This window comes from Pipistrellus hanaki, assembly GCF_964339955.1.
Source record: "Pipistrellus hanaki genome assembly, chromosome: 5".
Classification (NCBI taxonomy): domain Eukaryota; kingdom Metazoa; phylum Chordata; class Mammalia; order Chiroptera; family Vespertilionidae; genus Pipistrellus; species Pipistrellus hanaki.
Window position 1 is genome coordinate 20,242,148 of NC_140507.1, and position 144,179 is coordinate 20,386,326.

Consider the following 144,179-nt stretch of genomic DNA (forward strand, 5'->3'; position numbering starts at 1 on the left):
AAACTCTTTTTTCTAACTGTTTAAAAAATGTGTATATATATATATTTTTAAACTCTTTTTTCTAACTGTTTACATTTTCAGCAGCTCTTAAGTGGATTGAAAGTGCGCAGACTTTATGTTTGTGAGTTCAAGAGAGGCATTGATTTATTTTAGTAATTTGGATTTGGAATTTAATTTCCATTTCCTTTTTGTTCTCTCTCTTTCCTTAACACACACACACACACACACACACACACACGGCCCCATTCTATCCCTAAGACATCCCAAAGCAAAATAAGCTTAGAACAAGCTCTGAGACTTGTAAGATACCCCCAAGGTGTGGTGCTGCTGAGGTGCTTCAGTTGTTGCGCAGTGAGTACCTAGCTGGACATTTATTTGTACCAGTCAAGCAGGGTGTGGACAATCAGAAGAGAAAAATAGTATTTGTTTCTGCAGTTTGGACAAAATTAACAATAGGAAAAGTGAACATGTTTGGAGTTTATAAATTAAATAACGGAATCAAAGACTTCAGCTCCTCTGAAAGGTGCTTCTGCCTGCTCGAGCTGAGGTTTGGTACTGGAGGCTCCTACCCTGAGCACCTGGCCTCCTCCTTCACAGACTGGGGAAGACACCACACAGCCCCACTCCGGGGTGCCCCCAGGCTCTCTCTCCTATCACCCTTCATGTGGGCAGAGCAGAGAAGGGCAACTCCCCACAGCCACTGCACTGTGTAACCACTGGCACAACAGCTTCCTGGTGCCTCGGTTTCCCTGGCCTGCTTCAAGCCAGGAAGCTGGAACACCCTGGCATATTGAAGGGCTCTTAGATGCTATTTATTATTTTCAGGTTGCCAGCTTCCATTTGCAAATGGAAGTTTCAACCTGTGCACCAGCAGTCTTCTCTCTTCTCTTCTCTTCTCTTCTCTCTCTTCTCTTCTCTTTTCTCTCCATTAAAAAGCATCATTGGAAATGGAATATACCTTGAGAAAATACAAAGTTCTGGGAAATCAAAGAAGGGGGAGATCTAGACCAGCTCCATGGAATCCGTGTGTGTTGAGGAGAGGGAGGACTGGCAACATCTGGCGGGCATGCCGGAGAGGACACTGGTACAGACGAGAGAAGAAGAGAAAGTGTTCCAGTAACAGATTGCTTGAAAGCACAAGATTTTGGTATAGCAAGATGGCTAAAGGTAAGGACAACCTTGAACTGCTCTAATAACAAAATAAGACACTCATGTGTACCTGCAGCAGTAAAAGAGACGCATTGTAGTATTGCTGCTGCAACAAATCACTTAATGGCTCAAAGTAACACATTTATTAAGGTACAGCTTTCTAGATCAGAAGTCTGATATGCGCCTTACTGCATTTAAATCAAAGTGTCTGCAGGGCTGCCTTCTTTTTTGAAGACTTTAGCCAAGAATCTGTTTCCTTGCCTCCCCAGCTTCTGGAGGCTGTTTGTCTTCTTTGGCTCACGACTCCTTCTTCCATCCTGAAGGCCAGCAACAGCTGTTCAAGTCCATGCACATCAGATCACCGTGGTGCCTCTCTCTTGGGCTTTTAAGGGCCCACCCATATAATCCAGGATAATCACTTACTTTAAGGTCCTTAATTTGATCACACTTGGAAAGTCCCTTCTGCCTTGTGAGAGAACATATTCACAGGTTCTTGGCATTAGGAGGTGGTTATCTTTGGGGAGGTGTTTTTGTCTTCATGGCAGAGTTTTGGATCAAGAGTGACATCACCAGGGACACCCCGAGGAAGAGCATGCTGACATCAGGAAGGAGGAAGGACTGGAAGGCAGGGACCAGTTAGAAGATCTTTTTGCTGATTCCAGAGCGGATATGATTCTGTCCTGTGGGAAGAGGGGAGGCAAAGACAGAAGCCTTGTTAGAGCTGGGACAGACTCCCCGGGAACTGGCAAGCGATCAAGTGGAGCACGAGGAGAAGTGGAACAGAGGCAGAGGCATCAAAGATGATTGTGAGGATAATGTTGTCCTGTTGTCAGATGCTTTGGGTGTAGGAAAATAGCATCGTGATCCATTCCAGTTTGGATCTTCATATCTTAGTAGATAAATAATTTAATGTTCCCACTTTTAAATTTTGAATGGGGTATAAAAGAGGAATAAAGATTCAGGACAGAGTCAAGCCAGGGAGAGAAGTCACCAGTGACTATCTGAATGGCAGGGAGTGGTGTTGAGACGGAGACAAAGCACGAAGTTGGTAAAGAAGAGGTGACTGGACCGAGACAGACTGAAAAGGGAAGAGAGAGAAAGTAGAGAGTAAGATGGGGGAGAACTACAGGCTATGAGGAAGACAGACATGGCAGAAAAAAAAAAAGAGGCAGGAAAATCTACAGAGAGAGGAGCTGAGAAGAGGGCCTGCTCAGAGTTTTTGGCATGCTCCATGTCAATTTCCATTACACTTGGGTTGTGCTCACCATTGTGAGTTAGTCGTTTTAAAGATTGTCTTGGGAGACTTATTTGCATTCAGATAAGTTACTGTCCCGGCTTCTCTTTTATCAAGCTTCCATGCAGAGCGGGGATCCTGAGGGGATGAATTCTCTAGCTAGCAGGCCTTTTGGCCCTCTCAGTTGTCTCAGGGAAGGAAGGTTCTTTCCCCCTCCCTTCCCAGCACGCCTTAACTCGTGACCTGTGTTGACCCTGCAAATTGAGGCCTTCCTCAGATGTGTGGAGGAAAAATGCAAGCACTAAATGACACCTGGGCAGGAGCTTCGGTAAGTCTCAACACAACTGCCAGCTCATGACTCCATTTTACAGACAGGAGCACTGAGGCTTGGCTCGGGTCTAATTACGTGCTCAAGGTCACAGGTGGCCAGAGCTGGGAGAAACGCTACCGTTTGTTTCCAGATCCAGAAAGCAAATAGTGGACTAAGAAATATTGGCGGGGTCACTTATGGAGACTTCCGGATAACAAAGCATTGCCTCGGCTAAACTTGGGAGCCTTGTATCTCAGGGACAAGGGATCTCACTCTGAACCCTGCTCCCAAGCTGACCCTGGCCCGGCAGGCAGGCGTAAGGAAGGAAGCTATTGAGGGCAGGGTTTCTCCAGGCGCGGGCACCCCACGCGCTCGCTTAGCCCATGGACCTTCCAGTGGAGGAAATGGGAGCTCAGAGACTTGCCCAAGGTCACCCAGGCGCCGGCAGTGCGCCCAGGACAGCTACCGTTCCCGGAAGGCGCGGGCTGGCCAGCCCCGTGGGGTGAGGTCCTCCTCTTCCCTGCCCGCTCCGCGCCCCCTCCCTGCGCGCCGGGCCGCGCCCCCGCCGCTCCCGCGCCGGGAGGGGGCGACTGCGGGGCCCGCTGGGGCTGGTGGGCTGCGGAGTCCCAGGGGCCAGGCTCCACCGGCCGGGGCAGGAGAGGATGCCCGAGGATGCTCGGTGAGCGGGAGCGGGGTCCCGCCGCCCGCCGCCCGGGGCGCGCCCGCAGCCCGGCGGCCTCCCGCGCGGGGGCTGAGCCGGCACCGAGGGGGCGGCGGGAGGCGCGGCAGCGGCGGGGAGCGCGGCGGCGGCGGCGGCAGAAGCTCGGCTCGGCGGCGGGGGTGGCTGCTCCAGTCTGCCCGGGCGCCTCGCTCCGTCGCCGCCGCAGGCAGCGGGTAGGTGCGGCTGGTGCGCGGGGATCCGGAGCTCGGAGCCCGGAGCCCGCGGGTGCCGGCGGGGGCGCGGCCGGGGCGGGGTGGCAGGGGCCGGCGAGGGGCTGGGGGGCTCTGGACTCCGGCGCCTGGGCTTTGCCGCAGCGGCTCGGGGGCTCCGGTGGTGGGTGGGCGGGTTGCTTGTGGGACCGCTGTGGGGTCGGGGCTGGTGCCCGGCACTTGGGTATGTAAGTGCTAGTGAAACGGCTGGTGTGCTCGCTGAGTCTGGGCGGCTGTGTGTAAGGGTGTGTGTGTGTGAATGAAAGAGAGGGAGAGAGGATCAGAGAGGGAGAGGAGAGAGAGAGAGAGAGAGAGAGAGAGAGAGAGAGAGAGAGAGAGAGAGAGAGAGAGAGAGAGAGAGAGAATGAATGAATATGGGCTGTGCATCTAGAACGTGTGTGTGACCAGGTACATGTGGGCTAGGGATGGTCCTGGAGGTGGAAGGATGGAGCGCTCTAACTGTGTGATTGTGCCTGTGGCAGGAGGCGCACGTCCAGGTAGGCTGGTGTATGGGAGAGTGGCCGGTGTGTGGGCGCGCCGTGCTGCATGGAGCGCACCCGACACTGCGGTTGTCTTTCACAGAATCCAAGCCCAGACTCAGATGCATTTCCCCCAGCTTGCTGCTGTTGGCTGCCTCTGGACATGGTGGCCCCTAGCAGAGGTGGGGCAATCAGGGACACCGGCTGGTCTTCCTATAGACTGCAATGTTAAGGAAAGAATAAAACGTTGGCTTGGTGTTTCATTTAGTCCATTCCAGTGAATAAAGATGTGGCATGAACCAAAGGTGGCTGGCTTTGCATGGAAAGACACGGAGGCAAGTTTGCCCTCCTGGTCTTGACATTGCTGGGGTGACGCCCCAGGTCAGAAAGCTGTGGGTGACTGGGGGTGGGGGGTCGGGGGTTTGCCTGGCTCCCTGTGTGGAACATGGGCAGCAGTGATTGGGGACAAGTTGGTATGTGCTGCCGTGAATACAGGTGCTGGAGGATCAGGACGCTGGTGATGGATGCGGTGCCTCTACTCAAGGAAAAACTCAGGACAGGCCAAGAGTCATGGAGACCCCGGGTTCTAGGAAGTGAAGAGTATGTGTGTGTGTGTCGGAGAGGGGGTGGGGGAGAGGGGGAATTAGTGAAGAGCAAAGAGGCTGGCAGCATCCTCAAGTCATCTTTTAATCTTATCTTTATTTCCCCCCCGTGCACCCTGATCCTGAATGAATTCCCGCTTGTGTTTGCATCATCCACCCCACCCTCCCGTGGGAAACAGCTTTATGATAAATGTTATTACACAGCAGAGCAGGTTATCATTTCACTGCAGCACATCAGAGCCAGCAGGAGCCGAGGACACTGGTGCTTTTGCTACCTCTGAGTTATCTGGAATTTACTCCTGAGGCTGGGCCTTCTAGGGACCACAGCTGCCCCGTAGCCAGCAAATTCAATGTGTTTTCTCCCACTCAAGTTCTGCTGGAACTCCCGATACTGTTCATCTCCTCAGCTTCTTTCCCCCAAAACAGCCCTGGGAACCCCGCCTACACGACCTGCTACCCCAAATCACTCCTGGTTTTCCCCTTGAACCACCAGCATCCGCTGCGTCCCTTTTCTGGGAACTGGTCACCTTTTTAGTTCTCCTCTTCCTTCATCAGTCACAGTCACAGTTTAATAGGCAGGTTTTATTCTTTCCCCTCAGTTCTCTTGTATCTCCCCCCCCCCCCTTCTCTCCTCCTAAATTGTGCTGCCACCACCTCATCAGGTGAAACCCATGTTCTAGGATTTTTGGAAATAGGAAATAGGAAAATATAATAGATTGTGATCATCTATAGCGTATATAGAATATATAGAGATTGTGATCTATAGAATCTATAGAATATATATAAGTGAATATATAGAATATATATAAGTGAATATATAGAATATATATAGAGAGAATATATAGAGATTGTGATAATCGGGAATTAGAGATTGTGATCGTTGGGGAAGAAATGCAAAGCAAAAGCACAAAGGGAAGATCCCTGATCTTATCACTGTCTGACTAACAAGTTAAATAAATATTTGGGAAGAATCTGGACCTTCTGATAGTTGTCACATTATGTCCTAGGTCAAGTCTCTTGGCTTTTCTAAATCTCAGTTTATTCCTTTGTGAAATATGATGAAAGATTTCCACTGAAACCTAGTTGCTAGATCATTTCTAAGGTTTCTTCCAGCTTCAGAATCCTCTCATTGTCATTGGTGTTCTTTGTGTTTAGCAAGAAACATTTCCCATAAAGCTGTAGGGTTACCTTCTAATATCTTACCACCTTAAAAAAAAAAATTCAGTTTGTCTCTAGGGAAAGGAAGTAGGCAAAGGGAAAAAACGTGAAGATGCCCCATTGACTTAAGTTTGTGATTGAGTGCCAACTACAGATATCAAGCCTTAGAGTTGAAGGAATCTTAGATGTCACCCCATCTCACCTCCCTTCCAGTGCAGAATCTTCCATGCCATTGCCTTTAGAAAATTGGGGGGGAAAATGTGTCAAATCTAATTAAGATAATGTCACCCAACATTATAATTCAGGGCTTCTCAAACCTCTGTAGTCTTGACATTTGGGGCTACATAATTATTTTGTTGTGAGGGACTGTCCCATGCATCAAAGGATGTTGAGCAGCGTCTCTGGCACCCATTTGATGCCAGTAGTTCCGGTAAGCGCCAGTTGTAGCAACTAGAAATGTCTACCGACATTACCAAATGTTCCCATGGGGGACAGTCACTCCGCCTCAACTCCTGTTGAATCCAGTGGTAATTCAAACACAAGTCTTGTGGCCTTGTACAGACATACCGTCATGCATTTTCATAAACGGATGGATTGCTGTGCTGCTAGCAGCTTTTTCACCACCTTCCAATTTGGCCACCCTCACACATTTACCTTTCTGCCTCCCGGTTTCTCACTGCCTTGTTGCTGTGCCTGGAAACGCTCAAGATGTTGCTGAAGGCTGACAAGCATTTCAGAGACAATATAATAATAATCCTAATTGCTCACATTAACCCAGCCCTTGATATGTGCCAGGCATGGTTCTAAATGCTTTCCATGGATGATCTTACTGAATCTTCATTAAGAATCCCAGGAGAGGTGCTTTGGTTCTCCCCATTTTAAAGATGGGGCAGCAGTCTTACAGAGGTAGACTCACATACTCATTCTCTCAACTGGGACGTGATGGAGCTGAGGTTGGTTGGTAGGTTGTCCGACTCCAGACTCCATATTCGGAGCCCCCACACGAAACTGCCTTCCACAAATGGGATCTTGATATTAACAGGAGGGAATGATCTAAAACCTCATCTCATTCAATTGTAGAATCATGTCTGCAACCTGGAAGGCTAGAAACTGTGAGGTTGGCAATTGTGTTCAATTGAAGTGATGTGCTTTCTCCCTTTTGTTGTTCTTCTCTCTGTTATTCAGATTATTCAGAAATAGCTCCCAGGTGAGAGCCCTGGGGTCAGGGCTGGGTAAATTAGGGGAGAGCGGCTCAGAGGAAGGGAAGGATGTCGAAAAGGAGCAAACAATGAACAAGATGGTCCTTTTTCTATGAAGTTCTCACCATCATCTAGTTCTCAAACTTTGGTGATCATCAGAATAATCTACAGGACCTGTTCAAACACACACTGCGTGGTCCCCACTTCCAGGGTTTCTGATTCAGTGCTTGTGGGCTAGGGTCTGAGAATTGCATTTCTAACAGGTTCCCAGGTGGAGCTAATGCTGCTGGTCCAGGACCACATGGTTAAGACCTAAGTAAGTGAAGCTCACAACCTGAGCTTATCCTATATAATAAAGAGATAGTATGCAAATTGACCCTCATGCTCTCACAAGATGGTTGCCTACGACCAGGACAGCAGGAAGGTTAGTGAGGGATGACCAAATGACTGAACAAGCAGGCTGCGTGGGGCAACCAGGCTGGCAGGGAAGTTAGTGAGGGAAGACCAAATGACTGAATAAACAGACTGCATGGGGCAACCAGGCCGGCAGGGGGGATAGGGGCAACCAGGACAGCAGCAAGGGGGGGGGGCAGTTGGGGGCGATTAGGCTGGGAGGGGGGCCTAGTGAGGGGTGACTAGGCCAGCAGGGGGAAGCAGTTGGTGGTGACCAGGCTGGCAGGGGGGTAGCAGTTGGGGAAATCAGGCCAGCACACAGAGGCAGTGAGGGGCCATCAGGGTGGCACTGGCAGGGGGGCAGTCGGGGTGACCAGGCAGGCAGGCAGGCAGGTGAGTGATTAGGAGCCAGTGGTCCAGGATTCTGAGAGAGATGTCTGACTGCCGGTTTAGGCCTGATTCCCGGTAGTTGGACATCCCCCAAGGCGTCCCGGATTGGAGACGGTGCAAGCTAGGCTGAGGGGACATCCCCCCTCCCCCTGCCGTGCACAAATTTCATGCACTGGGCCTCTAGTTTTTAAATAAAAGAGATCTTATTTTTAAGATAACCTAGCATTTGGATTTATGAGAAGCAATGGATAGAACAAGATTAAAATAACAATAAATGCTAAGGACTAGTTGACATCTCTCAGTCAGCATCTAAGCTTTGCCTCTCATTTTGAATTTCAGAAAAACCTTTGCTTTTTCTACTTTGGATTAATTCTGATCTTAGATCTTTTCATTCTCTCTATGCCTACCCACTCTCCACTGCTACCTCAATCTGAAAGATAAAATCTCTCATTAATCACAGGATAATCCAAATAAAAAGTCCTTTAATGTCTTATCTACTGCCAGATAAATTCTGACTAGCCCCTGTGTGTTATCTGTCTGTCCAGTTTTTGTTTCCTATGTAATTGCTCCATATTTTTTCCTCTTTCAAATCAATATTAGCACCATAAAGAAACCCCACAGAATCGCAAATCAGACATTTATGTGTAACTAATTAAATTTAAAAAAAATTTAATCTGAAAAAAATTTCCTTTCAAACTCAACCAATTTTCTTTCTTGTTTAAAAAAATTAAATATTTTAGTTTTTACAGAAAGGAAAGAGGCTAACAGTAAATTTTACCAGACTCTTGCACCAACGTGTGCAAAGTCTCTCTTACTACCAACAAAGGAAGGATTTTTAATATTTTTTGTTAATCCTCACTACAGGATATTTTTTCATTGCTTTCTAGAGAGAGTGGAAGAGAGAGGAAAGACAGAGAGAAACATCGATGTGAGAGAAACACATCAATTGGTTGCTTCTTACAGGAGCCCTGACGAGGGCCTCAGCCGGGGAGGAACCTGCAACTAAGGTACATGCCCTTGACAGGAATCAGACCCGGGACCCTTTGGTCCGAAGGCCAATGCTCCATCCACTGAGCCAAACTGGCTAGGGCTGGAGTGGTACATTTCTTACAATGGATGAACCTACATTGACAGGTTAATATCACTCAAAGTCCACAACTTGTCAAGGCCTGCCTAGCTCAGTGGTTGGAGCATAGGCCTGAGCCCCAGAAGGTTGCAGGTTTGAATCTTGGGTCAAGAACACATACCTTGGTTGCAGGTCTGATCCTTCCTTTCCCCCCATTCATCGTTGTGTCTCCGTCATATTGATATTTCTCTTTTTCTCCTCTGTCTCTTTCTCTCCTTTCCTCCCTCTTCCACTCTGTCTAAAAAATCATTGGGAAAAATATCCTCACTCTTCAGGTGAGGATTTTTAAAAAAGCCCACAACCTACATTAGAATTCACTCTTGGTGTTGTCCTATGCATTTTGACAAACATATAATGATATGTACCATCACTACATAATAGGTTCTGCCCTAAAGAACCTCTATCCCCACCCCCCACCTCCCAATTTATCAGTCCCTCTTTTCTAACCCCTGGAACTCACTGATTGTTTTTTTTTTTTTTTGTTTTTTTTTACTGTCTCCATGGTTTTGCTTTTTCCAGATGTCATATAGTGGGTATCCTACAGTTAATAGCCTTTTCAGAAGGCCTTTTTATTCAGTTGGTAATGTTTTAAGTTTTTTCCATGTCTCTTCATGGCTTAATGGCCTCTTCATTTTAGTGTGGAATAATAGTCTATTGTCTGATTGTACTATGTAGTTTATCCATTAGTCCACTGAAGGACATCTTGGCTGCTTTCAAGTTTTGCCAACACAGCCTCCAGATCACCAGACATACATCATTAAAACTGCCTGACATCTGACTGACAACTGTCCTGGACCAATCCTAGGGCTAAGAATGCAGAACTTACTATTTTCAAGATCTCTTTATTCTTCTTTAGAACACTTCTGAGCTAGTTGTGTTTCTGGTTTGCAAACCTTAATACCCTTGAATAAATCTATCATGAATTTCTAGCCAAAGCCTCCAGATTGCTTTTGAGTTCATTCAACAGCTGCTATAGACTTCCATGTAAAGTGTTTTGTGTAGACATTATTTTCAATTTATTTGAGTAAATACCAAAGAGCGCAATTGCTGTATCCTATGGCATGAGCATTTTTAGGTTTGCAAGAAACTGCAAAACTGTCCTCCAAAGTGGCAGCAAAATGTCGCATTCTCACCAGCAATGAACGAGTTTCTGTTGCTCCACATCCTCCACAGTATCTGATGATATCAGCGTTCCCGGTTTTTACCATTCTAGCAGGCATGTAGTGGTATCTCATCATTATTTTAATTTCCATAGTGACATATCATATTATTGTTGTATTTTTATGTCTTTTATGTCTTTTCAGTCTGAAAATCCTCTAAATTTTTTTTTAAATTGTGGTAAAATACACATAACACATCTTAACCATTTATAAATGTACAGTTTAGTTGGTTAAATACATTCACTTTGTGGTACAACCAATCTCCAGAACTTTTGTGAAATAACAACTTCTAATTTCCCATTCTCCATGACTCCTGACAACCACCGTTTTACTTTCTGTATCTATAAATTTGACTCTTCTAGATACCTCATATAAATGAAATTTAGCGTATTTTTTAAATTTTTATTGTTGAGGTTATTACAGATATATCCCCCTCCCCCATTGCTCCCTCTACCCAGTCCCCGCCCCACTCCAGATTTTCACCACCCTATTGTCTGTGTCCATCGGAAATGCATACATGCATATAAGATCTTTGTTTAATCTCTTCCCACCCACCCCCACCCCTTTTCTCTCTGAGAATCATCAGTCTGTTTCATTCCCATGCCCCTGATTCTATTTTATTCACCAGTTTATTCTGTTCATTAGATTTCTTATTTATTTTGATTTTTACATTCAATTATTGATAGGTATATATTTGTTGCCATTTTGTTGTTCATATTTTTTATCCTTTCTTTTTCTTCTTCTTTCTCTTCTTAAAGAATACCCTTCAACTTCCATATAATCTGGTTTGGTGGTGATGAACTCCTTTAGCTTTTTCTTATCTGTGAAGTTATTTATCTGACCTTCAATTCTAAATGATAGTTTTGCTGGGTAGAATCTTGGTTGTAGGTCCTTGCTATTCATCATTTTGAGTATTTCTACTCCCTTCTGGCCTATATAGTTTCTGTTGAAAAATCAGCTGACATTCGTGTGGGCATGCCCTTGTAGGTAATTAACTGCTTTTTCTTGATGCTTTTAAGATTCTCTTTGTCTATAGCCCTTGGCATTCTAATTATAATGTGTTTCAGTGTGGTCCTCTTTGGGTTCCTCTTGTTTGGGATTCTCTGTGCTTCCTGGACTTGTAAGTCTATTTCTTTCACCAGGTAGGTGAAGTTTTCTGTCATTATTTCTTCAAATAAGTTTTCAATATCTTGCTCTCTCTCTTCTGGCACCTCCATAATGCAAAGGTTAGTATGCTGGAAGTTGTCCCAGAGGAGGCGGGATCTTAGAAAATCACCAGAGAGAGCAAACAGAAATGGTTGCCAGTCAGCCCTGTGACCCATTGGGGAAGTCCCAGCATAGGAATGAGGATCCTTGGGAGCATTTCTATCTGGGAGAAAGTGACCCTCGAGTTCCTGCCCCAATGCGACAATCCAGTTCCTCCTCATATGTTTCTGTGTTCCCCAGAGTCTTGCCCTGGTGCTGGAGCTCAGAGGCAGCAGGACCCTGTAAGTTTAGTTCATGGTGCCGGCCTTTTAAGAGGAATGGCTGGGTCTCCAGCAGCCTCTGTGTCCCGGAGCCAAATCTGCACTGGTTCTTATAGCTTGTAGTTCTTACTGCCTATAGGGACTTCTTTTCCCAGCTCTGGGATCCTGGGCTTGGGGTCTGATGTGGGGCTGAGAACCCTTGCTCTTGACAGGCAGTCTCCGCAGAGATGATCTCCCTCCTGATTAAGAAAATGGCCCACGTGGGTGCCAGCCCAGCCCATTCTGCATCTCCATACCTCCTACCAGTCTCAGTGTGCTTTCTCCTTTACTTCTCTAGTTGTAGGACTTCCATTCAGCCAGTTTTCCAGTGGTTCTGGATAATAGTTGTTCTATATGTTAGTTGTAATTTTTATGTGACTGTGGGAGATGGTAGTGCAAGCATTTACCTATGCCACCATCTTCAAAACTCTCTGACATAGATAATCTTACAAAACTAATATAATCTCTCTTCCATTTCAGCACTTAAAAATAATTTATGGAAATGACAGGCTAGGAAATTACCATTTGAGATAACATTTTATAAGTTCACAGGACTTTCACATATGTTATCTTATCTGACCTTCACGAGGAAGAGCAGATCTGTAAAACAGGTGGGCTGGATATCTTAAACCCATTGAGCACCTGTGATTTATGGAAGCAAAATGAGGAACCCAGAGTTACACGGTGCTAAGAGCAATTTGGGCCTTGGTATAAAAAAAAAAAAGTATCCTCTTTCAAGTTTTCAGAAGACATTCTGTAGGTTTTTAGGAGCTACAGGAATATCTAGTTAATACAATTGTATTGGAAATGTTGAAATAGGAGACTGTTGAGATCTGGATCCTTTACAGCAAGCAGGTCAAACTCAAAGGCTAACACGGGCCAAGTAAACAAGTTTATGTGGGCTGCAGAAAAACAAAAGCTTCAATTTTCATAGAAACGTAGGTTTATTTCTATAGAGACATGATGAATAACAAAAGGCTGAAATAAATGAGTAATCGTTAACGTAAAATAATAGAACATTTTAATAAAAATTATTTGTTCTTAAACATTAACTTACCAAGCACTGAATAACTGCACAAATTAATAAGCGAAATGCAAATAAACCTATTTTTCTCATTCTCTGAAGGTGAAATATTTCCTGTTGTGCACCCCAAACAAATCAGTACAAGAGTAAATACATAGCATCAACTGCTAAAATATTCACTGCTAGTATTTGTGCAGAGAATTGGTGTGCCTGTGCGTAAGGCACATAAGGCGCGTAAGGGAAATGAATGCAACGTGATTATAGTAATCAGCCATTAGTGAACGTTGTAGTTCGTTATTAATAATTATGTGTAACAGGATATTGTAAAAATTAAGTTACAAAAGTTTTTAAAAATACATTTTATTGATTTTTTTACAGAGAGGAAGAGAGGGATAGAGAGCTAGAAACATCGATGAGAGAGAAACATCAATCAGCTGCCTCCTGCACACCCCCTACTGGGGATGTGCCTGCAACCAAGGTACATGCCCTTGACTGGAATTGAACCTGGGACCTTTCAGTCCGCAGGCTGATGCTCTATCCACTGAGCCAAACCAGTTTCGGCAAGTTAAGAAATTTTTATTAAAATATTTCTTACATACCATTTTATTGTCTGGGCTACAAAAATACTTGTTGTGGACCACATGCAGCCTGTGGGCCTCGAGTTTGACATGCTTGCTTTACAGGATAACTTAGTGCTTAAAAGTCTGGACTCTGAAGCCACTTCCTGGCATAGCCTTGGAGGATGTCTCCTCCCTATGCCTCAGTTTCTTCATTTGTGAAGCAGGGAGAATTGCAGTACTCCTTCATAGTGTGATGTGAAGATGACTTGAGGTCACATATATGTGAAAAGTTTGGTACTTAGCATGTGTCCAACAGATATCAGTTATAGAAATGTGTCACTGTTCCTCTCCTGCTTCCTCCCTAGGATTCTTCTCTTGTGTGTTAAATAGGCCCCTTTGAAATCTGTGGGTATAGTTTTCTCCTGTTCCTGAGAGGTTTGTTTGGGAACTGTCAGGAGATTGAGATTGCGGGAAGCTGCCTTTGAGAGTCAACGTTTTATTAATGCAGCGAAGATGCAGATTCTGCTTAAGAATTTCCATTTAAGCTGTAAATGGCCCAGGGCCTGGGAGAGTGCACAGGGATGCTTAATTGGATATGATAATCAGTACATGATAATCTTAAGCAGAGAGTTCTGTAGAAACTGTTTTCTAATACAGGGGGCTCAGAAGAAATAGAAGTGAGTGAGGTCAGAAGAGGTAAAATGCTGGCAGAGCTTTTTCCCTTGGGTATGCATAGCATTCAGTAATCCAGGTCTTCCAGCCAATGAAGCTCTTAAACAGATAGGGAAAACTATTAAAGAGGATTTCAGAAGGATGTGTCCACCTGGGTGGATTGCACTCCGTTCTTGTGGTGTTTCCCAAAATGCTCTCCATGAACTGTTTGTACCAGAATCCCCGGGATATTTATTTGTTAAAATAGGGGTGTTGAACTCAATCAGAGAAGGGGCCAAAATCTAAAATCCAGCCTAAATCGCGGGCCGAATGGTTTACTGAACAGTCATAAACTGACAATGTCATAAACTGACAGCGGAGTGCAGTGATGACAGCGCGGTGCAGGCCACATTGCAAGGCCTGGCGGGCTGGATTTGGCCCGCGGGCCTTGTGTTTGACACATGTGCGTTAAAATGAAGATTCCTGAACTTACCTATTCAGAAAATTTGCAGTTTTACAGGTGACTTTTAGGTATTGTAATGTTTGAGTACCACTGCTGTTTGTAACCGAATTCTGTAGGGTTCAAAACTTTGAAGACAATTTAGATGGAATGCGAAGTTTGGTTTGACCTGTCCCCAATTCCAGGTCTCTGAAATCAGTGGTGACAAAACCGTTTGTGCACCCTCAGGCTCAGCTCTCAGAGGCCTCTTCTGTAGAGAAGAGGAATAACTTCTGTAAGCCATTCCAGAGCAGGGAGATCAGCCCCCAGGTGCATAGCTGCCTTTGTGGAGAAGCAGAGTGGAGAACATCCAGCCTTCGATGCCTGGGGCACTGCCGAGCTGGAGACCACCTTATTTCAGTAGCTGGCCAACACTGCATTGTGAACTCACTGGGCACCTGCTTTATAAATATTCACTCTCATTGATTTTTTTGGGCTAACCTTGTGAAGTTAGAATTATGTGTATCCCGTTATGTAGATGAGGCCACTGAGGCCAAGGAAAGTAAATAATTTGTCCAAGGGTATACGGATCATTGATAGACCTAGTTCTGATTCCAAGGCAGGGCTTGGAATCAGGGGCTGGCAGGTTTTCTGACAAGATACCTGATTTTTTCTATGACCAGCAAGCTACGTTTATACATGTTTTTATTGTTAAAAAAAATCAAAAGAAGAAGAATATTTTGTAACAAGTGAAAGCTAAATGAGATTCAAATTCAGTGTCCATAAATACAGTTTACTGGAAAACAGCCATGCTCATTCATTGGAGTAGAGTCTGTGGCTGTTTGTGCACTGTAACAGCACTTTGGAATAGTTCTGATACTGACCTCATGCTCTGAAAAGCTCAAAATATTTGCTAAATGGCCCTTTGCAGAAAAAAAGTGTGTCAGCGTCTGCCTTAACCACAATGCCAGTGTTTCCCAAGCTTCAATTTCAGAACTTCCTTTGTGATTCGTGCCACCGTCTCATGCCATCAAGAGCATTATCTGCATGGCACTTTCCTTCAGAGCAGTGTGTTTCCCTTAAATACATCCTATTTTACAAAGAAACAAAAATGGAAGTGGAAAACCAGTACCCACTACAAGAAATAGAAGGTAACTGTACAAACAAAGGCAACACACACACACACAAAACTGTCTCCGATTTTAGCTAAATCGTTGGAGCCGATACTGTCACAGTTCCTCCCATTTCCCCACAGATCCCCTCACCAATTGTGTGCGGCATCCTCACTTCCAATGCTGGCCCCCACCATCTTTGGAGGACTACCCTCATTCTGCTGGAATCAGCTTTGCTCACAAGTACAATTGGCTGGAGGTGCCTGGGAATCTGGGTCCTGCTGTGGACAGCCCTGAACCAATACATGATGGGTGTGGGAGTATCGATACCTCAGTTCCCTCCTTGTCCAGGACAATTCTGAGGCATATGTCTTCCATGGTTTCTCAGAGCTTCCACGCAGGATTATGTAAGCTTCAGTGAGTTGGTCATATATCCTTTTCATTCCCTTCCGCCAGATAAACTATGCACATTTACTCAACCCTCACCCCAAGATCTGCTTCTTGGGGAGACCCCAGTTAGATAATAGTGTTTCTCACAAAAGTCTATGAGCATGAGACCTGTTCTTTTTTTTTTTTTTAATTTTTTTAAATGGATTTCAGAGAGGAAGGGAGAGAGAGAGAGAAACATCCATGATGAGAGAGAATCATTGATTGGCAGCCTCCTGCACGCCCCCTACTAGGGACCGAGCCCACAACTTGGGCACATGCCCTTGATCAGAATCAAACCTGGGACCTTTCAGTCCACAAGCCGACACTTTATCCACTGAGCCAAATAGCTAGGGTGAGATTTGCTCTTTTTTTTTTTTTTTATCAAAGGGAGATTAGTGGATATCAGGAAGGATTCTAGGACTGATTCACAGTTATGTGAGTCCTTTTCCTCATTGTAAATAACTGATTAAAATAGAAAATGAAAAGGGAATACATTTTTCATCATAAAATCCAATTGTAGTTAATGTTTCATCCACCTACTGCCTGATCACAACTGCTTTCTTCAGTGACAGGAGAGCCACCCTTGGGAAATTGACATTTTACCTTCAAGAGTGGTCCCCACTCCAGCAGCATCAGCAACACCTGGGAACTTGTTAGAGATGCACATTCACCCCTCTGAACCTACCAAATCAGAAACTTGGGGTGGGGCCCAGCCATTGTGTTTAACAAGCCAGGGGGGATTCTTGTGCTTGCTCACACTTGAGGACCTCTGCTCTACAATAAAGAGCCGTTTATTTCTGCTCTCATTGCACTCCTGGGTTTCTTCGGAAATTGGAATCCTCCAAGTCTTGCTTCCTCCTCTCAAACGTGACTGACGGAGGGTTTCCCAGCTTCTGTTTGAGCCTCTCACTGAGGTGACCTTGTGACAGGTCAGTAATTGGACAGCTCTGTTGTTGGAGGATCTTCTTTGAGTCACCCTCTTGATACACTCATCTCTCCTTTGAAGGCACATTGACAAGGCCAATTCCTTCTCTAATTATCCAGTAGAACTTTCATACCACCTCAGTCTGTCACTGGACAGATATCGATCATGTACTATGTCTCTAGAACCTATAGCGAAATTCAGAGTAAGATATTAACCAAATGATCAGAAAAGGCAAATATATAAATAAATACTCCTGAAACCTCTCTCTCTCTCTCTCTTTCTCTCTCTCTCTCTCTCTCTCTCTCTCTTAGTTATTTTGAAAAAAAGGTTAAAAGCCACTTTTTATCCTAATTGTACGTATCAGCCTGGTCCCATAAGTATAACTGTATTGGCATCTGTTTGGATTTTCACTTATGGAAATAAAGTGGATATAAGCATGCCCAAACCTATAGAGAACTTTTACAAAAATGTATGTACATTGAACAGAGGCTATGCCTGGAAGAAGATGTCAGCAGATTGAGAAAAATTCTTTTTAGAATGAGTTTGCAGCTCCTTTTATGCACTTGGAATTAAGGAGGGCACATAAAAAAGAATACATGAAAGTGAGAGGAAATAAAACTGGAATTGGATTACTGGGTAGTTAAGTTTCTATGCTTCCCTGGGGGTGGTTTCTCTTCTGAGGGGTCTGAAAAGAGACATTTCGAAGGTGTGCTTGCTTAGAGGCACAGAAACAATGGGCAGGACTTGTTTAAGGCAAAGATAAACCTTTTTAATAAAGAAGGTATATGCCTGGTATGTGACTACTCATCATGACTAGCCTAGTTAAGAATTTATGATCAGGTCATCCTGTGAAGTTACTTTTCACAGAACCCCTCATTGTTCAATTTAAAGGTTCAAGAGCAAGACATACAGGCAGTTCTTCTGGAATGGTAGCTCCTACCCCATTTTGAAATGGCTCCATTTATGTCATTTTTCACAGAACTATCAAAAATAGTAAATTATTGAGATAGCACCCTCAATTGCCAAATATTTTCCAGGAATAGACAAGGAGGGGAATGTTCTAGTGAGTGAAAATTTGCACAGTTGTAATTTTTCAGATGATCTAAGAGTTGTTTTTTACGGTGAAGTTTACATGGACATCATAATCACCATGGAATGTAGACTATTGGGATGTTTGTGTGTTTGATCTTGGTGAGATTGTGTGTTTTTGTGCATATGGCCAGTGGTGGGTTAGGACAATGAGGTAATGAGGCTTACAAGAAGCATCTGAATGCTTATCAAATATCTGGCCCTACTGAGTACACATAACATGGCTCTTATTTTTGACTCACCTGTTCAGAAATGCCTGTGATCATGAGTGTTGGAGACAGTGTAAGTGAACTGAGCATGCATTTATTTTTTAAAATGGAAAATGATTCAAAACACTTTGTGGGGGTGGGTTTCCCCTGGGGATATAAAAGAAATAACATGGACTATCACAGACCTACAATATTAGCATTGGAAGAAACCCTAGCAGTCACCAAAATCACAGTCCTCATTCATATAGACACCCCTACACACTTACCCTCATGCTGCCTAAATGCCTCCAGTGATGAGAAACTCACCTCATTGAAATTTCCTTTAACTTATGCAAAGCTGTAATTGAAATTTCTTCCTTTGCTCACTCTGCCCAACACCCTCTAGCCAAGTCCATTTTATAGTTGGGGAAATTGAGACCCAGATTGGTGAGCAGACTTGTGAAAGGAAGCAGAGTTTGCCACTCTGACATAATAGTTATTCTAGGCTGACTGTTTCTAAGAAGCAGAAGACAAAGGAAAAGCTCTGAAAAGTGAGTGCAAGTTAGCCTTTGTAAGAGACATCTATGTTTATAAGGGAAATCTCCATTCTGTAAGGGTGTCTCCCTCTTGGTACCAGGAACAGAAGGATGACTCTAAAACTCTGGAAACTTACCAGGGGAGGAAGAAGGGACTTCATTCGCATAAGGGCCTTACCTTTGTTTACCTTGCAATTTTTGGTAACCCCCCAAAAACTGTTCCCCACCCCCAACATCTTCTTTTTTGTCTTTAGCTGGAAATGTTATTTAAGGTGGTGCCTTGGACCATTTGGAGAATTCCTTTTGTATATTACCCACGATCTGGGCCTCTCCCATGCATATAGGAAGTGTACATGTGGTTAAACTTGTTTGTCTTTCTCCTCATTATCCGTCCAGTCTTTTATTACTGGCGGGAAAAGGACGTCCCTCCCCTACACTCGCTTAAGCATAGAAACAGTGAGGTCATAGCAGGGTTGGGCTGGGAACCCAAGCCCAGTAACTCCTGATCCAGTGCTTCTACTCCATATCAGGCTTCTGTCCTCAATTTGTCAATTTAGATAAACAGTGTTTTACGTATTCCTGACACTGGTCCAAAACAAATGTATTGAAATATGCCCTTTGATGTAGAAATGTAACCCATGTAGGCATACTCTATAAAGAAACATGGTCAATGAATATCATGCAGCCAAAAAGAGGAGGGGGAACAAAGGGCAGCAAAGCAAAAGGAGGTTATGATGTAGCTCCAGTTGGTAGATGTTGGTACTGAACCAAACTATACTGAAATTGGACTTCAATAGGAGAGTCCTGTGCTCACACTTCTTATAGTAGAGATGCAGCTACACACCTTCTGTTAACCATTAACGACTGTTCCACAGCAGTCTTTCAGAGTATTCTGCATCAGAGGACAAGGGTAGAGATGGGGTGCACTTACCTTTTGGATTTGCCCTTTAGATGCATAAACCAGAAAACTGAAGGTTGGAGTAAGCATTGGGTGGCATACGTAAACTAGTCTTCTCCTCCTCCTCCTCCTTTTTAAAGGAAAGATCAGAGTCTGAATATATTCGTCAAGGAGAAGAAGATCCAAGAAATCTGACAGAGTTCTTTGTTGCCGTAGCTTTACTTTGAATAATTCTAGTGGCTTGAGCTTGCCCGAACCTTGAAAGTTCCTGAGACCTTCATTTGAATTTGATATGGTGAAAAGGTTCGACTCCCTCCTCAACCCCTTCCCTGGGACTCCCAGGACTCCCATGTTCTTTTTCTAGTTGTTATCCAGGATTGTTTTTATGAAGGGACCAACATGGAGGGTATCACCTCGTCCCTTAAACCAGGTTGTTGGATATAGCATGACTATCACTAAAACACACACACACACACACACACACACACACACACACACTATGGTTTAATTGAATTCCAAACTGAACACTTCAGAAGTGACACAGCTTGTACCTGAGCATACGCCTATGCTCTCAGTTGATTTAATTAACGATGTGGTGTTTTGTTAAGATGCTAGAAATATAAAAATGCATAATAAAAGCACTGGTTCCTTTTAGGAAGACTGCAAAGCCCTCTCTATGCAGTCTTCCTAACAAGGGATGTTCCTGCAATCGTGCCTCTGATTAGTTATCTCTCTGGTGAGCACAGCAGAAAATAGTGGCCGGTGGGCAATTAATCAAATCAGAGGCACCAACTTCTCTTTCATTACTACTGTTCCTTTCTCTCGACCAATGCGTGCTGTTTCACTGGCTTGCTAAATGGCAATCATTTTAATTTGTTCATTGGGTTTAGATGAGCAAAATATAACAGCACATATATTGTGATTGTTAAAAACTAAATTAATAGTACAAATTTGAAGGTCTAATTGGTGTTATTAAATGATCCATGATGATTCAAGTCAGTCCAGGTAATGCCGACTTTTCTTTTTTCTTTTTTAATTTCTTTATTGATTGTGGTATTACATATGTGTACTTATTCCCCCATTCCTCCCCAACCCCCCATTCATACCCTTACCCCCCTGTTGTCTGTGTCCATTGATTAGGCTTATATATGCATGCATATAAATCCTTAGGTTGATCTCTCCACCTTACCCCCACCCTACCCTACCTTCCCTGAGGTTTGAGGTTCTGATTGATGTTTCTCTGCCTCTGGATCTGTTTTTGTTCATCTGACACAGTATGACTACATGAAGTTTCCCCCTTGTTGTAACATTTTCAAATGCATTTCCAGTGAGATGAACTTTAGTTAGCTTTTAACTGGTTTTCCTTAGTTACAATCCCCCCCCCCTTCTAATCTGTATACAAATACAATATTGATTTTCTAGTATATTACGCAGGATTCTTTTGGTTGAAAATAATGGCTCGAACCCAAGTAAACTGGCTAAGGAGGGTGGGGGGGATTTGTTGGTTCATTCAGGTGTAAAACTGTTTTAAGACACTGCTCAATCTTAAGCCTCAAATTATGTCATCAGATCACTGTATTCTGATTTCCTTTGGGCTAGCTTCGTTTTCAGGTTCTCCCCACAAAGTGGCAATGATGATCCCCAGTAACTTTAAACGGATGGTCTATCAGTTTAGCAAAATCAGGGGAAAGAGATTCTTTCTAGCAAAAATCCCAGGTGTCGCTTTTACTAGTCTAGCTCAGTGTTTCCCAAACTTCTCTCATGATGAGAATCACCTGGTGGAGTTGTTAAAATACGGATTCCTGAATCCCAACTAAGAAGTGCTAAACTATTGATAGAATTTTTGGGAACATATAGGTAAAATTGTATACTTAACTAGTGCTCTAAGCTTAGTAGTTAAGGTAAAATTGTATACTTAAAATTGTATACTTAGTTATAGATAAAATTGTATTATAACAAGAAAGATGAAAACTCAGAGGTTGGAAGAGGAGGAAAAGGGATAGTGTTTGGCAGGGAAACTTAATAAAACAAAATGGTTTTCGCTTGTTTTTAAATCAGAGTATTGTACTCTGGGATGATTCACATGTTAGTTACCTCCCAGTGAGAAAGTCACAAATTCTCAAACCTCAGTTTCCTCATTCACAAAAGGAATTAACTACTTAGATGACTCAACAAATATCTGTGAAGAGGATGTATCAGACATATTTCTAGACACTGAGGATATATATAATAGCGATCAAGATATAACTATGAGCTCTTGACACATATTCTCAGGAGAGAGAGATCTCTAATAAAGGGGCAATTGAGTGTTATATAATTGATGTGCTAGTAAGATACAATAGAATACGTAAAGAAGAATAGCGACTTACAGAAAATGAGGTCTGACATTTTACTTAGATTATCAAGGAGATTCCCTGGGAAGTGTCATTTGAGTAGTATCCCCGAGGCCCTGAGGGAGTGATCCACCTGGGAGCATTCTAGGGAGAAGCAGCAGCAAGTGAAAAAGGCCTGAGGTGAGGGCCTGCTTTCATGGCCAAGGAAAATAGCCAAACCCCTGAGCTTGAGGGCAGGTGAGTGTAGGCCATCGATAAAGTTGAGATCGGAGAGGAGCTGGAGCCAGATCATGTCAAGTCTGGTTGGCCATGAGATGAGTCTGGCTTTTATTCTAAGTGTGACAGGACACCGCTAGCATTTTATGCAGGCAAGAAATGATCTGACTTACATTTAAAAAATATGATTCTGGCTACTGTGGGGAGAAGAGATGACAGTGGAGGAAGCAGGAGACCAGTTAGGAGGGTGGGAAGGTAATTCCAGGGAAGGGAGATGGTTGCTTTCTGGGGCCAGGATGCTGGTTCTGGATGTAATGAGAAATAAACAGGTTAAGGAATACTTTTTAAAATAGAATGAGTTTGCTGATGGTTTGGTTGTAGGAGGTGAGAAAATGAGGTAGCTTGGTCTCCGTAACTGGGTAAATGCTGGAACTATTTGCTGACATGGAAAACGTTAGGGAGGAGGGTTTTGTGTTGGGTGTGGGAAATGAAGAGTTCAGCGGGAAATGCTTTTTAGTCATCCAACTTGTCATGTCTGGTAGGCGATACCAATCTGGGAAAGGTCAAGAATAGAGCTATCGTTTTGGGAGCCTTCCGTGAATAGGTGGTATTTCAGGCCATGGAAATGGATGTGACCACTAAAGGAATAATTTTTAGATGGAGGAGGAAGGCGGATGGAGCCCTATCCCTTCACTTGTTAGGGCTTTTTATTTAAGTATTTCAAATGAATGATTATTCCAAATCCAAATGCGAAAGAGATAGAAGTGGACAGAGTTACTTAGGTTGAGGTCAGAGACTTGCAGACTGAGCCTATCCCTCACCTGCCTCAGACCCAGACTCATACATGCACATAGAAGCCCTAGTTAATCTGAGAGGAACAAACGTTGTAAAACCAATGAGATCTGCATCCTCCCCAGCTCCGGTGGTCTGCCGCTCTCCTTTTGGCTGCCAAGCATGTGTGTTTGGTCCGCCCTGACCAAAGCATCCCAGGTCCAAGGCTGAGTTCCATGGTTCTGTTATGTAGATAAACATATTTACAGTTTTATCTTGGTTAGATTTGATTAGAAAACCAGCAGATGGAATTATAGAATGTCAGAGCTGGAAGCGAACCCAGATACCATCTCTCCCAATCCTTTCTGCTGTTGGGAAGGGGATGATGATGATGCTCAGAACAAAAAAGGGACTTGCTGAGGGTAAACCCAGAAGCAACAGACTGGGCTCTGCTACCACATCCTCTGATGCATCGTGTTGTGGAACAAACGTGTTGAGAGTTAGGAATTCTTCTGAATAACAGAATTGTACAGTCAGTGTAGAGCCTATTTAGTGAGTATCAGTGAGTGTCCATCTGTTAAAGGGAGTAAGGCCTTCTAAGAGTTTATGCTGGAGGAACGTTTGATAGTTTGAAAGTCAATTCCCCTTCAACTGGGAGTTCTTAGCCTGGGTTTGAATGAATCATGGGTTCTCCAGAAAGTATGTATGTATGTGTGTGCACATTTTTTTTTTCCCCCCCCTGGGTAGAAGTTCTCAGGAGTTTACTAGTTTTTTGAAGGAACACATGCTTCCCACCCTTGAAAAGGGTTTAAGAAAAATCTGAAAATCTTCATATAAAGCAAAGTGACTGGCCATTGTAGGCCATGCACTGTTGTAATCATGGCAACATAGCTGCCTATTTGCACTAGCTAGTGGCCTAATGCAGGTCATATAAATGAGCTATTTCTGGGAAGAGCAAAACATAAAAATACACTGATTAATAGTGAAAGAAGTACCTGTATGTTTTAATCTCCAGGAAATTAGTAAAATATAAGAAAACTTTTGCAACACTCAGTGGTGACATACCTCAATATGCCAACAGCTTTTTGTTGTGGTGTTGTTTATTAAATATTTTCTGATGCCCTACAAAAGCCTTAATAAATAGGAAGCAATTACTGGCATTTTTTTCCTCTACCAGAGACTTGCTATTTTCCTATCTGATCATCTATCTAACTTATTATTTATTCCCACATTATAGGACCCTGTGGGTACTGAAATCCAGCTCACCCATGCCTATTTCCTGTAATGGACGAACTTGATGCTAATGTGAGGTATGTGACAGTTCTGTGTGTATTGTGCTATACATTATGGCCATCTGAACTATGAGGTCTCTGTAACAAAGCTAAGGGATGTGGATTTTCTTAAATGTTTCATATATCGTCATAAGTGTGGTTCTGTTCGATTGTTGGTGTTTTTGTTTTCACTTCTGCTTGAAAGATTAATAAAAATGGCTATAAATGTTTTGAGATGCCTATATAAAAAGTCTGCACCTAAGGGAGATATGCTATATGAAAGTAGATACTTCTGTAATAGGAAGAAAGAAGATGTATTTAATAGCATAAAGCAATTTTATATCATTTATCTGTATAGCTAAATATTGAATATACATTTAAATAGCTATTTATAACAGTTTCTCATTTGCCCACTTCTTTATTCAACCAGGTCATTAGATTATGATGCATGGTATAGTTCTGTAAACCTGAATGCCTTTTGTTTTGTTTTTCTGCAATTTCCTGCTGCCCTTGGAGATCAAATAATAGAATGGCTCCTGGGGAAGTTATTTCTTCAAGGGCTTGCTGCCATTTTATTCGGCACAACCAAGTAGTGGGAGGAAATTGTATTCAATAAGGTGTAAGTGTTATGGGTTGGCATTTAAGGCTGAAGACTAGCTGGAGATACCGATAGCTGGAAGACTTTCCAAAAAATACATTCCCAGAGGAATTGCAGGACAGGTTCCTTCACCTGAGACCTGTAGAAAAGCATGTTCCAGGTACAGACTGGGGGCTCAGTGCCTGAGTGTGGCAGGTAGTAGAACATGTAACAAGTAGAACATGTAGAAGAACACTGTGACAAAAGGGAGCCATCAAATGTCTTGACCGAAACACTAGTGTAATGTGACAGGGCTTCCAAGATGTACTACACCTGGGAATTCCTTAAGGGTAGGATGTGTCTCACTCATAATCCCTGGCACATGGTGGGCATTTAGGAAAGGATTGTTGATCAGCCAGTCTTCAGTGTTACCACATGTATTTCAAATGGGGTTGCGTTCTGTTACACCTTGATGTGCATTGGGGCTCTGACTGCTTGTGCCATGCCAGCACAGCTAAGGGTTCTGCAAGCCCGGGGGAGGGCCGATGAAAGATAAGGAAGACAGACAAAATGAATAAGCTGAGTCTAGGTGGATCTTCTGTGCCTGGCTGAGGCCACGAAACAGATCCAACTGCAAAGCTGATGGTTTATTTATTGCCAGGTGCAAGCAAGGTAATTTACAATGTTCTTGTAAGATTCACTTGTTTTGGCAGCACTTGCTGCCCTTCCCACAGCCCGCTAGCTACCCAGGAAAGATCTAGGGAGCAGTCACAAGATCAAGCTTTATGCTTAGAGGACTGTGCCCTCCAAGCTGGGACTTGTTTGTGACTTTGCCAGCAGGTCAGTCCCAGGCTTAACCTTATAACCGCTTCCTACAACTGCTCAGCAATAAAACATTTTACATGAGCAGTAGAAGCATCTTGGACTTTGTTATTTACCCAGCACACTGACTTGGAGCAGAGCCTAAGGACTTTAATGCAGATTTTTTTAGGTTGGTGCCATGTGCTTAATTTCCCTCTAAAAGTTTGTGACATTATTGGTCCCCAAAAAGCACAGTGGAATCTAGAGAATTTCAATTTGATTTTAGTTCATCCAGAGGCCAAAGTGAGCAACATCAATGGTGAGAAGTTATGAAATTGTTTTAAGTTTTAGACACTGTATTGGTTTGCATCAGTTCGTTAAAATGCACTTCTTTTGAGAGAATTCAGATAGTATGACCCCAAACATTTGTAGCTTTTCAACATTTATTTATAGCAGCATTGGATTCTAATGGTAGAATACAATTCAATTAGATGACCATTAGCCTTGGGTGCTGTCTGTCCTGTATTGCTCAGGATACACGGTACTAATCACTCCCCAGAATCTGTGGACCATCCTCTCTGTCAGATTCCCAGCCTGATTCCCTCAACATGTGCTCATCCTCGCCCACTCCCTATCTCCACCCACAATGTTGGAAGCATGCAAATGCCACAGACTTTCCACCCAGTTCTTCCTCAGTCCAGCCTCTGGGGGTGTCCATGGTAAAGATATATTTTAGGTGCACATTTACCAAATTGTGATGTGTGGATCTCTGGTGATGCATAATGATTTCAGGTAGTATATGAACATGTTTTTATTTTAAAATATTTATTTTAAGGTAACAGTCTTATCATGATGAGTAATACTGTTTTGCACACTTAAGGTAGTGGCATGAAATTTCCTTTTAAAATAAAAAAGAAGTGTATTTAAAGAAAATGTTATGTATTTTAAAAATATTGATTAACAAATGAACGTGAAAAAAATCGCGGGGGTCATATGCAAATGACCAGGGTCTTGGAACGGCTATTCTAGTTTATAACTAGATAGAGGAAAGTTTGTGACTTTAAGAGCAGGAACCAGAAAGTGTTTTTTTGGGGTAAGAAAATGTCCTCACTTGGTAAAATGCCTAAATAAAGTACGAGCTGAAAGGCCCAAATCCCTGGCACAAGAGAGGAATTTTATTACATGCTCTCAAGATAGGAAAATGAGTGAGCAGAGGAGGGAGAAGGTTGAAGAGACAGGGTTCTGAGAAGGAGAGTCTGTGCTCTGCTTGGAAAAAGTGAAAATCCAGTGTCGCAGTAGCTGTAGGGGACTCTGAGAGTAGATGGGTTGCATATCTGCATTTGCTGGTTTGTTTTCAATGTGAATGATGCGTGTGCTGACCTCTTGTAGGATCCAGCGTTTCCGTAAAGCTTCCTAGTCTGGCTAGCCATTGAACGTTGAACGTTTATTATGTGTGAGGGCATCAAGAGCTATAAACTTATCATGCATTATCCTGTTCAGTTTTTAAAACAATCCTATGAGGCACGTGCCATTATTATATCCACTTTACGATGTGTGGTGACCAACGCACAAAGAGGTTCAGTAATCTGTTCAAGGTCATGTAACCACAATGCCTCCTACTTGACTGAAAACATTTTATGTGCATCTGTATGTATGTGTGAGTGTGTATTGGTGTTTTGGTGAGAGGCTGGCGTGCCTGTAAATGTGATTTATAAGAGAGGATGCAGAGTGGACACCCAAACGGCACAAGATGGCAGAAGACTAGATAAATGGGAAATTCAGAAATCTGAGCAAGTTTTTTATTTAGACCAGCTGTAGAATTGAGACACTCCAGCTAGTTTTTCCCAGATATCAGGGGTCAGAGAGTTTCTACTCAACATGTAGAACCAAATAAAATGTCCAACATTTAAGCATTTTGTCAGGCCATCACAGCCACTTTTTTTTTTTTTGTTCGTTTGGCTTCATTTTAGTTTGCTAATTCAGTTTGATCTTTACTATTACATATCTGCCAGTGTTCTTGGCTCCAAGTATCAGAAATGAACTTGCTAACATATTCAAGGGTAATTTTGGAGAAGCTACAATGTATAGGCTCGAAGAATTAAGGAGAAAATGCTGGAGGACAGAGTTTGCAAATAAATAGGAATTTTGGGAATTCTTGTTGAGCTTGGAAGTGGAACAGTGACCAACCCCAGGGAGAAGTGGTCAGTACACATTTCTATAAGGGTGATGACCAAGAATTTCCCCTTGTATGCGGCTTAAGAGACAAAGTTCTGGGGGATGACATATGATTGGCCAAGCCAAGTCATGTGACCAGTTCCTGTCCAGCTCTCCTATGAGGAGGCAGGTACCACTCAGGAAGATGCAATACAATGGAGGAAAGTTAAATCCTCCAACTATTTTTTTAAGGGACGGGAATAGAGACTTAGTAACATGTGACCAACGTCCAACTTGTAGCAGTTGGATATTTATGTGTGGTATTTAAATAATGTTGCTCCATGTTACATTCATTAAGCATGTAAACTGTGTGTGAAAGGGAGTTAACCTAACTGCCTTTTCTTAAGGAGCCCATGGGCTAGCCAGAGGACAACCAGCCAAATAGAATTAAACACAATAACAAAAGAACCTTAGTAATGAGATATACGTGAGCTATATTCTCTCTGAACTATGAGGTAGGACTTAAAAAATACTAAGTCTTGATATTAGAATTCTGAGCTCATTACTAGCATTTTCCTTTAAGGGCATCTGTTGTAGAGAGTAGGATGGATTGAGTCAGGGTGAAAAGCCGGCTGTGAATCAGGGCCTGGTTGGAAAGGCAAGTTCTGATGAGTCTCCTCCTTTGGTAAACACTGTCTCACAAACTTAAGCAGACAGTAGTCAGCTTTGCAGACATCTGACACCCACCTGATGTCATTTTTTGGTCTGTTTTCATCTTGTTGGGGCTCTGGAGGTGACAACTGCATTTTTTTTTTTTTTGAAGTGATGAAAGGAAAATGGAAACAGTGGCTTTGGTGACTTTTCAGCAGGAACTCTTTGTGGAACATTATCAGCCTGCATTTGGGCAGTGAGCCTGGTGATACCTTACCCCAGGGCTGTTCCCAATCCCTCAGTGCTACTGACTACAGTTTATTGCCTGGCTCCAGAGATAGCCCTTGCTTGTCTTTGTTGTTTTGGTTAAAGATCAGATGCTTTCCACTGACAGTTGGTTTTCCTCAGCTTGAGCATGACCCCTAAAGGCAGTCTAGGCCTCCATCCTTTTCTTCCAGCTGCTTTTTATAGCTAACATGTTTCTGCTTTCTAAGAAATCGTCTATCAATTTCTATGCTGTTTCCCCGAAAATAACAGTGTCTTATATTAATTTTTTCCTCCCAAAGTTGTGCTAGGTCTTATTTTCAGGGGATGTCTTATCTTTCCATGCGCTAGGTCTTATTTTCGGAGGATGTCTTATTTTCGGGGAAACACGGTAGTTCCAGAAAGTACAGGATTCAGGTAGGTGATAAGTGGAGGAAAGTCCAAATATATACAGACTCTTTCTTTGACAATTTCTCAGGATAATAGCCCCAAACACTGAGTGGAGAAAAAGTTTATTTTATTTCTCTATTTTCTTTTTTTTTTTTTTTTACCTTGGCTTCCTTCTACCCTTGACTCATCTCCTTGTCCCATGGGCTTCTATACTTTCCTGCTGCCTTGCCCCTGTTTAATAAGAAAAAGTTGGGTTAAGATTCTGTTTCTCCTCTATAGAGTAACTATTGTGATTTCTCATGAATATTTCTCATTTAAAAACAAACCAAAAAAAAAAGCATCTTATAGGAATGATGAATTACATGAATGGTAAAATTTTCCTCCCTGTGCTAGGGTTTCTGGGAAACTTAGAGCCAAATTTCTAATTACTAATGCACTTATTAAAGGTCTCTGGGCACTCACAATAGTTCCCACCTGCCTTTATTTTTATTTCTCCAATGCCTTCTGTAGCTTTATCTTGTTTCCTTTGCTTTCTTAACAATTTTGTTATTCTAGAGGCCTGGTGCATGAAATTTGTGCACAGGTAGGGTCCCTAGGCCTGGCCAGCAATCAGGGCTGATCTGTGGGGCGACTGGTGGAGTGATGGGGTGGCAGCTGGCCTGGAGGGGAGGAGCTGGAGGCTGCTCTTGTGTTGAGCATCTGCCTCCTGGTGGTCAGTGCGCATCCTAGTGACCAGTGGTTCCACAGGTTGTCTCCCCCCCTCCCCTCCAGTCTATTTGCATATTAGGCTATTATTATATAGGGTTGTTTATTTTTATAAGCCACTTTAAGGAAGGAAGGGCAGAAGGGAGAGGAAAGGGGGAAAAATTTCAAGAAAGAACCAGTTTTCCAGGGAAGAGAATCTTTTTTTCTTCTTCACTTGGTAGGGCTTGATGCCACTTGCTGGGGAGACACTGAACAATGTCAAACAGCAGATCAAAATGGCAAGATTTTGCATAAAACACAGAACATCTGACTAAATATCAAAAGTTGAATACTTTAAATTCTTTTAAAATTTGTTTTAGAGAGAGGAAAGGAGAGATAAAGATAGCGATAGAAATAGAGATAGATAGAGAGAGAGAAGAAAAGAGATAGAAAGAAGAGATAGAGAGAAGAGAGGAGAAGAGATAGAAGAGAAGAGATAGAAAGAAGAGAGAGAGAAGAGAGGAGAAGAGATGGAAGAGAAGAGAAGAGAAGAGAAGAGAAGAGAAGAGAAGAGAAGAGAAGAGAAGGTAGAGAGAGATAGAAACTTCTATTTGTTGTTCCACTTATTTATGAATTCATTGCTTGATTCTTGTATATTCTCTGACTGGGGGGTCAGACTCCCAACCTTGGCATATTGGGGTCATGCTCTCACTGAGGTACCCAGCCAGGGCCTCAAAACTTGAATACTTTAAATATAAAATGGATACTCTTGATGTAAATGCAGTCACCTGTGGTTCACATGTGACAACATAAATTAAAACGTAACAAAGGTGAGTAGCGAACTTTGAATTAAATTGCCCAGTTGCTTTAATTCTGTCATTGCACTAAGTTGAAAATAATTACTTCAAGTAAAGAAATTATTTGGTAATCAATGTGATTACAAGAATTAATTGAAACGATCTGATTTTGGCAAAGGAAAGAGCAATTTTTTAAATAAAGGGGTTAACTTTCAGCTTGATTATTAATACTGGTGGCAATACATGTATTTCACAGACGCCTGAGGATAAAGTTAGAATTTTTAATGCTAAATATTATAAAGGCTTGAAATAGCTAATAGAGGTTGAAATCCATGCATACAGCTTGTCAGCCCCAAAGACTTATCAGTATGTAATTGATTTGCAAGTGGAGTTAATTTGTGTTTGTAACCTGGCAGTTGGAATGGTGAATATGTACACCTTTCAGGCAGTGAAATGTTTTGCAAGAAATCTCCCTGCAGGCTTTGAGACTGTGACATGCCTTAGCATAGAAGGAGGAAGTGAGTGGGTAAGGTTTAAAAGGAGATATTTTTATGTTGCTTCAGAAATGTAAATGAGAATAATACCTGATTGCTTGGCTGATAAAATGGTTGATAATTCTTTGGGTCAGATCAGGAGCCCAGTGAATATGAACCAGAACTCACATTGCAGGGGACACCCCTTCTGTTCCATGGAATCATGGGGGGCCTCAAGCTGGACACCCCAGAACCACCAGGGGGAAAAGTCACGCTCACATTTCTAAAGCATTGGTCTCGGGCAATGTGTGAAACTTGCTGGCTGTAGAACCTTGAATAATTATCTCATCTTTCGAAGCCTTTAGGATTGGCATCTGAAAATGGGATTTTTGGGAGGATTGTAAGTGATGTAGGTAAAACTCTTAACATAGTATGTCACTCATAGTAGGCATTGGACAAATGGTAAATATTGCCTTTAGTCATCACAATAATGGTGAGATAGAGGCTTTTATGACTGCTAGGGCTGCTAATCAGTTACTACACTCTGTAAACTTGATTGCTTAAAGTCCGTATCCATTTAAGTGGTTGACCTTAATTTTGCTAAAAGTTTTTGACTATTTATTTCCGGTAAGGAAATGGAGGCTTCCAAAAATGATAGAAGACCTCAATAGTGGGCTTGTCAGGAGCATAATTGAGCTGAATCCACTTATTTTGTACCCTGTCCAGTCCCGTTTTTTCTTTACATTATTTCCCATGAACTCGGGCACGTTCCTGTTTGGGAACTGGAGGATCTAGGACTGCATCCTGTGTCTTTGTGACTCCTCCTCTCGAGCTCCATTCAGTTCAGCCAGCATTCCCTCCTACACAACTAATCCCTTGATGGATGACCTCTGTTAAGAGGAAAACACCTCGGACTTGTTTCTTTCTGCTCTGTGCCTGTGGATGACCAGTCTGGAAAATGGAAACTGTCCTATAGATTTATATTTTAAGCAGGAAATTGGTCACATAGCTCCCTGGGAGGGAAGGAAGAAGGGGTGTTAATCAGGGGTCAGGAAGCTTCAGGAACCTCAACCCTGTCACATGCTGCCGCCACTACATTTGTTGCTCAAGGAACCATTTCCTGCTGCGCTCATTATGAAGGCACCTCCAGATCCTGGAGGAAAATTGTGCTTTTTCCCCTCTCGCAGTCTAGTTTCCCATTCTGAGCCTCTCTGCAGAGAAGCCACTGGGCAAGGAAGTATGGAAAACATAGATTTCAGGCTTCTTCTTCTCCATTGGGGATCGGTGCCTGAAGAGAGTGGCAAATAAGCTTCTCCCCTGTAATCTTGCTTCCTTCTGGAATTTACAGCTCCGGCATGGATGCATTTGGCTTCACAAGCCTTCAGGCTCACCTGTAACCATATTAACATACACATCTGGATCAATGTTTCTGAATCTCCATCTCCTTGACTGTAGGAAGCTATTGTTTGGCCAGTTCCCTTGTCCACGTGTTTTTGATTGTTGCTAAAGATGGGTGTTTGTAAATGTCCCTGACTCTGTTCTGCTTCTCCAGCTGCATTCTGCCAACCCCGAGCTGGAACCGTTCCACCGAGGGGGTAATCTGAATCCACCCTGATGGTCACCCTGAAGAATGACCAGTTCCCAAGACTCAGAGGTTGTGCCTTGGCTCTAGTAACACAGAAAGCCTCTTGATATTGTGAAGTGAGACGAACATGAATTCTCGGTAATACTTGGTCAAAGTGGGTCCCCTACTAAAATTGCTTGAGATAAAAGTGTTTCAGAAACCATCAATACAGTATTGCCTATTCTCAGTCCTAATCTTTTCCCAGGAGCATACAGCAGGGTTGGGTCTCGATGTTACATGTTCTTAGAACTACCACTCACACCTTCATTTAAGCCTCTTGCCTAGTCCACACTTGTGAATCCAATTCCTTTTCTTATGACTCCTTATTGTCCCTCAATCCTGCCATGCATCACCAGGCCTTATTAATTTTTTTAAAGAATCATTTATTGAATTTTAGAGAGGAAGGAAATGGGAGAGAGAGAAACTTGGATATGAGAGTTATTGACTGGCAGCTTCCTGCACACCCCCTGCTGGGGATTGAGCCCCAAACCAGGGCATGTGTCCTGATTGGGAATCAAACCTGCAACCTTTTGGTGCACAGGATGATGCCCAACCAACTGAGTGAGCTACACCAGCCAGGGCAACAAGCCTTATTTAAATCTTAAATTTCCATAGGATTTTTAAAAGATAGTTCCACTTGTGTATATCTGTGCATGCAAATAGTCAGGTAGGGATGGAGGTATTGCCTAATTTTACAAAAAACAAAACAAAACTTTTATAAGAACTCTTCAATTCCAAGCTCCAGTTCAGTCAGAATTTCCTCTAGACTTAATAGGATTAGAGTATGATCTGTATTGAAGGGTCACCTGGATTCCAGAAAACAGGATACTTTTTTCTCTTTAAAAGAATAGGTCATTGTGGGATTCAAGAAGCATATGACTGATGCGGAGAGTTATTTGACATCCTTCCCAAGCTCCTTTGATAATCTGGCCTCGAGCAGGGTTGGTGGCTTCTTGAAGTCTCACGAAGCACAAAGGGTTTCGGCGAGGTTAAGTGACTTTTCCTAAGCCCACACAGCTAACAAGTGATTAACCTCTCACTAAACCTAAGTCTTTGCTTCGAAAATCACTGATCTTTTCCACTTACTTTTCCAATCACTGATCTTTTCCAAGGTTCCAAAGACAGCAAATTACTTCATAAAGGGTATTTAATTTTGATTAACATGTCACTTAATTAAACATGCCTAATTCTGAAAAGTGGATTTAGACAGTACTAGGAGAGTATTAAATCACTTGTCACTCGCTGCCTTGATCATTTACTAGAACAGTTTGCTGCAGCTGAGAGGTTCAGATGCTCCTCTAAGCACGTGACCTATCTGCTCTCCTTTCATCCCTATAACTCTGGGAGTTCCTTAGGGCATATGGGCTAAATGTTTGTGTCCCCCTGGAATTCATGTGTTGAAATCCTCACCCTCCAATGTGTTGATGGTTGTAGGACACAGTGGGGTCTTTGGAAAGTAATTAGGTCCTGAGGGCAGATACCTATGAATGGGATTAGCACTTTCATAAAAGAAGGACCCTAGAAAGCTCTCTGCTGTCCACCATGTGAGGACTCAATGAGCAAAAGGCCATCTGCATGCCAGGAAGTGAGCTCTCACTAGACACCAAATCTACTGGCACCTTGATCTTGAACTTCCCAACCTCCAGAACCCTGAGGAATAAATCTGTTGTTTAAGCCATCCAGTCTGTGGTAATTTGTTACAGCAGCCCCTGGACCAAGATACTCACCATTAGTGTCCCTATTATTACATAGGGCTGACTGAGGCAGAAAGGGATCATGATTTTGTCCAAAGTCACATTTCTATAGAGGTGAAGCTAGTATTTTCACAAAATTTGCTAGATATTAGAGTCTATTCTGTGAGCCTCAGAATTTGTTTGTGCAAAGATTTATTTGTAGTAGAGGGTCTGTCATTGGACATTTTTAGACTTGGGTTCCCAAACTGAAGGCCTGGTATTTCTATTTGTTTGGTCTGTCCAGGCTTTGAAAAATTAACTCAGGGACTCAATTAGGAGGCTGGACCTTCTCCAATTTACTAGAGTAACAATGATTCCTATTGTCTGAAAAGAAGGCATTTGAATTATTACATTTCCTTCTGCAGCCACAGCGTCCAGTTGTTAGGGAGCTGTATGTGCCTGCCAGTCCCTTGAGGCTTTTTACTTTATCACTTATATTTGGAAAATGGTGGTAAGAATCATCTCCAACTTATAGACCATATTATGACATTTTGTACCTGCAATTTTCTCCTGGAAATTTGTTTTATTACCACTTTGCAAATAGGGTTGTGTTGAATTTAAGACCTTTTTTTTTTTCTTTTCAGTTAAGGAATTGGAACAGGTTTCTAAATAAATACTTGTTAAGTGATTACCATTTTATTAGCAAGGTAATGATGTTCAGGCAGTGTTCTTATTTGCATTTCTAAAGATCTGTAAGAATAATCTTTTCCCCCTCTTCTGCCCACTCACTTTCTCCTTAGCTTATAATGGCTTTATTCATTTCAGTGCTCTCAAAAGGTTTTAGACAAAGTATTCATCTTTGAATGTTCAATACTATCATGCCTTTATGCATATCAATATAGATGCAGAGTTATTGTAAGGTCTCACTACCTACAGTGTAACTGACATTTTTAGCCTCACCTTACCTCAAATGTCACAACTGTGTGTTATTTATAATCATTGCAGTCCAAATCCTCAAAAGATGAATTCCAGAAAAAGTATATGTATAGATATATAAAACTAGAAAGGTCGTTTTTTTTTTTCAATATATATAAAAAGAGAACTCATTGGCATTCAAAAATGTTGGTACCAGTAAATGAAGAAAACTAGATATAGGAGGTCCATAAATATGGTCATTCTGCACAGAAGGAAAAGCCATGTCAGGTGTATCGGGAGGATGACTAGCTGAGTTTAGGCTGAATTGCAGCAGATGACAGGAGTTAGGGACTCGGGGACTCAATTTCCTAATTGAGTTGTACTTGCCCAGGGGGGGATTCGGCCAGAACTAAGACTTATGTGGAGATGGAGGAAGAGCATGCAGATTCTAGAGGAAGTAGAATTCACAGTAGAAGGTGACTAATTGCATGAGAAGGAGGAGGAAGACATTTTAAAGTTGACCATGGAGAAGTAGTAGGGTGCTTAGTTTGGAGCTGGTTGAGGTAGAGAAAACTGTGAGACATTTGGTGATAAACATCTAATAGATTATTTGTTAAATTGGTATGGAGTTCAGTGGGAAAATGTTTGGGGGAAGATACTGACCCAATCTACTACATGGTGAATTGAATGGGCTAGAATAGGGGTGTCGAACTCAATCAGAGAAGGGGCCAAAATCTAAAATCCAGCCTAAATTGCGGGCCGAATGGTTTACTGAACAGTCATAAACTGACAATGTCATAAACTGACAGTGGAGTGCAGTGATGACAGCGCGGTGCGGGCCACATTGCAAGGCCTGGCGGGCTGGATTTGGCCCACGGGCCTTGTGTTTGACACATGTGGGCTAGAAATTGACCCCAAAAAGCTCTGACGATCTTCTGGACAAGGGGGAGATGCATGTAGCTCTCCCAATATTCCCACCAAGGAGAATGCCCGTGTATGAAGCTTCTTCCTTCCTGAGACTTTAGGAACCATTAACTTGGAATTACTAAGGAAGCTTTGCACAATTAGGATGTGTGTAAAACCATGACCCTCCTCATCTCCTAAACTCGGGAAGCTTATGGGAGCCAGCTTTAGAGAATCTGGAATAAGGAATTATTTCCTTTGTTCTTCATTTCTAGTCAATATGATTGTGAAAATTGAGTCTAATGTTTTTCATAGTAAATGCATTCTTTATGACTCATGAGGATTATGATATGAAAGATGCACACAAGTATTTGGAAAATAAATAGTGCATTTAGTATGAGTTATAGGCAAGCGATGATAACTAAGGATACCAACTAATTTAGGACTTTAGTAGACAAGATGATAAAAATCCTTTCCCTAAAAGGGAGTGTTTTGATGGCCTGTCCTGGGATTGAACTGATTTTCATCATTGTACACAGACAGAAATTTTGAAGAGCAAATTGAATCACCCAAATAATCCTGACACTCGGGAAGATTATTGTCTGTAATGTCTTTTCTATGGCTGTGTTGTTGGTAGACTAGCACCGCCCAGTTTGATACCCCTCATTGGTGGGGAGGAGTACCACCCTCCCTTTCTATATGGAGAGATTGTGTGGGCCTCTCAGACCAGTTTTCTGGACAATCAGCCTGGGGTCAGCATTAGGACTTCCTATACTATTAAAAGAGGAGTTGGCTGTGGGTAGAGGAACCCCACATGTTTGGGAACCCCACAGGATTATGGGAACAAAGACAGAAGAGAGAAAGGTTCAATACACTTTAGAAGAGAGAAAAAACGCCTATACTGGTAACTTCACTTTCATTGCTTATAAGACCATTGATGCTGCTAATTAAAAACAGGGAAATTGAAAGGTATTTAAAATGTCATCTAGTCCAAAAACCCCAAGCATTTAGTCATATTCTTTAAAAAGTCTGTAATTCATATTTGACTAATTATGGCATGCTTCTATCAAATTATGTTGAATTGATGAGGTTTTACTCTGTAAAAAAAAAAAAAAAAAAGAATACCTAGTATAACCTTTTTACACCAGCTTAATTTTAGCACTGTTTTATTCAGAATTTAGAATTATGTAACCTTGACTGTGCCATCCTCTCCTACCCTTCTTGTCATTGCTGTCATTAGCCCTCTGAGTGATTGGCATCATCTCCAAACTCCTCTGTTGACTATGGCTGTTTCACCTCCAAGCCAGATTCACCTCCAAGCCGTCTTTCTATATTTTAAGTCCAATCATGCCCATCCCTTGTTTTTGTCAACCTCCTACTTATACTTCGAATTAGAACTCGGTCAACTCCTACAAATCCCCAAGCCTTCCCCCCTCCCCTCTGTGTTCCCAGGGCTCTGTATACACATTGCTGTTATCAATAATGTCTAATTGTCAAAGTTGTTCATAATTATTTGCTTAATATGTCTCCTGAACTTCATGAACCTGGATTTTAGCACACTGTAGTGTTGGAGAAATTTTACTAAAATTGAGCAAGCCTTTATATTTCACTTCACAGCTCTTCAGGCATGTTCTCATCATCACTGAAAGCCTGTCATAGATAGGTGTGTGTCCAGTGGATATTAACAGTTACCACCATTATCCCTTCCTACCCCGCCTCTCCCCCCACACACACATGCACTGAATTTCACTTGCAACTAACTATATATTCTGAAGCAATGAGATGTGGAGAGGAGATGGAAGTATAGAAGAAACACTAGACCAGTTCTTTGGTTGAAGTTGAAGGGCCTCTCCTGTGAATATGCTCACAGACTTCATGGCATGGGACTTCTAGGGCCAGGGTTAGTGCTCCCATTATTTTGTGTCCCCAGTCTGGGATGGGGACCTAGAATGTTAAGAGGCCTTGAGAGAGTTGAAGCCCGTCTCACATGTCGGAATTCCCACCGGTATCCTAGAAAGGAACCACTTGCTTCTGCTAGAACATTCCAGACCTTTTTTAAGTATGTCCAAGTATTTGGATACATTGGACTTAACAATTCAGTCTAAATCATCAGGCATTTCAGTGAAGAAAAGCAGCCGCAGTAAAATTGTGTTCAATTATGCAATATTTTAGTAGTCAGATCTGGCAACAGGTCTCTCCTTCTACTCATTCTCTCATTTTCTGTGCTGTTGTTCAGCATCCTACTTTTTTGTTTGTCCAATTGCTAACCCCATCTCTTCCCATGGGTAGGCATTGATGCATGTGCTTCCCGGAAGGAGGGTCAGCCACTGACTGGTCTTTGGGCTGGAGGGCTCTCCTGAAGACAATTTCCAGTGGCTGGTGATTTCCTCCCTCATTGAAAGGCACTGGGGAGCAAGGATCTCATTTCCATCTCAATCCCCAGATATTTGCCAAGCAGATCACTAAGGTCTATGATTGATGCCTTTTTTGTTCCATTTTCCTGTTTCCTTTCGTCTTTCTCTACTTGTCCTCTTCTACTTTGTATTACTGATGTGTCATCTTATATCTCACTTAGTAACTAGACAAATGGTCTTGGCTGCCTGTCACTACTTGAGCCCATTAAGCAGAGACAGGGTTGAATTATATATGTGCATTTATTCCAATACTGCCGGCAGGATGGGAGAGCAGCAGGTCATCCACAACAATCTGCTTCCTCCCTCACCATAAGCCAGATGCTTGAATTGGATAGAAGGACAAAGATTACATGGGCAAGTAGGCAAAAGGGTGTGCCAAACGGGTAGTTTATAGGTAAGATGGGCTGGCATTTGCCGAGGCCTGCAGATATGTAAAGGTTGAGGATCTTCAAAGGGCTCGTGGCTCTGGTTTCTGCAACAAAGTTGTTAATCTTTCTGTGATCATAATCAGCTCCCTGATGGGGAGGATGGGCCACATTTCCAGGTGAGCTCCCAGGTCCCACATGCAACTCCCAGCCAGGTTAGAATGCACCTTCTTTAATCAGAACAAAACAATTACGGTCAACAGAACATAATTAACATTTCTTACAATGAAAGCTGGTCCCAAATATTCTATTTCTTCCCCTAACAACATGCCCTGTCTCCTCTCATGCCTTTGTCCAGCACTTCCACTCTCATTCATAACCCGGGTTTTTCTCTTACTTCAAAGTGTAGAGTGTGCTTCATTTGCTAGATGCTGTGAGAATTAAGTGGCAATGTATGTGAGGGCTTATCCATGAGGAAAATAAAAATGTGAGAATTTTAAAAGAGATTTTTTTTGATGCACGAAGTCACACCACAGTATATGACAAAACCAAGACTAGAATCCAGATGTTTTAACCCTTTTCCACTGGATTTTTACTATACATGTGGCAGTAAGTGAACATAGAGTATCATAAGGATATGTCGGCATAATAACAGTGATGCTGTAAGATGCTAAAATACAGGTAGATAGGCATGATGGCTTTATGGTGTTTGGCCTAGCTTGGGGTATTTGAAAAGGTTAACAAGTTTCGTGTGTAAGATAGGACCATTTTTTTTCTGCATCCTTCTAGGTTCTTTGGCTGGTCTAATAATAAAATGACATAAGACAGATGAATGAGAGAAAAACAGATTTAATGATGTCTGGATGGGGGCCTCACAAAGATAATGAGACCCGAGGACAAGTCGGGCAGTTGAGCCTTCTGTGCCATTTTGGGCTAAGGAATGAGATGGGGGCCTGTGGCTTCAAAGAGAAGGAGTGTAAGTCACAGGATGATAAGAAAAACAGATATTTGGTAACTAGATATTTGTCCTGCCAACAGACAGGCCATTCAGATAAAAAGTTATTTCTGGTAATAGCTCTCTTTCTGGGATCCTTCTCTACCTTCTTTTAGGTTATCAAGGGAGAGAGAAACGTTTTTCTTGAGTCTGCTGGGTCTTGATTGTATTCAGCCTAAACTATTCCAGTGCCCAAGTGGCACATTTTGGGGATCCTGACTGGTGAGAAGTGGCTGAGATCTGAAGACAGGTTTATCATACATCAGGATATGGTTGGATTTGGGGAAACACAGTAGGTACTTGATAGAAAGATTCGTCCATAAAGTGAAGTTATAATAAGCAGCTGGCATCAAGCAAATCCAGCCAATGGTCATACTCCTACCACAGCAGTGGGGAATCGGGAAGTTGGTTTGTTTAAACCATGTAGATTGTTGCTCTTAAAGAAGTTTCCAAAATGTACTAGGGACCCACCTACAGTTCTTAGAGCAGAGGGACTAGTCAGGGAGATCCCAGATGCTGAAGTGACTGGGGCTCGGCACAGTTACTACAAGAGACAGTCAGAAACAAGGATTTGGATACCAGTCAAAGCTGTAGTGCAAATGGGCAGCTGGGATCATACAGAAGCCAAGAGTCCAGAGCTGGGACAACATCCAAATGAGCTGCGAGGACGACTTAATGTCAAGTATTGTCAGTAACTCAGCATGAAATATTGGAGTGACCTTTGGATTCCCTTGAGTGTGGATGGAGCAGATCTCTGAGGCAAGTTCTAATAATGGTAATGTGCCTTACAGACTTTTTTATTGGGGCGGCAAAAACACCAAATACAGAAGTAAAAGGAAAGTTCTGGATGAGTTTATATTAACAGAGGAGACTTCCTGAGAGTCTATCTGCTCCTTGAAGTATAGGAAAAATATAGATTATCCTTATAGTGGCTAAATGTTTGATGAGTATTTTAGAGTTTCAAGCAAATTCATTGTCATTTAAGCAACAATTGAAAATTTATTAGCTCACCAAACTGAAAAGTTTACATGTACAATTTGCAGGGCCCCAAACAGTGTCCATGGAATTGACTTCTCTTTCTACTCTGCCATCCTCTTAAGTATTCTTTCTATGTAGCAACACCTTGAACTTCCAGACTTATGTCCTATCAGCTTCAAATGCAGATAAAACCAAGGTTTTCTTTGCCTGTGGTTTCAACAAAGTACCAGAATAAGTCCATTGGTTTTGTTTCTTTCATATAACCATTTCTGAACCATTGTGGTTTGCATTATATTTCTACTGGAATTTCCAGGGGAATAAAATATGGAAATTGGCCAGGTCTACCTTATGGGCTGTCCTGGGGAAGATGAGGTGGAATGGGCATAGAAGTCCCACCCAAACCACATGGACTAGAGTAGGAACGAGATGTTTCCCCCAAGGGAAAATGTAGTTCTTTTACCAAATGAAGGGAGGATGAATTCTTGATAGTCTTAAAAGTGCAGATGTCCAATACAGGGGCCAAAATCCTTCCATAAAGGAGACGAACCTCAAAAGGCAGAGTTCTCTGAAGTTCAGTTGTAGGAAATCTTTTGTTCACTTATATCAGATCTGAATTGTGTCATTATGTAAAATGATGGACTGACCAAACAGAGTTTGGACCAGGAATGTGATGCAGTTAGCAGAGGCTGAGAGGCAGGTGTGCCAGGTGGTGGGTTCCAGGGGAATTGACAAGGCTAGGAAGATTAAGTGGTGCTTAGGGTTTAGAGAAGGGTCTACAGAAGACAGATAAGAGAATGCAAACTAAATTGTGCTGGTTGGTATATCACACTAGAGCAAGCATGTCAAACTCATGGCCCAAGGGCCACATCCCTCATTTATTTGGCCCTTGTTAGCCTTTGAGTTTAACATGCTCACACTAGAGGTTTTCATCTCAAAATCAGGCAAAAGCTTAGTTTTTACTCTCTGTAACCCTTGATTCTAGGTAGGAGAGTTACACTAGAGGCACCTCTTGGTGACTGGTTTCTTGTGAGGAGACGGAAGATATGAAGTTCAAACTCTCTTTCAAGTTTCAAGGAACCTCTTCTTTACAAGCACTAATAACTCTCCCTAGTTCAAACAAATGATTTAGGTTGACAGTAGAAATGTAAACCTCACTATAAGGAATGATTCCACTAATATTCCTTCCCTATTTATGGATATTATTCTGACACATACAAATATGCTTATGTACATATGTGGTAAGTGGGTGTACATGTGGGGAGGCGGTGGTGACTGTTCTTCTAAGAGTATATTCCCGTGTGGGTGTGAGTTGTGTGGACACAGCAGCTGTTGAGTCTCAGTGTGGTTCTCTTCCACTTAGTTTTAAACTTGGCTCTGCTTGAGATAGGAAAGAGAGTGAGAGCTAAGTCGAGTCTTACCCAATATCTTATTGTCACAGAAGCTTGGAGAGAGAGCGAGAAAGGGACTTTATACAATAGCTCTGTGAGTAGAAATATAATGGGAACAAAAAGTGTGAGCCACATATGTTATTTGAAATTTTCTAGTAACTGTGTTAAAAATAAGTAAAATCTGTCCAGTGTGGCTCAGTTGATTAGACCATATCCCATATACCAAAAGTTGGCAGGTTTGATTCCTGGTCAGGACACATACCCAGGTTGCAGATTCATTCATTTAATCATTCATTCTCTCACTCTTTCTCTCTCTCTTTCCTCCCTCTCTTTTTCTCTCTCTAAATATAGGGGGGGGGGGATAAGTAAAAAGTAAAATGAAATTAATCTTAATAATTTATTTTATTTAACTCAACATATCCAAAATATTATTTCTGCATATAATCAATATAAAAATTACTAGTGAATTTACATTTTTTTTGTACTTAGTCCTAAAAATCTGGTGTGTGTTTTCCACTTACAGCACATACAAATGTGAACACATTTCAGATGTTCTATAGCTCCATGTGGCTGGTGATTTCCATAATGGATAGTGCAGTTCTAGACCACATGTTGCAAGGTCAGCAAATTATTCAGATGGGCTACTGCTCCCCATTTTATCCTACTGTCCACTCCAACTACAAACACTGCCAATTTATCACCCTCACTTCCCATGTCCTGGTTCTATGACTTGACCATCCTTCTGAACAGTTTTTGAGACACAACCACAGCTAATCAGAGCCATTTTGCCAATGCATATAGTTTACCTCTGACTTTTCCTCCATATTCTTCTAATGTCTGTGAAGCTGCCAAGCTCTCCTTGGGTTCTGATGCAGCTGTTCTGTCCTTGCCTTTAACTATTCCTCCCCACTGGCCCTCCCTTTCCCCCAGTAACCATCAGGCCCTCAGGAACAAAGTCTCTTCGTCTCTTCCTCTTTCACTCCATCCCCACCCTCCAGTATCCCAACAAGTTTCCTTTCCCACTCTCAGTTTTGTTTATTGCTCTTTTTTTCTATACCTGGCTATTTAATGGGCATTTTAAATAAGAAATACCATAGAACTTAATTTTATTTTTATTTTTAATATTATCCACTGCCTCATTTCTGAGTAAACAGGCTACACTGTCCAAGCAACTCCTTTGGACCTGAGCTAGCTCTTGCTTTTCTGTTTTCTTTTGTGACTGTCACATTACAGCTCATTTTCGTGCTTTGGCCTTTTTTTGATCTTCCTCCTACAGCTTCCATGGCCTTGGCGGGACCAGGCGAATTACACAGAGAAATGTGGGAACCCCGTCCTCCGCGGGCTTTCAGTGCTGCTTCTAATCTTGCATTGTGCCCGTGACCAGGCTGCCTGGCTCCCACTGGCTTCATTAGCGCTTTTCTTGGGCTTCATTGCAGACCCCTGTTGATAGCCCCACGTGGTCTGTCCATGGACTTGGTCTGCAGCGAGAAGCCAAACAAAAGCAATTTTGTTTTGAGTCGAGGTCAGTGTCTTAGGTTTCCATTCCACTATTAATGTAAATGATTGCCTAGTTTTCAAAAAGAATTTACTTTCTTGATCATGAGAAACATTTTTATCCAACTTAGTAAAACATCTGTATTTTTTTTTTAACGGTTTGTAAATGTGTTTGTTTTGCAGGCATTGTTCATTGTAGTTCCTTAGAATTTAATAGATGATTAAAACTGGAAGGGAGCTTGAGATGATCTGGTCCAATCCCCATGTTTGACAGGTCAGGACAAAGAGAGCCAGTGGTCCCAAGGCCACTTACTGTGAGTCCCAGGCAAAGCCGATAGAATTTCCAGTTTCCTGATTCCAAGATTAGAACTCTTTATCCCTGTATTTTTACCATGTTTCTTCCTTCTTGTCCCCCTCTCTTTCCCTCCATATCCCTCCCTTTTTCCCTCCTTCCCTTCTCCCTCCCTTCCTTCCTTCCTTTTTTCTCTTCCTTTCCCTTTCAAGCACAAAGGGAGAGAGTTATTACCAGAACCCTGAAAGGTCTGTAGCTGGTGTAGGAGTTCACCCATAGGATCTGTGGCTTTCAGTCCAGGAACACAGCTATTGCCAACCTGTGGCTCAGCAAGTAGAGAGAGAAAGCCATTCTCTAACCTCACTTTTTTGCTGATGCTTCCTATTGACTAGATACAACCAGAAGCCAGAGGGAATGAGAGCTGATAGATATGGTCCTGACACGGAGCCCAGGTAGTGATTGGTTCAGGAGGATACAGTCAGTGACTCCCAGGAATGAATCAGAGGAATGCTCTTCCCCTGGAGTTCCTGAGAACGTAGAGGCAATGCAGACAGCCATCTGATCACCTTTAGGGAAAACCATCTGATGACCTTTAGGGGACAGGATGAAACCATTACAGGAGAGGGAATGCTGGGAGGTGGAAGCAGTGATGTCAGTTCCCCTGACCGCATTTGAGTCTGTGGCTCTCACTGTGCATTCAGCTAGCCCCTGCTTCTGAGCCATGCAGCCATCTTCTGCTTAAGCCACTTTGAGTTGGGACTTCTGCCATTTAAAATAAAAGGAAATTTGATTACTTAATTATTATAAAGAGGCCAGTTTAGAGACTTGAACTAGGGTAATGCTTATAGAAATGGAAATGGAATAATAGTGTAAGAGTGAAGAATTAATAAAACTAGCTGTGATTAGGTTCAGGGGATGGACAAGAAGATGCATTAAAGTTAGTAAAACTACCCAGTTGGCGTTACTCAGTGGTTGAGTGTTGAGCTATGAACCAGAAGGTCATAGTTCAATTCCCAGTCTGGGCTGGTTCAGTCCCCAGTGTGGGGCTTGCAGGAGGCAGCTGGTGGATGATTCTCTTGCATCATTGATATTTCTCTCCTCCTCCTTCTCACTCTCTTTCTCTCTCTAAAATCAATAAAAATATTTTTAAAAAGATTAGTAAAATTATTTTCTAACTGGTCATTTATTTTGTTAATTATCCCATGTTTTATGGAAATAATTACATAATTATGGTACAGTATAGAATCTATTAAAAACTATGTGGCTCTTATTGAGTTTATAAGGCAAGTTGTGACTTATTATTTACATGTAATGCAATTCTGTAAGTAAGAGCTGTCACACTGGCATTGAAAATAATCTATGCACCAAGATATTTACGGTGCTTACCTCTTATGAACAGGACAATTAATATGAATATTTGTTTATGTGTCTGTGTTTTTCTGCCTTTTTTGTTAATGATCATGCATTGCTTTGAAATAACAAAATAAAACAGATTTATGTAAATATGCTCATCAATTTTATATTTTTCACAGCAACTGAAGAGGGTAAATGCTGATCATAGGGGATGGGAATTACTGATTAGGAAACAAAAACAACAACAACCACAACACACCCTTGTAATTAATCAGCCAGGTGAGATGTACTGTGGGAAGGGGGGAAGATCGGGCTGGATGCTGCTGAAATAGCCCAAGCTACAGGGAATACTGCCCTGAACTAGGGAAATAGAGGTAGAGGCCATTTTTGCTACTTTCTCGTCTTGAACTGATGATCATTAAAACATACTGTGCCAACTTTCCATGAAGGAGAATTTTAAATACATTTTAGGAAAATGAACTACCAGAAACATTTAAAATAGTGTGCATTTTTCCTTCTCAGATGAATCCTGGAGCATGTGTATCAAAAGGTACCCACCCCTGTGGTAATCAAGACAGTTCACTCACTGCTCCTTCTGTTTCTCTGTCATACAGATGATCAAAATCCATTCATTGAGTTCATACATGGACCGTGTTGCCTAGCAACATTAGTGGAATTGCTATGTGTGCTTCTTAATCACTGTGAAGTCTTAACTTTCATATATATATATATATATATATATATATATATATATATATATAAATTTTTTTTTACAAACACACAGTGACCTGGTGCACAGAATTTGTGCACATTAAAAGGGAATTAATTTGAGGAAATATTTTAATATTGCTATTTGCCCTTTCTCTATAATAAAAGTGTCAGAGATGAAAGAATGTTAATAAAATGTATATGAAAACCTTACTTCTGTCAGAGTCTGGGACATGCCACGGGAACCAGAATCAAGTCCTCACCTACCCACATGCACCTCAAAATCGCACGAGACCCAAACCCAACAAGCCTCACTCCTGTCAAACCCCACCAGGTGGAGGGCATGGCCTCAGGTTACCTGGTACTGTGCCAGGGAGAGGGGTGCAGCCTGAGGTCCCCCATCAAGCCCTGCCAGGCAGGGAGCGCAGCTTCAGGTCCCCCAGCCTGGCACCGAGGTCGGGGTGTGTGGCCTGATGTCAAGCCCTGCCAGGTGGGTTGTGCAGCCTGAGGTCCCCTGCCAAGCTCCAACAGGCGGGGGGCACAGCCTCAGGTCCCTGCTGATTGCTCATTAAGGCTAGTTATGGGCCATCTTGTGTTACAGAATCCCTGCCTCTGCTGTGGGTGCAGCCATCTTGTTATGGCGTGATGGTCAATTTGCATATTCCATCTTTATTAGATAGGATAAAAACAGAAAAGGTAGAGAGAAAAATAAAATGCCCAACTGCAAGTTCAATCAGCATCTGAATAAGTTTAAGCAGGTGGACATTTTTCAAAAGTATTTTTGTTCCCACCTGAGGAATTTTGGTTGTAAAGCCAAAGTCGTGAGTCAGCATTTTACCTGAGCAGTCTGCAAGAAAGGAGGTCCCAGAAACTTAATTGCTCCTTCAGGAACTTTCTATCTACATCATATTAAGGTTGTTCTGAAATACCTCTGGTTTCTCATATATCTTCCTGGAAGGTATAACATTTCTATTTTTAGGCTCTACAACTGTGATAGTGAATTTCATTAATTTGCTTTTCTTTGGAGTCGAATCTCACTCAGAAGTTTCTTAAGGCCAATATCTGTGATGCATTTTACATAGTGAAAAATAAAAACCACCCTTAGTAATTCCTTAGGCTATATGCAAAAAGGCTAGTATACAAAAGTGGACTATTGTGCCCTCTCTCAGTAAATCCAAATCATCATATTTCTAATGTTGGAACAATAGATCCCTATTTCTTCTCCTGTCAACTGTATGAAGTAGTCAAGTTATAATTTTTTAGAGGGGGTACATTGTTTGAAATTCAGAGATGCCTATCTCTGGTTGTCAGCATTATAAGCACAGTGGCAATGTTTGTTACCCAGTGAGGGACAGAGGGAGCTGAGCTGACTGAAGGAATAGCATGTCCCCAGTTCCCTTCTCATGCTTATTTTGGGTCATGTTGCCATTCAATTGAGCAGGAAGCAGAATTGCTGGCAGTATTCAATTGGTCCCTTTCTTACTCTCAGAATAGGTTAAATGAGTGTATGACACAACTCTGTTATATGTAGTGCTTTATTTTTATGTCCAACATATCACCAATGTTTAGGCAGCAAGGGGATCCCTAATTCTATTATGCAAGAAACTAGTGAATTAATAATTATAATTTATTCCTATTCTCTATCTTCACAGAACCAAAGTACTGCAGAACTAAAGTACTGCAGACAAGAACAGAATCCTATGATATGAACTAGCCTCCTGACGTAAGAATTTCTTAGATAGTCACATCCCTAAATAGAATATATCATCTTAATTAGCCCCTTCCAAGCTGAGGGTTGAAAATGAGTCAAGGACAAATATCAATAAAATACTATTCAATAAATGTTAAGGTTCTGTGTCCTTAATCCCTCTGAAATCCCTTTATGTCCCTCTGACAGTATCTTGATCTTTCACCTGGGTTATTGCCACAGCCTCCTCATTGTCACACTGATTGAAGATCACCCTTCAATCTATTCCGCCACATCCCGAGTGATGTTGTACAGTGTGAATCTTTTTATGCCACGTCCCTGCTGAAAGGACTTGAGCAGTCCCTCGTTGTTTTCAGGTTAAAAACCAAACTCCTAAACATGGCTTTTAAAGACTTCTGTGGGTTGACCCCTGGTCTGTCTGTAATGAATCAGAAAACACACTCCACTTTGCTGCTTGCATTTCAGTCCTGGTACAATGCTTCCATGTTTTTATATATTGCATTCTCTTGCTACTAAGAGCACTCTTCCCCATCTTTTATTTATGTAACATCATCCAGGTCTCAGCTGAGATGTCATTTTCTCCAGAGAGCTTTGCTGGACCACAGAGGAAGTATCCTGGCCACATTAGATTTCCTGGGTCCATTTGGCCCTGATACCTAGCTGAGCTAACATCCTTTATTCACTCCCCTTTTCTAACCGATTCTTAGGGACTTTTTCTATATCTTGAATTTAAAAAGTACTTTCCCCAGTACAGGCATTGTAAATATCTCCTGCCACACTCTCTTAAAGAGGACTTTTGAGGAGCAGAAATTTGTAAATATATATTTCACTGAGATAGTTCAGTGAGTTTCTATATTGCTTGAGCTATAAAAAATAGAATGGACATAGTGCTACACATCTTATCCTATATAATAAAGATTTATTATGAAAATTGACCCTCACACCCTCACAAGATGGCTGCCTACCACCAGGCTGGCAGGAGGGTTAGTGAGGGATGACCAACAAGTGGCAGTTAGGGGTGACCAGGCTAGCAGGGGGGCAGTTAGGGGCAATCAAGCCAGCAGGGGGGCAGTTAGGGAAAATCAGGCCAGCAATCAGGCTGGCCAGGGCAGGGGTGTGTCAGAGGCAACCAGGCAGGCAGGTGATTGATTAGGAGCCAGCGGTCCAGGATTGTGAGAGGGATGTCCAATTGTCCTTAACCAGCAGTTGGACATCCCCCAAGGGGTCCCGGATTGGAGAGGGTGCAGGCTGGGTTGAGGGACCGCCCCCTCTCAGTGCACAACTTTTGTGCACTGGGCCTCTAGTTTTACATAATGATGTACAGTTGCCAATATGCTTTTCCTCCATCATCTCATTTAACATACTCAGTAGCCAGCTGTGTTATCCATGTTCCTACCCAGCTGGCCCAAGGAAGTGGCGGAAGGAATTTGAATCTTGGAACAGCTGTGCTTATGAATTCCCTGCTCCTACAATGGTTGCAGCTATATGAGGGATGATGTATTCTGTATTTGTAACCTTCTATATTATGTAAGTGGCATTATTATCTTGTTAAAATGTCAGTTTTGATAAGGGTGTTTTTGGAATCCTTTCAAATGGAAATTGGATTACAAAGTCATAGGAAAACATCAGGAGGAGTAGGGACTGACTTGCATAAGAGAAAACAGACCAAGGAAGAGCCCGATGAGGAAAGAAAACGTGGTTAATTATTTTTAAGTACAAACTTTTTATTGAAGCATTAAATGCACCAAGAAATGTGCCCAGATAAGGGTAGTCTTTGATAAAGTTTCTGAAACTTGAGAAGACCTGTGTAACAAGTATAAGGTTTACAATGACAGAATGCCCAGTTACTATCTCTCCCAAGCAAAGGGAATCCTTATCCCAGCATCTGACATCATAGATTAGTTTTGAATTTCATATAAATGGAATCACATATTCTGTATTTTTCCTGTCTAGCCTCTTTCACTCTTCATTCTATATTTGAGATTTATTTATTTTGTTGGTTGTCACATTACTTCATCTTCATGAGTATAAGCATATATTCCCTTTTATGAGCATGCCATAATTTATTCATTTTAACTGTTGGGCCTGTGAGTTGTTTCCAGCTCTAGGCTATTATGATTAGTGCTCTATAGTGTGTGTGTGTGTGTGTGTGTGTGTGTAGTCATTTCTATTATGCCTTGAATTATTAGTGAAATTGCTTTAGTACCAGGATATGTCCAGCCTTAGAAAATAGTAAGAGTTTTTCACCAAAAGTATGTGAGTGCTAAATTGCTCCATGTCCTTGCCAATGCTGGTATTGGCAATTTTGACACATTTTTCTAATGAAGTTTTTTTTCAAGTCTTTGTCCATTTCACTATAAATGCATTCACTTTTTCTTATTGATTCTGAGGAGCTTTTTCTATATTCTGAATTAAAGTTCTTTCTTCAATATTGTAAATATCTCCCAGCACTCTCTTAAAGGGGACTTTTGATGAACAGAAGTTCTTAAAAATGCGATCCAGTTTACCAATGGTTTTTTTTTATGGCTAGAACTTTATTGTAATATCCTTTTTAAGAAGTCTTTGGTAATTTCAGGGTCAAGAAGATATACCTATTTATTTTAAAAAGCCATTTTTTCCCCATGTCACTCAGCATCCCAACTCAGTGAGGATTATGTCCAGGTCTGTTTCAGGGCCCTATTGGTGACTTTGGCTGGTTAGTCTAGTCTTAAACCAACACCACACTCATAATTACTGTAGCTCAAGATATTTTATGTATTTTAATGCTTCTACACATAAATAACTTACATTTTTATTTACTAATTATTTTCTTGCTGTTTAGTGTTCATATATATCATATTTATATGTTTAATGTTCATAATATATATATTTTAGTGTTAGTAATATATATATTTTACTTGTAGTATCCTTATGTTTAAATTATGTCTATTCTATATTTTTATATTTTTTCCTTTTTATTGGTGCCTTTAAACTATTTATATTCCAATATATTTAGGTTTGTGTCTATTATATTAATTATTTTCTATTTGTCCCAACTGTTTTATGATTCTTTTCCATGATTTCCTGCCTTACTTGGGACTAATAATTTATTTTTTATTATTGCATTTTCTCCCGTATTAGCTTACTAGATATATATTTCAGTGGATGCCTTATAGATTAAAATGTGTATCCCTGTGTTATTAGAGTTAAATATAAATTTGTACTTTTATCACTTCTCAAACAACCCTAAGTTCTTAAGCACTTTGTCTCCATTTATCTTCTCTTCTCGTATATTCTGCATATTAACTCTACATATAATTTAAACACCACATGGCCTTAGGTATATTGTTTGCACAGTGAAAAAAATGATTTACCATCACCCTTTCTCATCATCCTCTTCATTTCCAGGTTTTTCTCTGAGTCACTTCCTTTACAAGGAAAACTCTTACTTAAGATTACCTTTAGTACAGGTCTAATGATGATAAATTCTTTTAGTTTTGTTTGCCTGGAAGTGTATTGATTTTTCTTTTACTTATACAATGTCTAGGTTGACAATTTTGTTTCCTCTCAGCACTGCAAAATATTACTTTGCTGTGCTTTGACTTTCATACTTACTGTTAGGTGTAAGTCTTGTTGCTCCTTTAAAGAATGTCTCTTTTCTCTTCTGGCTACTTTTTGAGTTTTAAGCATTTTTTATTCTTTATTTTGTGAAAAGGTGTGCCTTTAATTTGCTTTTATTTTGGTTGGATTATAAGTATTTCTTGAATCTTGGGTGTGATGTATATTAACAGTTTTATAATAGAATTGTCTTCAAATATTGCCTTTGCCTCTTCCTTCCTTTCACCTTCCTCAGATAGTGATTGCTTTTATGCTAGTCCTTTTCAGTGTGTCCTATCTATCTGCCATGCAGTCTTTTGGGTATTTTCCATTCTATTTTTATCTCCATGTTTCAGTCATTATGTTTTCTACTTATCCATCTCCCTGTTTTTTAATGCTCTCTTTATTCATACCCAACCAGCTATTTAAATCCATCTGTTAAATTCTTAACTTCAATAGTAACATTTTAATAGTCTAGAATTTTCAATAGATTTCATTTAAATACTCCTTAAAATTTTTTAAAAAAATATATTTTATTGATTTTTTACAGAGAGGAAGGGAAAGGAATAGAGAGCTAGAAACATCCATGAGAGAGAAACATCGATCAGCTGCCTTCTGCACACACCCTAGTCGGGATGTGCCCACAACCAAGGTACATGCCTTTAACCAGAATCAAACCCAGGACCCTTCAGTCCGCAGGCTGACACTCTTTCCACTGAGCCAAACCGGTTTTGGCCTTAAACATTTTTAAATTGTCCTGTGAAATTCTCTTCATCTTGTCATTTCTTCTTCTTCTTCTTCTTTTTTTTTTTTTAAACATATTTATTAATTACAAGTATTTTAAAGACTGTGTTTATAACTGCAGTGCCTGGACCACCCATCAGTGATCCATTCTACCATTTGACATGAATTTTGTTACCAGAAGGAAGGAAGGCTACTAGGCAGGCAATCCCCAAAAGTCTGCCATACTAGGAGAGAGTAGATTTATTTAAAGTACAAGAGGATTTGGTCAGAATCTATCAATCAATGTTTATTAAATACTTTCCATGTACCCAGGCAGCTTTTAAAATGTGAAATTCTAAAATACTGACCACTCCCCTTCACTGATTTCACTTATTCTGATCTTAACTCCTGGCCTTCTGAGCATCACCTTGCTGCCCCGTTTCCTCATCCCTTTTCCCCCTCTGCCTAACCTGTAACTTATTTTCTCCTCCTTTTCCCAAACTGTCCTTATCCCACCTATATTTTTCTCATCCTACTGTTTCCAGTACATATATCTTAATCTCAGAATCTTCCCTCAGAGTTTACTGGACTCAAACTTGATAGATAATTTAAATAATCTCACATGACCCTTCCTCTGTCTCGAAGGGCATTAGTAGAGAGCTTTGAATGCCTGAGTAAGAACTGGATAATACACAGTGAGAGCCAATCAAGGGTTGAAGTTGAGGAGTAACTGAAATTGGGGTTTGCCTCAGGAAGATGAGTCAAAGTTACTTGTTAATGAGTTACTGGTAATTTACCATTTCAATTAAATAATAATAATAATAATAATAAAGAATTTCTCAGACACATTCTGAGACCAGTAGTTGGCCACCATCATCAATCTCATTCTAAGGCATAGGTTGTGCTTATCACTTAACATGAGTATCAAATAGTTCTAATCCATATATTCTCAGATTGTTAGACTGCTTATTAGCATTTGCTTAACTGCTATCTCCTCCGCTGCTGCTCCAGGTTGTAACAGAGGCACAAATGCCATATGCTGCGATTTATTTGTAACCACAGACTTCGATCGGAAGTCTGTGGGCTGCTGATTGGTGTCTGAGGCAACCGATCTTCTGTTCTATATTTTTAACTAACCCAGAGAGATAAAAACACGATGCCGCGATGATTATTAGTCATGGCAGTAAATAAGCGTCACTACTCTAACTCATGCATGCAGCCCACAGTTTTATGGATTTTTTTCTTCCTATACATGGGTTGCATCATTTTAAGAATTTATATCATTTAAGTTGGAAACGATTTTAAAACAATTTCTGAGGATGCTGGAGGGTGGAGAAAGGGTCATAGAAAAATCTAGAAATTCTCACATCTCAAATAAGAGAATAAGAAAGAACAAATTGGTTTAGTCATACATTTGGAATCAATATTATTTGCTTTGATGAAGGTGAGTCATATAAAATGGTCAATCTTATCAAGCCAGTAAATTAATATAATGATATCAGTACAAATTAAAGCTACACAAACAAACAAAGATTCCTCCTTCAAAAAGTATTATGCCATTGCTTTGTAGGATTGTTGAACACTTTTCCTATGTTTGCAGCATTTTTGTACTCCTTGTGGGTAGGGTATAATCTGTGTCCTGGGTACTAATAGTCAGGTTCTCCTTATTGAAGTGTTTCGAAGGGATGACTGTGATGATGCAGAAGCCATGGGAAAGGCATTGTCTGGCTTTGAGGGGCAGGAGAGGTGTTATTGGCTCTGATGCCATTCCCATGATGCAGAGCGTGAGCTATGGCATCTGTGCCCCACATGGTAATGTTGCTGGAATTTTCTCTTGTGCTGTCCCATAATGTTGGTGAGTGTTTTCCTGGTTGGGTTGACTCCAACCCTGATTCTGACCTTACTAGAGATTCTGGAACTTTCTAATGTCCTTTCATAAATATCTTCTTGGCCTAAACTAACTAAAGAAGATTTTTGCTTCTTGCAACTAGAAATGCTGTCTGATGCCATTTGGTTAAAAGACATTGTTTACATTAAAAAAAAAAAAGTAGTAGTGGTTATTTCTGCCAGGTGGGCTTTCTGGAGTCTTCAATCGTTTATGTGTTTGTTTTCTTTTCTTTTTGAAAATTTCTACAATGAGCAACTGTTTCTTATGTCAAAGCTTCTGGGGAGTGAATTCATGGGAAAACTGGTTACTTCGTAGCACTAACCCATCTGTGGCACATAAGAAATGAGAAATTTTATTGGCTTTCTGAGATTGGGTTGAAATTATTGTCAAAAGAAAGAGTCATAGCCATAAAACTTCACGGAGAGTTGGGAGGCCAGGTTCTGTGCCAGCTTTGCCTCCAGCTGACTGTGTGGCCCTGAGGACATCGCCACCTTCTTGGGCTCCATCCTCTCATTTACGGCCTGACTGGAGTAAACCAATGATTTTTAAGCTGGGCTCTGTGTTTCTTCCGAATCCCTGGCGAAGGAGAGAAGGAGTACATGTGTTTGGGGCTGCGGTGACCCACGTTTTAAAGTAAGCCAGAGGAGATTCACAGCTATCTCCCTTGTATGTTAGATTTCAAAGTTTTCTTTGAAAACCAGTTCCTGATTAGCAAGACAAAACAAAACAAAACAAAAAAAACTATGGGGCTAAAATTAGCTCTGAGGTACCTTTCAGTTCTAATCTATGATTTCAATTTCTAAATTGCTCCTACTGGAATATCAGGTAACTTCACACGTACACATGCATGCATGTACCACAGAATTACAGAATTTTTAACCGCAACCTTTTACTCTTATAATTTCTAATACTATTATCAAGAATCCAAGTCTTCTTGAAGAAATCAATTGGTTTAAGACAGTGATTGGCAAACTCTTTGGCCCCTTGAGTGTGGCTCTTCCACAAAATACCACAACCTGGGCAAATCTATTTTGAAGAAGTGGTGTTAGAAGAAGTTTAAGTTTAAAAAATTTGGCTCTCAAAAGAAATTTTAATCGTTGTACTGTTGATATTTGGCTCTGTTGACTAATGAGTTTGCCAACCACTGGTTTAAGACAACAAGCATTTATATGTTTAAGAGAATTATATTATCATGTTTGTCTTTGACAGGATGCTTGTAAGACATAAAATATATTATTCTTAGGAATATATTTTATTCTCTGATTGGAATATAAACAATTGAAAGTGATTCTACTAGTACTTAAAAAGTACAATTTTTGTTGCCGACTACAATTTAATATGCTTTTGCTACTAAGTATAAAGATAAATATTCAAGGAAATTCCATCATCAGGAAAGGCATCATAATAATTCATGCTGAGAAGTTTGTACCTGGATTTATCGATCCACTCATTGGTTTTTCTAGCATATGCAAAATACCTTCTGGCGAATCGAAATAGATTGAAAATTTAGTGTGGTTGAAGCATTGATCACTTGGAGGGACGGAGGGGAAATTGGTAGGAAATAAGAGCCTAAAACAGATATCAGATTTTCAAAGGCCTTGAATTTCATCTTAGAGTTTGGATTTTATTTTGAAGTCAATGAAGGGGCAATAGAGGTTTTAAGGAGAGGACTGACATTCAATTTGAATTTTAGAAAGAACACTCGGGCTGCAGTGTAGATCACATGTGTCTAACACAAGGCCCGCAGGCCAAATCCAGCCCGCCAGGCCTTGCAATGTGGCCCGCACCGCGCTGTCATCACTGCACTCCGCTGTCAGTTTATGACATTGTCAGTTTATGACTGTTCAGTAAACCATTCGGCCCGCGATTTAGGCTGGCTTTTAGATTTTGGCCCCTTCTCTGATTGAGTTCGACACCTAGATAATGAATTAGAGGAAGTTCACTCTTGTGGCAGAGGAGTACCTAGCAGGCTTATTTCAGGTGTGAGAGTAAAAATCAACCCGCTTGCATTTGAGGTGGAGGGAAGTAGATGCATTCCAGAAAAGGTACAGAGATAGAAGCCATAGACCACATATTTGGGTGAGTGAGCCAGAAGAGAGAAGAGAATTCTGCAGCCTGGGGTCCCCCTGTTCCTGACTGTCTTGATTCTTCCAAGGCTTCTTTAAAGAAACATCATCCTCTCCCAGTTTAGATTCCCACGCAGCCTACTCGGAAAGACCAAACAGTGATTAGTTATATAAAGTGACAGAAAAGATACAGATACAAATTAGTGAAGGTGGCTGAAGGCGCAGATATATCATTATGGGGGAGGACCCAGCATCCCACCTCTCAGAGTTCAGCTGGGAGGGAAGTCTGCAAGGGTGGGCCCAGCCGGGGCAGCATCAAGATGCTGCTCAGCAAACTCACCGACCAGCCTCCTCTAACAGCCCAGGGCCTCGCAGCTCCCCTGCCCTGTATCAGGCCTGTGTGGGGTGATACAACCAAGTTTGAGTGCCCATCCTGGATCTGCCACTCCCTTGCTCTGTGACTTTAAAGAAGTCAACTTCCTTTTCGAAGCTTCATTTTTAAATAAAGGAAGTAGAACCAGACACTTTTTTAAAAAAAATATATTTTTTTTTATTGATTTTTTTGCAGAGAGGAAGGGAGAGAGAAACATCAATCAGCTGCCTCCTACACACTCCCCACCGGGTATGTGCCTGCAACCGAGGTATATGCCCTTGACCTGAATCGAACCTGGGACCCTTGAGTCCGCAGGTCGGCGCTCTATCCACTGAACCAAACCGGTTAGGACAAACCAGACACTTTCTAAATTTCTTCCACATCTGTTATCTCATGCTGTTATAAATATATTTAAGAGATTGTCCTCCATGCCACAAAATTAGCTCTGGGTCATTCCCTCACGGTCAAGTGGGATCCACCGCTAAGATCTGGAGAAATTACATTTTAACCCTAATACAAAAGTGGCAAACTCATATGTATTCAGGGTGCAGGGAGGTGACACGAATTTCTGAAGCAGGCAGGTGTGCCATCATGGGCGTTGGGGAACTGGAGAGTGTCTCCCTACTGAAAGGCATCCGCATGTAAATGTTTCATAAACACTGTGCTGAACTAACAAAAATCTTCTGGGGCTGAATCTGGGCCAAGAGCCATCAGGCCCTGCTAAAAGAAAGGGGTGGGATGTCAGGCATCCCTCAGAGGAGGCTTAAGAGGATTGGGGGCAGCAGGGAATGAAGAGGGGAGAGTGGTGAGGGCAAATTAGAGCCAGTCAGCATTTGCAGTCTTCTACAGCATTCACCTGGCTTTTTAGATAGGTCGCCTGTGATGGATTCCACACCTGACCTCACCTTCTGTACACATTGGTTCAATTCAGTCAGTTGGACCTTAGGGCGAGTCCTGGGTTTAACTTCCCTCCTATTTCACAGGAAAGATCTGGAGTCAAGATTTTCTGCGTCTTCTATTTTTATGAAGCTAAATAGGAAAGGGCTGCAGGATTCCTTCCTTCACTCAGCATACATTGCCAAGCACAGCTCACAATTATTCATTAGGTGACAGTTGCCTCAGGAGCCTAGCCTGCTAGGGCCGAAAGCATCATTCAAGTTCCTTTGGCAAAGATTTATTGGGTGGCAGTTCTGGTTTCAGGCAATGTTCTGGCCTCCAGAATGCGGTGGTGAGCAAGGCAGACAAGATTTCTGTTCTCATGCAGACCATCTAAAGCAAGTGAGGAGGGACAATGACTAAGGTCATTTCAGCTGGTTTTATGAGCTAAAAGGAAAATTGTGGGTTAGGGAATCATGTCTTCTAGGAGGTGTTAAAAAAAAAAAAGTGGCCTTCAAGTTAAGACGAAAATGAGGAGACTGCTTTTCAAATAAAAGCAGGGAGTAGGAGCACCCAGCCTAACGGGACAGCGAGTGTAAAAGTCCTAAAACAGGACCAAGTCTGACGAGTTGGAAGAAATGCAACCAAGACCACACTTTCTGCATCATCAAGAGTGTTAGAGAGGGTGGTTGAGAAGGGAACACAGGAGTCAGATTTTGTTTCTCAGGCACCATCGTAAGTAACAAGGCAGGCTTTGTGATGATGTATAAAAATTTCTGCCTAGGCCCTAATCGGTTTGGCTCAGAGGATAGAGCCTTGGCCTGTGGACTCAAGGGTCCCAGGTTCAATTCCGGTCAAGGGCATGTACATTGGTTGTGGGGACATCCCCAAAAGAGGATGTGCAGGATGCAGCGGATTGCATTTCTCTTTCATCCATGTGTCTAACTCTCTATCCCTCTCCCTTCCTCTCTGTAAAAAAATCAATAAAATATATTAAGAAAAATGTCAGCCCAGGAGTGTTTGGATATAGTCAGATCATTGCAATAGGACTCGGGAGGCTGCATCTCTATTCTGACATCTGGCACTAATGCAGTGTGATCTAGAGCAGTCCACAAGCCACTGAACTCGGGGCTTCAGTTTCCTCGTGTATCAAGCGAGATGGTCACAGCACTTACCTGCCCCACTGGAATATAAGCACTGTGAGAACAGGACCCTTCGTTCACTTATTTACTGACACAGTTACATGACGAGGATGGTGCTGAACACATATTTATATGTTCAATAAGTGTTGGTCGAAAAAACATCAAGAGTCTCTCTAAATTTAGCATGTTAGGATTTTTTAAACAGTCTGATGAATATTCATTAGCCTTGTTTTGGTAGCCTATGCCTTTCACACCAGTGGATATGAAGTTGTGTGTGTAAAGTAGGTTACTGTCTGACTAATTAGATAGGTCCTGTTATATCCCTGGTCATACATTGAGTAAGAATAACAGTTTCAGAGACAGATTCCTGGATTTTACCAGGCTGCAATAGATTGAGTTCTTGCCTGGAACCATTATAAGCACTTTATTTGCATTAAACTTATGTTTTTCATTTTTAAAACAATCACGTGAGTTAGAAAAAACTGACACTCAGAGAAGTTAGGTAACTTTCTCAAAGTCAGGTGGCTGTCCAGAACTCAGACCCAGGTCTATCTCAGGCAGAGCCTTTCAGCATTATAAAATATTGCTTGTGGAATTATTGTTACTTGTCCTGAAAATAAATATACAAGTAGTTCAGGGCTGGTGAAGAAGGTCAGTGATTTCAAGGATCCACGTTCTTTCTAGCTATTCCTTTTGTTGTCCTGTATATAAACCTGCTATTGCTCCAGACATCAGATTCAAGTTCAAGGTGAAGAGTGGAGTGGAGATGATCCACCAATATCCATCCTTTTGATCCAGGAAGCAAAAGCCTTCCCCAACATCCCCAGCCAATTTCTGCTTGTTGGCTAAAATTGTATTTTGTCACCCCTGACGGCAGGGAGATTGGAAAAGAGAGTAGCTTGATGGAGCTGGGCATATTGGTACTTCAGACAAAGTTGAGGTCCTGCCACCCAGGAAGATGGAGATCATGGCTGCTGGGAAGGTAGTTAGTTGCCAATGTCTTCTGTGCCTCTGTGGAACATTGGGCCACAGGATTGTCACAGGGAATCTCTGCTTATTCAGGAGTACTTTAGAGCTATGATGAGCTATTTTCACTTTATAATTACTGAGGCCCGGTGCACGAATTCATGCATGGGTGGGATCCCTTGGCCTGGCCGGCGATCGGGGCTAGCCTGCCCTGGGGGAGGACTGTGGGAGTTTGGTTGGCCCCAGGAGACTGGCTGTGGGAGAGCACTGATCACCTGGAGACAGCTCCTACATTGAGCATCTGCCCCCTGGTGGATAGTTGGGTCATTCGGTTGCTTTTATATACTAGGTGTACCAGCTAATAATGCAGATTTTATAATTAAAGAAAACACGATTAATTTCGAGAGAAACATCAAAGGTGCTTTATTCAAAGTAATGTCCAACTCTAGCTACACATTTCCTCCATCTTTCAGGTAACTTGTGGATACCATCCCAATAAAACTTTTTTTTTTTTTTCAGAGAGGAAATGAGAGAGATAGAGAGTTAGAAACATCGATGAGAGAGAAACATTGATCAGCTGTCTCCAGCACACCCCCTACTAGGGATGTGCCCGCAACCAACATTCATGCCCTTGACAGGAATCAAATCTGGGACCCTTCAGTTCGCAGGCTGACACTCTAGCCACTGAGCCAAACCAGTTTTGTCCCAATAGAACTTTTCTTGTTTTGAGGCAAACCATTCAGAGACCCAATTTTCCACTTTTTCATATCTTTTGAAGTGCTGCTCAGAAAGTGTGTGTGCCATCAATCGGAACAAGTGGTAATCTGAAGGAGCAAGGTCTGATGAATACTGTGGATTGGTTCAATATGGTATCTTTAACTGGTTTTGATATGTGTGGTAGTACGTTATCACGAAACAAAATTACTTTGCTGTGTCTTCTGGCCCATTCTGGTCATTTTACAATCAAAGTATGGTTCAAATTGACCTGGATGTTCTTTGTCTTTCACATTGAAACCACCACCTTTAAAGTATTTAAACCAGGGTTCAAAAGTATCTTGAATTAATTAATAAAGGCTTATTGTAAAAAATGTAAAAAAAAAAAAAAAAAGTATCTTGAGATGGAATATGTTAACCATAAGCTTCCCGAAGTACACAATAACTTTCAGCAGCACTTTTCTTCAAAATAATGAATTAAAACTTCCCACAAATGTTTTTTTTTTTTTTTTTTTGGCACAAAATTCGACATTTTTAAGCGTAAAAATATCTATGATGTTAATACCTTCAGAAAATAAGTTTGGAAGCTTATTGTCAATCCAACAAAATAGCATACATATCAAATCACATATTGTATATATCAACATATGTGTAACTTCATCTATTAAAAAATCTGCATTATTAACTGGTACACCTAATACATAGATACACACACACACACACACACACACACACACACTCACTCAGAATGGAAGAACTTGGTCACTAAGTAGAGCCTTGGGGACTGTAAACCAGATGCCAGGTGGGGTCATGTAATTAGAAAGGTGCCAGCACTGAGCGAGTGGACTCCTGATGTCCTGCTAGCCCTGGTTCTGCCATCACCTCATGACTTTAAGAAAATCCTTCCCTCCATTTTTCCATCAGTACCTAAAAGGAAGAGTTTGAACCAGATGAAATATAAAGCTTATTTGAGTACCGCTTTTCACTGACATCATTTACATCACTTATGGATTGACAATTGGGAAGAATGGTGTTAGTTTAACAGGCCCCAAATGTTTTATATGCTGTTATCAGATTTAAGAGAGCTTTCAAATATATGTGTCTCCACTGAATGCCTGGGTAAGATGGAGAAAAATAAATGAGAGGGAAAGTTAGAGGAAGGAAGTTGTATACCCAGAAAACAGATCAAATGTAAATGCTAACAGGACTGCGTTTTGCACTAGGCAATGACAATTCCACCATCAAGTTGGTGTTAAGAGGCTGGGATTCTGGTATGGTCTGTTCCAGGACTCAAGCTTCAACAGCAGCTCTTCCTTTGCTAAGAAGCAGCAAAAAAACAAACCAAAACAAACAAACAAACAAACAAGTCAGGCATCTTCCTAGAGAACAGTGGCTCCTCAGAAATGCCTTGCAAAGTGCTTATCATTGCCATGGTCTTTGCCAGAACTCTGTGAAGGGTGGGTACATGGCAGCTTTTGGGGTTCTCCTTCCTAATACAAAGATGATGATGATGATGGTGGTGGTGGTAGTGGTGGTGGTGGTTGGTGGCAGCTTGTATTTTGAGTGCTCATCAAATATGCTAGAGCTTATAATAACTGCTTCACAGATATTACCTCTGAGCTTCAGTTTCTTTATCTATAAAACGTGGGTAATAGTAATATTTGCCTTACTCTTTAATATAATGAACGAGAGGCCCAGTACATGAAATTCATTCTGGGGGTGGGAGGGGGGGTAAGGGAGTATTCCTTCAGCCCATTCTGCACCCTCTCCAATCTGGGACCCTTCGGGGGATGTCTGGCAGTTTAGGCAGGGATCGGGCCTAAACCGGTAGTCGGACATCCTTTTCACAATCCTGGACCGCTGGCTCCTACTCGCTCACCTGCCTGCCTGCCTGGTCGCCCCTTACTGCCCCCCCTCCCTGCCAGCCTGGTAGCCCCCAACATCCTCCCTCTGCCAGTCTGGTCACCCCTAACTGCGCCCCCTACTGATCTGATCACCCCCAAATGCCCCCCCACCCCCTCTGGCCTGGTTGCCCCTCATGGTCCTCCCGTTGGCCTGGTCATCCCACATAGCCTGCTGTTCATTCGTTTGGTCTTCCCTCACTAACCCCCTGCCAGCCTGGTCATAAGCAGCCATCTTGTGAAGGCGTGAGAATTAGTTTGTATATTACCTCTTTATTATATATAGATCATTGTTATGGACCCAATCAGCACCCAAGCAGTTTCTGCTGTAGGCTCATTCAAAAGCGTTGATGAAATGATAGATTAAAAAAAAAAAAAAGTGGAAACAGGAGACCTAATTCTGTACTGACCTAATATCGTCAAGTACTTGGAAGCTTTTATCATTGCTTCTTGTATCCAGTTGACTATATAGTGAACCCCACTGTCCCCCTTGTATCCCTGAGGCTCCTAGCACCACATGGCTTGCTATGAGTGGCAGAATTCTAAGATGTCTCCCATGATTTTCTGCTCCCCAGAGCACACACTCTTTCTACTTTGTATTCAATTGAACACTAACCTAGGTACTGCTATGAAGGGATTTTGCAGATGTAATTAAGGTTCCAAATTAGTGAACCTTAACATAGGGTGATTATCCCACTTCCAGGTGGGAGCCTTTCATTACCAGTTTCACTCACACACCCCCTCCCACTCCTCAAGTTCCCCTTTCCTCTAGCATTGCGCCTGGCAACATTAAGATGGCGGCCCCTCCTACTCCATCAGTCTGGTCCCTGAAAGAGTATGATGAGCAGACTTCACTCACCACCAACATGGGCATGCACAGTGAAGGAAAACTAAGCCTTTGTTAGTTAAACTGGCAAAGATTTGGGGGTTGCTACTAGAGTATAACCTAGTCCATTCTGATTGACATAATGATGATTGAGAACCATTCTCAGCAACCTTCTCAATATAACACTCAACTATACAAATCAATTGAACTGTTGATGTGAGAAGCAAGGACTTTGTCATTTTCTCTGTGTTTGGATTGAATTCTGCCTCCCAGAGTCTTCCCTCCTGGGTGCAGTCACACTCTTTAAGGCTATAAGACAGTGTTTCAGAAATTGACATCAGCTACCCCAATACCTGAGCCTTTTGGTCTTTAGGTAGAAATCCATATTTCTCCAGCTATTTTACTGGTGATTCAGGGAATGATTCAAAGTCCTTTGAAAAAAAAAATCTGGTTTACTCTGTCTAAATATTTTTGAGTGTCTCTGGATAATTATCCAAGACAATTCTCAGGGTACCCTTAGATTTCTAGCAACTTTAGTATTCAGATCTTTAAGATCTCATAACCTGCTTAAGGTGTGTCATGTTTTAAGGTGAGAAGGGCGAGGGATAGTAAAGTGTTGGAATATCCCAAGAGGGTCAAATGCTAAAGGAATGAGTTCTAAAGATAGGAAATTGTGTTTAGAGTGGGATATTTAAAATTTAGATTTTGAGGAGTTGCATCTAATGGTAATGACAAGTTCAAGGTTTGAACATTGGAGTAACTGAGGAAGTATGAAGCACAAGCTCATTGGAGGAGAGCAGGTTTGAGAATTTGTAATTCTCAAATGAGTTATCAGAATAAGAGGTACGCTCTGCCTGGTGTGGCTTAGTTGGTAGAGTGTTATCCCATCCACAGAAAGGTCACCGGTTCGATTCCATCAGGGCACATACTTAGGTGTCAGTTTTGATCCCTGGTCGATTATCTGTCTCTTTTTGTGTCTCTAAAATCAATGAAAATCTATTTAAAGAAAAGAATAAGAGGTAAGCATTTATGTTTACCTGTGTTTTAGGTGATTTATTTTAACTTTAGATTACCTTCATAAGTCATGCCATTGATTATTAAATTATCTCTAATATTTTGGGACCATTATCCTAGTATATCATGGGCTCTGGAGTTCAGAAGACCTAGGTTCAAATCCTGAATTTACTACTTACCCATTATGTGACTTTGGGTACATCAATTCAAATTTTGGAGTCTCAGTTTCTTCATCTGTAATTGAATACAGTAGGAACACCCATCTTCATAGGCTTGTTTTGGCAATAGAATGCATTAATACTTGAAAAACAGAAGTCTTTCTGGCACATGGTGGCACTAAGATAATGATAACTATTCTTTATCCCATTATTATTCAAGCAGAGAGGCCAAAGCGTCCTGAAGGATTAGAAAGCTGCCTCAGTCGACCCTAAAAGGGTTTCTTTATTACATTACATTACATTACATTACATTAGACTACATTACATTATGCTACACATTGCTTCCTAGCATTTATTTTCAAGCTACCACAAAATTAATTTTTCTATCTCAGCAATTTCTAGCACATGGATACATTTCTACCCCATAAATTATTCTGAGAAAGAATAACACACACACATCAGAATCACACAAATTTGATTTGCCAATATTCTCAAATTAGATATTCATAAGATAATGAAATACAGCTTTTTACGGAAGATGTGTGCTGTAGCTGTTAAAAAAAAAAAAATCCTTCAGGGTTCTGAATGAGAAAAGCTCGAAATGAGAGCATTCTCTTTCTGATTTTCTTAATAGAGAAGTAGTATGCAGCCTCTGTCTCTGCTCTGTTATTCCCTTTGACACTTTCTGCTCTTCTTTAAGGCCACATGTCCAATGTTGATAAATCAGGAACGCTGCAGAGCTTTCATTTAGACAAGACTCCCGAGTTCAGGAAAACAGCCAAGCACTTGGGATCATTATGCTTTTCTAGACCAATGGTTCTCAATCATATCCGATCAACCACTAACCTACTCTTTTAAAACAAACGTTTTGTGCTGAAACTGGTTTGGCTCAGTGGATAGAGCGTTGGCCTGCAGACTGAAAGGTCCCAGGTTCGATTCTGGTCAAGGGCATGTACCTTGGTTGTGGGCACATTCCCAGTATGGGGTGTGTAGGAGGCAGCTGGTGGATGTTTCTCTCTCATTGATGTTTCTAGCTCTCTATCCGTCTCCCTTCCTCTCTGTAAAAAATCAATAACATATATTAAAACAAACGTTTTGTAACACTCCTTGACTGTCCTAAAATGAAATCATGAGTAATGTAAACTTTCTGTACACAATTAAAAAAGTACCTTCACTGGAATACAGAAAGCAATAACATGAAAGTGATTTATACTAAAATAATATGTACCAGTGTTTCATAATGTAAATGCTCATTCACAGTAAAAAACGTAACAAAGCAGTCAGATACCTGCGCTTGTACCTTAAATCACTGTGAAATGTGACAGCTACTAGCAAAGCCCAGCACAAGGGTGGCAACTCCATACCATGAATGGCGTTGTTGGTGACACATAGATAATACTTCATCTGAACAAAATGAAAGCATAATCTTCCCTTTCTTTTATTAATATAAATTACTATGCAAAAATACTTGTGTTTATATGTAAAAGATGTTAAGGTTTAAATTAGCTAAACAAAATTTTTCACAGAAATGGCTGATAGGACATTCTATAATCATGGAGAATATGGAATAGTATTTTTATTTAATTGAGAGATTGCCCCTCATATTGTAATGTCCCACTGTCCTCGTCCTCCCCCGAAATGCCGGTGGTGTTCCTCAGTCATTACCACAACCCAATGCCCCACAAATATTTCAGACAGTCTTTAGGGGTGGCATCATTTTCCTGAGAGCCATGTTCTAAATAGGTTGACTGGCGTACTAGTGAAAAGGTTTTCAAATTACTAAGGCCAAAGGCCATCCTCAAAAATAAAATTTCATATTGTCCCTCTATACTCCATACATGTTAAGATGCAAATCTGATCCTGTCACCTCCCATGTCAACTTTAAAACATTATAGACCTAAATGCTTAGCCCCGCGCCCAGTCCCCTCCTGATCTGGCTCTTATTGGCCTCATGGGATACTGCCTCCCCTGGCTGCTTGCATTCCAGTGGTGTGGTCTATCAGCTCCTGGAGTAAGTCAAGTTGTCACCACTGTGCTTCCAGCTCTGGCCCCTGACATTTTCTGCCTTTTCTCCGCCAACTCTGACTCTTCTTTTAAATTGCAGTTCAATTATCATTCCCTCAGGAAGGTGTTTTATGATCTCCCGTCAGGGTCAGTGTCACCCTGTGCATTCCTTCTCATCGTCTCCACAACAGCTGTAATTTTGCAGTCGTGCAAGTATAGGATTTATGTCTGCTCCGGTAGCCTCTAAGCTCTCAGAATGAAGGAACTACTACTTCCTCTTCTCAGTGACGGAAATAGAGTGATTCTTAGATACTCTGTTGAGGGAATATACAAATGACTGGGTAGATAGAGGCATGGCTGAATGAACAAAGGAACAAACATATGCCTGTAGTGACGCCCACATTCCTTGGCCAAGCCTTGTTGACTCAGTGAGTTTGTTTGTGTTCTAGTTAGAGCAGAGCTCACACCCAAGGCTTAGAGAAATGAATGCTTTCAAGTGGGGCCTGTCTGGCAAGAGCAATATGCTGTCTTTCTCCTGTGAGGTGAGAGGGCTGAGAGTTAGCTGGAAGTGCAAGAGAAAGTGGATTCATGGAAGAAGGGGTTCCTTAGTTGAACAAGTAATCCCTAAATATATTCTTGTAGTTTCAAATTCCAGTAATACCCAACATGAAAAAGTCCCCCATCAGCTTCCACTCCCCTTCCCAAAGTATTCATCATTAACAATTGGTTCTGCACTCTGATAGCTATTGCCTCTGAATAGATATATTGATATCATATATATCATTCCATCTCTCCCAGTTTTTATTTTCTTTCCAATCCTTATGGTATTATATTATGTGTATGGATGTACGATTTTTTTCCCCATGTAATCTTGTGTCTGGGAGGTTTTTTATTCTTTTAATAATTTTATCGTTTATATATGTAAAGATATATGAATATACGTACATATATACATATATGCTTTTCATTTAAAAAATGAAATATCTCAAAGATAACAAAAGCTGCTGAGAACAATGAAAGAATGCCTCTGTACCCAGCATCAGCTTACGATATAAACTATTACAAATGCTTACTGTTGAAGTCTCCTCCTGATAAACCTCTCTTTCTGCCCCTACTCCGCAATCGCTTCCTTGGTTTCATAGTTTATGAACCCAACACATGTTTTTATATTTTTATTATATGTATATGGATCCCTTCACATCCTTTTTAACATCTGTATAATATCTAGGTGTACTGGAGTTCACGTTTTCCCTTGCGCTGGATTTCTCATAACCACAAGAACAAGTTCAAGGAAACAATCAGCCAAATTCTGAAAGCATGCCACGTGTTTTATTCCAAAGGAAGCCTTGTCAGTATCTGATGAACATTTCAGTATGGCTGAACCATTTGGGGTAAAGGGATGTTTGCAAAATGAATCAGAGACCCTGCACTTAATCTGCATATAAAGGAAAAAATACATTGTAAAGGAAAGAATCTATCTCTGGAACTGTTTGCTCAGTTTCAGTTTTGAAAGGCTGGATTTTCTTAAAGTGAGGCGCACCTGGAGGGTATCATTTCCTGGCACTATCCCTGAGCATTGGAGTTCCAAGAAGAATGGAAGCCCCGGTCATTAACACACTCTGAGACAGTGAGACTTTCCCCCTGTGGACCTTCGCTTGTCACTGCAGTTTGGCTTGCTTTTCCGTTCAGGCAAAGCCTATGAGAATAGTGGCTTTGATCCTGATGATGTGCTTTGTGTCCCTTGCCGCTTTGAACTTCATTATACTCTATACACAGACAGATCCTCTTCGGGCTTTGAAGTTTTTCTCATGCTCAATATGTGTGACCTTTGAGGCCCCAGAAAAGTCTATTAAGCACTTGCCACTAGAATTTCCTTCCACGTGTTTACATTTGAAAAATACCCCACTTCATCAGCTGTGTATCTCACCCCCTCCAGCCTGAGCACTCTCCTCTACAGAGCATTCAATTCCAAGCAAAAGAGTTCTTTCAGAACTGCATAGGAACTCCATGATGCATTATTTCCATCCCATAAGGATTTATTCTTTTCCCTTACCATTTTCTATAGCCAGCATATTTTTACAAGGCATATTAAGATGTCATCATCAACATTTTGGATACTTAAAATTTCTAGACAAAAAGTAAAACTTTAGCTTGTCTTTTTTTTTTAACGGAAATTTATTCCATTTCAAATGAGCATGTTTAATATTTAGTGGGAAAAGCACTGGACCTGTAAGAATGTGCAGGTGTAAATCCTTGTAGGATCTTACATCTCCTAAGCATGCTGAGCACCCGTCTCTTCTGAAAAAAAAAGGGGGGGGGGGCGGGCATTGTGACATTACATTGCATGATAATTGTGACAATGAAATGAGCCAGGATGGAAAAGCTCCTTAGTTCATTGTTTGCCATATGGTAGATGCTTGATAAATCAATGTCAAAATTTACCTGCTTTGCCAAAACCGGTTTGGCTCAGTGGATAGAGTGTCAGCCTGTGGACTGAAAGGTCCCAGGTTCAGTTCTGGTCAAGGGCATGTACCTTGGTTGCAGCACATCCCCAGTTGGGGGTGTTCAGGAGGCAGCTGATCGATGATTCTCTCTCATCGATGTTTCTAACTCTATCCCTCTCTCTTCCTCTCTGTAAAAAATCCATAAAATATATATTTTTAAAATCTACCTGCTTTTAAGCAGGAAGTTCTAAACCTAGGAGCAAAAGAAAGTTATTTGGGATTAAGGTAAAGGGCATCCTTTGCCATGCTCTAGGTCAGTATCCTCAAAGTCCATAGACCAGTAGCACCAGCATCACCTAGGACCTTGTTAGAAGTGCAAGCTTTGGGGCCCACCCCAGATGTACTGAAATGTGAGTGGATCAGCCATCTGTGTTTTAACCAGTATTCCCTGATTACCTAAAGTTTCCCACTAACCCAGTTATTTTCAATTGCACCATTATGTCAATGCCTCTGATAATCACACTACCCCAACTTGACTCATGAACCTGCACATGATCCTTGTGAGAAATGCAGAACTCGACTCCATCCCAGATCAAAATAATCAGAATCTTCTTTTTATCAATATCCCCAATAGATTCATCTGAACAGTAAAGTTTGGGAGGGTGACTTTGATACACTGATGACAAACTGTATTTCTTATTTTTTTAGTTGTGGACTTGCTATCTATTTCTTTAATAGCATGGCCATAAAGGCGGGGACGTTGTCCACCTTCTATACTGTCATATCCTAGCACTTAGCACACATCTTTTTGTTTGTTTGTTTAAACATATTTTTATTGATTTCAGAGAGAAAGGGAAATGGAGAGAGAGCAATAGAAACATCAATGATGAGAGAGAATCATTGATTGGCTGCCACCTGCATGCCCCCTACTGGAGATCCAGCTCACAACCAGGGCATGTGCCCTTGACTGGAATCGAACCTGGGACCCTTCAGTCCAAAGGCTGGCACTCTATCTACAGAGCCAAACCAGCTAAGGCTAACACATATCTTGACATATAGTTGGCAATCAGTATATATTTGATAAATAAAACATTTAATCTGATTTCCTCAATTGATCCATGAAGAAGCTCAGAAAGCTCAGAAAAGGCAAGTGACATTTGGAAGTTACATAACTTATGAACTAGACCAATGCAAAAAGAAGAAGGGGAAGGGGAAAAGAAAATTATTCTTGACTCTTAAGGAAATATATTGGTTCTGGGTGATATAACAAAGCATAACCCAAAACCCCCTTAGGTATTGTCCCTGTATGGCTTTTAATATTAATAACAGTGATTATTTATTTATAATGTACTTTGTCATTTACAGTTCACTTTCACATATGCTAACCTATGTAGACATTTACCCAGAATTATTGTTGTAGGTTTCCTTTTATTAAGAACAGAGAACATGGCCCTAACCAGTTTGGCTCATTGGATAGAGTGTTGGCCTGTGAACTTAAGGATCTCAGGTTTGATTCTGGTCAAGGGCATGTACATTGGTTGCAGGCACATACTCAGTAAGGAGTGTGCAGGAGGAACCTGATTGATGTTTCTCTCTCATCGATGTTTCTAACTCTCTATCCTTCTCCCTTCCTCTCTGTAAAAACATCAATAATTTTTTTTATTGTAAAAAAAAACAAAACACTCTCCATATTTTTTAAAAAAGAACAGAGAAAATGGAAAACATAGCCAGCAAGTTTGTGGAGTTTCTTTATTAATGGATCAAGAGATCACTGAGAAAGAAAGGAAGGAAGGAAGGAAGGAAGGAAGGAAGGAAGGAAGGAAGGAAGGAAGGAAGGAAGGAAGGAAGGAAGGAAGGAAAAGAAAAGAAAAGAGGGAGAAAAGAAAGGAGGGAGGGAGGGAAGGAGAGAGAATGAGGAGGAGGAAGAAGGAGGAGGGGGAGGAGGAGAAGGAGGGGGAGGAGGAGGAGGAAGAAGAAGAAAGTAAAATTTCCCGTAAGACTAATTGTCAAAGAACCCAGTTAGTGGAGCAGGCATGGCTCTTCGGTCAGATGGGAGCTGTCTGTAGTAGTTGACAATATTCTTGGAGGATGTCAAAGGTAACCCAAGGGTCTCACATAGATTTAGCAGAAGTGGTTCCTAATTTATTTTAATCATTATTACTGGACTTAACATTTGGTTCAACGGACAGTTCTGTCTAATTAAAAACGTTCCTTCTATAGTTAAATTGTGCTTGTCACTCACAGTTTAAAGTTTAGCTATTTCTAGCTCCTAATTGGCATACCACAAATGAACCATAACATTGAACTTGGGGTTCTCTGACTCTGACATTTTCATTTGGCTTGAAATATACCTTCTCTGGAGCCAGAAATGTTCACCACAGACCCTGAATCTGTTTTTTCTCTCCTACTAGAGGAGAAGTAGTGCAGGGGAGATGGTTCTAATACTGAGGCTCTTGTTGATGGACATATTCGGACCATTGTCCACAGACAAGAGAGAAACCTACAATCAGCCAATCTCACTTGCCTCCAATATAGGAACCCTATACAATATCCTGATACACGACCATTCAGGTATTCTTTTTATTGTGATAAATTATACATAACATAAATGTATCATTAACACATAAAAGAGCCCATGTAAATGTACCTCAATGACAGTAAGTACATTCACAGTGGTGTGCAACCACCACCACTCTCCATTTCCAGAATTTTTCATTGCCCTAAACAGAAACTTTGAACTCATGAAATAATTCCCCATTCCCTTCTCCCTTCCACTAGCCCCTGGTAACCACGATTTTACTTTCTCTATGAATTTACCTCTTGTAGGCTCTTCATATATATGGAATCATTCAATATTTGTCTTTTTGTGTTGGGTTTATTTCACTGGCACAATATTTTCAAGGTTTAATCCACATTATAGCATGTATCAGAAATTTATGACTGAGTAAAATTCCATAGTGTATGTATATCATGTTCTGTTGATCTGTTTATCTCTTGATGGACACTTGGGTTGTTTCTACCTTTTGGCTATTGTGAATAATGCTTCCATGAACTTTGGTGTATATGTATCTATTCCTGCCCCTGCTTTCAATTCTTTGGGTATATACTTAGGACTGGAAGTGCTGGGTCATAGGGTCAGTCTATATTTAGCCTTTTGAGAAACCAAATGAACTGTTTTGCACAGCAGCTGCACCATTTCACATAACCACCAGCAATCCACAAAGGTTCCAGTCTCTCTACATTCTCACCAACATTTGTTATTTTTCACTCTTGTTTTGTTTTTATAATAGTCACCCTAATGGGTGTGAAGTGGTAGCTCATGGACATCTATTCTTAAATACTTCCTAAACTGGAGCGCAACACAGCACCGGGAAGCTATTGCAGATCACTCTTAGTTGTTAAAAAATTCTCATTAGCCTTTTCTAAATCTTGCCTTTCTCCAGCAGGGATTGTCAACCTTGGTTGCACAACAGAATCACTTAGGAACTTGAAAAAAAGTCCAATATTTAGGCTGCAACCCAGGCTGATTAAGTCAACCCTAACAATGTTCCTCAGGCTCTTCAAAACATTTCAATAAGTAGCCTACTCAATGCAAAGCCTGATGCTCATTCATCTCACTTCCTTGCACAACCTGCAGGGCATGAAGTGTGACAAACCCATCACTGAGCCTTCTCCGGCAACTCCTATTAAAAGCACTGTCCTCTCTGGCAGTCCTGTCTTGCTTTCCCTTCTAGATTTTTTGCTATAGTGTGTATTGCCGCTGACATTCTCCATAATTCTTTATATATATATATATATATATATATCTATATATATATATATATATATATATATTTCATTGATTTTTTACAGAGAGGAAGAGAGAGGGATAGAGAGTTAGAAACATTGATGAGAGAAAATCATCGATCAGCTGCCTCTTGCACAGCCCCAACTGGGGATGTGCCCACAACCAAGGTACATGCCCTTGACCGGAATCTAACCTGGGACCCTCCAGTCCGCAGGCCGACACTCTATCCACTGAGCCAAACCGGTTTCAGCCTCCATACATTCTTTTTTACCTCTCCATTGCCTACTCTCTGTTTTGCTCATTTCTGCTTCCCTAGGATACACAACAATGCCTAGTGCCGAGAAGGTGCTGAGAAAAAATTGTTGAATGAGTACAGGCACAAATCTCTTATTTCAAATGACAGCCGTTCAGATGTTAAAAAAATACCTTTTGTGTCTCCTACCGGGGCTTCTCTAGGGAAATTCTCTGTACCTTCCATCCGTTTTCAAAGACATTGAAGGATAAAGCTCATCATTACGAATACAATATGCCTTTCTCTCACTCAGTAAGCAAATAATTGAGCATTTCCTATGTACTACACACACCTATACACTTCATGCACTGTAGAGTAGACTGTGCCTGGTGCTGGAAATTGTGCTGGAACAGATAAGGGAAGTGAATCTGCGGGGGTGGGGCACAGACAACAGCAGCAGCAGAAGTCATTTTAGGTGACAATAACTGCTATAAAGAAAATGGAAAATGTTGGCCGTGTCCCATTAAGTGGAGGTTAACTTTAATCTGAGACCTGGAAGACAGGGAAGAAGCATCCCTAGAAGAAGGCACAGCTAGTGCAGAGGCCTGGAGGGGCAACACGTTTCAGAAGGCCTCTGAGTAGGAGCCACTGAGAAGAACAAGGAGAAAATCCACTATCACCTCGTTTGTTAGACACTTGACCTCAGTTAACATGGCCTAAGGAAAGATTAATTTTGGGTAGCCACATCACCCTGTTAAGGTCATTTCCTCATTGAATTAAATCTTCCCTGTCCAGTGTCTGTACTGTTGATAGCTGGAATGTAGATGTAGAAGAGTGATTTAGATGAATATACCTAGACTTTCTTTTCATCCAAACACTAGGTATACAGACATCAATTCATCCATCAGTTGGTCAGTCAATCAATTAAGAAAAACGCTTGTCAGCAGAGTGGAGGGATGCTCTGGTTCTTCAGCCACTGTGACAGTGCTGCCTTATTCTAGTCAGAATCTTGTCTTTTGTGCCAGGCCAGTTTTGAACAAGGTCAGAGCGAGGACGTGGTGGGCTGCTGCCATTTGGGGCCAGCAGCTATCTTGGTTTCCAATCAAAGGAGCTCAGTAAAGATAGACATCTCTTGATTCTGGAGACACTGTGGTTCCAGGAATGGGCTCACAGGGCAAGCAGCCCCTTCCAGACCAGCTTCTGAAATGCTCTGACAACGTAGCTCCTCTATCCAGGCCTCAGTTTCATGTATTGCTATGTGGGGTTTGGGTCTGAGAATGTTAAGGTCCTTTGAAACTTCATTTAAAAACCATTTTTTGTCCTCTAATTGAAATAAAACTTTCTTTCTGAAGCTTCTTAAAAATTTGCAGACATTATGCTTTTATTGATGGGAACACTCACTTCCAAGTTAAGAAACCAAAACGATTCATACTAGGACAGCAGGATTCATAGAATAGTATCAGATGCCAGAATTGACAAGAACACAAGCTTGAACTGTTATGTTGGGCGACAAAAGAAATGTGGTTTGGGCAGTGAACCGAGTTCTTACATTTAGTGATCAGCTGCTGTCTTTCCAATGGACTTCACAGAATCTGGGACCAATTTTTTCAGGTCAGCTACATGAGAACAGTCTTCAAGCCAAGACCTGTGCCTGGGACAGCCTGCATGGGCCAGGCTGGGGTCCTGAAAACAGGTGGCCATTTATCCATGCAGACCTGGTTCAAGTTACTGTCATTCATCCATCCAACACCATCATTCCTTCATTCAAGAAATGTGAATAACACACTGGAGTTGAATTTATCAATGGATAAGCCACATGAGGCACCTGCTTCATGGAGCTTTCGAGGTGGGTTGGTGCATAAAACAGGAATCATCCAAATACATTTCTCAGCATGAACTGAGGAAGTGCTCTGAAGGAAAGCCACAAGCTCTCCGATGGAGAATAACTGTGCAGTCTCAGGGTAGTTCATTCAAGTCTGATCCTCCTCCTCCCTGTTTTGTAGGGTTTCACTAAGGTATCCTGTAAAGTGACAGGTGCAGACAATGGCACATAATAGGTGCACAATCATTCTGGGTTGCAGCTGCTTATGGTGAAGTTCCCTTCCTGAGGATCAATGAGGAAAAGATTAATTTTCTTGCCTGTGTGTCAGGGTTTCCTTCAATCTTTGTGGGTATGTGTGTTTGTCTGTCTGTCTGTCTTTCAGTTCCAAGGAGGGTTCTCGGTCAGTGGAGAAGGCCGTGCTGCTCACGTTTCTCTCCGCGGTTATCCTGATGGCCATCTTGGGGAACCTTCTGGTGATGGTGGCCGTGTGCAGGGACCGGCAGCTCAGGTGAGTCGCATGAGGAAGCCTCATGGGGCAGGAGGCCTGGGTGGTGTTCTGGGCCCTTTCTGGAGAGTCAGGGATCTGTACTTATCATTTCCATCATAGTCTGTACTTAGGAAAGGGAAAGATACATGGGGACCACGTTTGGAAATAGAGCAAGGGGAAAAGATCATACATCACTCCCCAACTCAAACATGACCAGTGTAAACACTTAAAACTGCGTTTCCATCCTGTCTTTGGTCCTATGTTTAACTTGGTTGGGGGTTTTTAGAAGTTTGTGATCACTGTATGTACATATGTTGAGAGCACATCTAATATATCCTCCCCACTTTATCAATCAGTTCAGAGAAGGGATGGCTGATAGTGACTGGTCTAGGATTTATACCCGGGTCTCCTTCTCTTTCCCACTTCATCCATCTGAACGCTGGCTGCAATTCAGATTACCTGAAGACCTTTTAAAAATTGCTACTATGTGCTCTAAGTATACCCCAGACAATATTTGGGACATACTTATACTAAACAGTGATTCATTGTTAACCCAAAATGCAATTTTAACTGGGTACCCTATGTTTTATCTGGCAACCCTGGGTGTGGATGGGGGTACTAATCACCCCAAATCCCTGAACTAATTGATCTGGGGTAATACCTTGGCATCAATATTTATAAAAAATCCACTGGGTGATTCTAGTGTGCAGCCTGGATGAAGAGCCACCAGACAAGCATAAAAGGGATAAAGGATGTAGCCCTGCCTTGTCTGCTGCCTTCCTCTCTAAGCAAGGCACGCATTAACCCAGTGGTGATGCAACAGATATAAAAGCACGCTTGTGTAGGTCTCATAAACGTGAGGCACATTCCTGTCAGTGTGAGAGTAGGAAGTAGTGGAATTCGACGCCTTTTGTGAGGGGGGCATCTTGGGAGGTTCCCTGAGAATGACCAAACCGAGGCCTGCAGACTGGTGGCGGTAGGTAAGCCCATAGTAGGGAGAGAAAACCCTGTACAAAGGCACTTGGGAAGAGCTCACTCCACAGGGACTCTAATCAGGCCCTTTGGCCATAGAGGAGAGGAAGGGAGGGTTCTGGGTGTGAGAAAAATCTGGAATACTCAGAAGTGGCCGGATCACACAGGGTCTCTCCAGCCACATCCCAGAGAGAAACAACCTCATAAGATACATTACACGTTTGACTTTTTTTTCTTTTTCCTCCCTCCTTCCTTTCCTCCTTTCTATGCTTTCCTTTGCTCTTCTCTCTCACTCCTTTCTCCCTGACCTCCTTCCTATCCCTCCTCCCCTGCCTCGTCCTTATACTTTTTCGCTCACAGGAAAATAAAAACCAACTATTTCATTGTCTCTCTTGCCTTTGCGGATCTGCTGGTGTCTGTGCTGGTGATGCCCTTTGGTGCCATTGAGCTGGTTCAGGACATCTGGATCTATGGGGAGATGTTTTGCCTCGTCCGGACTTCTCTAGATGTCCTGCTCACCACGGCATCCATTTTTCACCTGTGCTGTATCTCTCTGGACAGGTGAGGACAGAGCAGTGTGCACAGCGGAGCTCTGGGCTGGAGACAATGGCCTGATGACTGCTGGGATGTGTCTTTCTTTCTTCCCTGATTCATTAGAAATGAGTCTTAGAGAGTATGTCTGGTTATCCACTTACCCATTCACTTCTCAGTCTTTGCAGAGGGCATTCTCTGAGGCCCTGTGCACAGAGATTAGAAAGGCGTAGACCTTCCCTGCAAGGAGCTTACAATCCAGGTAGAGACAGATACCAGCCATCAAGGTCACTGGGGAGCCCTACGTTGTGTCCAGGTGGCATGAACAAAGTGCTGAGGGAGCTGAGTGGCAAGAATTAACACATCTGCCCGGTAGGCTGCAGGGGTGGTTCAGAAGGGTAGTGCTCTGTGTTTGAACATGACCTTCTACTGAAAATGTGTCTGTATCATAATTACAGGTGTATGCCTGTGACTCTAGAGACTGTTTTCCAGAAAATTAAAGATGATAATAAAATCCCCAATAACTGTCTGGTTTTGGGACTCAAGGCTAGCATTTCATTCTGTTGCATAATCTTGTTCTTTTTTTTTCACATTTGACTTCAGAAGGCCTAATGATCTCCATCTTTGCCTCATTTGTGGTGTATTAGTAGATGTAGGTGTATTAGTTGTACCAGTAATTTTGATTTTTTGGTTCCTGCTCATGGGTATTGAACAGTAAAGGAAGAATGCAATTTAAAAGTCAGAGGATCACATGAACATGTGCAGCCATTACTGTAGCCATGTGTTAGGGGTTCGTTCTCAAAAGAAAGTGGTGTGCAACTCATGTGATCTGAATTACCAGGGACAATCTTTTACTGCCTCTTGTGTAGTCCAGCAGACCAGGTTTTCCTCCAGTCTTGGGATGGGTGTCTGTTTCTTTCACTGAGGAAAAGGAAAAGTAGTTGGCTAAAGTTGGAGGTTATGGTTTCTCTAAAATATGTGCCTTTCAACACTAAAATCAGAGTGTTCCCAGAGAATTAGTCACACTGGGAAGAGTTCTTAGGGACTGAATCTAGCACTGGGAGCAGCAGATTCATACCCTAACCTTGATTGGAATGGGAAGTATAATGGCCTATGTTATATACATTCCCTCTCTCTCCCTCTCTCTGCCAAGAACTGATAGTTGAATATGCTTAAGCTAAATGTCTGTATAATGAGTTCCACTCTATTACTAGGCATGATGACATTGATAGAGCTGAATTGTTGGTTGAAAGCCAGACACATGCTGTGCCATAGTTTGAAATTTATCTTTATTAGCTTTTTTATAACAATCTGACTTCAGTACATGAAAGACTTTTTAAGACAGTCAGTATATACTGGGTGAAAGTTCATATTAGAAATAATAAAATGTAAGGAACTAGACAATCTATGGAAATCCTCCAGGGTATCCTACATGTAATCATTACTTCACTCCGAGCAGTGAGACCGGAAGTGTTATAGGAACGTGGAGAAGGCAACGCTGAGGGATCAAGGCAACCTTATCCCTCTTATCTTGGCCTTTCTCTCTTTCCAGTGCTCCATGCTCAGCTATTTAGGGACCTTGGCTCTTCCCTCCGCCTGGAAAGTTCCTTTGCTCCCTCCTCTCCTGCATATCTTTTAGATTTTAACTCAGTCCTCTCTTGATTGCAGAAGGCATCTCTGACCCCACAAAACATATTCTCCTTTGAGAGCTTAGGGCAATTATGATTAAAACCACAATTATAATGAAAAAAATTTTTTCTTAAATATCTCTGTCTCCATCAGTGAGAGAAAGTGCATGTATGCATATGAATAAGGATAAGGCCCCTCCCTGCACTCTTGGAACTTAACTTTTACTGGGGAAATTGACAGTTAAGCAATAATAACATCAATACTGATTAAGGTGTTTGGTAAACACTATTGAATAACTGAAGGGTGCAGCACATTCTCTTTTAGAAGAATGCTGCCAATAATTTCATTTCCTTCTCTGATAATAGACATCAGAAACCCAACTCCGTAAGTAAAATGAAATCAGATGGTTTGGTTTTCCTCTGGGAGCCTGGGACACGTACCAGGTGTCTCCCTGTTCCAAGAGTGATGTTTTCTTTGGGCTGGAAGGTTTGTTCTGGACATCACAGGGCAACAGGTTAGCCTGGAAGAGTATAATTTTGTTTATCATCTGGCTTCTGTTTTTGCTGTATCCTTCCCATGACAGTTGGGCTTGGCTAGGCTGGGGCAAAGCACAGAGTGAGTGTCTCAGTGAAGTGTAATGTCATCGCTGGTCATGTGACTCCTAGCATGATGCTTGTGCTCTCTAGAGCTGCCTAGACTCTGCAGGGACGACTCAGAAAGGGTAGTGGCTCTCGAGCAAGAACGCTCACTGTGAATCCTAATTCCACCCAGATGGCAGACCCCTAGATCAAAGCAAAACATTATGAAACACATTTCCCCAACTCCCATTCTCCATCCACTGTGTTTCCAGGTGCTTTAAGAATTGAATCCTACTTTTATTTCTTTTCTTTTTTAAAATTTATGTTTATATTGATTTCAGAGAGGAAGGAAGAGGGGGAGGGAGATGGAAATGTCAATGATGAGAGAGAATCATTGGTTGGCTGCCTCCTGCACTCCCCACACTGGGGATCAGGCCTGCAACCCTGGCATGTGCCCTGGCCAGGAATCAAACTGTGACCTCCTGGTTCATAGGTTGACATTGAACCACAGTCACACCAGCTGGGTGAGAATTGAATCCTATTAATGAAAGCTTATTGCTTCATTAAAAATAATTTACAAAGCATAATTAAAATCCACGCATCCTATAATATGGGTCATGAGAGGTCAGAACTGCATTAAAGCATAAAGTGCCATTGATTATTTTAAATCTAAGGCTCTGTGGTGAATGAAAACCAACTAAGTTTCTATAACAGAGTACTGGTTTTAACAGTGGATACTATAACACTGGCATTAAAAACATGAGGAATAACATTGGGTATTGCCTTAGAAATATATCCTGGTGAGTTATATGAGAAAACAAAGCAAGTTTCAGACTTTAATGTTCAGGGTAATATCACTTTTCTAAAATAAATATATAGATGTTTATATCTGGGTATGCATGAATGAGTGGAGGGAGTACACCAAACCATCAATGATGTTATATAGGGGCTACCAGAGGTGGAGCTGGCCAGACTGGATGGTCAATTGAATAGGTATTAAAAAACTTCACTTTTACTGATTTCGGAAATATGTGCTTTAAGCTCCGTTTTCCCTTTGCTAGAAGTTAACTCTTCTCCAATGCAAGAGTATCCACTGAAGTACTCCCGGGACAGCACATCCCTCAACTGGCTGAGAATGTGCTGAGCTCAGTGTTAGGAGTTCCCTTAGAAGCCAGAGCACCACTGGGATGTGGAAACCTTCAGCCAGTGTATTCTCTCTGCTTTCCCACAGAATGCCCTAGATTCTCACCCCCAGGGAGCCTTCACCATCCCGTCAGCAGATTCTTCCTCCCTCGGACATTCGGACATTCACAGCAATCTCCACAACCTTGTGTTTGATCTGTTACAACAATCTCTTTTCGAATCACCATAGTTTTAAAACAAATCCACATAATACCTGAACATTATTAACATGTCTTCATTTCACAACTAATACACAAAAACGCCCCCAATTTCTTCCCTACCTCCACAGCTGTGCCGCTAAGAGGTAACTACTGTAAGTATCACTCTCTCTAAATTTTAATTATTTTATACCATAAAGCAGCTTTGTTAAGTGAATATATTTTTAGCTTACCCAAATGCACTTTTGTTTTAAATTAGCCTTCGAAGAAGGCTTTCCCTGTATGAACCCAAATAAAATGCTTGACTGTAGAGTTCTTACCAGCTTGCTTACCAGATGATTAGCAGGGTCTTGTTTTAGCACCATGGGAGATAAAATAAATTAATTGGCTCAATTATCTCAAAAGTCTCACTTCAGACATGGCTCTCTGGAGGATTTGAACAATGTCATACAGTCTAGCCCTCTCCCTCTGTCTCAGTCTCCCTCTCTTCTTTTTATCCATCTTTCCTTCTCTTTCTCTCTGTCTGTGGATCCTCTCTGTCTCTATGTCTGTTTTTGTCTTTATATATTCCTTCTTTGTTCCTATCCTGTTTTCATGTTGTATTCATTGTCACTATAAGTTCAGAAAAAAAATAGCCTCAGGCAATGTGAGTCTTAAACCATCCTTAACTCTGAGTCCACAGGAAGAGAAACTGAAATGCTGTTTCTCATGGAAGAACTTTGTTTGGCTTGGCTTGAGTCACACACTCTTCCTTTAACCAATAGTTATGGCGTGGAGATAACACATCTGGTTGCTGGGTAGAGATGAGGCACCATGACTGTGGACTTTACCACAACATATGGCACTGGAGAATGGCAGTGGGGTTGTTGGACAGACAAGAACAACAGACATCAACTTCTCTTAGGTTGGCCGAAGGACCTACAAGTATCTTTATGAAGCCCCCACAGCAAGACAGACATGTGTCACCCCCAAGTCTTGTTTATATTGGTTTAAACGTCGCTAGGTTCTTCCTCTGGCTTCATGTGCCAGACTCTTCAGGCTTACCCATTCTGGTCCCCTTCTCTGGTGTACTTGTCCTACATTTGGCATTTGATGCAATTCCCTTTTAAAAAATCTGTTCCACTTCATTGAAGATAGCATTTCCTACAGCAATGCAAGATTTTCCCTTTGATATGTCTAACTGAGTTGTCATCCTTCCCCTTGGCATCCTGGGAGCTTGATGTGTTTTAACTGCAAAATCCTCCAATGGTTTCTCCACCACAGATTTTCTTTGAAAATAGGTTTACTTGCAAAACATACAATTCTGACTCAAAGGCTGTATATTTTATACTGTGCCGGAATTAAGTGTCTCTGCATTTCTTATGATTTCCCTGGAGCACGACTTGATTTTGTATAAATGAAGTGTCCATCATTATGAACTTGTGTCACACAATTACATTTGTTTCCCCACCAGGGCTGAAATGCATCTCTGCAAGGGAAGCATATTATACATTTCTCCCTCTCATCTACTCCTTGAGGGTTGGTTCATGCTTTTGTACACCTCAGTAATATTTGTCAAGTTGAAGTTCATGCCAGAGGATATGAATCTTATTTTTATATTCATTTCATCCAATATTTATTGAGTGCCTACTAATTGCCAGGAGCTGAGCAGAGCCCTGAAATGCAGTGTTGAGCAATCAGAAGAAAGCTGTGAATGACAGGGATTTTAGTCTGGTGGAGAATGAAGACAGTTGATAGGTAATTACAGTAAAACTGGGGGGGGGGGTCAATGAAATAGAATGGGGGGGGGAGTCTAAGGAGCTGTTGGAGCATGTGACCTCCAATGCAGGGAAGACTCTCGGGAGAAGTGATACTGAAGCTGTGGACAATGTAGATGTCAATAGGCGAGTTATGAGGAGCCACAGTTTCAGAAAACAGCATGTGCAAAGCCTCAGGAGGTGTGTGTGTTAGTGACACATCATGAACTAGAGGCTAAATCCTTAGCTCATCTCTCAGTGCTATTCCCAAGGTGTCAGTCTGTCTTTCCTATCTCACCTCCCAGTGAGGTGATCTGCTGTCATCTCCTGGGTATGAGGCATTTCTTGATAACTCCATGTTGCTAACCTGTGTCTTGAGTGTCTTTCTATTTCCAGGTGAATGTACACCCTTCTCCAATACTCAGATAAGAGGTGTCACCTTCTCCACCAACGAGCCAGGCTTCATTCCCAAAGTAGAGTTGTTGTTTCTTCCTCTGAGTTCCCATAGAAAGTTAAATGTAAACACAGCAGTTATTACTTGTTTTAATAATTGATTTGTTTGTCTGTCTCACCTTAGACTGTTAGCTCTTTGAGAGTCAGCCTTTATCTCGTCCATTCTTGTATTCTCATTACAGGCCCATAGCTGTTCATGCTTGTTTAACTGAGCATGAAACGCTTTGACCTGTGAATGTGGTTGTTTGAAATGACTTTGGGATCCTAGGGCTAGACTCCTAGGTTGACCAGTTATGAGTTGTGATTTTGGGGAAGTTACTTAAATTCTCTGGGTTTTATCTTTTCACCAGTAAAACTGTGTTAATAATAGTATGTTCCTTTTGGAGTTTATGAATAATAAATTACTCAGTGCATGCAAGGAACATAAGCTAGTGCAAGGAGCCTAGTAAACATTCAGTAAGTGTCAGCCACAAGTTTTATACCATTATTGTTTTACTTTTCAAATACAAATTTCTCATGGCTATTGTGAGTACCTTCCCAGCCACTGGGAGTTGTGTTTTACTTCCTGCTACATAGCTGAGTGTTCTTCAAGATTAGACCCTCAGGCTTCTAGCCCTGGGTATCTATCTCTCTTCTTTCCTTCAGAGAGCTCACCTGTCCTCTGGCTTCACCTGAACTTCCGCTCTGCTCTCTACTGCAATTTTGTCCAATGCAGGGCTCTCTGGTCCTCCCGACTCTGTTGAACAGCCTGTTCAACATCTTGCCTTAAACACCTTTCTGCTTTCTCAGACCCAAGGTGCTCCAAGTGGAAATTTCCACCTTAAACTAATGTTCTCTTCTGCTTTTTATATCAAAGATGCATATATGAGTCATTTAAATGCAATTCCTTGAGGTCAACTTTTACTTACTTCTATGACCAGCTGGATGACAAATCATAGCTGTATTTTCATAAATATCTTTCAGATCTATCTTCCCCCTCTTAATTTTTCTCCCATGCTATTTCTGGATCACTGCAGTAGCTTCTTGGTTATTATCTTATCTGTCAAGTTCATCTTTAAACATGTCTTTTTTTTCTGTGTCCTCAGCTCATGGAGCTTATAGGGCACTGCATATTCCTGTTCTGGGTAGCAATGCTCTTGTGTAGTGCTGTCCATTTGCTAACATGTTGAGGATATAGGCTTTGGCACATGGAGGTTTAAGTCTCGGTTCTACCATATCCTGACTGTGTGATGTTGGACAAGTGGATTAAATTCTCTAGGCCTCAGTGTTCTCATATTGAAAATGTGGATGGTGACAACTCCCTGGCAGAGTTGGTCTAGGAATTAGATAGAATATAGAATACATTTCCTGACACATAGTGTACCCTCCATCATGGGCGATGTGTTAATTGGAATAGGAGTAGTTGTAGCAGTAGAAAAGAAAATGAATAAGCACAATACAGTTAGATAAATGCCACACACACACACACACACACACACACACACACACACACGGATATATACAAGGTACTGCAGAGATGGGAACCAATTCATACCTCTGGCAGAAAATGGTCTCTCCTTGTGCCTTGGGGGCCAGAAAGAACTTTCCAGGGGATATGACCATTGAGCTGAGTCTGGAAGGGTCAATGGGATAGCCATCCAGTGTCTGCTGGCAGGCTGCTCAATTCATGTATGTGACCAAGTTTATCTTGCTGACCTGTGTGTATGTCCAGCTTGCCCTGCCAAGATGTTTTCAGATGACATTTTTGTCATATTATCCTTTTTCCTTTGGTCTGTAATAATTCGGGAGGACACCTTTCTAGCCAGCTGGCACTCCCTTTTTGTGAAATTTTCTTATCATGACGGTACAGAGAAATATTTAATAAAGATGAATGTAGTGAACACTGACTCTGCTGATTGCATCTGGGATTATGATGCCTGCAAAGGTTCCATTTGATGGCCCCTATCTCTGACAGAAAAGGATCTCTCCCTGTTCCACCCCTAGCATTTTTATTTCCAAAAACCTGAAGTTCTACCTCCTTTCTTGGCTGCATTCTCAGCCCCCCCTCTTCCTGTCCCTGTCTCCTGAGGGGGTCTTCATTGATTCTCCAATGAAGCTTGCCAAACTTCTTAGGAACCAGAGGGAAAGGCCTTTAGTTTTTTGTGTTTTTTTTTCTTGGAGTTACTGCTGCTTTTCTCTTTTCTCCACCTCCTTAATGGACAACCTGACTAAAATGTAGAAAACCAAAGAGCAGAAGACCAATCTCTGTCCCAGAACTCTGCTACAGTGCTTAGCTGGGTCACCTCCTGGAGGGAGGACTGGTACCCAGTGAATCCCACAATTACTCCAGACTATATATCACCTATTTACCCTTCTTGCCACATAGAATCTATCCCAAAACAGAGATCTAAACAACAATGCATTATTATTAGATTTCACAATTCTGTGTATCAGGAATTTTGGCTTACCTGAAGTCACTGGATAGTATTTAGCTGGAGACTGGAGTGGCCTGGAGGGTCCAAGGCAGTTCATGATATGCATGGCACCTTGGTATGTTCATCCGGAAGTATTGGCTCAGCCAGGCCCCTCTCCCTGTCTCTTTGGCCTCGGGTCTCTGTACTTGATCTCATGTTCATACATGTTAGATATTTTTACATGATAGCTCATGGCTTTGAGAAACCAAGACTCCTCTTAAAAAATAGGCCTGGGAGTAGTCCACAGCTCTTCATGTGTTCTGTTGGTCAAAGCAGTGCCAGGGCAGCCCCAGATCCGAGGGGAGGTGGCAGACTCCCCATCTCTGGATGGGAGGGGTGTCAAAGAATGTGTGGCCATCTTTAATCGTCACAAGTACAGCCTCTCACAAAAACTCAGATGCAGTAATCCCCGTTTTACACAAAGAAAACACAAGTGATCTGTCCCAAAGTTGGAAGGGCAATCCACTTAAGAGCTTGGACTAGAACTTACTGATTTCCCTGCTTAAGGCAGAATGCCCCTTGTAACTCATAAGTTTATCGATTCGGTGGAGCTCATCAGACCCTTGGTCCTACATTTTAAAGACCATTTTGCTGTTCTTTGAGTTAGGAACTGTGAAAAAATTAATCTCGTGAAACATTTCTGTTTTCCTGGGTCCATTCCAGCACTCAGGTCTTAGCTGCCAGCTGCTATGTCATCTCTTCTCCCCTGTGGTTGACATTTCTTTCATGAGCTGACCTTGATTAGAGATTGGATTTGGTCTCAGTGATGATCCAGGATGATCTCTTCTTCCATCTCAGGTAGGAGGGCCGGGCCTGGACTAAGTCCTTGAGAGGATGCTGCATTGTAATCAATTCCACAACAGGTAGCCAGTATGGTCTCAGTGCTTCTTCTGTAAGGTCAACTCGTTCACCTTTCTGTTTCTTAGTACCTACTACTGGGAGAGATATTGAACCAAGAGACTTCTGTTTTACTTGTTAAACAGTTAAAAAGCCTCTAGTTCCAAAATGTGTTTGAACCTGTTCACGATAGGTATAAAACAAATATACAGAAGGGCAAAAGTAGGCTTACAGCTGTAATTATGCAAAACACAGAGTTTATTCTTATATTAGGATTTATTTATTATTGTACTATTTTTTTAAAATATATTTTATTGATTTTTTACAGGGAGGAAGGGAGAGATATAGAGAGCTAGAAACGTCGATGAGAGAGAAACATCAACCAGCTGCCTCTTGCATACCCCCTACTGGGGATGTGCCCACAACTCAGGTACATGCCCTTGACCGGAATCGAACCTGGGACCTTTCAGTCCGCAGACCGACACTCTACCACTTAGCCAAACCGGTTTCGGCTGTTGTACTATTTTTATATGGACAACTGTAAACTACTTTTGTCCAAGTAGTATATAAAAGATGGAAGTGGGGTGGAAGTACATAATACTGCTATTTATTAAGCTTTATATGCCAGGGACCTCCTAAGTTTTGAACATAATATTTTATTAGTTCTCACAGCTAAGCAATGAAGTAGGCATAATGACCCACACTATGATGAGCAAACTGGATATTGGAGAAGTGAAGTAACTGATTCTAAGACTACAGATGGTTAAGGTCTTCAGATGTGAAGACATAAAGCTAAAATATCCTCTAATTCTGAGAGTCTAGAATTCCAACTTGTTCTGCCTGCTCCTTTGCCTTCCCTATGGTAGGAGGGCAGGAAGTGAGGAGGAAGAATTTTCCTTAATTGCAAGCGTGGGGAAGAGTTGAACTCAAGCTTAAAATAAACAACTGTCTTCTCAGAGTTGTCAAAGTAAATTGTGTCCCCAGAGATATCTTAAAGGCAATTTGATCACACATTTACACCTGGCTGCAGTTGGGGAAGCTGGTGTTTGGTCTACCAAAAGGGGTTTGAATGGAGTTTTACAAGCAGTACTTTGCAATGTTTTGCATAAGGAATGACTTTGTACATCTTAGTTAATCCTGGCCATCTGGAACCTCACTTGCCATTTGAACATTCATTTAACTGCTTTTTAAAAGTTTGCTAGTTAAAGGAGAATGGGAGCGAAACTGGTTTGGCTCAGTGGTAGAGCGTCGGTCTGCAGACTGAAAGGTCCCAAGTTTGATTCCGATCAAGGGCATGTACATTGGTTGCGGGCACATCCCCGGTAGGGGGTGTGCAAGAGGCAGCTAGTCGATGTTTCTCTTTCATCGACGTTTCTAACTCTCTCTCCCTCTCCTTTCTTCTCTGTAAAAAATCAATAAAATATATTAAAAAAAAAAAAAGGAGAATGGGAAATGTCCAATGAAAAGCTAGAGAACAGACCTTTCAGATAAATCTATTCCTAAGATGAGACAGAGCTGCATTCATCTACGAACACTGTCCACCTAGGTTTGAACCAACAATCCTTTCTCTTGAATGTGTTGTAATTCAGCTCGGTTAGTAAAGCATGCAGCTGTGTTGATTGTGATGGAAATTTTCCAGTTCAAAAACTTTTGGTGACTCCTCCTGTCATAGCATCAAACATCTCTAAGCAAGTGGTTCTCAAAATGTGGTCCCAAGTCATCATCATCAGCAGCAGCATCTGGGAACATGTCAGAAATGCAAATTCTTGGGCCCTAGTCCAGACCTACCAACCTCTGTTTCCAGGTGATTCCGATGCTGGCTACAGTCTGAGAACCAAGGGTCTGAGACCTGCCCATCAGCCAGCCTTTTAAGGCGAATTTACTTTTACTTTCTTATAAACACTCTACTGTCCAGCTCTGTGGATATAGGGATATATACTTATATAGATATATATTTCCTATTGGTGAAATATATATTGATATGAAATGCATATCTATAAATACTTTATATATACAGTATATTTTAAATATATACTATTTCTGTCTCTTTGGCCATACATCTGTATTGCATTTTCTCCTCCACCACCCTTACCTAGTCTCTAAAGTCCAACTTAAAAGACACCTACTAGAGAAAGCCTCCTCATTTCTCTATTAGATAAGACCTTTCACATCCCCAAAACATGGACCCACATTCAGTGTAATTGATTTCAATTGGTGGTGATTATTGGCTCATTCTTATTAAACCCATTTTGTGAGCATGTACCCTGTCTCTAGCTTTGCACTAAGCACTGGGGATACAGGGGTGAATGAGATAAACATCTCTGGACATTATAAATCAGTTAGGGGAAGACATTCTCACCTCCCACCCTGATCTTAGAAGCAGTGCAGGTGTCTTGGACTCCTGGGGGGGGGGTCCCCTGTCTGTATTAAGCTGTGGTGGGCAGGGTGGAAGGGGATGTATTAGTCTTCTCCCATTTGTATAGGGTACACCAGAGTATTGAGACTTCTTGTGGCATCCACTCTTACAAGATAATGGCACACCACAGCACCTGCAGAGGACATGGAGCCCCTGCTGTTGGTGAAAATCAACTCCTCTCGACCAGAGTTTTTCAGCTTCAGCACTACGGACATTGTAGACCAGTTGATTCTTTGTTGGGGGCTGTCCTGTGCAACCAGCAGCCTCCTTGGCCTCTGCCCACTGGATGCCAGCACCATCACCCTTCCCAGATGTGACAACAGTAAATGTCTCCAGACATGGCCCAATATCCCTTGGCAAGCAAAAATCAACCCTGGCTGAATATAACTGGGACTGTTTCTACCTATAGAAATGAGGCTTCAGAAAAATATTAAAACCCTCTACAGATATCCATAGGACCACTATACAGAAAAAGAATAGAGATAGAAGTTTTAACCTTAGCCAGAGGGTAAAGCTGGAACTTACAGAAAGCCAGTCTTGACTTAGAGGAAACGTTCTTAATTTTTGGATCGCCTTAAGTTCCCAATGTACTGTGGTAGAATGGTGAATTCCCAGTACTCGCTGCATTTATGCAGGCTTACATACACTTCATTGTGGGCATGACTGGGGATTTCAGTATTCTGAGACTTAGTGTTTGTATGTTTTCATATTTTTTTCATGTTTTGTATGTTTATATGTTGTTCCTAAAGTGGCTTGTGAAGATATAGAATAATTCGTTGGGGATTTAGAGGAGGTAGTAGAGTAAAGTAATAGTAATGAGGGTAACATCCTAGCCCTTGAGTCATGCTGCCTGGGCTAGATGTGGTTTTTACCATCCGTGGGACCTTAGACAAATCCTGACTCTTCTGTGATTTTTCTGCTCACCTGAGAAATGGGTACATTTATAGTTCCTATCTCAAAAGTAGTTGTGAGAGAATACAAATAGAGTCCTTATTAATGAAATGGATAGTACCTTTTATTCTTAACTCAGCCAGGCTGCTTTGCCTGACCTCCAGAGAATTTGCAAAAATTTTTTAAAATCTTTATTGTTGAAAGTATTACATACTAGTATGTCCTTTTCCCCCCATTAACCCCTTCTAGTCCATCTTCACCCCTGCTCCAGTCCTTCACCACCCTATTGTCTGTGACCTTGAGTTATGCATATATATGCATACAAGTTTTAACTAGCTACTTCTGTCTATTGGTGTTATGCATGTATTTTGGGGGGCAATTCATGGTAGGAAAATATTTTTCTTACTAGAAAGGGAAATAGAATTCAAATATAGGAACTAAAAAATAACCATAATAGATAAAAATAAAATGATCAGATTTTTTAGCTGGACTTTGACTTATAGATAAAAGTTAGAATTGTAAGGAAGCGTCATTAGTCAGCACTAGAATTCAATTTTTATTAACCATTTTATTCAGTAATATTTATTTTCCTCTACTTAATTTGGATTCTTGAATACAACCTTCAAAAAGATGTTTGTTTTTCTAGATTCTTTGTTATAAAGCAAAGATTAAAGGGAAGATATTAGGAGGCTTATTTAGGGCAGCTGCCTCAGGGTGCCAAGACCTTGGGAATAATCTTGAACCCTTCCTAGCATCAGGTTATTTTCTCACAATCTTTGCTATTCCTTGGCCTGTAGATGTATCATTCCAATCCTCTGTCCTCACGTGGCCATCTTCTCTTTGTGCATGTCTGTCTTTGTGTCCAAAATTCCTTTTTTTGTGAGGATTATCAGTCATTTTAGATGAAGGCCACTCCAATGACCTCATTTTAATTTGGTTACCTCTATATATACCCTATTTTCAAATAAGGTCACATTCCAAGCAACTGAGATTTAAGGCTTCAACATCTCTTTTGGAGGAAGGGGGCACAGTTCAACCCATAACAGCAACTTAAGCAAAAGGAGATTTTATTGGAAACATGTAAGGTGGCTTATTAAATTAAAGGAAGAGTTACAGAATGTAGAACAGAAGGGGCATGAGCATGGCTTCCAAAAGACCCAAGGAAAGGAGCTCCTCTCAGCCCCGCCAGGAGCTTGCTGCGGGAATAGGGTAGCATCCATGACTATATCATCTTTGCATCGCTCTGCATGATGTCTAGAATCTCAGGAGACACTGATTGGGTGACTGGTTGGTTGGAAATTCGATAATTAGCTTTCCCAACACCACATCAACAGACGAGATAATTCCCCAAAGACATGGGATGCTATTGCCAAGAAGAAAAAAAAAGAAGAAGGATGCTAAATGGACACAACAAAATGTCTAATCTAGGTCCTCCAGCAAGGAATGAGAGAGGGAGCGAAATATGGGAAAAAAATATATTCTAATACACACCTAATTCGCCATCTCTATGTTAATAATAAGCCTCTAGTGATTATTGGTATAGCCATTCAGAAAATAAAATTGCCACTCTGATATAACTTGCTTTTTTTATAAGTCAAGAGCATGGAGGGAATTCCAGATAATCATCATTCTTCTATTACCAAGTTATATTTAGTTAGAGTTGGATACCATGTCAGTTTCACACACAGAAAAAAAATGAGTTTCTCCCCCAGCTGGCATGGCTCAGGGGTTAAGCATTAACCTATGAACCAGGAGGTCATGGTTTGAATCTCGGTCAGGGCACATGCCCAGGTTGTGGGCTTGATCCCAATGTGCGACATGTGCGACATGCAGAAGACAGCCGATCAATGATTTTTCTCTCATCATTGATGTTTCTATCTTTCTGTCCCTCTCCTTTCTTCTCTGTAATCAATAAAACAAACAAATAAACAAACAAAAAACTAAAAAAAAACCCACACATTTGTTTGAAAAGAAAAAAAATGAGTTCCTGACTAATTCCCTCTTCCATTCTTTGGGCTCTTGTTCCTTGCACTCTATTGCAAGTCAGGGCAACCAGTCTCTCTGGCCACAGAAAGCACAGTGTGGCCAGCTGCTCCCTGATGCCTTAGAAGGAAAAGTATAATCCTTGCCCCCCATCTCCCAAAGCACCCACTATTCATGCTTTAACATTGGCCTCTCCTTCTCATTCCACCTCTCCAATTTATTCCACCACCACCTCTTCAAAAATATTGCCATTGTTATAGTAGTTATGCTTTGAATTAAGAACAGAAGAGGTGGGGAAAATTAACAGTGAACTATATGAAATGAGCAGGATTCGGGAGTGACTCATCATTTAATGGTATAAAATCTTAAAGAATAGGCTTAGCCTTCAGGCTGTCTTTTTTACACTTATTCTTTAGATTCTTGCCAAGACAAATAGCTGATAGATCTACGTGGTATTTTGCCTGTTGTCAAATTCCATGAACTGCCTGGACATGAAAGTGGTGATCTCTAAGGTTGGAATGGCATGCAAGAAACAGTCTTGGAGTTAGAGACTTGATCATTGTGGGCAGGTTGCATCTCTAAGATGTTATCATAGGCAGAACACAGTCTCAAAGGAAGATGAGCAGTGAGCCCTGTGAGGAAGAGAAGACCTGATAAAGGAGGTGAGGTGGTCTCTATCAATAGGCAGGAAATGATGAAACAGGAAATATTTGAAGTTTTGCATTCTTAGAGAAACAATGAAATAGTCCAGCCCAGAAGTAACACATGTCAACTCTGTTCACAACTCGTTGACCAGACCAGTCACTTGGCCCAACCACAAGGAGGCCAGGAAGCACATGTGCCAGAAAGAGGGGATGGGCATACATAGCCAAGAGCAGTCATGACTTCCTCTTGTCAAAATGCCAACTCCAGGTCCTTCCTCAGCAGATCCTTGATATCTGCATTTTAAATAGGCCTCCTCAAGTGAGGTGGAACAATATTGGCTAGAACAACATTGGCATGAAATTCAATGAATTTCATGCAGGGGAAAGGGTGAAATCCCTGGACCACAATGTAAGGAACACTGACTAAGCATCACTTTAGTATAGGTAGGTGATCAGGAGACTAGTGACAGGTCTGAGACAGTTCTTAGAGCTCAGATGTCGGGCCATGCATGAATCACCTCAAGTTGTTATCAAAGAGGACCACAGATGCCAGGACACTGAGGCCCAGAGGGCTGGAATGAAGTTCCTCAAACACCCAGTCCTGAAAGTATTATTGGAACTGTGCCTGAGACAGAGCAGACCCTTAGCTGTGTGCCCAGCTTCTCAGGCATTAAGAGTGGAAGAGGGAGAGGGAGCTGGCTCTAGGAAATGATTCTCAGATGTGATCAAAAGTTGATATTAAGTTAGCAGAAACTCATTGGCCAATATAATATATTTTATTGTATAATTGCTGTTTTCTTTCCTCTGTTATTTTCTCTTGTCTCTCCCCTTTCTTCTTCCCTTCCTCTGTTACCCACTCTCCCCTGCCCCCCCCCATTATTTTTTCTCTTCTTTCTTCCTTATTTTTATTTTCAACTTCCCCCTCCAATTTTTCTCTTTCCTAATATTTCCTTTTCGTATCTCCCTTCTTCTCCCCATTCCTCCTCCCCCGCCTCTCTGCCATCAACTATTCTCCCTCTTTTTCCCTCTCATTCTTCCTCTCCCTTGGCATCCCCTCCTCATTCTCTCTCCAGGTATTATGCCATCTGCTGCCAGCCTTTGGTCTATAGGAACAAGATGACCCCTCTGCGCATCGCGCTAATGCTGGGAGGCTGCTGGGTCATCCCCATGTTTATCTCTTTTCTTCCTATAATGCAAGGCTGGAACAACATTGGCATAATTGATTTGGTGAGTAGACCCCACACAGATCCCATTGGCCAATTCACTTTGTTTGCTTGAGCTTCTACATAAATCAACAGTATCAAGTTGGGTGGATGTTCCGAGAAAGATTCTGACAGTGGTCTGCGCCATGACAAGAATAACAGAAAAAGCAAGCTAGCATTTTTGAATGCTTGCTGTATAGCAGAAAGTATGTGAAATACTTTACCTATAATCCTGCTAGCATCCTTTGCTTTTCTCATTTAGATGAGAAAATTAAGACTCAGAGAGGTGAGGTAACAGGCCCACTAATATGTCTACTAAAATAGCAGAACAGGTGTGTGAAAGTTAGCATTCTGACTCCAGTGCCTAAGAGGTCTTCATCCTATATTAGCAGTGTTTGAGGCTTTCAGTGATCCACAGAAAACGTGTCATGTGAGTGGAAGCTTTTGGAGAGCAAAGAGAGCCATGGACAGGAGTTGAGAACTGAGCCCCAAGCCCAGTGCTCTCACTGACCCACTTCCTGCCAGGCTGTGTGATCCATTGGTCCCCAGTGGAAAACAGTGTCTTCCAGGGTTTAGAGGGATAACATGATGGCACTGTGTCAGGCATTTACCATCCCCAGAATAGGTGGTTTTTAAGAGTCGTCCAGCTCTGACATACTATTTTTGCAATACCAAATTTGTGACTAAAAGCTGTGGTCTGGATTCATTACCAGGGCTATACATTCCCTAAGGAAGGAGTCAGGTTGTCACTGTAAAGTTGATCCCAGGACCATCTCATGGTAGGAAGGGGAAGGGAGAGGACAGATTGAGAGCAAGCTGTGGCCAACAGAATCAGTTAGAGTAGGAGCTGCCTCTTCTTCTCTTCACCCCATTTCTAGCCCCTAATCTTGCCTTGTTCTTTGTCCAGGAAGGAATACCCAAACCAAGGCTGGGCGAGGATTTGCATGTGGTATGTCAGAACAAGAGTTCCCAGGGCTTCTGAGAGCAATGCTGGGGACAGAGGGGTGGAGAAGTAAAAGGGGACCCATACAAGGGAGACTGTATGGATATTTTCTTGAATTCTATCCCTGTTCTTTCAAACTTTCAGTTTTATCATTCTTGGGGAGAAATGAAACTCAAGTTTCCAAAAGCCAATATAATAATGGCCAACAAATGAACACTTCTTGTGCACCTAGCCCCGTGTTAATAGAATCACTCTTCTTAGGAACCTCACTCAGGCCCCACAACAAGGCTATGTAGATCCTATTATTATCCTCAGGAAATGAGGATGGGAGAGTGAAGTTATTAGCTAAAGTTACATTGGTCAGAAGGGGTAGACACTATATCTAAGCCCAAGCTTACTGGGATGTATGTGCTCTTCCTGTCTGTACTAAACTTACTCCTTAATGGAGAAAACCTGTGGAAGCATAAGCTTTTGTGCATCAGAAATTTAAACAAGGGCACAGCACTTTTACCTTCATATATAGACTTTTAAGGAAAATAACCTAGCGGATTTTGCCCATTTATGAGTGAAGCATGCCCTATTTACTTTGTGGAACTGAAGGGTGTGGCATCTCCTTAGTGTCAACATGCCTAGTATTTGCGCCATGCTATTGTGACTGCATTTTATAACTTTCCACTCATTTGCACATTGAATCTGCCCAGAGAGGAGCTAGTAGAACCCACATGTTCACAATACATATATAGTTGATTCTCATTATTTGCAGTAATTAGTTGCTATAAACACTGAATTAGCAAATACTAAATCTTTGCTCCTAGGAGAAATACAGGATTGGTTTTCTCAAAGTTTCTGGTCACAATATTTTCACCAACCAATCAATACATAATATACGCTGTGTGTAAGAGAGACCCATGAAATATAAGATGACAAAAAAATTGAAAATAAAATAATGGAAAAATGTCATATACAAACACTAACCAAAAGAAATTTGGTATATCTATACTGTTATCACTGATAAAATAAATTTAAGGCAATTTAATTTAAAATAAACTTAAATTACTTGAGATAAAATGAGAAATTTCATAATGATAAAATGTCAATTCAATAGAAAGATATACTATAACCCTATAATAGAGTATAGGACAAGACACTAAATTACTTGTGTACTTCATTACACAAGTTATAACATATGTGTGTTGAATATATTTTTTATTCACATCTTCATTTATGTGTAATATTCACACTGCATGCAGGCTGGCCTCAGGAACAGAAGTGGCAATTTGTCACACAGCTCTTTTTAGCCAAGGGCTATTCCCAGAGAAGGCTGATAATTAAGAGCTCAGCATGCAAAATTCATAATTGGGAGAAAAGACCTTCAATCCTTCAAAAGGGATCTAGTGTACCACAGCATCCAATGCAAGTAAGGAATGCAATGCAATCAATGTAATTCACTGGATTAGGGAAAACCCTCATTGTTGCAAAAAAATGCACTGACAAAATTCAATATCCATTTATGACTTGTTCAAATTCATAAAATTCAACTTTCTCAAATAAAAAGTATTGACAAAAAACTTACAGGTATCACACTTAGTAATAAAATATCGAAAGCTCCCTTCCTAAAACTAGGAATGTAACAGTGGTGTCCACTCATACCACTTTTATTCAGAATTATACTGGAGGACTTGTCAAGTTCGATAATGCAAGAAAATATGTTATTAAAAATAGGAAGAAAGAAAGGAAACCATCATTAGTTACAGATCACATGAGTGTGCATGGAGAAAATTCAAAAGAATCTAGAGATGAGGTATTAGTAATTAATTTAACAAAGTTGTTGGATACATAGTAGCCACTATACAAAAAACAACAACATTGAATTCTACCTCCTGGCAAGAAACAATTAGGTTTTATAATTTTTACATGGAACCATTTGCACTAAAATAAAAAGTCAAACACTCAGGAACAAACCTAACAAAAGATGCATAAGACATTTATACAAAACATATTAAATAATACTAAAATAAAATTTTAAAGATTTCCATAAATGGCAACGATTATCATGCTTGTGAATGGAAAGACTTAACATTGTAGAGACATCTGTTTTCTTCAATCATTCTATTTTAACTCCCATTGAAATCCTTAAAGATTTTTATAGAAATTGATAAGCTAATGATCAATTTTATATGGGAAATGTTGAGATTATAAGAATAGCCAGCACAGTCTGGAAGAAAATGAGTCACAGTTTGAAGACTTTTACTAATAAATCTACTGTGTGAAAGCATACTGGACGGGAGGACAGGCAGGGCCCCACTATTGTCTGGGTAGATAGAATGAAGAGTGATTTTGTCCCTATTTTATTTCAATTCTTTACTGGGCTTTCAGCCCCTGTTGGATAGATAAGCCCTCTGAGCCCTGGGATCTGGTCGTATTCTATTTCCACCATCAAGGTTCTAGGTGCATTAGGTTTATTTTAAAAAAGAAGAAAGCTATGCTGATAAATCTTTTCTTTCCTTTTTTCTTAATTCGTTTATTCTTCCCTTTTTCCTTCCCTGTTTTCCTCCCCCTCAATTTCCCCTTTTCTGTTCTTTTTCCTCCTTTTTCTTACAATTTTTCTCATTCCCCTCCTACTTTTTCCTCTTCACTTTTTTCTTCCCCTTCTCTCTCCCTCTCTCGCTCCACCTCTCAGATAGAAAAAAGGAAGTTCCCTCAGAACTCTAACTCCACGTACTGTATCTTCATGGTCAACAAGCCCTACGCCATCACGTGCTCCGTGGTAGCCTTCTACATCCCGCTTCTCCTCATGGTGCTGGCCTATTACCGCATCTATGTCACGGCCAAGGAGCACGCCCAGCAGATCCAGATGTTACAACGGGCAGGAGCCCCCTCGGAGGGCAGGCCCCAGCCGACAGACCAGCATAGCACTCATCGAATGCGGACAGAGACCAAAGCAGCCAAGACCCTGTGCATCATCATGGGCTGCTTCTGCCTCTGCTGGGCTCCGTTCTTTGTCACCAACATTGTGGATCCGTTTGTAGACTACACGGTCCCCGGGCAGGTGTGGACAGCTTTCCTCTGGCTCGGCTATATCAATTCTGGATTGAACCCCTTTCTCTACGCGTTCTTGAATAAGTCTTTTCGACGTGCCTTTCTCATCATCCTCTGCTGTGATGATGAGCGCTATCGAAGACCTTCCATTCTGGGCCAGACTGTCCCCTGCTCAACCACAACCATTAATGGGTCCACACACGTGCTAAGGTGAGTGCCTAGGGGCTTGGTAGGTTTGGTTTATCTGTGTGAGTCAGAAAACTGGGTCACTGTCCAGTTTTCTGTCTCCTGACAGGTTATGCTTGAAAATCTGTGCAGTGTTTGCAAAGACGAAAGAAAATCTACCATCTGGTCATGGAATAGAGTGTTGGGTAAGAGGAGATTAACCTCCATTCAGATCCAATCTTCATAGTTCTGTGACCTTGGGCAAGTCATTTAACCATTCTGAACCTTAATTTCTTTTTTGTAAAGTTGAGATTATAATTATGATATCTACATTACAGGGTTTTTGTGAGGATCATGTTAGCTAATGTGTGTAGAGCACCTGATACAGAGCCTGATGTCTACTAAGCACTTAGTAAATACCATCTACTATTATTGATAGGTAGTATTTTAGGGTAGTGGTAAAAAGCATACATTTTAAGGAAAAAATAGACTTTATTTTTACTCTCGGTGGCATGACTAACCGTTTATATAATCTCTCTTGGTTTTACTATCCTCAAGTGTAGAAAAATGTGGGAAAAATGATAATGTCCATCTCATAGGACTCTTGTAACAATTGGAAATTGTATTCACATAGTCTCACAAATAGTAAACACACATAATACTACTAATGATATTATTAATATTAGAAGTGATAACATATTGCCTAATACCCTGAGAGGACCATAAAATAGCATGATAAACTAATATAAATAAATAATAAACAAGCAACAATAATACCATGTGATAAATGTTATAACAGATATGGACTGCTGGAGTGGGGATGTGACTAAGTAAGGAGCTAATTTGGCTTAAGGCTTCATAGAACAGCATTTTATAAGAACTTGAGACTTGGAGTGAGACCAAGGAAGCCGTCCCAGGGAGAGAACAGGACCAAGAAGGAACTGGAACATGGATGTGTCTTACCAAAGATCACCTTGGTTGATGGCAGTGAGAGGGACTTTGGAGTTGAATGTTTTGTGGTTTTTCCTGATGCCTCTTTCCAAACCCTGAGCATTTTCTGGGCACCCTGGCCTGGAGTTGTTCTCAGCCATGAAAAGACATGTGTGTGGTCGGTGTGTTCATCCCGTAGCTACGATGAACTGTCAAGGACATTTTCTTTCTGTGCCCCGAGATGTGCAGGAATTTCTAAAGAGCAGTCCCTTCTTTGAGAGAAGCATTTACTGTTTCCGATGGTGATGATAATCAGCTGTTCTGGCACGTAGAAGAAATGAAGTGCAAACAGGGATTGTGATGAAATATAAACACCTTGCCTCCGGGGCTGCTCAGAAACCTGCATTCAGTTTTCTGCCACCAGCGTGAGCAGATGTGTGGCTAAAGCCTAGTTATGGTGTCGCGATTCCAGCTGGTGGAAGGGCCTCCAAGGCTACTCCTTGAGGCTGACATTCATAATAGTTATGCCTTAGCGAGTGTCATGGAAAGGCTCCAACTATAAAGCAAAATGTGTGTACAGGAACTCCAGTGTGGGTGCCAGCTCATTTTTAGCTGTTTGAGCTAGCAGTTGGTTGCTGAGCACAGGCTGTCGACAGCTTACAGAGTACGCTTCAGCAATGAGTGTACTAAGCCAGTTGTTTAGAACTTGGGTGGCCTTTCCCATAGAAACAGTCATAGAAAGAGTTCGGGGGTTTCTAGGGCAGCCCAAGAAACCCTACTTAAAGGTTTTTAATATGGTGGTTTTTAGCCACCTCTAAACTGCTGCCTCTGGAAATCTGCCATGTGACTCTAAAGCAGAGACAGCAGTTCAGAGGTGGCTTATGGACACACTATCCCCATCTTAGTCCTTGCATTTCTTCATGGTCATGAAGAGTGCAGGAGGTAGGTCCAAGATACTTTTCTGTGGGGGTGGGAATCTTGTAAGAGTGGGGGCAGTCTATCCCAAGAGAAGAAGACTATTTGAAACCTGAATTTTCTAGAATGTAAACCTTGCAAAAATAGGAGTTCCTGCCTGTTTAATTCGCTGCTACATACCAATCTGTTGCCCAATGTATATAGGAACTTGAACTCTTGCTGATTAAATTAACACTTCATACAATTAATTCTCCAGCGCATTGTAATTCTCCAACTTAAGAAAAATTTACATTTTTTACATTTTTTCTTAAAAATTTTTACATTTTTTCTTAAAAATTCCCACAAGTGGGGACATCAACAAATTCAGATGAATTAAAGGAATATCAAACCTATAACTTTCAAAAGTATATCAGCTTTTACCTTTCTATTCCCTTGCCTTTATTTTTCTTAGCATTTGTACTGCTTTAGACTATAGAATTCCTTATTTAACATCTATAACATCAAATGTATCTAAGGGTAGAAACCATGGCTCTATTTATGTGCCATATAACTATGAAACAGTAGATGACAAAATGATCGATACATTTTTGCTGATGAAATATCTTCATGACTGTCTTCAGACTAATGAAAGATTAAAACACTCAAAATTGAGGATTATCTGTGGGTGTTGTTACTGTTTTATTTTTTCTGAGACTCTAAAAAATTATAGAGGATTTAGTCTGCAACCCAGGAATCACATTGGGGAGAGCTGGGTCATGACAACCTGGAGTTGAGTGCACAGTGAGTAGTCCTGATGTCTCTTTCTTTCCAAACCCTGAGAATGGTGAGAGAGAGCCAGATCATGACATTGTGGGATCATTATTTTTTTTTGGAGAGAATGCGATTTGACTTTTTTAGGTTGAATTGAAAACAGGCCAGTCTGGCCTTAGTGGTTTAGAATGATAGGTCTCCCATACTTGGTGCTATCCTGTGGCCCTTGGACTTACATTAACATTTTACTATTAAACAAGCAGATGCATAGCCAAGGAATTAAAATACGCTTTTGCCAGACATTCTTAGAGGACTTTGATCACTCAGATTGTACTAAAGTACACAGTAGTAGGCAGTTATGCTTGGTTGTTTTCTATTGGATATATGTCGTCTTTGTGCTATCCAGCCCATATCATCATAGAAGTGAAGAGCCCTATCAGGTGTGGCTCAGTTGGGTGGGTGTCATCCTGTGCACTGGAAGTTGCCTGTATGGTTCCTGGGTGGGGCACATGCCCAGGTTGTGGGCCACAATCCTCAGTAGGGAGCATGTAGGAGGCAGCTGATGGATGTTTTATTCTTATATTGATATTTCTCTCTCTGCCTCTCCATTCCTCTTTCTCTAAAAATCAATAAAAATGTTTTAAAAAAAGTAGAGGTGAAGATACAATTTGGTTGGCTGATTAGCTTGTCTAAATATATAGGTTACGTAGCCTTTTAAAAGATTTATAAACATGAATTATTGTTATGGAAATGTTTCTTGGGGAAGTGTTAATTTGTGTGCACACATATATTAGAAGGAGGCACAATGCCAGCATCTGGGCAATGAATTCTAAAAGGTACATCTTGTGTGTGTCCTCATCCTTAGTGAATGTGGAGCCAGGTTCTCTCTATTTTGTCACATGCTTGACTTGGTCCTACAGCTGTTTTCCTCATCCACCAATCTCTCTCTTGTCACACAGAAGTCACTTTTCCCACTCTAGGAAATGCACATCAAGCATGATGCAGAGAAGGGAGGTAATAACCTAAGGAGGAAACATTGGTTGTGTTTCTAATCAAGTCGGGAATAAGACAAGGATGCCTTGTCCCCTGTACTATTGTTCAGCATTGTAGGTGCAAAATCCAAATGACAGAAAAGAAGAAAAATGAGGTATAAAAATTGGGGGAAAGGAGTAAATTTACCACTTTAAAAAAATATGTGGTCATCTGCCAGGAAAATCCTCTGTAAACTGTGGAAACTGAGATATTTCACAAGGAAGCTCAGACATTGTTAGATAATAGACTGCATACCAGAAGTAACCAACTAAAATGGAAATTAGGAAACAATCAAGGAACTTTAAAATGTAAAAGGAAGATGTGAGACCTTCATTGAAGGAAACTTTAAAACTTTCCTGAAGGAGGAGAGCAAGGGTTTAGCTAACAGTTCACTCTAAACCCAGAGGAGAATGCTATAAATTCCAGATTTTCTTACGAAGTTACAGGAAACTCATCAGAAGTCAAGGTTTGCAGATACTGGAACTTGATTTATTAGGTTCTGAGCTTAGATTCATAATAACCATGTACTGAGCATCCAATGTGAGAATGAGAGTTGATGCCTCAATTAGCTCACAGCCAAGGAAGCAAATAATCTTAAGCAATTTGTAATTCTTACATTCTTTTAGACTCTCTTAAAGGGCAATGATTTTTATCTGACATTAACTAGTAAAATTTTCTTTAGAAGCTTGCCTTGCTCAGTCATTCTTCGGGTCTTCAAGCCAAGTAAGTCTCCTCATTTGGGAGGCATAGTGTGCCCATATAGACTCTAACTACATTCACATGGACGGCATTCCCATGGTGATGGGAGAAAGTTATATTGATTTCATTCTGGGGTTATTTGTCCGTTAGAATCCATAGGATTTTGCCATCTTGCTCCCTGTTGTATCCTCAGAACCTAGTAAAGTACCAGGAATATTGTGAGGATTGACAGGGGGATGGAAGAATGATTCCATCCCTTCTCTCCAGAATTAGCATTCCTTCTGTTTAACCGTCTCTGTGAAGATTAGCCCAGATGATCCAAGGCAGAGTATGGACTAGGTTGCTAATGGTAACCTTAGAGATTTTCTCTACTGAAATCCCTTGAGGATTCCAGTTTTGGCTTCTTGGGTAAATAACCCCTGTCTTGCCTATCTCGCTACCTCATTGTGAAAGTCAAAGCAGATAATGGATGTGAAATTGCTTTGCTAACTGCAAAGTTCTCTCTTCGTGGGAGAGATAATTATGTTACAAGAACAGACTATTTATAAGTTAGGAAACACAAGCAAGGATTATATTCAGAGTTTAGCTTGGAGGAGGGGTTTCTCTCATGCCAGGTTTATATCTCTTCCCTGGTTCCCCAAGCTTAGATGACCCTGCTCAGACCTAGGACACTCACCCAATTCCCAAGAAGGCTAAGAACTTCGGCAAGCACTTCCCAAAGAACTCATCTGTCAAACTTGGGCCTTGGCTACCATTCTTCATCACCCACCTGATAAACATGTTTTTCATTGACTTGGAGACCTCTAGAGCTATGCTGTGCAATAGGCCAACCACTAACTACATTCCAATGGCCCAGGAGCCACATTGAGCATCTACTGGGCTAGAGAGCACAGATGTGTAATAGTTCCATCATCATAAAAACTTTCCTTGGGCAAAAGCTCTAGATCTAGCTGAGCCTTCTTTTGGAAGAAGGCAATCTGTGCTGTTCCTTGGGCTTAGTAACTCTTATCAACCCAAGCTCAATAATAAATGAAACAATTCTAGCAGATACACTATGTAAGTCTTTGACATTTCTATGCACAAGATTAGTACATTCAGACTTATATATGGAATCAGTAGAGGAGGAAAATGAGGACAGAGAAAAATTGTAAGCGAGAAAGAGGCCAAGAGAATGACATTCCCACAGGGGATAAAAGAGTAGAAGAAAAAGAATTCTTCCCCATTATCATTCCTGTTATTTCCTTTATAAATAACAATGATTAGAATTTATAGTTGTATTTATTTTTTGTCTTCTTGTTTATTAACCTTCTCCCCAGTCAGACTGTCCATAATGAGGGCTGGTAACATGTTCATTTTATTCCCCAAAGTTTCCCCAGGGTGTGATACAGTGTTCAATGAATATATTTGTTGAATGAATGAATAATTGATTTTACTAGACCTTATTGTTCATCTAGACCTTATTGTTCATCTAGATGGTGTATACTCAAATAAGTTTTCACCACTTTTTAAAATATATATTAATTTCATAACTGTAGAGTCTTTTTTTTCCCCCTCTGTGAAACCACTTACTACCTTCTAATCTCAACATATCAGAATGCCCTTTTTAAGTCGAGGTTTTCACACTGTGGATTGGAAAGTTACCCATGGATGAGGAAATAATTTAGGTTTGATTTACTTTGGATCCTGAGAGGGTTCTGCTAATGTTGGAAAGTTGTTTGACATTTAAAAGCCATTTTTTTGGCTTTTGCCTTGAACTTTGGAGGTTACAATTGGATTCAGCATTTACCTCATTGTATTGAGCCAAAGCAGACTTAATCTGAGTGAATCAAAGATGGATGAGGATGACCTTGCCCTGTCTCTCCCAACCTCCCTTGGGGCTGCCGACATAATTTGCAGGCCCAGAGTAAAATGAAAATGCGAGGCCTTATTGGCCAAAGGGCAGGGGGAAATGCCATTAAAGTATTAAAATGAAAAACCTTTTTCTTCCATCTGCAGTCTTTCTCTCAACCTTCATGGTGTATTTTACCTTTTCTCTAGTAAAAGAAGTAAAATATAATTTCCAATTTTTAGCATAAAATGTATCATTCATCTTTATATTGTACAATGGCAATTTTAAATGCCATCACAAATAAAAGCATTAGACTTGTGAAATCACTAAAATTCCCCAAATTGTATTTTGTAGTGCAGAGATGCTTATGTATTTTGTTTTTACCAAACAGTGAAAAAGAATAACACAGTTTTTTACTTCACTTCTTGGTACACACACATTCAACTGTCTAACTTTAGCTACAGATGGTAGAAGGACTTAAAGCAAAAGGAACCATGGTTTGTCCTCATATCCTATTTTCAGCAGAAGTGCTTTGCTGCCAGAGCCAGCCTGACAGGTGAACCGGGCTGAGGTAGGGAGGTGGGTATTGAAAAAAGAAAGAAAGACAGGAAAGCGGGGTCGGGAGGACTACAGGTAGCCATTGACCTACTGTAGCAAGTTTATTAACTGCGCAATCCTTTTTATACACAAAACACTGAATAGGAGTTCTGTCAAGAGGAATGTGCTTTGCTAATACAGGGAAGCAACATGAGTGAGAAAAGGCTTGATAAGGCTCCTTGGTGGTTCCTGTTTCTTAGAACATAGTTGCTTTCTTTCTACATTTGGCTAGTTCTGGTTCAAATGGAAGATGTGGCCTCTCAGGGCTGTCAGCATTCCTAGTTACTAAGTCATAGAACTGTTGATATGAAATATGAGAACACAATTCTGGTGGACCCCTGGAATTCAGCAAGACTCAATGTGAATATATGGCAACAGAGAGTGATGGAAAAGAGGAAAACTTTTCATAGTTATAATGTGTTTATTTTGTTTGTGTGTGTGTGTGGGGGGGGGTTGCTGGGGTTTTTTTTGTTTGTTTGTTTTGTTTTTTAAATTTTTTTGAGTCTTGCTAAACTCTTTGTACATAGTGGATCTACCAGAATTCTATGCTCCTGAGGCATCACAAATATGATTGGGTGGCAAGGAACTATACAGTGCACACATGTACTGGGCCACCTCTGCTCACATGCACTCTCCCTGGACCCTTCAGCCTTCACAAGTGCATAGGGAGAGTTAGGAAGAATTTCAGGATCAATTTCAGGATTGATTCACTCAGATTAAGTCTGCTTTGGCTCCATACAATGAGATAAATGCTGAATTTCTGGTTTAAGCAGAGCATTAAACCACGCTCTGGGTTCCTGTGTGATTGCACTAGTCTCACAGCCCTGGAGCTGATCCTCTCGCCTGTCCTGCCCCAATTCCAACCTCCCAGAAAAAGGTGGTTCCTGTGGCGATCACACCAGGACAACAGTGAGAATAACAAACAACATCAGGAAAGCTCCATGTGCCTCACCAAATAGGATTGGAAAAGTTAGTGCTGTGGGCAGAATGTACCTGCAGAAGTGTCCTGGTCATGTGGCTTAAGCTGCCTTCTTGTATGCCCACTTCTGGGCCAAACTGCAGAGCCTTAAACATTACCCCTCCACTGAGACAGAGTGTCAAGAAAAGTCCTGCCTCTGACTTGGAGGGAGTGAACTTTGGTATGTTATTGTAGGGACAGCCCACCAGGTATAACCTAATGGTCGTGGGTGCTAAGGTCTGGCACGCCTGGGTTACTGTCCTGACATCTGTCACTTATTGATAAATGTTGGGTCTCTCTTTACTCATCTCTAAAATGGGGATACTTTCAGAACCTATCGCGTAGGGCTTTTGTTAACGTTAAATACGATACAACATATGTGCAGAGCTGAGCCAAGCTCCTGTTACCCAGCAGGCACTCAATGAGTGGAAGCTGCTACCATTGCTGTTATTATAATTGTATATATAGCAGCACTCCTATCTTGATTAAACAACCTTATCTAGTTATTTTCTCAGCTTCCTGATAAGCATTGCTTAAGAAAGGAGTCAGTGGAAATCTCTGTGTTCTGCTCATTGCTATTTAAACAAGGAATCAGCGCTCCCTCTGCTAGAAGGAAAGCCAGAAAGGAATTAAATTAACTTAATCACACTATATAAATAGTTGTTTAAGTAACATGAGGCAAGACTTGTTTCCTGGGTACGTCATGTCCTGTGCTGAACAATTGAGACTATTATTTTGAATATGTCTTATGGCTTTTAAATTAGGCATTTCTTGGATCCAACATAAAGACATGCTAACCATGTCCAAGAAGTTGAGTATATTCTGCGTGCATAGTTTCCTCCTTTGGTTTCGCAAGTGCACCTGTTGTCAGGGTGTTAGGGTTCTGTGTAGCAGCCCTCTGAGATTGGTGCCCACAGTACAGAGGGACAGTGCATGGCACCCTGTAGGGCAAGTCCTCAAACAACACTCAGTTTAGAGATGCCCAAGGTGCTTTATCTGAGGTCCAGAATTGAGACAGTGTGGTATGGTGCTCTGACCCTCAACCTTGGCTGCACACCAGCGTCACCTGGAAGCTCTTAAGTAACACCTAAACCTGGGTTCTACTTGTAGAGATTCTATTTTAACTGGTCCGGGTGGGGACCAAAAATGCGAGTGTGTTAGAAATGCTAATGGGCAGCAGGATTGAGAGCCACTGGTGCCATGGAAACAGCAGGAAGCCTGTCTCTCATCTTTTCAATCACCTCATAATCATCATCTCTCTGCACCAATAAAATGTGGAAGTTGAAGTAGAAAATGCTTCAAGTTTAGGCCTAGCTCCATGAGTTAAACTACTGAGATAGTGTGGGTTTAAACCAGTAATTCAGTCTCTCTCTCTCTCTCTCTCTCTCTCTCTCTCTCTCTCTCTCTCTCTCTCTCAATGATTTATTTCCAAAATAGCTCAATATTTTAAAAGCATTTTTTAAGATTTGTTTTTCAATAACAGTTGACATACAATACCATATTGGTTTCAGGTGTACAAAATAGTGCTTAGACATTTATGTCTTATGAAATGATAAATATATTACCCATCTGACACCATACATACCCTGTTTCCCCAAAAATAAGACAGTGTCTTATATTAATTTTTTCTCCCAAAGTTGCACTAGGTCTTATTTTCAGGGGATGTCTTATCTTTCCATGTGCTAGGTCTTATTTTCAGACGATGTCTTATTTTCGGGGAAACACAGTAGTTATTAAAATACTAGAGGCCCAGTGCATGAATTCATGCATGGTGGGGTCCCTCAGTCTGGCCAGTGATCAAGGCCTATTGGGGGGCTGGGGGTTGGGGGGCTGGCTGCCCTGGGAGGAGGGACCTCAGGAGGTTGTCTGTGGGAGCACAGTGACCACCAGGGGTCAGTGTGCATCATAGTGACTGGTTGACCAGTCGTTCCGGTTGTTTCGTCGTAGCAGTTGCTTAGGTTTTATATATATAGACGAATGACGGTATTCCCTGTGTTATCAATGGGGGACTGTTCTGTTTACCAGGGCACATTTTGCAATATCTGCAGGGATTGTTGGTTGTCACAATCAGTGGATGCTACCAGCATGGGCGATAGAGGTCAAAGATGCTGCTGAAATCTGACAATGCACAGTACAGCGCCCCTCCTTCCAACAAAATACTGCTGAGGCTGAAGAACCCTGCTTTAAACTACTCCTCTGGGCTTCGCAACAAAAAACCTCCTCCCCTCTGCCAGGGCACAGCAGGAGGGGTCTTCTGGCAACACCGGGAGGAGCAGATGCTCTCACCGGCCCATTGCCGTGCAGCCCAGCACCCTGAGGGCCCTCCTCATCTCTATCCATTCCCGGGACAAGATCAGGGGAAACGACCCTGATGAAAGCCAATGGTGTTTCTTGGGGGGAAGGGCCCTGAATCTGTGTGGTTAGAGTGCAGGCAGTAACCTTGCAGAGAAGCCCTTCCCACAGGCAGGCTCTATGAGCCTGTTCCCTTACAGCGTGTACTTGGCAGGGACACAGTCCTCCCAATTTAGTCAGAGCAGCTGTTCAGGAAGGAATCGCCTCCAAAGCACACCAAGAGAGCCCCCAGAAAGCCACGCTCCGTGTAAACGAGGGGGTGGTCTGCAGTGGAATGATGCAGGTGTGACACCTGGCCCGCAGCAGGTGTCGACACACTGGAGTGTGTTCAGAAGAGGGCAAACACCATGATCTCTCTGTGGGATTCATGACAGACGAAGAACAACGTAATAAGCTCTGTTTTTCTGTATCTGAGGGCTGTTACGGGAAAAAGGGATCCAGCTTGTTCAGCATGGGGCCAAGGGAGAGAGGTAGGATCAAAGGATAGAAGGTTTAAGAATACGTATTTTAATTGAGTGGGAATTTCAGTGCACAGCTGCCTTACTAGGGAATTCCTGATACAGGAAGAGGAAAGAGGCAGATGACCACCGTGCGCTTAGAAGGGTAGATGACCATCAGGCATTGCAAACATGGATCATTAGCGTCTCTGAGGAAGGGCTCAAGATGTTCCAACCCTTCCATTGTGATAGTGTGTCACAGAACTGCTCAAGTCTCCCACAATGCAGTGCAACACAAGGGAGTAACACCCACGTCAGCCTGCCTAACGGCAGCCAGAGACCTGGAAAGATTACAGTGGGAACAGGCGTGTCAGGGGCCATACGGTCAATGTCAAGGGCCATTCTTTCCTGCTCTGGCAATCTGGCTGGTGAGGAATGTAGACAAATCTAAGGCAGAACTACATCCTGGGCTCTATAGGTGCTCCATGCTACTCAGCTGACTTGATGCCTGAGATTCCATTGGAGGAAAATATTGTCACAGCCACCCATCAGGATATGTTTCTGTTGGTTGAGGGCTTCCTATGAATGGAATTACTGCTTACAGATTTGTAGGGTGAAGGAACCCTAGGCTGGTATTAAAGAGACATGCCCTCAATCTGGTTTTCATGTTCTTCCTTTTTCACAGACAGAGTTAGGGCCAGGACTTCAGGCTCTGAAAACAGCAAGGCAGGATACCAGCTTAGGAGGAACCAGGGGACTGGTAACTAAAAGCACAGGGCTTGGTGTTTACTGGACTTAAGTTTGACTTCTGGTCCTGCCACTTCAAAGCTGTGTGGTCCCAGGAAAGTTTCTTGACCTCTCACTGCCTCAGTTTCTTCCCCGAGCCAAATGGAAGTGGAAGTGGTTCTAGCCTCCTGAGATTTGTGAGGGTCGTGTGAGATACTACACATACAGAGCCTGGAACGCAAAGTTACTGATACACTGTGTTCTCCTTATCCTCTCCATCATCTTTTGGGCAGAATGTCAGGAACTCAGGCTAGTAGGACAGGCTCCTGCTTCTGGAACACTGGTTCATTGTCAGCACAGGGTCTGAAGGGAAATGATTTGGCATCAAATTGCCATAACTTACATCCTCCTGATAAGAGACAGGTTAGTTCCTGAGCAGTGAGTTCAGAGGGGAAGGAAAAGTATGTTAACTACAAGGATAGAGGAATTGTGGAGAAGGAGCAGTGCAGGATGTTCCAGTTGCTGTCCTACTAGCAGTAGCTGCTGTCCTACTAGCAGTGCTGGGAGCCAGCATCCACCCTGTGTGAGGAAGTCCAGTGAGTGGCTTCTGGTTATATAAACAAACCAACGGAGGGGGCTCTACACAGCCAAAGAGCTAAGAACATACTTTCCACAAAAAGATTCTGGGACTGTCTTTTCGCATTTCCATGCCTATTGCAGGTTATTTTTAACAATATTCTTAGAAATATTTCACACTTAGAATTGTTCTTAGAGAGCCTTTTATTCTCTAAGGAATGGGTGAATCTATATTTTTATAAGCCTAACAAATATATATGGTGCCTGCTTATGTTTCTTTTATACTTTTTAGATTTTTACTTCCTTTGCTGGCTGGTATAATACAGTTTTTTCCTCTGTGAATTAGCATTGCCTGCTTTAAGTTTCTGACTTTGGGGAAAGGAGTATGTGTGTGTGAATACATACATATGTATTTACGAATGTCCATACATATGTATTTACGAATGTCCATACATATTCATACATATGTATACACATATATGTATATATATATATGATTGTCAAGTAAAATAATTAGGAATTATTTGGTTTTAGATTTTCTGGTCTAGTCATCACTATCTTTATCTTCATCATCTTAGAACCTGCAATTTACTAAGCACTGGCTCATATACCAGGCAATGATCTAAGAGCATTACATGTGTCATATTATTGAGCAGGTGTTATTATTCTCATTTTACTAATGAGGAAAATGAGACTCAGAGAGATCAGGTAACTTGGGAAGTGTCCTGTAGTTAGTGAATGGTAAGGCCAAGATTCGAATGCATGTTCATCGGAGTTCCAAAACTTTGCTGTTGACTAGGAAACTATGCCCCTTGCTAGTTATCTGAAAACTCTTAAAAGAATACAAAACCTTTGCTTCTCAGGCACAGGAAGGACTTCAAGCATGTTCTGCTCAACTATCCCAACCAGTGCAGTTACCTCTTCTACCACTTACCTGGGAGAGAGCTGGCTGTCCCTCTTCCCAGTGAGGAGTAGCTCATCATTATTATCCAAAGCAAGGCATTCCATTGTTTGAACAGCCATAGCTGTTGTAAAGGTTGGTCAGATTTTACTTCCCTATAGATTAGCATCATCAAAGTTTAGCATTTTATAGCTGAAGACGACAACAGACTTCTAGCAGTCCAGTGGTTTTTAAACAGTATTTTTCTGGTGCAAATCTTTTATTCCATTAAACTCTTCCTTGGACCTGTGATCAATAAAACTACAACTGCTTTGATCAAAACAGATGGGGGGGGGGGTCATAAAACCATGACCACTGACCCCATCCTGCCACTGTTTTGTGTAGCTTTCCCATGAAGTTGTTAAAGTCTTGTTAAGAATAACCCAAATAGACCATTAAACAGACAAGAATATTGAACCCAAAAGAATTCAATCTTGTTGGTAAGGATCAGAATCCAAGTCTCAGAATTTCTAACCCTAAATCTTATTTATTCATCTATTACCTTTTTATTACATGCTGGGTATGGTCCATTTTCTGTTCTAGGCAGCAGGGATTCAGCAGGGCTCTAGAGAAGCATGATTCCTGCCATTAAAGAGTATTTAGTAGAGATTTTACCATCTCACTTTTTTTGATGGTTCAAAGCCTGCTTTTGGATTCCATTCCTTCCCCCAACCCCCATCACCCACACACCACACACACATAATCAGGCCATTCTGGACAACTTCTACATTCTTCTTCCAGAAGACTGGGCTCTTATGGTACTCAAGACTGTTCATGTATTTGGTGGTTTTAAAGTGACTTTCCCTTGACAGTGTTGCAAATTATAATTATTTTCTACTTCTGATGCTCTTTGGGACTGTGTGTACTAACTATGGTATAACTATGGAGAGAGAAGCTATTTCACATGCCTCATTCAGGAGGATGAAAAAGCCATTTGGGCATGTAGGATTCTAAATTCAAAGGAAGTAAAAGTCTAAAAGGATAAAAGAAACATAAGCAGCTACCATATATATATGTAAATGCTGGCTGGATTGAGTCGCTCTATGCTACTCTTGAGCAACATAGAGCGACTTGCAATGGGCAGATAGTGAAGGGCATACAGGCTCCTCTTGCTAAACCCAATCTGATTTCCCAGCTCATTTTCTTCAACTCTCCCCAACCTAACTCCCTATGTAATACCCATGCAAGACTGACCTGTTTTCCTCAAATAAGGAGTGGATTCTCCTGCCTCAGGATTATTATTTCTACTGCTTCAAAAGTTCTTCCTGGCTTTCCTGCCTGGCAGGAGCCTACTCATTCCTTGAGGAGTGGTTTCAATACAGCCTTCTAAATTTTTCTGCTTCTGCCCCTCAATCTTGAGTAACAGCAATGACTTCCTCCTCTGGGCTCTCTCTCCCCCTGCTTCTCCTTCTCCTGGAAGCTCAGCTCATTCTGTGGGATCTTAAGGACTGTTATGCACCTGACACACCCTTCACTTCTCTAGGCAGCTTCTCAAGAGCAGAATTTCTTCAACCTGCCAAGGCTAAGAGTCCAGGTTACCTGTTAGGTGATGGTGCTCACTTCATGAATCTGGTGCAGTGAGACTTTGAATCGGATGGCCTGGTCTAGGTTGTAGCTCAACCTCTCCGTAGATGTTGGACATGGCAAGTTACTAAGCCTCATTCTACTCAACTAGAGCATATGGGGTAGGATTATTGTGAAAATTCTGTGAAATAGGCCATGATTTGCTTATGTAGCAGTTATTGGCACATGGTAAAAACTCAATAAATGTTGGCTGTTTTCATTACAGGTCCATTCTGTAAAGGCATTTTCTCCTAGATGTTTTTAGGTTCTATCATATAGAATTAGTTTAGCAGGAAAAGCAGGCAAACAGCCAGATCTCCCTAAATCTCCATGTTCCAGTCTCTGGTCATTTAAAAACTGTGGTAGGCAATGGCAAAAAAAAAAAAAAAAAATCTCAAGGAGATTGGTTTGTCTTGTGGAGCAGGAGGGAAGCAGATACATTGGGATTATTGATAGAATAAGCCATGCCCACTGATTTGATCTTGCACTTCGGCTTGTTGAAAGATGGACATAGCTGAGGCTCATAATGGAATTAAAGAGCCCTGGGAATACATTTTGTCCCGAGGCCACACGGTTAGGAATTCCAAGCTGTAAAGATTCAGCTATGTATGGTCCTTTCTTCAAGTAGCACAAAATAGCAGAAAGAGCTGTGGCCTGAGATCCTAGAGCTTCCACCCAGGGGAGGCATTGGTTTATGTCCTTGCCAAGACATTGTGCGCTCTGCAATCCAGTTTTCTTATTATCTGATATGGACTGTTGTCACTCACCTGCTGCCTTCGCGAGTTTTTACCATATCTGCTTTCTACCCATGCTATTACTGATTTACTGTTTGTCTTTAAACACACTTTTACTCTAAAATATATTTGTAAAGGAAGCTCTGTAGCATGATCTTAAGTGCAAAACCACATAAAGAAGATAATTAAAAATAAATGCAATGAAACAAAGTTAATATTTGCATAAATTATTATTAAACTTTACCTTTGTCCTATTTGCCTGTGAAAGGCCCTGAGCCTGAGGCCTGCTCTCCATTTGTTGGGTCTGAGTGGCTTGTGAAAGCCAGAGAGTGGCCAAACTGAGTCTTTCTCTAAAGTTAGCAGAAAGATCACCTTGATAAGGTCTATAAATGTTTAATCTCTATATTTTATAGCTGAAACTGATATACTGTTGTATGTCAACTGTGAGAATAAATTTTTAAAAAGAATCCAAAGAGATTAAGAAATAATAAAATAACTAGAAAGAGTAAAAGACATATTGAATTCCATACTGAGATTCAAATTATTTAATGTTGTTCCCAATGGTTGGCATATCACCTGTAGAACACATCCCATGTTTGGGAAAGAGTCTCCCAGAGTCAGCAGTCTATTTTGGTTGATAGTGAATCCAAAGACAAATAAAGCAGTTGACCTAAGACATTGCTTTTGAGTAATGTAACTTACTGATAACATAGAGTGTGCACTCACTGTTTACAGGCAATTTTTCATCAGGTCATTACACCCAAACATTCTAATTTTTTATCAATAAAGAACATCTAAGAATATATTGCTGGTGCATCTCTTTACATTTTTTCGCCTTCTCATATTTATGATCATCACCAAGTTTTTTCTCATTTCTTCATCGTCAATGTCATGAAAACCAATAAACATCCCCTTGTCCACTTTGCTAATCTGTTTGGGTGCATTTAAATGCCTCTGGCCTTTCCCACTCTCCTGCCTTCCTCTTTGCTGCCACCTAAGTCTCTGGGTCTAAGTTCTGCCTCAGGAATGAGTAGAACAAATGGATGTCCACCTGTTCATGGAATATCATCCTCCTACGTTCACAAGAATCAACAAAGACACCTTTTTAACATGCAAATTTCTGCTCTTGCCACTTTACCTCTGTCCTCTCACCCTGCTGTCAGAAGTCTGGTGTGGATCCAATGAATCTGTATTTGTTATAGGTACCCAAGCTAATTCTCATACACATAGTCTCTGGACCACTTTGTGAAAGATGACTTAGCTGGTGATTCTTTCTCTCCAACTTTTTCTCCTCCTCCTTTTCCTGGGACACAAGTAATGATAAGTTGATTTCATTAACTATTAAACTTCATCACAAAACTCTTCCTACCCCCCCAAATGATTTCCTAATGGACAGAATTTCAGGTTCAGGAGGCAGAATGCCTGATTTATAGCAATGGACCCACCACTTCCTATCAAACAATCCAGGCCACATACATTGACCTACTTCCTCTTCTAAATTAAAATACTCTGTACCCTCCTTCCCTTGCAGATTTGTGTTGAAGATTAAATATGGGAAAAGATATACAAATACTTTTTACATTGTAGAGGATTTTTACAAAACTATGTAAACAAGTACTGGACTTAAAAACACTTCTGTTAAAATATTGGAGGTTCTTTTTAATGATGTTTTTAAAATTATCTTCATCATTGAAAGTATTACAGATGTCCCATTTCCTCCCCTTTACCTCCTCCACTTCACTCCTGCCCCCTCCTTAGGCCTTCACCACACTGTTGTCTGTGTCCATGGGTTATACATATATGCATATAACTTCTTTATTTAAACACTTCCTGTCCCCCCTCCCTCTGAAACATGTCAGTATGTTGTATGCATCAATGTCTATTTTGTTTATCAGTTTATTTTGTTACTTAGATTGCACATATAAGTGAGATCATGTGATACCCTTTTATGACTGGCCTATTTCACTTAGCAAAATACTACCCAGGTCCCTCCATGCTGTCTCAAAAGTTAAGAGATCCTTCTTTTATATAGCTGCATAGTATTCCATCATGTAAATGTACCACAGGTGTTTTATCTACTCATCTATTGATGGGCACTTGGGGTGTGCACAGATCTTGACTATTATAAATAATGCCGCTATGAATATAGGGGTGCATATATTCTTCCTGATTGTGTTTCAGGCTTCTTAGGATATATTCTTAGAAGTGTTTAATGATGTTTTGCATCAGGGATTTTGAGCGACTCTGCCAATGTTTCTGAACAACCATATGTTTGAGGAGAGACAGTTGTGATCTCGCTGCATGTTAAGTGGTGGCATCTCAGCCCCTATCCTCTCCTACCCAGATACACTTAACAGCTTTGCAGTGTGATTTCACAGATTCAGAAATGGAGGCCTTTCGTATCCTTTAATACAAATCCAAAAATTATACCCCCTTGTGTCTCCAGTGAAACTTCTTCCCTCCAACACAGAATACAAAGTATCAGATCCTAACAATAGAATATTAAAAGCCAAATTTGAAGCAATTACCCGCAGCTTTGGAGAGCAGTCCCACACACAGCTGGTGCCCAATCAGAAGGTTTGTTTCTGTCACCCACCATCTCTGCTGCTCACACAATCAGAATGTCAGAGCTGCAAAGGATCTTATAGGTAATCCTCCTCCTCATTTAAAAAAATGAGCAAGGGAGGCACAGGGAAGGGACTAAGTCATCAGAGTCACCCATGGCGGGAGGCTAACAAGGCATTAGGTTCCGGTCTCCCGTTGACTGCTCACATTGCTGCTCTCAGCAGCTTCCTTGGCTGAGTCAGTAGGGTGACCTTGCAGTTGAAAGGGAAAGGGGTTCATTTGATGTCACATGCACTGAGCGTGATCTGTTGTATTGGAAGTTGGTCTCTTAGAGTGCAGCATATTATGGGGCCATAATTTTGTAACTTGAATGCAGATGACATTAAACTGTTGTGTTAACAATTACATCGATACATTAGTGTAAGTTGAGAATGACACAGGATGACCAGGACACAAGATTACAGTGTTATTATTCTTAAGTCCCCATTTGCCCTGTCCAGAGGGAGTTGGTTGTGAGTTCTCCATGGGTTTGAGGCTGGGCCATTGTCCTTCTTTCTCCATGACTCACTCCTCTCTTTGACAAAGGCTAAATTGATGTATCCTGAATAAAAAGAAGTGACACCAGGCACCCATGAGCAAGTCCACAGTAATATCAGTTTTTTATTTTTTGTAGCTATTTTAAAGCCTTTGTTATATTTATTTTTCTTATTTATCATGTATAAACTTTTTAAAAAATACATAACTTACTAAGGTGACCTTGGTTAATAAAATTATATAGATTTTAGGTGTATAATTCTCTAATACATCATCTGTATTATTGTAGTGTATGTTCACTGCCCAAAGTCAAGTCTTCTTCCTTCACCATTTACTCCCCACCCCTTACCCTCTTCTACTTGCCCCCAAGCCTTTCCTCTGGTAATTACCATACTATTGTCTGTGTCTGCCTTTATTTGAATCTCTGCCAAGACGATATGAGACAGCTAATATAACCTTTTAAAAACACTTTTCAAAGAACCTTCCTATAGCTCTGGAGCCACACACCCAAGTCTGTGGCTCTTCCTGCCTTGTCCTCCATGCTTACTTCCTGTCTTTGCTATGTTTATTAGCCTAGGTTTTTCCCTCTAAATCTGTCCTCCCTCAATTCCTTCTGCCTCTGCAGGGTTGAGTTTCTGTTTGCCTAGCCTCCCCAGTTCTGCATCACAGGAAACATGCCACTTGGCAAAGTTCTTGCATTAGTGGGCAGGGGTGTTAGTAGGAGGGCGCTATGTCAACGTCTCAGTCACACTGTGTTTCAGTGAAAGGGGGGCATGTCACACTGTAGGCTCTCCAGAGATGGAATAAATAAGATATGTGCCCTTTACATGTTTCTTTTACCCTAAAATTCATCATAATAGGACAAGAAGATGTTAGAGACAGCAGGACCTGAGCCTGGGACTTGGCAGAGGTAATTCTCAAGGTGACCAGTGACAATATATCACGACAATTAAATCACCAACTTGGGTATTAAAAAAATGACCTAGCTGAAACTGGTTTGGCTCAGTGGTAGAGCGTCGGTCTGCAGACTGAAAGGTCCCAGGTTCCATTCCGGTCAGGGGCATGTACGTTGGTTGCGGGCACATCCCTGGTAGGGGGTGTGCAAGAGGCAGCTGGTCGGTGTTTCTGTCTCATCCATGTTTCTAGCTCTCTATCTCTCTCCCTTCCTCTCTGTAAAAAAATCAATAAAATATATATTTTTTAAAAATGACCTAAATATAAAGTCTGATCCTGCCATTTTTTAATTGAGTAAAATTGGGAAAATTATTTAAACTCTGAAACTCAGTTTCTTTATCTGTTAAAGAGGCATAAAATGCATGAATTAATGCCTAACACAGAGATACCGCACTAATAGGAGGGGGTTTTATTGTTGATAATGATGATAATAATTAAGTATTTTGGGCCAATGAGAAATAGAAACCCTTCCTCCCTTGCTTACTTTCTGTTCATCCTTTGTTTTCCTTTTAATGGATATTTTCAATGAGACAGATAAAATGTGTGCGTGTGTGTGTGTGTGTGTGTGTGTGTGTGTAGGGGGTTATGTAAAGACATGAGGTCGCATTTTGAATATCTAGTGAATGTATACTTGAGAATAGCACATAGAAAATCTGGAAGAGAAAGTGTGTAACCAAGGATGAATCAAAAGCTATGTTCAGAGCAAGTTGCCAACCCAGAAATAGTTGGATCTCATTATTTATGGAAGAAATCTTACATATTCTGCTACAATAAGAATAGTCTTCTAACTGGACACGAGAGAACATTATGGGGAGAAAGTTGCTGTCCAGGATTGGTGGAAAACATTTAACTGTCTCTGAGCCAAGAGTATTATATCTCAGGGGATTAAAGGAACTGGTGGATCAGACCTCTGGCTGGTGCTCTGTTGAGGACTAGGGAAATGAGGCCAGCCTGGAGACCAGTAAATATTGACCAAGTTATTAAAGGCATACCAAAAGCTAGACTCAGGAAACTATGGGATCATAGCTTGAAGTAGACCTTGCCAAAATTCTAGAACAATTATAACACAAACCATTTGTGAGCAAGAGTCAGTGTTATTTCATTAAAATAAATCATGCCAACTAATTTCATTATCCATTAGGACATGTTTACTTACTGCTTGGCATTAGAGATGTTTCAGCAAGGCACTGGACAAAGTCTTGCATGGGTGGGCCCAGTCTCAGCCTGTCCTAGTGAACTCTCTGTGTTCATCCTGTCCTGATCAATAGTTGTTTTATCTTGACCTAAAAGGCAGATGACACTAAACTGAAAGATCTAGGCAGCAATATATTATCTGACCTCCCTATGTGCTTGTTAAACCCTCAAAGTCTAGTTTGAGTTGATGCTAAATAATCGCATCTTGAATGTTGAAATTGTTGTGATTTGGAATGATCTCAATCAGCTAAAATGATACCAGATCGATAAAATGACATTTACCGGAGACACATGTCATGTCCTATATTGTGGCTCAACCAAACAATACAAACTGCATCAACGTGTAATAAAGAACCATAGGAATGGACAACTGTTTGTATCAAAAACATGCACGTGGGCCACGAAGTCCATGTAAGCCCAGTATATTGCCATAGTCAGAGATGAACTTAGTGCCGGTCACTGTCATGGAAGTGAACTAAACCGATGACCTTAAGTGCCTGGTGTATCAGGCTCACTGTGCTGATCTTTGCTTTTTCCTGGCACCTTGTTTCATAAAATTCGGGTTGTGTTCAGAGGACAGTGTTCATTTTCGGGACTGTTCTGGCAGCCAAAATATACTATGAACCATTAGAGAAATGTGTAGCCTGGAGAGAGAAAACTTGGAGGATATAATTAGTAGAGGAGAGAATTTTAAGTGGGCCTGAAGGGCATCGTAGTTCCACTAGGAAGACAAATTTGGGCTAATAACACCAGCAGGCTCTTTCACTAAAGGTGCTCAAAAATAATGTGTCCTGGCCAGTTGCTGGGGATTCCTCCTTAGGCTGACCAACCATGAGTCTGCATGGTGCGGGGGCTTTCCTGCACTGGGGGGGCTCCTTCCCGAAGTCCTCTGTGACGTCCGTTCCAACTCCGAGGTTCTGTGGTCTTCTCCCCTCTCCAGGGATGCGGTGGAAGGTGGTGTCCAATGGGAGAGTCATTGCCACCCCCCAGCAACTTCTCCTTTGATGGCTGCTCAGTCCAGTGACACTTAGTCCCTGGGCCAGTGACTCAGAAGACAGCCACCCCTCCGAGCGAGGGCCAGGTCTTAAGCTGCTGCTTGTGCGTGACTGCGCCTGGCATCCTCCTCATCCAAGCATTCCATCTGTCTGTCCGTCGGGGGCAGGCACCCAGGCCCACTGGGCTTTTTCTCCGGGATTCCAGCAGGCAGCGTTTGAGGGGGTCAGAGGAGAGGATGGCCCCCCTGTTCACTGGGGGTCCTCTTCCAGAGATGCCCCTGTGAAAGGATTTTCATTTCCCAGTATTCCTTCCTGGCGTCCTGCCCTTGCTGCATAGTGTCTTTTGTCGCCAGTCTGTCCCTTTACTGTGCCTGGTCGGTCCCACTCATGTTCCAAACACGGTCACTCACTGTGTCCTATCTCAGCCGTAGGGTCGCTAAATATGCCTTCTTGGCTCTGTGCCTGCTCACAGACCAATGTGTCACTCCCCTTCACTCCCTCCCTCCCCTCTTGCCCACCCCATGCCTGTTGGTCAGAGTCGTTCGTGTTCAAAAGCACACAATGCTCACTTGTTCAAACTATTCACTGTCTCATCTCATCCTGTTCTGTGCCAGCCACTACTACACTTCCCTCCTGGGCTCCAGGTCCCAGTGTGTCCTCCCGGCCAGGCCCCATGTCAGTCACAGACTTCATCTGCTCTTCCCTGTGTCCTGTGTCAGTCCTCTCCAGGACACGCTCCATTTATTTCCCGTGGAAGAAACTGGGGCAAAGATTGACCCGAGGAAAACAGTCTCCGCAGCAACCTTGGAGGGAAGCCGAAGACAGACAGCTTGCCCCAGATCCCTGGCCTCAGACCCTTCTGCTTCGAGATACCTGCCTTGCTCTACAACTAGAGCAGCGTCTTGTCCTAGGGGTCCTTGGGCAGGGCCCGCGACATCATAGTGTTTATGAAAAGACTTTGGAATCTTTCCTGTGAGCTTGTGGTGAGGCCCAGGATACAAATTTGTAACCCTGGATTCTGGCCGTGTTTCTTTCAAAGGAGAGACTGTTGGGAGCTCATACTGCTGAGACCTGTCACAATCTGCTGTCCCCCGTGGAGGAGGCAGGACCAAGCAATGCCAGGGGTGCAAAAACAGTGCTTGACTTGAAGTCTGAGGACCCGGATTCCAGCCGAGGCTCTGCTCCTAATAGGCTGTGAGATCTTGATCCAACCCTTCCATCACTTTCTACGTCTGTCATTTGAAGCTTGGACTAGAGGATCTCTAAGATTCCTGTCCGTTTCTAGGACAACAGGATGCAGCTATAGTCATCTGCTACCTCGAAAAGCCATGGCTGGCCTGCCTTTTGTCTGTTTCAAAGGGAGCTAGCTTTGGGTCTTCTAGCCCCTTGACCTTGCAGCTTTGCCCTTCAGAGTCACCTGACTGTCTCTCATCCCAAGCCGTCCATGGAATGAACTGCCCCGGAGTGAATGTCACAAAGAAGTAAACGCCATCATGCCCTGTTCTTGGCTGTGATATGATAGTCTCTCAGGACTTTGTCACACTCACTTTGTTCCCGCTGCTTAAGAAGAGTCAGTTACCATTCCTGTTGATTTTTCACTTTAGTCTTGGAATTGAACCAGAAAGGAAAGACTTTGAAATGAGGAAGAGGAAATTGCCCCCAAACCATCCACATGCAAAACAAGAAAAGAAAGAAATCTGTCCTGTGAAGACTTCATTTTCCTGGGGGAAAGTCACGCCTGAGGGAAGGGGAAAACCTCTCAAGAGAAGTGTCCTTTGGAACTCCGGAGTGTTGCTGAAAAATACTGAATCATGCTGAGATGCTCTGTGGGAGGCTGGGCCTCTCGCTGGTCCATGGAGCAGATTCAATTGGGAATCTAGTCTCATCACACGTGAAGAAAGTTTATGTTGTACCTTGCACCCTGACTGGCTGCTTTGCTTTTTCAAGTCACTGTCATCTGCCTTTACTAGATTGGGACTCAGGACCATTTCGAGGATGATCCTTTTCTAACACAAAGAAGGGAACAGTAAGGTTCTGAGTCCCAGGTCGAGAACCTGCCCATCAGACTTCTGCTGTCTGCTCTGATGCCGCCACGCTGCCCACGCACATGGGAGCACATGCACATGAGGCAGTGGCTGACTTCCTGCGTGACCCAGAGCACTCACACATGAGACAGTGGCTGACTTCCTGCGTGACACTGAACTAAGAGCTGGACCTCTCTGGACTCGGAGAGACTCTCTTCTGCCTACATCACAAAGTTGTTGTGATAAACAATGTTGGTGAAAACATTCTGTGAATCATAAAATGCCAGTCTGTATGTTGATTATTACTTTGGATGTCACTGAGCTCCCCAAGACTCAGAATTTCTTCACAAGAGGTGAACCGATTTAGAGAATGAGCCCTCTGTATTGAAAAACAATGCTCAAGGGAGCACCTTTAGGGGGTCCATTCTTCCAAATCCACCCTTCCTCGTTTGGTTACTCCAGGTTTTGCAACCCATGCAACGTTGCAGGTTTATACATCACAAACCCTATACGTATTAGGATTTTGTTGTTCTCAAAATAAAGGAATGGTTGGAGAGAGATGGGGACTAATTTGGTAAGAATTCTGCCTAACTTCAAGTAACTTCAAAGTCACATGGAATAAATTCAAAAGGCCTCTCTGCCTTGAAAACATTTATTTGGAGGAAAAAGGTCATTAAAATTATATATATATAAATTTTGTGGGGAAAAAAAAACAACACAAAAAGTCTCAAACATGGACCAGGCTGTGAATGAACAGCTGACAATTATCTATAGTAATAAAAGGGTAATATGCTAATTTGACCGGACGTCCTGGGCATCATTTTGTATGTCTTTCCAGACGAAGGTGGGGCTGGAGTGAAGTAGCCTGGGCCCTGGGTGCTAGAAGGAAGCTGGTGCAGGCAGCTAGGGGAAGGAAGGCCTACTTTTGCATGAATTTTCATGCATCGGGCCTCTAGTATATATAGATATATATGTAAAAGCCTAAGTGACTGAATGACCAGTTGCTTTGATGCACACTGACCACCAACAGTCAGATGCTTAATGCAGGAGCTGCCCCCTGGTGGCAGTATGCTCCCACAGCCAACCTCCTGCAGTCCCTCCCGCCAGCTGGCCACCCCCCACTTTGGTTGGCCCTGATCACTGGCCAGGCCAAGGGACCTCACCCGTGCACAAATTCGTGCGCCGGGCCTCTAGTGTTACATAAAGAATCTGCTAAGATACTGAACCAGATAACTTTTTTTTATTGTTGACAGTATTCCAGATATCCCCTATTTCTTTCCCCTTTAAGAACCAGATATCTTTTGAGATTCTTGCTATTGATAGCCTGTGAAAATGAGTATTAATTACAGTTTAATGTTATTTTGCCAGCACCTTAATTTTGTTTACATTTTTAATAAAGTCGAATTACAAGTGAGGCCACATGTATGGGTCACAGTGCACTGAGTCTCCTTGTAATCAGCATGTAAATTACATGAATGCCCCCTATATTGAACATGGGACTTAATTATGTAATTACAAATGATCACATATTTTAATGATGGCTGTATCTTTGGTCTTATGAAATTGTAAGTTATACCTATGGTTTATTTGGATCTAAAAGTTTGAAGGTACTGGAATCCTTGAGTCAGATTTGTTTCTGTGGGAAGCACCTCTGGCTTGACGATGATAGACTTTTTTGATGCAGTTCCCAGGAATATGTTCTGGGGAAAACGGGAGCCCACAGACTTGTGTGTGTGTGTGTTTTTTTTTATTGAGAAATTCTATTTATTGATAAACATTAATAAATTACATATATGTTTACATCTGTGCATTCCGTGTGGTTATTATATACATTACATACTGCAGGAAATCTTAAGTCTTAAAATGAATAAATGACTTCTGAATACATGATAAAATGCCAGCGTCGTCCGTCTGTGCCTCAGTTCTCTGGAGCTTCACATGAAGTGCCATAGACAGACTCATCCTCAGAAACTCTGGACGTTTGAAGTTGGGGAATAATCTGCCTCCAGTACCAGGTTCTCCTCAAGGTAGAGCTGGAAGCCCAGGATCGCTAGATAATGATTCTTCCTTTCTGTCTGCCTGCCACGTTTATCAGCACCTTCTGGGCGGCTATGACAGCTCTCTGCCAACGTTATCCCAAGAGCAGAGGATGAGCCAGCCCGATCACTCCCAGGGTGCACACTGTGCAGCCATTCCAGGCGGCGAGGCATCTGCACATTCACAGGTTCAGGATTGAGGTTAAGTACGTATGTGCCTCCTCGCTGAGGCCGGTTTTTGGTGTCATGAGTCACCCTGGAGCCAGGAGTCCAGCTCCCTTTCCCTGGTGCCCCTGGGGCATTAGGCTTACAGTGTATTACTTTTGAGTACAATGGGGCCAGTAGAAAGGCCCCCATTGGCAGTCAGGGGCAGGGTTCATGTCCCAGCTTTTCTGTTTAACCTGTGGGGCCTCCATCATCCACATAGAAAATGCAGAGGGTGGACAAGAATTAGGGTTTCAAATCAGAATCCTTCATACACAAATATGCCTGGAACCCCATTGCACATGGGCTGAAATAGGGTGGGGCTCAGGTGTATCTGGACCCTCCATCTCCGCTCATTGTAATTGATCCTGGAAAAAGCCTTCTTCACAGATGATAATCCTAAAACTCTGGACCAAGCATTCTTCTCCAGAAGTTGTGATTGGTTTTCCCTCCTCCTTAGTTTTTCTAAAAAATTCACAAGGGCTCTGTGAGCTTTTTATCCAGAGGCATGTGCTCAGAATCGCAACTGTCCACTGATTTACAAAACCTCTTCCTCCTACAAAAAAAACAAACAAAAAAAACACACACACATACTTTCCTGAAACTTCCATCATAGAATGAGTCTGAGCCTTCACTCCCTCTCCACCAACTTCCCCTTCTTCTGTTTCCAGGCAGAGAACTAGACCTCGGGCAGTCAACCACCCAGCCTAGCATCACTGTCTCCGTTCTTGCTTTCTTTTCAAATTGTCTTTCTTCACTTTGGAGCAGCCATTCTCCCATCCCATCCCAAGGCAAGAACCTGGCATTGATTCAGTACTGGCTGTGGGCTGAGTAGGTTTATTTGTTACACAGTTTAATTTTACCAACAGCACTCCAGTGTTCACAGGAGTTTGCTTTTTGCACATCTATGTGCCAGAGATTAATTACTAAATAACACTGCCAACGTGTGTCTCTCTCTCCTTCTCATTGGGAACCAGGAAGTAAGCCAGGAGATGTACCTATGTGAATGCTGTAAGTTTAGATGCTCACCAGGGCTGTACAGAACATGACAAATAGGGATGGGGCTGAGGTTCGCTTGTTATGAGGGGTAGGTAGTCAGGGAAAGCTGCGTGGAATGGGCTTGGCCCTGTGACCTGGGACAAGGATACTGGTGAGTAGTCAGCCAGGCATTGATGGGAGGAACATAACGTTATTCAGAGGGACCAGAAAGCACAAGGCTCTGAGGGGGAAATGAGCTAGGCGTGTGTGGCTGGTGCTCGGTGGATGTGGTGGGAGGTGGCATCAAAGAAGTAAGTAAAGCTGTTAATAATTCAGTAGCATTGCATACTATTGATAGTTACTTCCTATGTGCAGGGCTTGGTGGGGAGCATTTTATGTGGAACTCCAGGGGTATTTTTCCATTGTATAGATGAAGCCACTGAGCTGCACAGCAGAGCAGTGACATGGCGTTTCCCCCTAAGGAGACGTGTCTCCTTTCTATATGCTGAAAATGTCCATGTGGCATTTACCAAGGACACAGATTACCTGGAGCTGGAAATGGAGCCCGGGCCACACCAAACCCAGCCTCTCTCCCCTCCACATCACTTGCTGAGGGAACTCGATTCACCGGAGGCTCATTATCTTTAGCAGCAAGTACCCTCCTTGAAACAGATGGATTCTCTTGCAAATCTGTCCCCCTCTCCCTCTCTTCTTTCTTGGTGGAGTATTGGCTGTCTCTAAACAAAGATGCATTTCCACAGAGGTCCTTCGTCGATTTTCAATAAGTAATTCCAAGTAGCATCTAATTAGGAGTAAACACCAATTAATTCTTGGCCAGAAAGTGGTTTGCTATTAAAACTATTCATTTTATCAGACATAAAGGCAAATCAATCTGGCGATGTAATGCATTTCCTTATCTCCATCCTTCCTGACGTCATCCTTCTGCAAGGGATGTTATCTTTCCTCTGGACTGAGCCTTTAGGCTGTGACACAAACTGAGCATGCTGTTTCTTGATGGAAATCCCCACCTTGCCTATCAAATTCTGAGCTTTCCATCATTCTAAGTCTGCTATTCACAGCTTTGCCTCCAGCTTTTCCCCTTTATCCCTGCAGAGCAAATGCTATGCACTTTCTCCTTGCATTTTCATCTTCAGTCTATTGGCCTCGCTTTCTTTCCACTAGACATCCATCTCTCAGCGTCTCTTACGAAGTCCATCTCAAATGCCACCTTCTTTTTGAAGTCTTTGCCAGCCTTCAGGACAGCAAGTGGTTTTGGGCTTATTCCAGGCCCCAAAGCACCTCAGTTGTCCTTCTCTAAGGGCTTCTCCAGTGGGTTCCTTAATCTTGCCCTTTCTGAGCTTCCCTACCAGGTTTGGGGCTCCTGGAGGACAAGAACCCATTCTAGGGATTTTTTCTCTCTCATGTCTCCTCAGGTTTCTGTGTGCTGGAGCTGTCCAACAAATTCACTGAATCCCCATCTCTGGAAGACTTTGAAGCTGTGGGGTTTTTAGAGCATCCATACTGCACCATCCCACTGAGCTCTTTCAGCCCCCAAACCTCACTGCTCTCATACCTCCCCCACTGCTGTGACAGTGATGAACAAAGTCTAGCTGTTTATCCTATTTCTTGCCAGGAGCAAAAGGATTAATTTTAAAATACCACTATTTCCCTGATTCATAGCGAGGTGGTTGTGTTTTTTTTGTGTGTGTTTTTTTTCTTTTTCTTTTTCTTTTTTGGTCCATGTCTATGTGTTGGGGAAAAAAAACATAAGCTTAACGGGTTGTGTTTATAGGCTGTGGTGGTGAATCACTCTGCCGTTGTGGGAGTCCCTTCACGTTGTATACCCTTGGAGAACTTCGGCCACTGTGTCACCAGTAATGGCATTTTCCAAGTCAGCACAAAGCACAGAGCTGATGAAGGGTGGGGATCGGGACTCGGTGAGAGTCGCTCAGGCTAGAATGTGATAGAGGATGTTTAAGAAGATGCCAGAAAGCGTGTCCTTCCCTCCAGATCTTTTTTTTTTTTTTTTTTTTTTAATCCTCACCTGAGGATATTTTCTTCCATTGCTTTTTACAGAGAAAGGAGGGAGGGAGGGGGAAATGAGAGAGAAACATCAATGTGAGACATATCAGTTGGTTTCCTCCCACACCCACCTCAACCTGGGCTGGGGATGGAGCCTGTGATCCAGGTATGTGCCCTTGACTGGGAATCGAACCTGAAACCTTTCTGAGCGTAGGTTGTTGCTCTAACCATGGAGCACACCGGTCTGGACAAACAACCTCCCCCTACATCCTTAATAACTTGCTGTCTGACTCTGTGCATGTCCCTGCCCCTTCCTGGCTTGAGTTTTACCATCTATAAATTGAGATGTTTTCTGTGGTCAAGAGCTTGGGCTTTGTCCTTAGGTGGGCATGGGTTTAGATCCAGGCTCCATCAGTGACTGATTGTGTATGACTTCGGGCATGTTCCAACGATCTGAGCCTCGGTTTCTTCTTAACACAGGATAACGGTGCCACATCCACAATGTGGCTCTGAGGCTTCAGTGAGATAAAGCTCAATAGCGGAGCAGTCGCTGGCATACATAAGTGCACACCGAAGTGTAGCCATTCCTGTCATCACTCTGGAATCCGTGGCCTGCGAAATTCCAAAGCGCACTGCGGGTCGCATAGCAGGGGTGCTGAGGACCCAGGGCTGGGAGGTGGGTATTGTTTCTGCGCCGGTGACCAGCTCTTGACGGGGGCAGGCTATGAGCACCATTCAGAAGACGGTGGAGATGGAAGGGGATTTGGTTGCAGAGTCAGAGAACATAGACGTGGTGAACACGGCAGGAACTGGAGTTTCGTTGTCATCCGGTGTCTTGTTATGGAATGTCCAGAATGTCTCTTTATCTTCTCCAATTCATGAGTTTCCTTAACAACAACCATTTGTCACTTTCTTTGAGGATAAAGGACACACCTTCTTTGAGCACCTACGATGTCAGCACTGCCTTGACACTTGACATATCTTAGAGCACATCAATCCTTGCAGAAAAGTATTGACTGGATTGAATTCTAGCTTCCAGACTTGCTAGCTGTGTTGCTTTGGGAAGGTTAGTTAAGTTCTCTGAGCCTCTGTTTCTTCATGAGTAAAATAGAGATGTTAGCATTACCTAACTGATAAGGTTGTATAATTTTTTTTTAAATATATTTTATTGAATTTTTACAGAGAGGAAGGAAGAAGGATAGAGAGCTAGAAACGTCAATGAGAGAGAAACATCGACCAGCTGCCTCTTGCACACCCCCTACCGGGGATGTGCCCGCAGCCAAGGTACATGCCCTTGACTGGAATCGAACTGGGACCCTTCAGTCCACAGGCCGACGCTCTATCCACTGAGCTAAACCGGTTTCGGCAAGGTTGTATAATTTTTTTTAAAATTGTGTATATTATAGCAGTTCAGACACAATAAGACAGATAGTTGGGAGTTTTTATTATTTTCATTATTAATTTACATGCTGGCCTTCATTTTGTAAATAAGAAAAATGAAGCTTAAGGAGACCGAGCTTCTGAACGGAGGTCACTTAGGTGATAATGAGCAAAACCAGATACAAACTCAGACTTGCCTCCCTCGAGAAGCATACTCTATTTTTCTGCCTCTGCAGAAGGTAAGAGACGGAAGAAATATCATCAGATTTTGAAGAGACACTCCCTCCAAAACGGAAAGATATTTCATAACATTTGTGAGTGTCCTGGTGGTCTGAATGGATAGTCCTTTAAACTGGTCTGGAGCCTTGGGGGAAAGGTCAGACATTATCTTTGTTTGAAAAAAAACACTTGGTAGAGGTCAGATTATCTCATTTTAATCGTTCCTTTCTCTGTACTGAATGCCACTAGGGGGTGAGTCATTGTATCCCAGCCTTCGTCCCCTGATTTAGCATGGCGACCATTAATATGTCGTCTTCTTGCTAACAGGGTCCACATGGGGACCCATATGCCCCTGCTCAATGATGACATTCTTGGCCAGACACAGCCCACACCCCACCTCCACCCCACGTTCTTTCCCCGAAGCCTTATAGCGATCTCTCTTTATCCTCCTCGGAAACTGGCCATGGAGGGGGCTGTGAGTCATCATTACTAAGGCTTTGTGAGAGGGAAGTCAAGCGAGGGTTTCATAATTTCAAGTGAAAATCCGCTGGCTGTTCCCAGGCATCATGCCTGGTGGGACCTCTTGTCCCAGCCAGAGAGAGAGAGTGGGTCATTGGGCACGGGGATCTGAGTCAATGGAAGGAACCAGAAAAGAGTAGTCTTATCGGGGTCACCCTTATTACTGCCTCTCCTCTCCACACAGCCTCCCGGAAACACTGAGCTTATGTTATAAAAGCAAAAGGCCAAAGTCATTCCAGAATTCTCTCTCATCTAATAGTAGCCCTGGCAGAGAGCAGACTCTATTTATTTTCTAATTTCCTGGAATTTATTGCGATTCAGGCCTCCCTCTTGCAGCTGATGGTTTCGCTCATGGTGGCCTGCATGATGGAAATAAACAAAGCGCGCCACCAATTCTGATTCCACCTTGAATTCTGCCCTCACTGGCTGGGTGGCTTCCGGCAAGCCACTCTGGCTCTCAGATTTCTCACGAAGCAAATGCCCTCACCCGCCTCACGGACTCCGGATTTCATTTATTCACTTGGCAAACGTTTATGTGCTGCTAGAGGAGAGGGAAATACATCAGTCAATAAATGCTGATTGGCCTTTGATGGGTCCCATGTTAACAGGCAGGAAAAGATATGGTCACGAAAACTAAAAGCCAGGCAAAAAGCAATATAGTCAATGAGATTAATTAATTAATATTAGTATTAATTGATTAGTATTCTAGCCCTAGCCAATTTTGCTCAGTGGATAGAGCATCAGCCTGGGGACTGAAGGTCCCAGCTTTGATTCTGGTCAAGGACATGTATGTTGGTTGCAGGCATATCCCCAGTAGGGAGTGTGCAGAAGGTAGCTGATCAAGGCTTCTCTCTCATTGATGTTTCTAACTCTCTATCCCTCTCCCTTCCTTTCTGTAAAAAATCAATAAAATATATATTTAAAAAAACACAAAACATAGTATTCTAAAATGTATGGGGCTGGGTGACATATGCAAAGTATTATAATAATAATGACAACTATTTTATTATTATTATTGTTGTTATTATTATTATTATTAGCCCAACACTCCTGGTGGCAAGTCATCTCTGATTTTTTACCTTCTATGCCTCTTACATTTCATCTCCAAAATCTCTCCCTTTGAAAAGATTTATATCTAGTTTTTCCTCCCCAGTTTCACACTTCTCAGAGCTCAATCCCAATCACCTCCTACCTCACACCCCATAACTACCGCCATCTTCTAATTCTTTTTTCCATACATCTGGTCAGGTTAATCTGTTTTTTAAGTCACACATGTACACATGATGACTAACAAAAAGAAAACAGTAGGGTGACACCCCCTAAAATCTTCTACATGCTGAAGATTTTTCATATTCAACAATTCAGAAACATACATTTCCCCCCAGGTGCCCATCAATATGTCACCCGTACCCACAACACGGTGCCCAGCTCAGAGTGGAGTGAGTGCAGAGGCCAAGTCCCACTTTGCTTCCCAGCTGTCAGGTTCCTGTGTGACCTCTCCCTGCTCTGCTGTAGCCCACTCTGCTTCTCTCCCACCACTTGTCAGTCAAGCCCAAGGCACGCCATGGGCAACCTTGTCTGTAGAGCCTATCCAGCCCACCCTGGTCTAGGTCCACAGGGCTTGATTTCCTGGGGCCACAATTATCATCTCCAAGGAAGGATGCTCTCAGGCCCACACACAACAGAGAAGCATCCCAACTGGCTGCCTTGGCATAAAACCCCTACCAGCACCAAACAGTACAGAGAGAAAACACCCTCCACTTAACAAAGACCTGTGAGCTCCTAAAGATAGAGCATCTCAAGTGATAATAGAATGAAACAACCTTACTAACCATCCCAGGAATGTAAGGACTAAGTCTCCTCAATTTCTTCATTATCCTCATCTTCATTCAGACGGACATGCTATGCTATGTTGTTATATTATGTTATGTTATGTTATGTTATGTTATGTTATGTTATGTTATGTTTTATGTTACATTATGTTATTTTAATTGTTAATCCTCACCCAGAGAAGTTTTTTCCATTGATTTTTTTTAAAGAGAGAGTAGAAGGGAGGGGAAGAGAAAGAGAGAGTGAAACACTGATGTGAGAGAGGCATATCATTTGGTTGCTTCCTGCACGTGTCCCCTACCAGAGGCCAGGGATCGAGACTGCAACTGAGGTATATATGCCCTTGACTGGGAATCGAACCCAAGACCCTGCAGTTTGTACACCAACACTCTAACCACCGATCCAAAGTGGCTAGGGCCAGACAGACTTTTATTAAACACTGGCTGTGTGCCAGGCATTGTGTTTGGTGCTAATAATGTAAAAAAGGGGAAAACCGGCCTCTGGGTCTGGCCTTGGGGCTGGAGAGAAAACAAAAGAGACTCTGTAGCTTCATTCTGGGCTGCTTTGTGTCCTGCTGTTTCCCTGAGTGCTGGGCACTGCAGCCTGGACCGGTGATTCATCTTCTGGGTGAATGTGCAGATCCTGACACCTGTGCCAATGGGACCCCCGTGGATATCCTGAGTGTGTAACAAAGCATCAGACCGATCAGGGCCTCTGGAGAACCTAATACTGCTCGCTGCACCCTGTACGTTCATCATTCCCTTTCCTCCTCAGGAAACTATCCTGCAACAATTTTACTATTGCTCTAACATTTAGGACATTTAGCGTGCAATAAAACCCTCTGAGAGCCTGATAAAACCTATGGCCTTCCTCCTGAAAAGCTGGACATACACACAGAATTTTGAATACATTCCCAAGAAGTTCACTGATTCCCTGAAGGAGAAGCCCAGGGTTAAGATTGAAATGTCAGCTTTAATGCAAGACACTATCTGCTGATATGACAGATACTGAAGTCCCCAAGTCCTCGCTATGGTCCTGCATCAGGTTGGTGATGTATTTATTTCAGAGTCACAAACATAGTCCCCAAGTGCCATTTCTGTCATCATATTTCTTCACATAACATCTTTCTGTCCTCCAGATAGCTCTGTGGAAATTATCTCAGAAATGGTACAGATTTCCCGTGAGCTTCATGAAGGAATGTGTCGTTGCTTTCCCTTATAGACTCCAGGGCGAGGCCCAGATGAGTTTGAGCAAATAGCTGAGATTGTGGTGTGTCGCTGAATTCCATCCGAAACCAGAATCGCCATAGAGATTTGTGGCATGCCTACTATGTGCCCGGCATTGAGTCTGCTCAGTCTCAGATGCTAGCTTGTCTCCAAGTCTGTTGCAGGAGGAAAAAGTCTGTTCTCTTTGGAAATTGGCCAGGATGAGCACAGCATCCCTAACTCGGGGCCACTACCTTACATTTCCGCGGCACAGAACAGTAGCACGTGTTTGACACTGCTTCGGGAAGTAGACAAAACTGGGTTAGAATCCTGATTTTAGTTACTTGAGCCCTTGAGTTTCTACTTTCTTATGTGAAAAGTGGAAATGATTTCTAGAGCAAGGGTCCACACACCTACAGTGGGCCAAACCCAGCCATCGCCCTGTTTCTGTATGACTCTTAATCCAAGAATGTTTTCCACATTTGTAAAGGAGTGCAAAAAACAAACAGAAATAGTCAACAACAAAAAGCTAAACAGACTAGAACAAGAGGAAGAGGAAGTGGAGGAGGAGGAGGAAGAGGAGGAGGAGGAGGAGGAGGAGGAGGAGGAGGAGGAGGAGGGGGAGAAAACAGAAGAGGACAGAGAAGAAGAAACGTGGCAGTGATTGTATGGCCCCCAAACCTAACCATCTAGCCCTTAATGGAAAACGCTTGCCAACTCCTGTTCTGGAATCAGACAGAGTGCCTGTGTTTGAATCCTTGTGACCTCTTACCAGCAGTATGATCTTGAGCAAATGACCCAACTCCTATAATCTAGTTTTCTTCATGCTACATAGATGATCACAGCTTATTGTCCATGATGATGTAAGGCTTACATATGTTAACACACGTACAATGCTGAGGACAGAGGCTGGTATACAATAAACACTTAAGACATGTTAGCTGTTGTTATTAACATCATTATTACCATTGCCACCAATCCTTTAAAAGATGTTTGTGGATATTAAGTGAGAGGTTGTCCATGAAACACACAGTAGGCAGGAACTCAGTGCATGTCAGCTGACCTTGTTATGTATGGTCACCACCATCGCCATCATCGGGATAGTTTTCAAGCCTCTTGCACGTCCACCATCGCATCGGGTGCTCCCAGCACCCCCATGGTGGGTGATATTATCTCTCTAATAAAACTGAACCTCCGAGAAGTGGGGGTTGGCCACAGAGCCAGGAAGAGACGGATTCCAGGCGAGGGATGGATTCTGTGTTCTGCACCAGTGCATCCTCTTCCCACGTCGTGGTGCCTCTTCACCCAAAACGCCTGAGGATCTGTTGGCTCGTGTGCTCCAAAGGATACGTACAATCTGAGTCCTGTGAGCCTGACGAGGCGGGAAAACATGACTGTCTTTCGCTGGCAGAACTCTGCGGACAGGAAGCTGGGATAATTGGGTTTCAGCCATTGGATCTCAGGACTATGTTTGTAACCAGCCAACTGCTGATGGCCAAGCTGAATGGAAAAAGCCCTGAGCAAACAAACACAGGCCTCCTGCAGCACCTCAGTGTTTACACTGCAGAGAGGGAAATTCATCCACTGCAGCCAGCACCTGCCCCGTGGTTCCTGTCCAGGACAGAGGTGGCCTCAGAAGGTGCCAGACTGCAGGCCGCCGGAGGGACACGCAGGGGTACCGGCGCAGGGAGGGATGTGTGAGGTGAGGAGCCAGGACACTTTGACGGCAGAGCTGGTGTGCTCTGATCCGGGCTGCGTTTTATTTGCTGTAGGCCAAAGGCTAAGACACAGTTGAGCAAAATGTGCGCTCAGAGTGATGTTTGAAGCAAGCTGTTAAGATCCCAGCGGTTCAGCATTAGTGTGAGTGGATGACTATAAAAATAGATAATGTTAGCTCATGCGAGGAGTACCTGTCATTTCCAACCAACCTTAGTTTCAACCTACGTTAGCTCAGATTATTTTTAAGACAGCAGATTCAAATAGTCTCTGTGGTTGGGATGTGAAGTCGCATTTCCCCATATTACTGCTGCAAAGTAATGGAAATGACCCTTCCCACACACCAGCATTGCCCCCCAGGTACAGAGGCACAATCAGTGCGAGTGCCCTTTGCAGGTAGGGATCAGCCACACGGGAGGGCGGGTGTGTGTGTGGGGGGGAAGGGAGCTGGGGGCCTGCCTCTGATGATGGCAGTGAACTTGGCTTAGCATCAGCTCTGTGACTTGTTCCCAGATGTTGCCCAGGAGACAGAGAGCTCCCCTGGGGTCCCTATGTTAGGCCAGATGTAGTCTCTTCTGAGCCTCCGGCTAGTGATTTTTAAGGTGTTAACTCAATATTTGTGGGTCAGATCTTTTTAAATAGCGAAGTGTTCTTCCAAGGGTGACGAAGATGGAGCTAACGAGAGAAGCCAGGTTGCGGGAGCTACGCAGGCGTTAGGAGCACTCTGAGCTTTGGTAAGGTGACCAGACATCCCGCTTTTGGTGGGACAGTCCCGATTTTTAACAATTTGTCCCACGTCCCGTGGCGTTTTTAAAAAAGTCCCAATTTTCGGACTTTTTTAAAATGCTGCAGGACACGGGACAAATCGTTAAAAATCGGGACTGTCCCGCCAAAAACGGGACGTCTGGTCACCTTATTCTAGGGTTCAAACTCTCTGTCTGGCCTCCTCCCTCTTCTGCCACCAAGCCCCGTCTTCTCAGCCTTGGGTTTTCCTAGCACCTGCTGCCGGGCAGCTTGCTAAGCACGTCACCCTCAAACAACAGCCACGGCAGCTCCTTGTGCTGTTTCCTGGGTCTCCGACCTGCCCCAGCTCTGACCCAGCCGCCAGGCCATGGCCCTGCCTGCACTGAACACGAGAGAACTGACAGGGAAGGCTGCCCAGTTAGCATGGTCTCCTGTGATGACATAACGGCCTCTACATCACCTGGGCAGGCCAAGGAGGTGTGACTTCTTTCCCATTCAAACCCACACAATGCCAACCTCCGGGGTTTGTGGTGAGGAAAAAGGACAATAATCAGTGCCAATGGGCTCTGTAAGATCGTGGTCTGCCATACAGATGTAAGGAACAGTGTTCAGGTATAGCTCCCTCCAGATGTAGTTGTACATGCTCAGTCCGGCCAGTGAGAGCGCAAGCAGCCAGAGGTCACAGGAAAACCATACTGTCCACTCGGCCAGGTTGGCATGGACAGGAGGGCAGTCGAGAAGATATTGACTACAAATTTTAAAATTTTTGAAAATCCACTTTTTATTTTACATTTCATCTTACCATTGCTTTGGTGTGTAGCATTAATCACATACCTAGTTTTTAAGTGTAGTGCAGGGCAAAGACATGTTTGTAAGAATTCTGTCTTCTGAAATGCTCACGAGGAAACATTTTGTTTGTTTGTTGCCAGAATTTGCTCACTACTTTGAGTCAGGTTTATAACTTGCCTATATGTTGCACTCTCAGCTAGACTCCTTAAGGGTAGATCCAAGAAATATCGTTACCTGCATCTGAGAGGAAATATATAAATAAATAGGCAAGAGTAATTAATCTACTAAATAACTATTAAGGCCTAATAAATAGCATATATGTGATTGTGCATGTACATATGTGTGTGTATCTGTGTATACACACACACACACACACATATATGTATTCAACAAGTATTCATTGTTATGTATGTGGTATATTTAATAGTTTACAACTGTATTATCCCATTTGTAATCCCAGCCCCCAATGAATACTCGAACCCACTGTGTTGTGTGGAAGACCCGGCGGGAAGGCGTGGTTCTGGCTCCTCCGGCACTAACACAGCAGGGAAAGCAGGTCATGCAAACAGGCCCCCAGAAATTCAAATATTTAACCCACTGGACGTTTCCAAGTTGTTTTTTTCTTAAATTTTCATGGCAGCATATGAATTGCTGAAATTGGAGATTTCCACTGAATATACAGAGTGTTGCTATGGTAGCCCTTAGCTCGGTTAGTGAAGGATAGATTCCAGTGTGTGTCATCGGACAAATGAAGGACTACAGAGAACCAGTTAAAGCCGTGGTCGGCAAACTGTGGCTCTTGAGCCAAATGTGGCTGTTTGGCTCCTTGAGCGTGGCTCTTCCACAAAATACCAAGGTGTGAGTGAGTGAGTCTATTTTGAAGAAGTGGCATTAAAAGAAGTTTAAGTTTAAAAAATTTGGCTCTCAATGCCCGGACCGGTTTGGCTCAGTGGATAGAGCGTCGGCCTGTGGACTGAAAGGTCCCGGGTTCGATTCCGGGCAAGGGCATGTACCTTGGCTGCGGGCACATCCCCAGTGGGGGGTGTGCAGGAGGCGGCTGATCGATGATTCTCTCTCATTGATGTTTCTCACTCTCTATCCCTCTCTCTTCCTCTCTGTGAAAAATCAATAAAATATATTTTTAAAAAAATTTGGCTCTCAAAAGAAATGCCAATCGTTGTACTGTTGATATTTGGTTCTGTGGACTAATGAGTTTGCCGACCACTGAGTTAAAGGAAGAAAAGGTTGTGTTCCAAGTCACTTTAATTGAGTAACGAACTTATGAGTTGCACCCGCTAATATTTAAGGAGCACATGCCAGGTGCGCTGAGCACATGGTGGGATGCCCTGCCTCAGTTGCCACTCACCCTAACTCGCTCAGGGAGCCACTGTTGTTAGTTTTATGTGTGAGATGAGGAAAGCCGGGCACCTGGAGGGACATGGGGAGAGGTTTGAGGGGGGGCTACCAAGTAATGAAGCCTTGGTTAGAATCTGGGTGTTTGACTCTTAACCACCATGATTGTCAGTAAAACACCTAACTGGGCTAGATGAGTAAGTCATGGTTTCTATCCTCAAGAGGCTTGTAATTTATCTGAGAACATGCACACACGGGTTGCCTTTAACAAGCTACATCAAGAGTTGTCATGGGCTGCTTATATTGACAAATAAATTATAGAAGCAGAAGGTGCTATGTGCAAAAGAGGGAAAGGGGGTGTCACACCAAGAGGGTCAGAGATGGCTGCATGGGGGAAGTGGCCACACACACCCGACTATACTTCCAAGATTCTTCAACATGGGCGTTTTCCCAGGAGGTGAGCTGGAGAAGAGAGTGTGGTCTGTGCCTTTCATCCTACAGTGAATTGATTGGATCAAATTGCCCTTAAAAACCCTAATTCCAGGGCCCTGGCTCGGTGCCTGGCCTCTTGCCTCATCGGAAGGGGAATTGGGTGTTTTGATGAGGGAAGACATTGGCAGAGCCAGACAAGCGTTTTAGAACCTGGAGCCTAAAGGTGTGAAGGGGCAGTTTGGATGGGGTTCCCTATACAAGGATCTGGGGAACCTCTGGGAAACTTGGTAAGGCCATGGATGGTCCTTCTTTCTTGGAATGGGACCCCGAGTCCAAGAAGGAAAGAGCAGCCTCGCTGCTTGCCTGGCCCAGAATCTGTGGGGGGTGGGGTGGGGGGGGGTGGGTCACGGGAAGCTCAGGCTTTGAGAAGGGACGCTGTGAATCCTGATGCTCTGAGATTGAAGGTGCGTGCGCAGACTCCAGGGCCCTGGGGTCGAGAGCTGGCTTTTCTTCTCCCCAAGATTTCCTAGGTCACATTGCATCTCAGTCTGAGGTTCCTCGTCAGAAAGTGGGGGCTCATAGTAGCTACCCAGCAAGGTGGACATGAATATTCTGTGGGCACATACAGGGGGTATTATAAATGGGAGTATCTATGGGATGATTTGTGTAAGGAAGGTGGGATGGGGCCTGGCTACCGAGAAGAAGGAGGAGGAGGAGGAGGAGGAGGAGGAGGAGGAGGGGGAGGGGGAGGAGGAAGGGGTGCTGGAGGCTGGCTTTCTGTGCACACCTCGGCCATGACACCACGAAAGGTAACTGCTTGCTTGGGCACCCGTGGGCAGGTAGCTTTCCTCTCTGTGCCCGTTCTTGGTAAATGAAGGCAGCAATCTGCTCTGTGAGCATCCCAGGCTGCTGTGAGATTCAAATGACAGACCATGTGGTGTGACATAACCTGTTGACATAACATGTTGTGCGATAATTAGGCGCCCCGCCTCCCCTTCCCCTACAGGCACACTGAGGCTGCTATTACGCTCACGCGGGCTGGGGTCACCTGTCCACTAACCTCTGCGTTTTCTGTTTTTTTTCTTCCCCACTTCTCTCTGGCTCTCCCTCGCCTGTGACTGTTTTCTGTTCCAACTCAAAGTGGCTGCTCCCCTGTCTCCAGCTTCCTCCTGCTCTTCTGCAGTAGACCAGTTCCTGTCTAGCTCTGAGCGTGCTCTGTAAGTCTGTCACTGTGTTCTGAGTCTGTCTGTCTGCTCACTTCTTCCTACAAAATGTCCCTGGATACGGCCTCTGCCCCTGTCCTCACTGGCCGACCTTGGTCCCATGGACACATCACATTACAGGAACATCCCAAGCCCACAGGTCCTTCTGCACTGTAATTGCTGTTGATCTGGGGGCTAAAGATTTCCATGCTGTGGGCCTTTATTTTATTGTGCATCCATCTAGCCATCTTTCCATTTTGCTTTGGGGTCCCTCCTGGCACTGGGAGCACAGCTTTCCCAAGTCCTCTGAAGGGGCTGAGGTCAGCAGTGTCATCCGGTGCCCACGGGTGCTCTCTCCCGGGTTACCTGGGCCCCCATTCATCCTGCATCTCATTGGCTGTCGATGGTGAATTCCTTTACCTTTTTCAAACAAATGACTGTTCAACCCTGGTGTGTGGTTGTTGGTTTTTTTAAGTTTTAACCATTTTTTTAAAAAACCTTTTCTTTTGAAACAGGTTTATATCTGTAAAAGAATAGCACAGAGATAGTACAGGGAGTTCCTGGGTACTATTCACACAGCTCCCCCTGACGCTGGCATTTACATAACCGTGGAGGCTTGTCAGAGCTGGAAAATTAGCATTTATCTGAGACTGTTAACTCAACTGCAGATTTGGTTTGGAATCCCCCGATGTCAAATCTGACTTCGAGTAACTTTGTTCACAGTTGTTATTTTGAATGTCTGTTATGAGTTATCCTCCAGGACGGTCACACCGTTGAGTGTGTGAAATCTCCTCTGCACTGAATGGCCCCTGCTGGTTGCTGTGCTGATTTCGGTTGCCTTTCTTCTGTGTCTCTTCTCCTTGCACACATCGGCTGTCATCTGTTCCTGCAATCACTCTGTTTGTCACGTGCATCGTTATCTCCCAGTTTCCAGTCTCCGCCCTGCTGTGTGTGGAAGAAGCAAGCAAACTGAGTCTCAATATTCTGAGTGAGACATGGAGGAAGGCAACAAGAAAAGTCTACACCACTGTGGCAACTACTCTGAGATCCAGAGGCCTTTATAAAGAACAGGCAAACAAAACACATCTCGGCGCAGGTCCCTGGACAGCTTGGGCCACTCGGTGCATGGCCTCTGGGTAAATGAAGTGTTACTGGTGAATTATTCACAGAAACACATCCACAGGCTCCTCTGTTGGTTCATTTTCTCTTGATGACTCAGATTCTCCTAAATTAATAGCTCAGGGCAACAAATCCTATCTCCACAAGCTAAACTGTGTCTCTTGTCCCTTCATACACATCCTTTCTTTGATTCCTTGAGACCTCCTGTGTCCGTCAGCTTAGGCTGCAACAATAAAACACCATAGACTGGGGGGCTTACACAACAGATACTTCTCAGCTTTAGAGGCTGGGAAGTCCAAGATCAAGGTGCCAGTGCATTCCGTTCCAGGTGAGAATGTTCTTCCGGTCTTGCAGACAGTCACCCTCTCAATGCATCCTCACATGAGGGTAGGGAGGGGGAGTTGGGAGAGTACAAACGCTCTGATTGCTCTTCCTCTTTTATAAGGACACTCATCTCATCACGAGGGTCCCACCATGTAGGATACAGTCTTAGAACATTACCCATGCCTCAGATAAACCATGCCCCTCAGCGCTCGTTCCTGAGTCCATGCCTTTGTAAACCCATGCTATGCCTCCAGTGCCCTCATTGGCTCATTCCAATGCATCAACTCTACCTCCCAGACATATCCTGAATCTGACTACTTCTGGACACCTCCACCACTACCATCTTACATCTCCGAGTCGCCAACATCTCTGGACACCTTGAAAATCACCTGTGGCATGCAATCATTTGTTACAGCAGCAATAGGAAGCTAATACATCTCCAACCTCACCCCAGTCTATTCCACACACTGCAGCTAGAATGTTCTTTCAGAACTGAAGTCCTCATGAGCTCACTCTATGTACAACCTTGGCCTGCTTTCTGCTGCTCTTAGGAGGAGCACAACAATCTTAAGCATGACTCAGGCTCCCGAGTCTTAACCCTCAGCTTGACCTGTACCACCCTGTTCTTCTCTCCCTGTACCCTCTGCCCCCACAACAGGGGGTCTTGGCACATGTTGGCATTTTCCACCCTTTTGCCTGCTTAACCTTTACCCACCTCTTGGTTTTCATCTCCATCACTTCCTTGGTCACAGAGCCCTGATACATTCACCTTGGCCTCATCCCCCCGTGAATTCTCTCATAGCATCACCGAATGCCTCTCCTTCTAAACACTTCTCCTGGCTGTGCTGTGGCATCTAACTGTGAGTCTCCCGCACTCCGCTGTGAGGTCCCTGAGGATAGGGATGGACGTAGATTTTTCTCGCTGACCTGATAGCGCCAGGGTATGGCACATGCCTGGACTGTGGTAGGCACTCAAAACACAGTTTGAGATAAACAAGTGGCTGAATGCATACATGTCTAGGATTTGAAAGTCTCATTTCTCCCCGAACACCCAGAAAACAGTGTGAGATCCTTGTGTCCAGGTGATGGGGCTCCAGCTTCCATGAAACTCTTCCTTTTGATTGAGTCTCTTTAAACCCCTGTGCCTTATATTTTAATAATCAAAAAATTTCCTTGCAAGAGCCCCCGTGTGAGCACTGCCGTAAGGGTGTGATATGAAATAAAGCCTAACCATTTCCTGGGCAGCAGAGGGGGCGATTATTGTGCCACTAATTACCGCATGCAGGCTGCTCTGAGTGTGATGCTGCTTGCTCAGTGAATGAATTGTAGACTCAGGTAATCACCAGACCTAATGTGGTTCCCGTCATGTTTGAGTAAATTAATGCAAAGAGGGAAGCTGCCTCCTGCCTCACTGTTGCTTGGGAAACAGCAGAGAGTTTTCATCTGGGCCTGACACTGTCCAGGTACACCCTCACCTCTAGGGTCTGTACCCACCAGCGCAGCTACAAGACTGCAAGTCAGATCCTTCCCCAGACAGAGCCAGAAGATGTTCGCCATGCTGAGCAGAGGACAGCCTCCTGTGGAGACTACATCTTTATCTCTACAGCTATCTTGAAGGTTTCTTTCAGCCTCATAGTCAGTTGCTAAGTGAACAAACATTGGATCAACTACGGAGGAGTGGGGTCCTGCACTGAATCATCAATGAAGTACTGGGTTCAAGTCATACCTGAAACATTAGATAGCAGTACTATTAATTAACATTAATGGAGTATGTACTTGTTGGCTGGCACTATTCAAATAAGCATTTTATGGGCTTAATCTCCTGTAATGCCCATGACATCGGAAATAATCACAGAGCTAGTCAATGCCAGAGTCAGGACGCCGACCCAGGCATTCTGCCTCCAGAGCCTGTGTACTTAACCATTCAACCCTGAGGAAGTCCAGTATTCTGAGCCTTGGCTTCCTCAACAGTAATGATTCCTGCTCTCGCCACGTAGCCTCCCCTTTGCTAACTCCCTTAAAGATCTTCATTTTATGATAACAACAAAGCTATGATGTCCCCTGGAACTAATCTACTTGACCAGTCACACAGCTAGTAAATGGCAGGGTCAGGATTCACATGCCATTCTGTTTGCCCACTGTTCATGTGTGCTTTCTTTGCCCCAATATTGCTCAAATCGTGATGTGCAGACCACTTGGGATTCATGCACCCCAGTTAGGGAGATGCTGCATGTAAAGTTAGCTACTGTCACTGCAACATCAGGGGGCCCCTGAATGCAAAGGTGACCTGAATTCACAAAGCAATGTGACTTCATAAGGTGGCCCATCCAGATGGACCCAGATCCACTCAAGTTACTGATTTGCTGTCCAAGTGAAACTACCAAATTAAAAATGTATCCATCTCCTGAAGAATGGGGACTACCCCAGCCCAGGTAATGCCTCTGCAGACCGCACTCCATTTGAGACACAAGGGCCTTTACCCAAGTCCTGCCAAGGAAGTCTCAGACACAGTCCTCCATTCTGGGTGTATCCCTCAGCATTCCACGGTGACAGGACCCACCCAAAAGTTGCAACTAGAAAACGTGTTTGTCTGCTCACCCCCAGTCAACAGCAGGAAAAAAGAGAGCCTCCACTTGGAATACCCACTCCAGTCCCACACCTCTTTTCTAGTTATTCCTGAACAACCCACTCTGTAGCATGGGAGAAATAGAGCCCTCTGAGACCTGTGTGAACAGCTGCTGTCCAGGTGTGTTGTATTCCTTGGGAGCACATCCTATCCGATCAGAAATATCAGTTTGATTTCCCAACTAGGACACTCACTTTATGTGAACACAGTGAAGGAGAAAGTGCCATTGAGTGCCACTGAAGGTGACTTATTGGCCAGGATCAGGAGTGTGTGTGTGTTTTGAGATTAAGAGTGTGGGCATCATGGAGACTGTGACCTTACATCAATTGCTTAACCTCTCTGAGCCTCAGTTTTCTCATCGGGAACGTAGATCTAAGCATAGTAGCTAGCACTTAGGGTTGTGAAAAATGAATGATATAAACGAAATCATATATGTAATTACTAAAACTGTTGTCAACACACATCCTCACTTCTCAATAATTTGAGCTGTGTATTTCTCATTATTATCATTAAAGGTTTCTTCTGCACACGTATTCACTTCAGGGATATTCCTGTAACTCAGGAGTGCAGTCCCATTTCATGGGGTTTTAGGTTCGAAGCCATTTTTTGAACACCCAGACTTTAGTCATTACTAATGCTGCTCAGGAGTAAGAGCAATGGGCAGGAGTCTGCCTGTGCTTCTGGCCAGGCTCTGCCACTCACTTCCCATAATGCTTAAGTACTTAGTCAACTGCCCTGAGCCTCTCTCCTCCCAATAATTGTGAGCCTTGACTGGCCTGCAAGAGTTATGTATGGAAAAACCAATTAGTTCTGCCTCAGCATGCCGGCTTGCCAAACAAGGGCTTGGGACTTTGATCAGGGAGAAAGACGACATCTGGTAGTCTTTCATATCTTGAGTCCTTTTAGATTTTACCTATCAAGGAAATAAAGGAGAAAAATATTTTGAAATAATAAACTGCTATACACATATTATTATCATCATTCTTATCATATTCTCATAACTGAATGAGAAGGAGAATAATTTTGGTTTCAGTGTATTGGAATTCTACTCTGTGCCAGGCCCTGTGCTGCTTCTTTCATGCATTGCGTTCTTTAATCCAGACGCCGGTGCTATGATGCAGGCACCAGCAACCTCGGTTACAGAGGATGGAGGTGACTTGTGGGGAGGTTAAAGAACTTGCTGAACATCTCAAAGATGGTAACTGGTAGAGTCTGGTTTGGGAACTCGGCCTATATCAAGGTTTCTTAGTCTTGGCACTGCTGACATTTTGGACCAGATAAGTCTTTGTTCTGGAAGAACTGTACTGTGTATTGGGCAATATTTGGCAGCATCCCTGGTTTCTACCCACTAGATGCCAATAGCACTGTTCCTGCCATGACAACCAAAAATGCCTGTTCGGTGCCCCTGTGGAGATGCATTGTTCTAAATTTACACTGGTCCATGGGCTATGCGAGAGCCAGGTAAGCATCTGGATGCTGCACCAAATAGACCAGGTTCCATGGGCTGTATCTTCACCTGTTACCAGTATTCCCTGAAGCTGTGTCACTTTGCTTAACTTAAAAATGAACATCATACTATCTCATAGACTTTTGTGAGGTTAAATATAATGTAATGCATGGAGAGGGCTTAGGACAGTCCCTGGTACACACAAGCAATCGATATAATGCAAAGCAAAGCCTTAATGTAACTCATGATAAACCATCAAGTTGGTTGTCAACATAAAATGCCAAATAACAAACTGGGGTGTGTGTGTGTATGTGTGTGTGTGTGTGTGTGTGTGTGTGTGTGTGTGTGTGTTACTGAATGAGTTTGACATGGGTCTCAGGAACATGAGCGGGAATGGTGCTCCTAAACTCTCTAGAAATTTCATAACAAGGACTGCCAGATGCTGGAATCTGGGTTACTGGTGACAAGACTTGCATGCAATTGAAATTGATTTAAGTGCAATTAACATATTGAGTGCAACCATGTGATATTGCAGAAAAATAATAAACACTTGTCAAGAAGTCGATTTCACTGCGATGCTTGGAGTCAGCGTGCTGTTTGATTCATCTAATGGATGTGCTCTTCCAACTGTCCCCGAAAGGAGTGAATACAGTTACATTGTCTTTCAGGCTCTGAGGGGTTTAGGATCTCAGTCAGCACTTTGACGTTGCTGAATCCGGAACAGTCCCTGGCAGAGATGTGCCGGTGGATCTGGGGGTGGTATGTAGGGTCCATTTTGGCGAGTAACACGAGAGCACCAGGCTTTGCAGGGAGAAAAGAATCTGAGGCCTCGCCCCAGCTCTGCCACAAGTGTCTGAGTAACCCTGGGCCTGCTGTTCTCTCCAGGCCTTCTGTCTCTCACCTTTAAAATGAGCAGTGTGGGTGCATTTCTTTGGACCTTATTTTGAGGAAGTACCCCTGCCTCAGATTCATGCTCCTTTCCTCCCTCCCCCCCTGCAGCCCCACAGACAGCATGCTCTCAGAAGTGAGCAGTAGAAAGGAAATTAGGATCAGTGGAAGTGCTCTCCTAGGTGCATTTGAAAGGGGCCTATTGAGTTCTCATGCTTGCTTTCCTTCCTCCCTAGGTACACAGTTCTGCACAGTGGGCATCACCAGGAACTCGAGAAACTGCCCATACACACTGACCCAGAGTCCCTGGAATCATGCTTCTGATTGAGGACATGGCTCTCAGCTAAGCCATTCATCCCCATTTGTGTCTGCATGAACAGGACACCCTGGCACCTCTCCTGACCCTCATCACCACCAGTGAGGTATGAGAAAGCGGGCCCAGGGCCCAGGGAAGGTCATGGAGGACCATCCGTGTTGGACAGGACCTGAGACCAGAGCGTGGAGGATCACAGAGTTGAGAAGGGACTTCAAGCATCGTCAGATCCAGCCTCCCACCCAACGCAGGAGTAGCATCCTTCACAGCATCCCTGGAAGTTGGTCGATCTCTGCTTGCACACCCCCAGGGACAGGAGCTCACTACCTCCTGATGCAGTTCCTTCTGCCTTAGGGAAGCTCTAATTAAAGGAGGTTCTTTCCTTTGTTGGCTCTCGGCTCTGTCCCTGTTCCGATGGGGCCATGCAGTTGGCCACCTTTTCCTCTTACCTTTTCCTCTTAGCTGTTAGGAGACAGCGATCTACCGCCCACTCACCCTTTTAATTCTTCCTACTTTCAACAGCTCCCATTTTTCTCTCCATTCTGGCCATCTGCTTCTGGACATGCTTTGATGGATGAGTTCATCAAGGCTCTTTTAACAAAATTAGGTTGACAGCAATGCCAAGAGGTTCATCCAAGTGCTGACAAGAGAAGCATCAACGCATTTTGGTTTATAGACATGAGCATTTTTTTTCTTGTCATATGTTGGGGGGTATAGACCCTGGGAACTCTGCTTAGGATTTGGTTTCAGATCTACTACCAGCTCTGTTTGGAGCTGGTCTGATGTGCACATCTGTTTAAAGGTGACATTCTCTCCTTGGCAGACTGGCTTTGAGTCATTGGAATGAATCCTGATTCGCTTCCCTTCCACGGCAATGCGGAAAGGGCCTGCACCTTTACCCAGAATGTCAATTGAGAATGGTCCTGCACTCCAATTTGGGGAACAATACTCAGTTGCTGTCATCGGTTGAGTGGCTTTTGGGGCCCTGTGCTGCGTCAGTGCCTGGTCTCTGTCTTTTGGCGAAGACAGAGCCCCAGACCAA

General features: G+C 42.5%; 1 protein-coding gene across 3 annotated transcripts; it reads left to right on the forward strand.

The window, feature by feature from the left end:
- Nucleotides 1–3,281: 3,281 nt before the first annotated feature.
- Nucleotides 3,282–118,458, forward strand: HTR4 (5-hydroxytryptamine receptor 4). Of its 3 annotated transcripts, none has more exons than XM_084883242.1 (8): nucleotides 3,282–3,372; nucleotides 24,044–24,116; nucleotides 74,572–74,697; nucleotides 76,009–76,209; nucleotides 92,213–92,366; nucleotides 93,249–93,290; nucleotides 95,965–96,533; nucleotides 117,713–118,458. In XM_084883242.1, the coding sequence occupies exons 2-8, from the start codon at nucleotides 24,091–24,093 to the stop codon at nucleotides 117,801–117,803; spliced, it is 1,209 nt and encodes a 402-aa protein (XP_084739368.1). In that variant the 5' UTR covers nucleotides 3,282–3,372; nucleotides 24,044–24,090; the 3' UTR covers nucleotides 117,804–118,458. The 3 variants fall into 3 exon arrangements, with proteins under 3 accessions (XP_084739368.1, XP_084739370.1, XP_084739369.1); XM_084883243.1 differs by lacking the exon at nucleotides 3,282–3,372 and adding an exon at nucleotides 3,496–3,587; XM_084883244.1 differs by lacking the exon at nucleotides 93,249–93,290.
- Nucleotides 118,459–144,179: the final 25,721 nt, after the last annotated feature.

What these genes read in the sequence shown, in the direction of transcription:
- HTR4 (XM_084883242.1), top strand. Translation starts at nt 24,091, where the DNA reads ATGGACGAACTTGATGCTAATGTGAG. An exon ending in TGCAGGGACCGGCAGCTCAG is followed by an intron (nt 74,698 to 76,008) that starts GTGAGTCGCATG and finishes TTTCGCTCACAG; the next exon opens with GAAAATAAAAACCAACTATT. An exon ending in TGCTGTATCTCTCTGGACAG is followed by an intron (nt 76,210 to 92,212) that starts GTGAGGACAGAG and finishes TTCTCTCTCCAG; the next exon opens with GTATTATGCCATCTGCTGCC.